This window comes from Lampetra fluviatilis, chromosome 26, assembly GCF_964198595.1.
Source record: "Lampetra fluviatilis chromosome 26, kcLamFluv1.1, whole genome shotgun sequence".
Classification (NCBI taxonomy): domain Eukaryota; kingdom Metazoa; phylum Chordata; class Hyperoartia; order Petromyzontiformes; family Petromyzontidae; genus Lampetra; species Lampetra fluviatilis.
Genome location: NC_136300.1, coordinates 9,875,372 through 9,983,148, shown reverse-complemented (window position 1 = coordinate 9,983,148; position 107,777 = coordinate 9,875,372). Strand labels below are relative to the sequence as shown.

General features: G+C 47.3%; 4 protein-coding genes, 1 long non-coding RNA gene, 2 other non-coding genes and 1 pseudogene across 10 annotated transcripts; 2 read left to right on the top strand and 6 right to left on the bottom strand.

Moving 5' to 3' along the window:
- The first annotated feature begins 7,918 nt into the window (after nucleotides 1-7,918).
- Nucleotides 7,919-43,108, top strand: LOC144942065 (GMP reductase 2-like). The gene is made up of 10 exons (XM_078868724.1): nucleotides 7,919-8,073; nucleotides 11,140-11,259; nucleotides 12,131-12,214; nucleotides 12,706-12,879; nucleotides 13,852-13,933; nucleotides 15,159-15,265; nucleotides 23,349-23,391; nucleotides 27,826-27,914; nucleotides 39,331-39,401; nucleotides 40,960-43,108. The coding sequence occupies exons 1-10, from the start codon at nucleotides 7,987-7,989 to the stop codon at nucleotides 41,144-41,146; spliced, it is 1,044 nt and encodes a 347-aa protein (XP_078724850.1). The 5' UTR covers nucleotides 7,919-7,986; the 3' UTR covers nucleotides 41,147-43,108.
- Nucleotides 43,109-54,775: 11,667 nt separating this feature from the next.
- LOC144942199 (melanocortin receptor 5 pseudogene) lies at nucleotides 54,776-55,866 on the top strand (annotated as a pseudogene).
- A 6,877-nt stretch (nucleotides 55,867-62,743) lies between these two features.
- Nucleotides 62,744-72,072, bottom strand: NUDT21 (nudix hydrolase 21). The gene is made up of 7 exons (XM_078868723.1): nucleotides 71,802-72,072; nucleotides 67,503-67,703; nucleotides 67,032-67,095; nucleotides 65,642-65,731; nucleotides 64,844-64,919; nucleotides 64,601-64,715; nucleotides 62,744-63,643 (listed from the first exon to the last, which is right to left on the bottom strand). Exons 1-7 carry the CDS (start codon nucleotides 71,909-71,911, stop codon nucleotides 63,622-63,624), a joined length of 678 nt encoding a protein of 225 aa, XP_078724849.1. The 5' UTR covers nucleotides 71,912-72,072; the 3' UTR covers nucleotides 62,744-63,621.
- Nucleotides 72,073-77,599: 5,527 nt separating this feature from the next.
- Nucleotides 77,600-83,144, bottom strand: LOC144942063 (uncharacterized). Of its 3 annotated transcripts, XR_013639310.1 has the most exons (11): nucleotides 82,979-83,144; nucleotides 81,558-81,727; nucleotides 80,858-80,913; nucleotides 80,389-80,435; nucleotides 79,881-79,928; nucleotides 79,629-79,689; nucleotides 79,340-79,377; nucleotides 79,090-79,142; nucleotides 78,712-78,752; nucleotides 77,984-78,061; nucleotides 77,600-77,774 (listed from the first exon to the last, which is right to left on the bottom strand). It is a non-coding gene; the product is annotated as an uncharacterized LOC144942063 (long non-coding RNA). The 3 variants fall into 3 exon arrangements; XR_013639311.1 differs by lacking the exon at nucleotides 81,558-81,727 and having other exon boundaries at nucleotides 82,979-83,132; XR_013639309.1 differs by lacking the exon at nucleotides 82,979-83,144 and having other exon boundaries at nucleotides 81,558-82,972.
- LOC144942221 (small nucleolar RNA SNORD31) lies at nucleotides 77,857-77,926 on the bottom strand. Its single transcript, XR_013639338.1, has one exon. It is a non-coding gene; the product is annotated as a small nucleolar RNA SNORD31 (small nucleolar RNA).
- On the bottom strand, nucleotides 78,525-78,643 carry LOC144942222 (small nucleolar RNA SNORD22). Its single transcript, XR_013639339.1, has one exon. It is a non-coding gene; the product is annotated as a small nucleolar RNA SNORD22 (small nucleolar RNA).
- Nucleotides 83,145-84,737: 1,593 nt separating the features above from the next.
- Nucleotides 84,738-90,430, bottom strand: LOC144942198 (cilia- and flagella-associated protein 20). The gene is made up of 6 exons (XM_078868956.1): nucleotides 89,900-90,430; nucleotides 88,486-88,565; nucleotides 87,072-87,183; nucleotides 86,704-86,892; nucleotides 86,028-86,138; nucleotides 84,738-85,345 (listed from the first exon to the last, which is right to left on the bottom strand). The coding sequence occupies exons 1-6, from the start codon at nucleotides 89,981-89,983 to the stop codon at nucleotides 85,340-85,342; spliced, it is 582 nt and encodes a 193-aa protein (XP_078725082.1). The 5' UTR covers nucleotides 89,984-90,430; the 3' UTR covers nucleotides 84,738-85,339.
- Nucleotides 90,431-92,735: 2,305 nt separating this feature from the next.
- On the bottom strand, nucleotides 92,736-104,232 carry LOC144942068 (casein kinase II subunit alpha-like). 2 transcript variants are annotated; one of them, XM_078868727.1, is made up of 13 exons: nucleotides 104,151-104,232; nucleotides 102,581-102,728; nucleotides 101,801-101,912; nucleotides 101,587-101,688; nucleotides 101,030-101,080; nucleotides 100,704-100,763; nucleotides 100,163-100,246; nucleotides 99,768-99,878; nucleotides 99,175-99,276; nucleotides 98,966-99,066; nucleotides 98,292-98,440; nucleotides 97,701-97,781; nucleotides 92,736-96,135 (listed from the first exon to the last, which is right to left on the bottom strand). In XM_078868727.1, exons 2-13 carry the CDS (start codon nucleotides 102,679-102,681, stop codon nucleotides 96,017-96,019), a joined length of 1,173 nt encoding a protein of 390 aa, XP_078724853.1. In that variant the 5' UTR covers nucleotides 102,682-102,728; nucleotides 104,151-104,232; the 3' UTR covers nucleotides 92,736-96,016. The 2 variants fall into 2 exon arrangements, with proteins under 2 accessions (XP_078724853.1, XP_078724855.1); XM_078868729.1 differs by having other exon boundaries at nucleotides 92,736-96,132.
- Between the last annotated feature and the right edge of the window lie 3,545 nt (nucleotides 104,233-107,777).

Genomic DNA, 107,777 nt, shown 5'->3' with positions numbered 1-107,777 from the left:
ATCCCAAGTTATCTCTACAATCCCCGGCAAGTCGCGGCACCTCACACGCTCGGCCTGTTTATTCGGCACACATGGGACGCCGCGTTGCGGCGGAGGAGGGCCGGTTAAGGTTCGGGGATTCGGTTCGGCGAGGGGGGTTCGGCCGGGACCAGGGAGACATCGAATGGGCGGAATTGGGGCATAGAATTGTGGCTGCTTCGGCGGGTTCGTCCGTTGTTACGGGATCTATTGATGGGGTCGAGATTAGGGTGTTAGTGGACACGGGGCATCGGCAACTATTATATCGGACCTCATTTATGATATTCTCCCAGTCCAATGTCGTCCGCTGCTTCCAGTGGATGTGCCATTTTACGCCGCTAATGGGGGATCGTTGGGCATTATCGGTCAGATTAGGGCGTCCATTTGCATTGGAAATATCAAATTGTCGGGACCCGTTTTCGTTTCGTCTTCTTTGGCGGTTCCGTGTCTTTTGGGCACTGATTTTTTGGCTAAAATGCCCATTAAAATTCTTATCGATCAACGATGCATTGAACTGCCATCGGGTCGCCGGATTGCATTTTTGACGAGCCCTACTGACATTCGGACGGCGTGCGCTACGATACAAGCGGTGGCGACACAGACCGTGCATGTGCCCCCGGGTTCACAGATGTTGATTCCCCTCCGGTTGCGGAAACCATGGGTGAGGGAGGCTTCGGAACAAAGTATGCTTTTGGGTCCTTCTAACAAGGCTGTCGGGGGTCTTGATTTATCGGTGGCTCACACTTTGGTGCGGGCTGACAGGGATCCGTTTGTGATGGTTTTGAACGCGGGGTCGCGGCCAGCTGTCATTCCACAGGGCACCGTGCTGGCTCACGCGGCGCGGGTCCCTGTGGATGATGGGTTGGTTGCGCAGCTGGGCTCGAGCCCCGCGCGGAACGTTGAGCCAAGGGAAGACCTTGAGTGGGTCCATTCGCTATGCGCCGCCTCGGACGATTTGTCGGCGGCGCAGTTGGGTGCGCTGCGCGAGTTGCTCATAGAATTCTCTGATGTGTTCAGTAAACATGAGTATGACATTGGGTGCACAGATTTGTTGCACCACCACATTGAAACGGGCGATGCGGCGCCGGTCAAGCTAAATCCCTTCCGACTGAGTCCCGTGGAGAAGGAACATGTTCAGTCGGCTGTTAACGAAATGCTAGAAGCCGATATTATTTCGCCCTCCTCTAGCCCGTGGGGAGCGCCTATTGTGCTGGTTAAGAAGCAGGACGGGTCCCTGCGATTCTGCGTTGATTTCCGTCGCCTGAATAAGATCTCTGTGGCTGACGCGTATCCGCTCCCCAGGATGGATGAGTCCCTCGATGCATTGTCTGGTGCGCGATATTTTTCGACTCTTGATTTGTTATCGGGGTTTTGGCAGTTGCCGCTCGACGAAGAGTCGAAACCTAAGACAGCATTTCGGACTCCAGGGGGGCTGTTCCAGTTTAACCGGTTACCCAGGGGACTTCACTCCTCTCCAGCGACGTTTCAGCGACTTATGGAGTTGGTTTTGTCGGGCTTGCAGTGGGATACATGCTTGATTTATATGGACGATGTCATTGTTTTCAGTAAAACGTTTGAAGAACACCTCCAGCGATTGAGAGGGGTGTTCTTGCGAATGCGATCGGCTAAGCTGAAATTTAAACCGGCCAAATGTCACCTCCTTCGGAAGTCGGTTAGATACTTGGGTCACATTGTCGATTCTTCGGGGATCTCCACCGATCCCGCGAAGACGGATTGTGTCGGTTCGTGGCCGACACCTACGTCCGTTTCCGACGTGCGTAGTTTCATCGGGTTTGCTTCTTATTATCGGCGGTTCGTTGAGCACTTCGCCACTATTGCAAAACCCTTGCACGCTCTAACGGCGAAGGGAGTGAAGTTCAAATGGGGACCGGAGGAGGAGGCCGCGTTTCGCTCCCTCCGGGACGCCTTGGTGGGTGCCCCACCCTTGTGTTATCCCGATTTTGCCAGTCCCTTTTTGCTGGACACGGATGCTAGCAACACGGGCATTGGGGGGGTGCTATCCCAAGTCGTTGGGGGTGTCGAAAGAGTTGTCGCCTACGGTAGTAGGGTGTTGTCTCCGGCGGAGCAGCGCTACTGTGTCACCCGTCGCGAGCTGCTTGCCATTGTTTTTTTTGTGCAGCAGTTTAGGCCATATCTTTATGGTCGTCACTTTACAGTCCGAACGGACCACGCGGCGCTACAGTATTCATTGAGGGTCGCCCAGCCCTCGGGCCAGTTGTCGCGTTGGTTGGAAGTCCTCCAGGACTATCAGTTTACGACTACGTACCGTAAGGGGTTGCGACACACGAATGCCGATTGCTTGTCGCGGTTGTTGCCTTGTGATGAATGCGCGTGTTTGTCGGGATCGGCGCGCTGTAAACCGACGCTTGCGGGGGAGATGGGGGCACTGGCTGCGACAGCGGGCGCACCGATCAGGGATGATTCCACTGCCTCTCAGGGTCGGGACTCGCTGCTCTCGCTGTCGCTCAGCGAATGGGGCCGCCTCCAGATGGCGGACAGCTCGCTGCTAGCATTGCGCCGCAAGGTTGGGGGTCCCGAGGGGGACCAGGAGCGTACCGGCTCCTATGTACTTGAGCAGGGAGTGTTATTGAAATGGGACAGTTTGTCCCGGCGGAACGCACTCGTGGTGCCTTCCGCTGTGAGGGGGAGGGTTGTCTTGGCGGCACACGAACGCCTCTTGCACTTGGGAGTTAACAAGACGCTTGCCCTGCTTCAGCGTGACTATTACTGGCCGGGAATGGGAAGTGATGTGGTGCATATTCTGAAGGGGTGCGTTGAGTGCGCCAGGCGTAAACCACCGGCCGTGGCAGCTAATCCACCGCTGCAATCTATTCAGGTCTCGCGTATTTTGGGGCCCTTCCCAGTCGCGCCGAGAGGGAATAAATATTTGTTAGTGGGGGTCGAATACTTTACCCGATGGCCTATGGCGTGGCCTCTCGCTAACCAGTCGGCAGCGGCTGTGACGGATGCCTTCGTCCAGGGCTATGTCCTGGACAAGGGGGCTCCCGAACGCCTGCTGACCGACCAAGGTAAAAATTTTTCGAGTAAATTGTTGCAAGAGGTGTGCGATCTGTTGGGTACCAAGAAGGTGCGTACCTCCCCGTACCACCCGCAGACTGACGGGATGGTGGAGAGACTCCACAAAACCTTGACTTCCATGCTGTGCCAGCAGGTGTGCGAGGCACATGTAGATTGGGACCTGCAGGTCCCGGGAGTCCTTGCCGCGTATAGAATGGCCCCCCATGCAGCTACGGGGTTTTCCCCATTCTATTTGATGTACGGTCGGGAAGCTGACCCGCCAATAGAAACGCAACTTGGCCTGTCCGCTCCACGAACTAATTCTAATTTGGCAGAACATATTAAGTTTAATATTCATAAGCTGACAGAGGCGAGGGAGGCCGCACGGCTTAATTCGCGGGCTCGCCAAATTGCTAATGAACGGTTGCGGGCACGGAAGGTGTCCATGCACGAATGGAAACCAGGTGACAGGGCCTGGCTGCATTGCCCTCAGGCACCCTTGGCTACGTCGCCTAAATTGTTGAGACCGTGGAGGGGACCCGTGGAGGTCGTGCGCGTTGCACGGCCCCAGTGCGTTCAGATAAAGTGGGGAAAGCGCCGTTGGTACGTTCACCCCTCCCGACTGAAACCGTTCTCGCCTCCATATGGCCTCCCCGTGTGTCGTGATGGCCGGGCGTGTGACGTGACCGGCGACCCAGAGGGGGAAATGTCTCTGCCTGATCCACACGTATTTTCGCCTGATCTGCTCCCAGGTGTCTCGGAACTGACAGCTGCCGATCACCGGCGGCCGGATCTCCGCGGCGGGGCCGGCCCCTTCAGGCCCGTTCCGCGCCGTCTGGAGCAACCGGAACCGCCGGACGGTCGTCAGTGTCCCGCCCCATATGATGGACCAGCCAGACGGACTCGCGCCAGGTCGTGCTACTTTGCATGACCTGCCTCGTGAGGAGTCGGGGCAGTTGGAGCGCCTCGTCACTGCGTGTAGTCGCAGGGACGTGGGGCGCGTTCGTTTCGAATTTGCTCGTATCGTGTTATTGTTGACTTTTCGTGTTCATTGTCAATCTGTACATAGTTATTCTTGTTGTTGTTGTTGTTGTGTTATGTTACGGGGCACACTCGGGGGGTTACGGGGTTTTTTTTTGTTGGTTGTCGTTTTATCATCGCGGTTGGTTGTTGTTAGCAGCCGGGCCGGCTGCGAGCTATGTGGGAGGGGGTGATGTAGTGGTGATACGCGCTGGGTGTATATGTCGTGTGCCAGCGCGTATGTACGGGTGTGTGTGTGGTGACGCGCGCTGACGGGGAGGAGCAGGCGTCAGTGCGCGGGTGGGGGTAGTGCTGCTGATTGGCTGTGTGCCGGTGACGCGCCCAGAGGGAGTGATCGGGTAGCAGCGCGGTGTGATTGGTCGGGGAGTGGAAACACGCGCTGAGCGGAACCGGATCGTAGGGATAGCGCGTGGGGATTGGGTAACTGAGGAGCGGTGCCGACGTTGAGGTCCGCATCCGCTCCGTCTCCCGGGAAGAAGGGGTATATAAGGTGATGCACAGAGGAGCAGGGGGCAGAAGTGGAACCATCTAAGAATGAAGACGAAGGTGCAGAGATAGAGCCAGTAGAGGAGAGTAATGGAGAGTAGAGGAGAGTAATGGAGAGTAGAGGGGAGTAAGGTATAAGTGTGTAGCCAGCGAGAGAGAACGGTCTACACGAGCTGAGTAATGTATAGTGTGTAGCCAGCGAGAGAGAACGGTCTACACGAGCTGAGTAATGTATAGTGTGTAGCCAGCGAGAGAGAACGGTCTACACGAGCTGAGTAATGTATAGTGTGTAGCCAGCGAGAGAGAACGGTCTACACGAGCCGAGTATGCATACGGTGTAGCCAGAGAGAGAGATGCAAAGTCTACACGAGGCGAGTGGAGAGTGTAGCAGAGGCGCAGAGTCTACACGAGGCGAGAGAGGAGTGTAGCCGAGGCGCGGAGTCTACACGAGGCACAGAGAGCCGGCAGCACAGAATCCAGAGTCAAGAGAAGCGCATTGTGAAGAAGAGAGGCCACGCGTTGTATTGTTACAAGTCAAGATTTAATAAAAGAAGTGTGTTCCCGTCAAGGAGTTTCCTGCCGTCATTTTCCAATACTTCATATACACAGATGGCCTGCTACCCCCCCCCAGCCACGATCTCCTCGGCCGCTGTGCAGTAATATCTACGGCCTATAGTATAGTGGTAGCATCTAGCAAATGTATAGTAGTAATCACTGCACGCATCGGGGTGGGGGGACATCACGCAGTGAAGAATTTACCTGAGCGTTTAGTGTATTTTTAAAGCATTTTTAACGCAAAATAAAATGTTCCCCTCACTACCAACTATTAGTCTTTTTTCAACGGGACACTTTTTTACTGATTGGCCGTGTCGGGTGGTGGAGGGTTACAACACATTAATAAATAAGGCGCTCTAAACCCAATAACGTTGTTTATGAATAATGGTCGCGAAAGCCTACGTGTTACAAATTGACTAACTTTACTTAATAACCAGGCTACAGTCTACATTATAGACTGCCAGTACACCCACCCAGCTTAATAACCAGGCTAAAGTCTACATTATAGACTGGCAGTACGCTCACCCAGCTTAATAACCAGGCTACAGTCTACATTATAGACTGGCAGTACACTCACCCAATTTAATAAGCAGGCTACAGTCTACATTATAGACTGGCAGTACGCTCACCCAGCTTAATGACTATTTGTACAGTCAACATTTAAAGAATCGATTCTTGGCGCGTCGGGTTTAAAAGTAATTAGACAGTTGTTTTTTCATTGGTATGTAATGTTTGAAAGTTTTCATAAGATTTTAAATGTATTTTCCCCCCGGGCAACGCTGGGTATATCGAGTTTATACCACAAAGTCGTCGCTTGACATGGGTGGGGTGCCGAGGCCTAGTACCGTGCAGAGCCTCCGGCCTCGCCTAGATTGCCCACCCGGCTGAGGCTGGGTATCGGGGCCGTTACCCCCCCCCCCCCCCGCGCTACAATAATACTGTGTAATCGCTATAATTTTATTATCTACCGATCCTATAATAGTAATTGCACACATTGTGGTGGGAGGGGAGTGAAGAGGACGTGAAACTTTGATGAATTTACCTCAGAGTCGCGTGTTAATGCGTGCGCATATTTTTAACGGGAATTAAAAATGGCGTCCACCCGGCAGCGAATGCGTCGCTACCCGTTGCCAGGGGCAACCGCCGTCCAATGAAACTGCGTATGGTCCGGCGACACACAGACACACACACAGACAGACAGACAGATTTGCGATTTTATAAATATAGATAGCGTTAAACTGCAGGTGTATTTCTCGTAAAAATAGGGTAGACGTCAAGGGATTCGTTCGCAAGAGTAGGCCATTGTATTTACGCTTTGTGGTCCAAATTTGATCAATTATAACCCAACAAAAATTACTCAATTGGAATGATGATACATGGCAATCATCATCGCATCCTACTGAAAACTTGGCAGGAAGCTTCCTTGACAAGTCATGAGACTACAAGAAGGAGACTTTCCTGCGTTGGCAGTGGTGCACACGCACATTTATTATCAACAACAACAACAGCAACATCACTCAAACACATTAGTCAATAATACAGTGGCTGGAAACAAACACATTCCTGCGGAGGGAGCTGGTAGGAACGTTGGGTTGCTCGGTCAATGGCCAGGGTCAACGGCGGCGTGGTGTATTCTGTAAATATGCCCGACTGTGAGGGCGGGCACAAGCCGGCGTGAGTAGGTTAAACGTTGAGTTTTATAAGGGCACTAAGGGGTGACCAGCCCCTCCCCTCCCCACCCTGCCCCACCCCTCCCACCACCCACCCAGCCCCACCCTCCCCACCCAGCCCCTCTCCACCCAGCCCCTCCCTCCCCACCCAGCCCCTCCCTGCACGACGGACAGTCAAATCTTGTAACTCAATTTTTACCCACTTCCCAATGTGGTATCGACTGCAAACTTGGTATATATATGTCATACTGATGACAATACTATATTCTACAATAAAAAATAAAAGAAAAACATTTTAAAACATTCTTTTTTATATGTTATGTTTCGGCTTGGGTCGAATTGTCCATGCTAAACTGACGTTGGCTGTAAATGACCACAATCCTTACGTTATGTCAAGCTCCTGGGCCACTTCCTGAAGTCGTGGAGTTCTTCCATTACCAGTACGGTACATTTCATTTCAGCGTGTTTTTTTTAAGTTTAAAAAATATATATTACTTATTTCTTTTGATTTAAAGCTTTCGTGACTGCAGGGATTCATATTCTTGGTTCTTTCGGTAAAGTCACGTAGGTAAAAATAAATAATAAAAATAATAGAAATAAAATTATAACTATAAAATTTTATTAAAAATAATATAAATAATAATATAAATACAATTATTGTAATTATTATAATTTTATTTCTATGATTATTTATATTAGTTTTATTATTAATTTTTTACCAACGTGACTTTACCGAAAAAAACTAAGAGTATGAATTCTTGCAGTCACGAAAGCTTCAAATCTAGAAGAAATAAGTAATATTTTTTTTACTTTTATTTTAAATAACAGAAATAATAATAGAAATAAAATTATTAAAATTATTATAATTTTATTTTATTATTATTTATAAAATTGTCATAATTATTATAATTTAATTTCTATGATTATTTCTATTATTTTTATTATTTATTTTTACCGACGTGACTTTACCGAAAAAACCTAAGAGCATTACTTATTCCTATTGGCGAAAAGTTTCACCGGCGTGACGTGACCCCTCCCCCCACACCCGATCATGCCAGCTCAGACGTTTTCCCTCGGATATCCCCCCAGCGTCCGCGTTTGCCAGCTTAGAGGTTAGTTTCCCTCTGATTCTCTCTGTCGCTCGCTCGAAGGTTCCTTTTCCGTCGCCTGCACGAAGATGCCGCGAATTGACAACGACGTGAAGCTCGACTTCAAGGATGTCCTCCTGCGGCCCAAGAGAAGCACCCTCAAGAGCAGGAGCGAGGTCAGACCGCGGTGGCGACGATGATGATGGTGGTTGTTGTCTTGGTTGTATGAACTCCCCTTTGCGAATGACCACCACGCACCCGTTCCGGTTATCTCGACCGCTGTGCTAATAACAGCCGGCATTCGCCATGATTTGGTGATCGTGTAACTCTCCCCCGGTCGGCAAACACAAAACGTCGTCCTCTACTTACGATGGAGATGCGTTACGACGACCCCCATCGTAAGTCAAAAATGTCGTAAGTCGAAGATGGCCTATAGTGATAATTTAGCCAAAACAGAGCCATTTACAGTACAATACTGTATAAACTATATACAGCATTAATTAATTAAATACAATACTCTATTGCACGGTGAAATGTAAAGTTTAAAAAAACAAGGTCAATTCTTAGCCCACCTATATGAACTGCAACTTCACGCAAGGCGTGAGATGCATAACATCCCGGCAGCGTCCCAACTTACGGCATCGTGCCTCGCACGCTGCTGCGTTCGCCTACCGCGCGAAATTTTAAATATTTTACAATTTTGTCGTATCGACCATCGTAAGATCGAAATAGCGTAAGTCGGGCCGTCGTAAGTCGGGGACTACCTGCACTGTGGGTTGACAGTCGTACGAACTCGTAGACTACTGGACTATGGGTTCACAGTCGTCGTGACAGATTTTCGCCCATTAGTTAGGAGGGACAATCGGGAGAGACGGTGCCACGTTCTGGCAGCGTGGGCCCACTCCCCGTGTTGAGTATTGCTACCACGGCCGCTGTTGACCCGTAAGGTTCGTTGATGGTCGCGTTCCTAATCTTGGTTATTTCGGTAAAGTCACGTAGAAGGGAAATAATAAAGTAATTAAAAATAAAAACAAAATTCTCACGACGTTTCGATTGCAACACAAGCAATCATCAGGTGTGAAAACCACTTTAGGTGTGAAAGCCGCCACTTTTTTTTCAAACTTTCTTGCTGTGGTTTTCACACCTGATGATGATTGCTTGTGTTGCAATCGAAACGTCGTGAGAATTTTATTGTTTTATTATTTCCCTTTTACGTGACTTTACCAAAAGAACCAAGAACATAAATCCCTGCAGGCACGAAAGCTTTAAATCGGTTGCGTTACTGTTGGGGGATTCACCGGTGCCGTCAGCTGACCACGACATTGGTGAAGTATGGTCAAACGACCCCCATGACCAACGTGGCGTGCTGTGTTATTGGGGCGTTCGGCTGGCAGTGGATGGGGGTGGTGGGAAGGTTTGGTTTGGTGCTCCATGTTTCGGAAGCTAAGTTGGATTTAGCCTCCTGGGCAGTGCTTGTATTGGGCGACCAGCATGCATGGACAAGGCTGTTTTAGGCTGCAGCTAGGCCTCGGCAAGGTAAGGTAAAAGTTAAAAGGTAAAAACAACGAGCCTACCTTTACCCTACGTTTTACCTCACCACAATACAATCACTCTACCCTACCTTTTACCCTTTTGCAGGTAAGGTAAAAGGTCAAATGTAAAAAGCAACGAGCCTACCTTTTTACCCTACCTTTTACCCTTACCCCATACAAATTACCCGATTACAGGGTAATTACTGGGGTACTACTACACATGAACAAGGTTGATACCGGTAAATGGTAGGTAGAGCGCTTTATACATATAGAACACACTGGATTATTCCAATTTTACATGCTTTCTTTTAACTCTGTTGTTGTTGTCGTTGTATCCTCAAATCTTGTAACTCAATTTTAACCCACTTCCCAATGTGGTATGGACTGCAAACTTGGTATACTTATGTCATACTGATGACAATACTATATTCTATCATAAAATAATCTATATATTTTTAAACAATCTTTTTTATATGTTATGTTTCGGCTTGGGTCTAATTGTCCACGCTCAACTGACGTTGGCTGTAAATCACCATGGTCCCTTACGTTGTGGCAAGCTTCGGGGCCACTTCCTGGAGTCGTGGAGTTCTGCCATTACTCATACATTTAATAAAAGCGTGTTTTTAATAAAGTAAAAAAAAAATATTACTTATTAAATGGAGGCCACGGACTGCGCCACGAATCGTTTAGCAGTAAATAAGGTACCGGATTTACCGGGTAATACTTCGCGCTACCTTTACCCTACCGGGTAATTCTTCCGAGCTACCTTTACCCTACCCTTTACCTTACCCCTTGGCATGTCGACACCTTTACCTTTACCCTTTTACCCGGTAAAAAGGGTAAATTACCTTACCTTGCCGAGGCCTAGCTGCAGCGAACATACTTTCTCAGCTGACAACATCCATTGTTGGTTTGGCCATGTTTGTTTGTTGTAGTACGGAGTTAGAATGGTGGCTTTAATCTAAGTTGTCTTGTGGTTGTTTGTTGTTTGACTTGCATTCCACTGGGATTTTTGCACAGAGAGTTGGTGTAAGGGTGCTTTTTTCTGGAAGATTTTTTGCTGTCTTTTCCTGGATTTTTCTGTTTGCGCATAGTCACTTTAAGATGTTTTCTTGCTCATGTTTTTGTTTGTTGCGGTTGCACCCGATTCAAGAGCCGAATGGCTCACAGGGCTATACCAAAAAAATGAAACTGAAAATAAAACTACAATGCTCAATCAAACGGAAGAATTTCATTAACCCAGTAATTTACATCATCGTATCTCATGTCCGGCTTTAATCTTAATACGTGTTTATCCACTATCACTGTGTATGTTTGTTTTAAATTGTATTGGGTTGTAATGAGTTTTGTTTTGGTGGCACGAAGCACCAATAGCAGCGGCAGGCAACGAAGGTGATAGCGAGCTACTCAGTTTCCTGAAGTTATAAAAAACAACTATTCTATAAACTTTGTTTATTTTACCAGGTAAGGCCCACTGAGCTCTACAGCTCTTTTTTTGAAGCAACCTGGACGCAAATGATAGCTCAACGACGTGGCTTATCACGTGGACATTTAGAACAGCCACATTCTCAACACATGCGTTTCTTAAGCTCATAGAGCAAAACGTTGGACATCATTCCGAACAACACTCGGCACAATCCGAACACTCATCGGAGACGTAAACCGACACGGTGCTAATGGAACAACGCGTTACGTTATTCCGCCCTCCAGGTTGATCTGATTCGCACCTTCACCTTCCGCAACTCCAAGGGCACCTACACAGGAATCCCCATCATCGCTGCCAACATGGACACCGTGGGAACCTTCGAGATGGTTAAGGCCTTAAACAAGGTGATGGTCTGAAGCTTTCGTGACTGCAGGAATCCATACTCTTTGGTTTTTTGGGTAAAGTCACGTAGGTATAAAAATAAAATAAAATAAATCACGACGTTTCGGGCACAACACAAGCGTCCGTCATCTGATGACGACCGAAACGTCGTGATTTATTTTATTTCATTTTTATATCGACATGACTTTACCGAAATAACCAAAGAGTAAGGTGATGGTCCCCAATTCGGTGGTGGATGGACATGTTTGGGTGGTCATGTTGTTGCACTGCAGGCTACTGGGTGTCGCTATGACTGCATGATTTTGTAATCTGTGCACTATTCTAAATGCTAGCAAGTACTGTATAACTACAGACTGCATGTCTCCATATTATACACCATTGTCACTGCAGACAGCTGTTTGGTCATTATGAATGCGGTGCACTTTAATTTTCATTGTGTATTTTGAGTTTAGCAGAGGCAGTACATGGCCTACTGTTTTAGGGGAGGCCTAAGTAGATTTTTATTTTTTTTTAACAATGTGAGAACTCAATAAGATAAGAGTCTGATTTGCAAGAGTGACCTTGATCGCCAAAATGACAAAAAGCTAGACAAAAGTTTGTTGCGAGTAGAGTTTCTATGGCTGTATGTACGTGGCTTTCAGCAGTCCGTTTGTAGCTTCAGTCTCAGTTGATAAAGACGAAGCAATCATGAGTCAATAATAAAGCCATCGGCATGGGGATGTCATATGGTTTTAAATGTCAAGTCGTTCGGCTCGCACCACTCGGATCAGTTTTTCTCGTCAAAATCAGCACCGTTGTCAAAATGTGAGCCTTAAAAGCCCTTTATACCAGTGCGGGCATGCTAAAATAATTGTGAATGTACTTTGTCTGCAGCACACCCTCTTCACTGCTGTGCACAAGCACTACTCCTTGGACGACTGGGTGGAATTTGCATCCAAAAACCCCGACTGTTTGGAGGTAACAACAGTTGGAAGATACTCACTGCTGGTTGCACCGGTGTAATGAAAGCACCAATTTACATTGTATGATGCTAAAATATGATCACGTGTACATGTAAAGCCTTTTTGTCAATCCACTGCTGGAGGAGGGCCTCCCCACTTCGTATATGCTATGCGAACCAAATTACTCCAATGGTTGCAATCGCGCTGTCGTGGACCTGCCATCATTGTTGAACCGATGTTGGCAAGTCTTGAGTACGGTCCCATCACAATACTCAGTGCCCGCATTTGTGTGTGCGTGTTTGCCAACGTACAGAGTGATGGCGCAGTGAGTGCACTGCACTATGGACCTAGAAACCTCGGTTCGACATGCTGCCATGCTTAACATTCCTGGAAAGCATGATCAGAATCGGTCCCCGTGCCTCTCCAGACAATGGTGTCCTTGCCTCAACAGTGTGTTTAATGGCTACACAGTAGATGTGTGTGTGTGTGTGTCTGTGTTCTTTCCAGCACGTTGCTGTGAGCGCAGGCAGCGGCACCAAGGACCTGGCTCGTATTTCGGCTGTGCTGCAGGCCGTGCCAGCCGTCCGCTACATCTGCCTGGACGTCGCCAATGGCTATTCGGAGCACTTCGTCGAGTTTGTCAAGAGCGTGCGCGAAAAGTTCCCTGATCACACCATCATGGTAAGATGATGCCCAGAGTAATTTTGCCACGATTTTCGGAGACCCGTTCTAACGCACTGTAACTGTAATCATAGCTTCCAAAGTGAAGTCAGGGGTGGGGGGGGAGATATTGCCACCCCCCACCCAATTTGTCAGAAGAAAATATACTGTAGCTCCTGCCAATAGATAAACCCACACCATATCGGTTATGGAGATTATTTCTCCACAGTTCACACTGGTACTCCAGGATATCCATTTCTTTCCATCGCTAAAATAAACACACAATGTAACTAGTATTGGACAAATGTCCCAATGCTGAACATTATCCGCAAATGGCTCGCTTGCTATTCCACAAAGCGACATCGCCCCATTTTGCTGAAACTTAGGAGGACCCTCTTGAAAACGAGTCATGAGACTCTGTCAGCCTTTCCTGGAAAAACAAGCACATTAATACAATTAATCATGTTAAACTAAGTAACCCTCATGTCCTTTCCCGTCAGCTACAGCACCTCCATACAGTCGACCATATTTTACTACACATCTATAGTATCACCTGAGCACTGTCCGTCCAACCCTCACCGTCCTCTCACCTCACACACCCCTACCCCTTCGTGACGTCATTCAAACACTCTGACCTATAAAATGTCCGCGCCACCTGTGGCGTGTAACCTTCTTATTGCGCTGTGCGTGTATTTTTGCGGCAGGAAAAGCACGATTGTGTGATTGCGTGCAGTGTTTGGTTACATAATGTGAACGGCCTTGTGTGTGCACAGAGCAATCTAAATCCGCTGAAGCCCTTTGAAATTGTCTGTTGATGTTTGTCGTTCACAATGACGAGGTCATTGGTAGCATGCTTGTTAGTGCTTGTCTGACTGCATCCTTTCAACTAGGTCGCAAAGCAAGACAAATTTGTGACTCAATTCAGTCTTTCATCATTTGAGATTTACATCTGCTGTGATGTATTTCATAACCTCCATGTCTTCGTGCATGTAGGCGGGCAACGTGGTGACGGGGGAGATGGTGGAGGAACTACTTTTGGCTGGGGCTGATATCATTAAAGTTGGAATCGGCCCAGGTGGGTATTGATCATCATTTCGCATGTGCGGAGTGGTCAGTCATTTAACCGTATTACGTTAAAAATATAACAGGTAAAGGTGCAGCCCTGCAATTGCTTGCTCATGCCTCTGCTGGTGGAAGAGCCTCCAACGAGAGGGAACACCTCTGGAGGGTATTTGGCCTTCTCTTCCACGCTGGCTGGAAGAGGTATTTATACATTCACGATCCCACCGCACGTGACCTACCCATCAACTGACTGTGGTGTTCCAGTTTATAATGCTGGATAGATGGTGGCAGGGGGAATTGAGGAAACTTTCCCATTCTGTTGTAATAATGTCAATTATTTACCTTGAAGTGGGCTTGGGCAGGACGCATTACTGCCCTCAGCAGCTTCTCACCACATAGCCCCACAAGCTCTTAACATCTATTTTGCATGGTGGTCACCCATCCAAGCACTATATCCAGGCTCCGACTTTCTTAGCTTGCGAGATCTGATGAGGCAGGTGCATTCTGCATGCTATTTTCAGAAGACCTGTGTGCGTATAAATCACGTTCTGTGGCATAGGTGCACACAGCAATGTTGCACCTTACTGAACAGCACAAGCTCCCGTATGTGTGTCTGCATGTCAGTTTGTGTGTGTGTGTTAGTGTGTGTGCGAGTGGGTAGCGGTAGTGTAACGGTTAGCATGCTGCACTATGAACCTGGCGACCCGAGTTCGATTCCCGCTCACGGCCAACACCAGTGACGATTATCTGAACCGGTCCTGGGCCTCCCCTTAGTCGACTCAGCCTCAAATGAGTACCTGGTGCGGTGTGTAAACATCGCCACTGGAGAGACAAAGGCGGCCGGGCATGGTGTTGGTCACCCACCCCCTCATGTGCCGGTCCAGCCTTCATGGGTACTCGCTAACAGCACTTGCCCTAACAGTCTGTTAAAGGCTAAATGGAGAATCTTTCTCTTTGTGTGTCTCTATGTCTCCCTGTCTGTATTTAACTCTCTGTGCATATATGTAAGTATGTCTTTACTCGTCTGGGTTTTGTATCGGTACGTCTGCCTGTTTTATTATGTCTATCTTTGTACTTTTCTGTGCGTCTGCCTGCATGGCATGTCTGTGTGTGTGTTTTTCCATCTGTGTGTCTGTATATATGTCCTTTTGTCTGTCTGCATGTCTGTGTGTGTTAGCCTGTCTGTGCGTGTGTGTCTTACCGCGCTTGTTTGTCTGTGTGTCGACACGTGTGTGTAGGCTCGGTGTGCACGACGCGCACCAAGACCGGCGTGGGATACCCGCAGCTGAGCGCCGTGCTGGAGTGTGGGGACGCTGCACATGGACTCGGCGGGCACATCATCTCGGTGAGGACGCTGCCGGACCAGCCAATATTAGGCTGTCTGTCGGAGCACGTGCTGTTCGCGAGCACCTATTAAGGTCTGCACCAGTGCAAGCGGAGGTGGTATCGCCCAGCTGCCTCTGCCTTCCCAGTGCTGATGTTTACAAATCACCGTGGCTGGTAATGATGGAACGAGACAACACTGTTTTTCAGAGCATGTACAGCAAACCCCTTGCCCCTTACAGCGGTTACATTCTTGAAAATATCCACAATTGCCAATATCCACAATCCGCAAACTCAAATGGAAAAACTAGGGTTTTGTTCACGGTTCGTAATACGACACCCCCTCCTTTTGTTTTATGTTATCCTACATCCAAACATTAAACAGGAGGTATTTTGAATGTAAAATACGATTAATGTTTTCTAGTGTTAGAAATAACTTGTACGGTAAATGTGTAATAAACGACTGGACCACGATGTCTGTCCCAGTGTCCTTTATTATTCGGTTCGTGCTGTACACCCACACGGCTGTCTTTACTCTGTAGCTTCTCCACGGTGCTGACTCCAATGTCAGCCCGATCCACAACAGCAGCTCCGCTGCTGTTTCTCTCACACAGCCCCCCTTGGCTGTACTCTCTGCTGCTCTTCTCCCTCCGCAGCTCTCACAGCTTCTTGCCCTCTCTCTCTCTCTCCGCAGCTCCTCCTGGCAGCCACACCGCTGCCTCTAACAAGCAGCCCCCTCTCTCTCTCTCTCCGCAGCTCCTCCTGGCAGCCACACCGCTGCCTCTAACACGCAGCCCTCCTGGCTGTCTCCTCCCCAGCTGCACACCACTCCGCAGCTTCCTCTTATCTTCGGGGTTGGCTCCCGATCGCCGTCGGCGCCCCCCCTCTCCACACTTGCCCGCGTGGCCTCACTCTTTTCCGCTCGCACCCCGACTCCCTTCCCCTTCCGGTTTACCCGCTTAAAGCCCCGAACCTTACCCCCACGTCACATGACTCCACCCCCCGTGACGTCACCTCCGGAAGGTCGCTTACGCCCGCATTACACCACCCTCCCCCGTAGAAAAATCCCAGCCGACCTCGGCTGACCAATAGCAAATCGTAATGCGGCGAACCGAGCTTCCCCCCCTAAAGGACACTAAGCATATAATGTAACAGCAAGAACAACAACAACGCAATCAACATCAACGATCGTACAAAAGCATGCAATAAATACAACTGTAAGAAAAAAATAACAAGACAGCAACAATCAACGAAACGTAAGCGATTTGGAACGTGTGCGGGTCGCCGGCCCGTCCCGGACGGTCGACGGCCCACTCGCAGAACGGGAACGCGATGAAAGTCGAGGAACGACAGGGGGTAATCCCCCTGTCGCAGCTGGACGTCCACCGCCGTCCCGTGTCTCTAAAGAGTTAGTCTTGGGCTTGTCCTGTGACCGTGCCCGCAGCTGGGTCGGAAGGGCTGCAGGGCTCGAAGGTCCCGCAGACCTGGCAGGCGTCCTCCGAGCAGGGCCCCTCGTCCCCCGCAATGTCACGGCCGGCCTGTCTGGAACAGGTACGACAGGCGCTCTAGCGAGATCAATGGACGCAGGCAGGGGAGAGTCAGCAGCAACAGACCCCGGCAAGGCAATATTGGGGGATGACGCATCATGTAAGGGAGCAACATATGGTTTCAAGCGCGACGTATGCACAACCCAGCGACGAGACCCAATCTGGACGCGTGCTGTCTGTGGGTTGGGAACCGCAATGAGGCGTACGGGACCATGCCAGGGTTTGTGCAATTTCGGCGAGGTCCCCGGACGTACCTGTGGACAATGAAGCCAGGCTAGGTCCCCAACCTTCCAAGGGCACTCCCCCTCAGACCGTCGCGCATATCGCTCGTTCCGGGCCTGGGCTTTGGCCGTAGCCACGCGGGCATTCTCCCGCGCCTCCGTGACTCGGCGAACCGTGTCCTGGATGTATTCAGGAAGTGGTTTCCGAGGTCCCTTCACCCCAGTTCCCAATTGCACATCCACCGGCGGCACGTTTTCCCGACCATACATAAGGTAAAACGGCGAATATCCTGTAGCCGCATGAGGCGTCATCCTGTACGCCGAAAGCACCCCGGGGATGTGCAGATCCCAATCTGATTGTTGTTCACTCACGGTATGGCAAAGCATGGCAGACAATGTCCTGTTCAGCCGTTCAACCATACCATCCGTCTGCGGATGGTATGGGGATGTCCGTACTTTCTTAGTCCCAAGGCCCGCGCACACTTCCGCCAATAATTTAGAAGAGAAATTCCTGCCCTGGTCCGTGAGGAGTCTCTCAGGCGCCCCCTTATCCATAATATACCCAAACAAAAAGGCGTCGGTAATGGCCGCGGCCGACTGATCGGGCAACGGCCAGGCCATCGGCCAACGGGAGAGGTACTCAACCCCTACCAGCAAATATTTATTACCCCTCGCCGATGGTGGAAAAGGTCCCAATATGTCCAGTGCCACCAATTCATTGACTCGAGACACCTGAATCGACTGGAGAGGCGGCACGTAAGGATGTTTCGGCGGCTTACGTTGTGCACACGCAGGGCACGCGCGCACGTGCCCTACGACATCTGTCGCCATGCCGTGCCAAAAATAATGACGTTGCAACGTCAACAAGGTCTTCTGCACCCCTAAATGTAAGAGAGTGTCACAATGGAGGGTTCTAATCAACTCGAACCGCAAGGACGTTGGTACCACCAGGCGCCAACGTTCCTGGAACCCCTCCCGCCACATAAGCAGACCATCTCGGAGAGCGGTTTGCGGCCCCACAGCCGTACTCGGACTCCCATTGTCCTTAGCAGACCGCTTCCGCAAGGACACCAATGACTCATCCATCATCTGTTCCCGGATCCAGACAGACCGCGGCAGATTCAAAACCCCGTCAGCCGGTCCCGGTTCCATCGGAGTGTCCGACTTCTCGACGGCCAGCGTGAGCGGCTGAGGGGGGTTTGGAATCGGCGAACACCTATGCGTCCCCGACTCACATTTACAAGGGCCGCGCCGCGGTAATCTGGAAAGTGCGTCAGCGTTCGCATGGCGCACACCCTTCCGATGTTGAATTTGGAAGGAAAATTCCTGTAGCGTGTCCAACCAACGTGCCAACTGTCCGGATGGCTGGTCAATTTTAAGGGCATATTGCAAGGCCGCATGATCCGTACGCACAATAAAAGAACGACCGTAGAGGTATGGTCGAAATTGCCGTAGGAAAAAAACAACCGCCAATAGTTCTCTGCGAGTGACACAGTAGCGGGTTTCCGCAGGAGACAAGACTCGGCTACCATACGCCACGACACGCTCTACACCCCCTTTAGACTGTGATAACACCGCCCCAATACCTGTGTCACTCGCGTCCGTATCAAGAATGAATGGGTGATCGAAATCGGGATAATCCAATGTTGGGGCCGTGGCCAATAGATCACGCAGACTCCGAAAGGCCGCCTCCTCCGGCTGTCCCCAAACAAACTTCCGTCCTTTACCCGTAAGGAGATGCAAAGGCCTCGCAATCGTCGCAAAACCCGGCACGAATCTTCGGTAATACGAGGCAAATCCCAAAAACCGCCGAACATCCCCCACGGTGGCCGGAGTCGGCCAATCCCGGACGCACGCCGTCTTTTCCGGATCCGTGGACACTCCCTCAGCGCTCACAATGTGCCCCAAATAGCGGACGGACCGTTGCAGTAGGTGACATTTCTTTGGTTTGAATTTCAATTTGGCAGAACGCATCCTCGTAAACACTGTCTCCAGCCGCGTCAAATGTTCATCGAATGTGCGGCTGAAGACAATGATATCGTCCAAATATATAAGACATGTCTCCCACTGCAACCCCGTCAAAACGAGCTCCATCAATCTTTGAAATGTAGCAGGGGCCGCATTCAATCCCATCGGGAGACAGTTGAATTGAAATAACCCCTGAGGCGTACGGAATGCGGTTTTCTCCCGTGAGGACTCGTCAAGGGGAAGCTGCCAAAATCCCGAAGAGAGGTCCAGTGTGGAAAAGAACTTAGCCCCCGACAATGCGTCGAGGGAGTCATCCATACGCGGCAGAGGGTACGCATCTGCCACCGATATCTTATTCAATTTGCGGAAATCAACACAAAATCGCAATTTGCCATCCTTCTTCTTAACCAAGACGACTGGAGCGCCCCATGGGCTGTTAGATGGCGATATAATGTCCGCAGCCAACATGTCTTCCACTGCCCCCCGTACGTGTTCTCGCTCCGCAGGACTCATCCGATGCGAATTTAATCGAATAGGGGCAGCATCGCCCGTCTCAATGTGATGGTAAAGCAAGGAAGTGCGGCCCAAATCCAAATCATCGGAGCTGAACACATCGGAATATGTCAACAACAATTTACGCAGCGCACCACGTTGCTCCATGGACAGGGAAGAATTTTCGTCACATAATTGAGCAACCCAACGATCATCCGAACTCCTTGGCTCGGAAACCCCAGCAACAACTCCCCGGCTATGTGGACAATCATGGGTCGCAAACGCCGTAGTGGCATGTGCCACAACCGTACCGGCCGGGACACGGACGTTTTCTCCCCCCGCATTAAGCACCTGTAAAAACGGTAATTGATCCGGCCGGACGATGGTCTGTGCCCCCACTAACGCCAACCCGGTCGTTATCGTGGCGGACGGTGACAACAAGACCCCTACTGCTCCTAGCCGATCAGGCAGGGGCTTCCGATACCGCAAGGGTATAAGCATCTGTGTACCAGGTGGGATGTCCACAGATGCGACGGACAGCGCCTGCACTTGTACGGCCGAAGCAGGTCGCCCCCAGGGCGACGGCAGAAACGAGATTTGACGGCCCCCCGGCAGTTCAATACAATTCTCATTGATTTTGATCAAAATGGGCATCTTAGCCAAAAAATCGGTGCCTAACAAACAAGGAACCGCCAAAGATCTCGATATCAACACAACACCCGAGGCCGACACATCCCCAATAGATATCTTAGCATCCACCTGACCCACGATGCCCATGCTACCCCCGTTCGCAGCGACGCACGACCCATAAACCGGACGCACAGCCCCCGACGGAATGCCCAACAGATGGAAAATGACATCCGATATAATAGTCGCAGACGCCCCCGAGTCGACCAAAATGCGCACGTCCACACCTTGTATGGACCCCGGTACAGTGGACGAACCCGTAGCGGCCGCGACAACTCTCCGTGCCAATTTGCGCCACTGCGTAACTGAATGACAAGGCCCCGTCGATGGCCTTTCTTTAACAACAACAATAGGATCGCGCAACACAGGTGGTGGGTGAGGTGGAAAGCCTTGCCGAGTGTCTGGTGCGTGCCGACATGCCTGTTTCGGAGGATCTTTAGCCGACTTGACCGGTGCCGAGGCCTCCTGCTGCGGCGGAGCCGGGAAGCGGGCCCAGCAGTCTCTGGCGTAGTGGCCCCTACGCCCGCAGCGGAAACATTCGGCCTCGTTGCGCCGAAGCGCAGGCCTCGCCTCCTGACGGCCCCGTTCTGGTAGCACCGCGCGCGGTCTCGGCCCGCCGCGTCCCGTCCATGGAGCGGAGGCGGCCGTCAGTTGTTGAGGCCCCCGGTCATCCGGAACATAGACGGCCTGCGCAGGGTCCCACCCCAGCGCATCCCCTTCTTTGACGGGCCCCCCCGTCCACGCCGTCACTTGTTTCCAGCGACGGAGGTTGAATTGCGCATCGAGACACTTAGCAGCCATCCGGGAAGTTAGCTTCTCATGCCCACACACAGGCATGGGGATCCCTAGATCCCGAGACAACTCCAACATTTTCCCTAATATGAGAGGCTCGAGCAGGTCCTGTGGCGTCTCAGGATAAGCTGCCATGGCCAGCTCCAGCACCGCACCCCTGAACGCCACGGGCGACTCCTCTGGTGCTCGTTGTCGTTGAGCGAATCGCCGATGCGCATCATCTGGTGGCTCATAAGCATCGGCCATTTCTTGAAAAACACCACATAAAGTTGCCTTCTTATCGGTCGCTATGGAACGGAAGAATCGGACAGATTCGTCGTCCAGAAGAGTCGGCAACACCTCCAAAGCCTCCGCATCGGTCCATCTTGCTGTGCGTACCGCCGCCAAGAAGCGGCAGGCGAACGCGCTCCAGTCCCCACCGACGGAAAATTCTTTAACTGTTGTAAGGTGGCGACTCCGACTCCTCTTCCCGCCGTCTTCCAATGGTGGTGGTTGTGATGGCAAATTCAAAATGGCGTCGGCCCGCGGCGTGGCCAAGATGGCGGTTTGGCGCCACGGAGCGCGCAAAATGGCGGCCTCTTGCCGCGTGGGCAATGGCGGCGGCAGGACAGGCAACGTGGCGGCCCGCGGAGCACCACTTGCATCATCCATCGTCCCTGGCGCGACGAGATGGCATAGATGCGCCAGGACGTCCTGAAGTGCCTCCAGTTGTACCGCCATCGCTTGCCATCGTTGATCCGCGTCTGATGATGTCGACGGACCCGCCACCGCGCCAACATCCTCCACACCCGTTCCCGTGGTCGCCTCAGCCTGGCTCTCCTCCACCACCCCAACAGGATCCGTGGTTGGAGGGAGTTCGTCGTCGTCGGACGAAGAAGCCGATGCAGGCGCCGGATTAACTTTCTTCCTCACTTGTTTCGACATGCCGTTGCACTTCCGACACCAGTGTAATAAACGACTGGACCACGATGTCTGTCCCAGTGTCCTTTATTATTCGGTTCGTGCTGTACACCCACACGGCTGTCTTTACTCTGTAGCTTCTCCACGGTGCTGACTCCAATGTCAGCCCGATCCACAACAGCAGCTCCGCTGCTGTTTCTCTCACACAGCCCCCCTTGGCTGTACTCTCTGCTGCTCTTCTCCCTCCGCAGCTCTCACAGCTTCTTGCCCTCTCTCTCTCTCTCCGCAGCTCCTCCTGGCAGCCACACCGCTGCCTCTAACAAGCAGCCCCCTCTCTCTCTCTCTCCGCAGCTCCTCCTGGCAGCCACACCGCTGCCTCTAACACGCAGCCCTCCTGGCTGTCTCCTCCCCAGCTGCACACCACTCCGCAGCTTCCTCTTATCTTCGGGGTTGGCTCCCGATCGCCGTCGGCGCCCCCCCTCTCCACACTTGCCCGCGTGGCCTCACTCTTTTCCGCTCGCACCCCGACTCCCTTCCCCTTCCGGTTTACCCGCTTAAAGCCCCGAACCTTACCCCCACGTCACATGACTCCACCCCCCGTGACGTCACCTCCGGAAGGTCGCTTACGCCCGCATTACAAATGTATAGAATGAAAAAAAAATGTAGCGTGCAATACTGTACACGTATCCGCGTACAGTACTGCACACTACAGAAAGAAAAATCGTGCGGCTGAACCTGACTACCTCACTGGACGCTGAGAACACATGACCTGGCCCCTGTGATAGGCCGCGAGCAGTACAGTTACGATGCGCACAGGAATTGTGCGGTCATCCCTTAAATGATCGAGCCACAGGCGAATTGTGCCTCAATAAGTTTGGCACGAAACCGCAAATCGCGATAATACCCTGCGAGAGGGAAGGGTTTGCTCTACAATATTTGCTCACAACGTGCATGAAGAAGCCAATTAACAATTTTCATAAGTATTGCTGTACAGAACATTCTCTCACTCGAGGTGAAACACTGCTCATGTTGAGATTCTATCACATAGCACAATTATAATGGAATTGCTGTAGCGTTAACAACAAAAACATTTTTATTGATTTCAAAAACTTGGGGGGTTGGGTCACATGATGTCGCCGAGTTCATGGAGGATGCTCAATTTCCAAACGCTGTTGGATCTCCGCTTCCGAGTTCTGATGAGATTGGGCACATTTCGGGTGGAACCGGCGTCATCTATCACCGTCCTGCGATGTAGCAATCCATCTAGCACCTGCACATTAGCTGATTTCATGGCTCCATCTCTGTAATTTCTGGGCGTGTTCCTCCTCAGGCTACTACTCCGTCGTTCGTATTTACCACCGGCCATTTAGCCCTGCTCGCAATGAGACACGTGCTGTATAACGCTTTGTAAGTCGTTTGTATGTTCTGTCTTCATGTAACAGCTCTCGTACCTACTAGGTGAAACGTGTATTTCTCTATGTGTGTGCATCTCTGGCAGGACGGGGGCTGCACTTGCCCGGGCGACGTAGCTAAGGCATTTGGTAAGGAATCGCAGTTTCTGAATTTCTTTTTTACTAAACTATCAAACATATTTTTTTTATTTTACCAGGTAAGGCCCACTAAGCTATATAGCTCTTTTTTCAGAAGTGACCTGGTCAAAAATGATAGCTCAACGAATTGGCTTATCGTGTGGAAATGTATAGCAACCAAACACTCTAAAACACATGTTTCTAAATGTGATGGGAATATCCGGAAGACCCGGAGAAAATCCTCGCCACTGTAGCGAGATATTTGCGTGAATTAAGCTTCCATGTCACATGCAAGCATGAGCATGCGTTCTTTGCAAAAACGCACGCACTACCACAGGCTTTCGTGTGTTCACACAAGTTATCGGTGACACAGTCACTACATTTACAGCTACACAGATGAGATGTGTGTGCGTGATATGTGTCTGTGTGGCTTTGGCTTCCACTGGGTCAGCTCAACATCAAATGGGTTCCTGCTATGGAGTGGTCAGCCTCCTTGCTGGCTGTGACAAATATAGTAGGAATGTAATATTTGTGGTTTGCAGGGGTGTCCTGGAACAAAGTTGGTAATTCATGTATATACAGGGTGATCCATTTATAGATACCCCTTTGATTTGTAATGACTATACTATCACTACAGTATTCCCTTGGTTAACAGTGACATCGATGAAATGTTTTTTGATGGACGTTTCGCCTCCCATAGGACCCCATGGTTTCGATTAACGTTAAAATGTTGATTAACGGTACGTTCACGTTATGCACGTGGGCGCCAAGGTTGGCCAATCCGAGCACTCATTAAGTAGGCTGAGCCGTGCCCTCAAGTCAATCAGCAACGCCCATTTATGAGCGTTTAGACCTCGACTGGCTTTCTTTACATTCTGTTTTGGCAGTGGAAACAGCTTTCTTGCAAGTTGATTTTGGTTCACAGTAGTTTTCGTGGAATGGATTTTAAACGTTTAACCGAGGGACTCCTGTATCTTTAATACTATATTTTTTCCTATTGTAAGCAAATCAGACCGGCTTTATGAGACAAAGTGCTGGGCAGTGATGGCCCACGCCTGTAATCCAGCTCGCCAGGAGAAGGCAGTGCAGCACGTGGACTAATCCTGTGGAGTTTCTCTGGGTGCTCTGGTTTCCTCCCACACGGATACACACTCAGAAATTGGCTGAAAACATATTAAAATGAAAACAATCCAAGACCCTCCTGAAATAAAGAGTTCTACGACCCAGTGTGGCTCTCCCGGATAAATATGTACTTTTCAAAAGTAAGGAAGGTGTTAAAATGCTTGATGAGTGTATTGAGATTGATGGATGGCATAGAGCAGGGCTCCCCAACCCCCGGGCCGCAGACCGCTACCGGTCCGTGGCCTGTTAGGAACCGGGCCGCACAGCAGGAGGTGAGAGCGGTGAGTCCGCGCGTAGCCCGCCCATGATTTTATTATTTACTACTTCCACCTGCGCCTCTTTCCCGCACTGCGCACTTGTCTCGGTCACAGTTTTGGGAAGCCCACAAGCTGCTAACCCCTAGTAGCCAACATGAGTAAAAAACAAACGTTGCTGGAGAGCTTCTTTGAAAAGGGGGGAAAGACACAATGATGACCCCCCCTCCACCCGGTCCGTGAAAAAATTGTCTTCCACGAAACCGGTCCCTGGTGCCAGAAAGGTTGGGGACAGCTGGCAAAGAGGATTTGAAATAAAAATGTTGTTCTCCATGATGTCCCATTATTTGTTCAGTGCAGTATCTATATTTGGATCACCCTGTATATTTTACCAAAAAATATAGCTTCATGGGAACACTTTCGGTCTACTTTCCTTAGTTTTTGTTTTGTTTTATCAACTGCAGAATTATTTTAATAAAATAACTATTTTATCCACTTAATCCTCCTACTCAACAAAAATCTATCACTTTGTGGAGAATGATATTTTGTGGGCTATTAAGTTTTACAGGAAACTACTCAATAATACATTCGTCAATAAAACTGTCTTCAAAATAAAAAAAACAGGCTCGGTTTTGGACAATGGCCATCCTTCATAGCACATGAAGAGAGAGATCAGAGATACATAGTTAATAAGGATTGGAGACTTCATTTAACACCATAGGGCCTGATGAGAATTAAATTAAAAAAAAAAATCTGATTACAAGTTTATACATTTGCCTAATATTATTGAGTATCAGGCAAACCCTTGTATAAGTGTGCACCCACTGCCAACGCAGCTAATCTTATAATATATTTAACCAATAAATAATTGAACAAATTATAATTATGATAATAGGGTTTTCCCCTTTTTTCTGGCAACAAAACAGGTGTTAAGATGTTAAAACACCAAACAAACCTTTTACAAGGAATCTAATTATCATTATTTTAGGTTTTCAATTAAAATCAAGTGTCTGTTTTTGTTGCTGTTTGCTGCACATAGAATCTAGTGATACAAATCTAGGCCATGCGTATTAAATATATTTTGGAAATATTTCAGGTTTGTGTGCATCGTTCAATGCTCCTATTGTGAGTGAAAACAAAAATATTTTTTCATTAAATCCTCAATGATTGGCCAGTCACTAAAAGCGATATTGAAACATGCGCCAAAGAAGGCACAATCCAAAACGCAAACAGCTCTTGCAGATTCATACCTACGCTGCATAACAAATGTAATTATTTAAAACATTTTGTGTTCATGCCCTGCTTATAGGGCAGGTCTAGCATGAGGGCACTGCGTTTCACAGACGGATATGGTCCGCCAGTCGGGAACGGTGTTATGTGTCGTCCCAATTGAGTAATTTTGCAGGTACATTTTTTAAATTTGACGGAAAAATTGGACCATAATGCCTGCACATAACGGCCGACATGTTTGGAATGACAGTGGGTGGATCGTTCACAGTCTGTTCTCCTATAACGTGAATTGGATATAACGCTATTAATGTATTAGGGAACACATTTTTTATAACGCGGATGCAAATTGGATATAACGCGATTGAGTGAACAGAAATTATGTCGCGCGAGTAGTATTAATTGGTTGTACAGCTGCCTTGGTGTGGCATCACACAAGGCGGCGGGATGCTGCCGGAAGCTTCTAGATGCTACCCACGTTCCTCGGCCTTTGTTCAGCCTGTGTACGCATCTCATGTGTTAGTGCGGACTGCGCTTTACCCTATACTATATATGATTTATTATAACGTGATTCTTTTTCATAGCGTGGTGGTCTTCAGGAACGCAACTACTACAGCGTTATAGGAGAATTGACTGTACTTTTTTTACACGTAGGCTTTCGCGACCAATATTATTCATAATAATCAACGATCTAAACCCAAAAACGTTGATTATGAACTTTTTTTACGGTTAATACACCCGCAGTAAAAAAGTGAGGGTGGCCGATTGATTGGAATTGCGAATCTGTGCAACATGCAGCGAACACCCTGCCGCTGGGCCTCGGCACCGGCTATAATGTTTCAGTTTCGTTAATGAGACACACAAAAAAGACTTGAAAGTTACGGTCACTTATAGCGTGGCAATCTGTCGACAGCATTCTCATTACTACTAAAATAAGCCAAGAATGTGTGTCCCGCACGTGACGTCACTTCACATGAGACCCACCCCCCCTCATTAATATTCATGGGTGGGTGGATTTTTACACCAACGCAGAGGAAGGTCGAGCTGAATGAAATAATTTATTACGCAAAGTCGCTTCAAATATGCCGTTTAAAGAAAGTGACGGTAAAAAATAAATCTACGCAGCACAGTGCAACATCCGTGCGTTATATCACTGCAAAATAGCCCCCCCCTTCATTAATATTCATGCCCGCGTGGAAATTTACACTAACGCACAAGAAGGTCGCGCACTCCACATGCCGCACCCCCCCCCCCTCATTAATAATCATGAGCTGAACAATTTTTCTATTGAATATTTCAGATTTACTGCAATATACACTTGTCCTTGGACGGGCAAAAAATTCGTACTTTTTAAGAGGTCAATGCAGGAATGTCACTGGAACGCTAGGACATCACCTGACTTTCATTTTAAAGTATTTTTTTATTGTTAACAAAGCTTCATGCAATGTCAGCACAGCCCGAGACACAACTCAAGTGTGAATGTATAATCTACGGACACATACAGGATGAGTGCCTCGCCCACATGTGGGTCACGGGGGTTCTTTGAGCATACTTCACACTGGTCAGCGCGGGTTTGGCGAAGGTGGGGAGCTTAGACATGGGAGCATAGTGCAACGATTAATTTTTTTGCATGGCCCTCTGCTGCCCACCACGTAGCCCTGCAGCCTATCGCACCTGCTATGCACATTGGTCGCCCATCCCAGCACCATCCGGTCTCAACCCTGCTTCGCTGCGATCGGGCACATGGGCACGCGTGAGATATAAGCAGTTATATTTTTTTGCATTGCATCTTGCTCCAAAGAGGAGGGGCTCAGCATCACCTTTACGTGTGTGCGTGTGGCAGGAGCCGGGGCCGACTTTGTGATGCTGGGAGGAATGTTGGCTGGCCACACCCAGAGCGGTGGGACCCTGACGGAGCGCGATGGCAAGCAGGTGATGACCACCTCTGTCCTGCACCTAACCACGACCTCTATAGCTACAGCCAGCAGTGGTGGCTGTTTAAATATTTCTGGAGGGCTGGTGTTGTAGCAGGTGTTGTCAGTGCAGCATTGCACGATTTGAGGTTGCCTAGTGGCAGCACAAGACCGGGAAGGGCAGGCGGGTTGGGATAGTATCGTGCCATAGACCACTTTGGCTGCTGATTAGTAATGTATACTCATTTATAGTCCTGTTATTAATTCACAGCTTGATGAAAGCATCATGATGGCCGTTGTGGGACCATACTTAATCTTACTGATCAGTACAGCGTTGTATATATTGTTTAAAATTTGTTATCAGAAATATGGATAAAATACTAAAATAATTAAAAGGTGAAAATGTACGTTAAATATTTAAATGTTAATGTAACTGAGTGTGAGTGTAATTTTAAAAAAATGTGTGTTAAGTGTAATTAGGAATGTGTATTGAATGTATGTGTATGTGATTATGTATGTGCGATTATTAGTTATCTCGTTGCTTAGGGGTATGTATCGCCAGTCGTGATAATATAAATTATTTTAGCTTCATCATTTACTGATTCGCGCTTTAACAATTATGTGTGTAATTATGTCAGGTCTCGGGATTCAGATCTTACCGCAGGATACAGGTCATCATTACGACAATGATGCATGAGTTTAGGAAATAAGCACTCGGAAACCTGTTTTTAATCTAAACTACTTTAATATCAACTTACCCTCACATCTACAAAACTCTTATCATCAGAATACCATCAATAGCGCCCATGCAAATATACATACTCATCAATCCATACTGGATGATCATAAAATCATCAATGGCCAAATCTCACAATCACGTGATTAAACCAAAACAATAGGTAACACCTCAAAATGGAAATATTTGTACAGAACGCGTGGTCATCAAATGCGTATCAAATAGAAAGCATCCATGATCGAATCCATGATCACGTGATTAAAATAAAACAATAGTCTAATATCTCATGGTAACGCGACAATACACAATTCCTTTGTTATGGTGTGTGATGCATGCAAGCTGAGATTCTTCTTGGCCCACAACCTGTACAAGGTAGAGTTAAAAATAGTGAGTGAGTGTAAAGTTAAAGTTCCTTCTATCTTATCTCTTCCCGAACAATACACAGCGATGTGTTGAACGGCGGTTTGGTCCACAGCTGCAGTGCGCTCGTGGCCACGCCGCTCGCTGCTCCTTCCCAGTGTTGTCTGTGCATCATGCTCATTCCACAGCTGGACTCAACACTGGTTGATTACGGGGGCCAGACCCCGGACTTTTACCGTTGTAGGGATTTATTCCCTAAGACACATCAGAGCCTGAAGCTCCTCCCACTATCACGCCCCTCGCATTCATCTGGTCAGGCTTGGTTAACCTTTTGTTCTGGCTCCGGCGGACATCCTGGCGCCGAGGGTTATCAGCTCGGCCGTACTTTCCCCCTTCCTCCGGAGGTCATCCCAAGACTAGTGTGGACACAGCTGTGCTTAATTGCTCCTGGTGTGGCCTTTTTGACTCGTAGAAGCTGACCCCCAGGTGTGGTGTGTGTGTCTGTAGCCATGTGTTTATTGTGAAATGGCCTCCTTTCCTCTCTCTCTCTGTCTTCTCTGTAGAGCCTGATTTACCTCGTTCGATTCTCCCTCCTTCGGCCGCGGTGTGCGATGATAGCCACTGGGAGGACAACGGCAGTCGGGCACGGCTTTGGTTATACCCCTTGCATATGTAGTAACGCTCACGACTCGTTCACACCGGAGTTGGAGGCACACTTGTTTATTTTACACCAACGTTGTGACATACACATTTGAGGGGGTATCGGCCCCCTCACCCGTCTATCTGAGGACACACCTCTCTAGCTAACCCTAGCCTGCCTCTGAGTCCTCCACTAATGGGCTAGGGGAGGCTATCTTGGCCCGACACTGGTCAGTCGGGCCCGGTACCCAGAGTCCAGACCAGCACTGGCTCTGGCTCTGGTACCACGCCACTGGCTCGAGCCTGCGCGGTCCTGATAAGGACGGCGTACCAGGGGGGAGTCCAGGGCTCTATCTCAGACGTCTTCCGCCTCCTCTTCTTTAGCTAAACATCACTCCCGAGCCCTTCGATACAATCCCCTTTTATACCCCACCCCTCCCTGAGGGGTGGGGCCCCGGGGGATCATAACGACCGAATCGACCCCCCAGGGTGTCTGGCGCGGACGTCGCAGAGGGCACCTGCTTGTGCACACATGTAGCCCCGCCTACTGTGTTTGTTTACCATAGGCTGCCATGCATAACGGGCTCTCTCTCTAACACCCCTACATCACTCCCCCCCGCATAGCATGCAGCCGTCCCGGCTGCCAACATACAAAAATTTGACAATAAAGGTGCCTTCACCCCCTGACCGCGCGTGTGCCTCACTATTTTTGAACAATAACAGGAACCAGAACAAGAACGCAACAACAAGATGAGAAACAACCCGACGCACCCCCCCCGAATAAATACGAATTCCGTAAAAAAACAGCTTATATACAACCAGCAGGGAACCCACCCCGCACACACAACAAACGGTGAACCCAGCATATGTACATCCGAGGAGCGGGAACCACACCATCCACACAACACCCAATAAACACAACAGCTATGTACACATTTTCCGGCCTCACAACAGTTTGCGCATTTTAGCGCGCGTCCTTGCAGCGGGCCCCTCACACGGGGTAACCCCGCGTGGCGGACCATCAGGTGGCGACTGTCCGTCTTGAGGTGAGCATTCCTCTGACTCCGCGTGACCCTCGGCATCCGCAGGAGGGGTGATCGGGCGTGAGCCCGTCACTCCTGATGCTCCTGAAGGTGGCACAGCCGGCAAGGCATTAGGTGAGAGCGACGGAGACGGACCCAGCAAGTCGGCCGACCCCCCACATGTTTGGCCACGCGCGTGTGAAGTGGGGTTGTGTACCGCAGCGAAGGGTTTTAATCTGGAGGGGTGCACGAACCATCGCCGCTTCCCCCACTTGATGCGCACGCACTGCGGACGTAACACCTCCACCACTTCCACAGGGCCCCGCCACGGCCGCACAAGTTTAGAGGAGGTTGCCAGTGGCACCTGGGGGCAGTGCAACCATGCCTTGTCCCCCGGCTTCCACTGCAGCATGTGCGCTCGACTCAATCTGAGGCGCTCATTTGCCTTCTGACGGAGGTCAGAGTTTTGCATTGCAGCATCCCGTGCCTCGGTCAATTTGTCCAGATTAAATTTAACGTGGTCAGCCAGATTAGTTATTCCCTGCGGCACGGGGATCCGCAACTGGGCACGAACAGGCGGGTCTGGTTCTCGGCCGTACATGAGGTAAAAGGGAGAAAACCCCGTAGCCGCATGGGGTGCCATCCGGTACGCCGCCAAGACCCCCTGAATTTGTAGGTCCCAATCCGTTTGCGAGTCCGAAACTTGTTGTGATAACATGGACGAGATGGTGCGATGCAAACGTTCGACCATCCCGTCAGTTTGTGGGTGATATGGGGAGGTCCGAATTTTCTTTGTGCCCAGGAGATCGCAGACTTGTCTGAGTAGTTTACCGGAAAAATTTCTGCCCTGGTCGGTCAGCAGCCTCTCCGGAGCACCTTTGTCCAGGACATAACCCTGAACAAAGGCCTCCACGATGGCTGCTGCCGACTGGTTGGCCAAAGGCCAGGCCATAGGCCAGCGTGTAAAATACTCGACACCCGTCAACAAATATCTATTCCCTCTGGGGGTGGCGGGGAATGGTCCCAAAATGTCCAGAGCGACCAGCTCGTTTATCCTGGACACTTTGATCGATTGCAAGGGCGGGTTAGACTCTCGTGCCGGCGGTTTGCGTTGTGCACATTGAGGGCACGATCCCAACAAATCCCCCACATCCCTCGTCATGCCAGGCCAGTAAAAATCAAGTTGCAGCAAGGCGAGAGTCTTTTGGGTCCCCAGGTGTAGGAGGCGCTCATGAGCGGCCCATACCACCCTACCCCGCAACCCAGTAGGGACAACCAGCCGATGTCGACGTGACTTCCCGTCCCAATGCATTAGCAGACCTTGGCACATTTCCCATGCGTCGGAACCACCACTTTTTCCCCCCGCCGCACCGCCAACGCGACGTCGCCACCCGAGGAGGGAGACATCCTCCATCTGGAGGCGCCCCCATTCAATGACGGGCAACCCCAACAGGGAATCTTTGCCCTGCTGTTCGATTGAATTAGGAACCATTGCATCGTCGTCGTTGGCGGCCGCCAAGACAGGTACCGATGTGTCCCCTGGAGGCCTGCAACGTCCAGACCCCAGGAGGCATGCACACTCGGAGGTGGTTGGCAAGCGTGACAGAGCGTCCGCGTTGGTGTGGCGAACGCCCTTACGGTATGTGGTTTGGAAATCGTAATCCTGGAGGACCTCCAACCATCGGGACAATTGTCCCGATGGCTGTTGAACCCTCAGGGCGTACTGCAGTGCCGCATGATCTGTGCGGACGGTGAAATGCCGACCGTACAGATATGGGCGATACTGTTGGACGAAATGGACAATTGCCAACAGTTCCCTACGGGTGACACAATACCGTTGCTCCGCTGGAGACAACACCCGACTGCCGTACGCAACCACATGTTCCACGCCGTCAACCACCTGGGAGAGCACGCCCCCAATACCCGTGTTGCTCGCATCGGTGTCGAGCAAGAACGGTTTTGAAAAATCAGGGTAAATCAGGGGAGGAGCGTTTACCAAAGCATCCCGAAGGGAGCAAAAAGCAGCCTCCTCCTCCTGACCCCAGCAAAACCGAACCCCTTTAGATGTTAAAGCATGTAGGGGTTTGGCGATAGTCGCAAAATTAGCGACGAAGCGTCTATAATACGACGCAAACCCAATAAAACTCCTAACCTCTCCCACTGAGGTGGGAGTCGGCCAGGAGCTTACACACTGCGTTTTGGCGGGATCGGTAGAAATACCTGAGCGCCCCACGATGTGCCCCAAATAACGCACCGACTCGCGTAACAAATGGCATTTTTGGGGCTTAAATTTCAAATTAGCAGCCCGCATCTTTAGGAAAACCGCCCGCAACCTCTGGAGATGTTCCTCAAAAGTTTTGCCAAAGACAATGACGTCATCCAAATAAATCAGGCACGACTCCCATTGCAATCCAGCCAAAACCAATTCCATCAACCGCTGGAAAGTTGCCGGCGCTGAGTGTAAGCCCATCGGCAACCGGTTGAATTGAAACAGGCCGTGCGGAGTACGGAAAGCAGTTTTAGGCTTTGAATCATCGTCCAGAGGAAGCTGCCAGAATCCCGAAAGTAAGTCCAATGTGGAGAAGAATCGCGCTCCCGCCAAGGCGTCAAGCGATTCGTCCATCCGTGGGAGCGGGTATGCGTCGGCAACCGTAATTTTATTAAGGCGCCGAAAGTCAACGCAAAACCGCAACGAACCGTCCTGCTTCTTAACCAGGACGATCGGCGCTCCCCAAGGGCTGTTGGAGGGAGAAATTATGTCGGCGGCTAGCATGTCATCAACAGCCGATTTGACATGGTCCTTTTCGGCGGGACTCAACCGAAAAGGATTTTGGCGTATTGGCGCGCTGTCACCCGTATCAATATGGTGACGCAGCAGATGAGTGCAGCCCAAATCGTATTTATCCCGACTGAAAACGTCGGAAAATTCCCTCAGTAGTGTCTTAAGACGTTGGCGCTCTAAATTTGACAGGTCCGTCGATCCCGCGCAAAGCGCCTCGAGCCACCCTTCATCGCTGTCTGAATGTGGTCGCGGTGCAGGGGCAGCGCCGACATGACTCGCGACGGGTTCCTCACAGGGCACCGGCGTTGCGTGAGCAAGCACGGTCCCCTGTGGGACCACCACCGTCTGCGAGCCCACATTGAGGACCGCGATGAAGGGTTCTCCATCCCCTCTCACTATGGTCTGGGCCGGGAGTAAATTAGGTCCACTGACCCCGGCCCTAGACGGTCCCAGCAAAACCCCTTGAGCCCCAATGCCCTTAGCGAAGGGCCGCCGAAGTCTCAAAGGAATTAACATTTGCGCCCCCGGAGGAACGCGCACCGTTCTATCTACGAACGCCGGCACCGTCGCGAACGCCGTCCGGCTCGTAGCGGGGGATGGCAAAAACGCCATGCGTCGGCCCGATGGGAGCTCAATGCATCCCTGATCGATTAATATCCTAATCGGCATTTTGGCCAGGAAATCCGTCCCCAGCAGGCACGGAACCGCCAGCGAGGAGGAAACAAAAATCGGCCCAGATAATTTAATATCCCCGACACAAATTTGGGCTCGAATTTGTCCGATGATGCCAAGTGAACCCCCGTTAGCAGCAAAGAATGGCACATTAACAGGCATCAAAGGACGGCTCTGGGCAGGGAGAATGTTATAAATCAACTCCGAAATAATGGTCGCCGATGCTCCTGTATCGACCAGGATGCGCACCTCGACCCCATCGATGTGACCCACAACGGCCGACGACCCCGATGACGCGGCTACAACCCGATGGGCCAACACGGACCACTGGCTGGGTTCAATGTGAGTACCCAGAGCGGTGCGTGTTGGTGCCATGGTACGCGATATTTGCCCCCCCTTCGCTGCGGTGTTCGAGTGTGTGACGGGCGTGTGCGTGGGCCAAACATGAGGGGTGCCGCGACTCGCCGGATTATGATGGTGGAGCTTGTGACGAGGGCCGGCGTCCCGTTGAGGTGTCGTTCCGCGCTGCCGAGGAGAGCGGCACCCCGAGGCGACGTGGCCCCGGATGCCGCAGTTATAACAGCGTGGAAGCGCTGGTGGCGACGATGGACGTTGTAGACGGCTTGAATCGGCCCGGTCCTCCCGCGCTCCCGCTCCGTGCTGCCGTCGATGGTTGATGGCGCAAACCTCTTCCGCCGGGAGGGTGGCCGCAGCGACGGCGCGCCCGCTCGCCGCCTTGCTGGCCTTCCGTCGTTGAGAGGACAGGTTTGCGTGGAGGAGACGGGCCGCTTGTAGGGAGCACATTTCTGCATCGTCCTGTGCGACAATGACGATGTCTAAGTCGTCCGCCAGCAAAAGTATCTTTTCTGTCACCATGGCGTCGATCCCCTCGTCGTCCATTCGTGGAAAGGCTTCCTTTGCCAGCGCCAGGAGGCTTGTACGGTACGCCAGGGGCGACTCCTTCGTCCCCCGCTGGCGATCGTAAAAGAGTTGACGACAGTCCGATGGTGGCCCATACACAGCGGACAGCACTTGCATCGCCTTCCGCAGCGTGGAACGCCTCTCCTTCGTTGCCGATGTTAGTGTGGCGAGGGCGTCGCTGTCGAGGAGTGCTGGCAGTGCTCGGAGAGCCTCGGCGTCTGTCCACTGTGCCATCTCCTGGTGAGCGAGGAAGCGCCGCTGGAAGCCGCCCCAGTCGCCCTCCTCGCCCACAAATTCTTTGAGCGGCGGCAGTCGCTGATGTAAGGCAGCGGCTGCAGAGGACGATCGCGCTCCCTCGTCTCCCTCACTCGACTCAGCGTCGGCCCGAAGCAGCGATGGCATCGCCGGTCGCACCCGTGGTGACGCGGCAGGCACTGTACTCCCGCCATTGGACGCGATGCTTAGAGCGGCCACGCCCTCAACAGCAGCTGCGGCGATGGCGGGAGTTTCAAAATGTTGCTCCGTTGAAATGGCGGGAAGGCGCTGTGGTCGTTGGCTGCTGTCGCCTCGTGGCGGTCCCGCAGCCCCCAGCCGCGTGATGTTGTCGAGCATGGCGGCTGCGGCGTACAGCAGCTCGGCCAGCTTCGCGTGCGCCTGCCTCAGCCCCTCCGTCGACGGCTCCCCTTCCTCCAGCTGCTGTGGCGTGGGTGCACCCAGCCCCGGCTGCTCGATGGCATCTTCAGCCATCTCGGGCCCTCCGACTGCAGCGGTGTCCTCCGCCCCTGGTACTCCGACTCGAGTCGTCCGGCGTGTATCCATGTTCGTACTTTGTTTCACTTCTGACGCCAGATGTAGTAACGCTCACGACTCGTTCACACCGGAGTTGGAGGCACACTTGTTTATTTTACACCAACGTTGTGACATACACATTTGAGGGGGTATCGGCCCCCTCACCCGTCTATCTGAGGACACACCTCTCTAGCTAACCCTAGCCTGCCTCTGAGTCCTCCACTAATGGGCTAGGGGAGGCTATCTTGGCCCGACACTGGTCAGTCGGGCCCGGTACCCAGAGTCCAGACCAGCACTGGCTCTGGCTCTGGTACCACGCCACTGGCTCGAGCCTGCGCGGTCCTGATAAGGACGGCGTACCAGGGGGGAGTCCAGGGCTCTATCTCAGACGTCTTCCGCCTCCTCTTCTTTAGCTAAACATCACTCCCGAGCCCTTCGATACAATCCCCTTTTATACCCCACCCCTCCCTGAGGGGTGGGGCCCCGGGGGATCATAACGACCGAATCGACCCCCCAGGGTGTCTGGCGCGGACGTCGCAGAGGGCACCTGCTTGTGCACACATGTAGCCCCGCCTACTGTGTTTGTTTACCATAGGCTGCCATGCATAACGGGCTCTCTCTCTAACACCCCTACACATACATTATGTTGGTCGTGTAGAATTAACAACCATAATATCTAAAAATACCTATTGTTCTGAATGATTCTTAGGTTCAACGCTTAAGTTTTACATGTGTAACCCAGATCGTACGGCGTAACAGTAATTGTTATTAAGATTACGCACAATAGTCATTGAAACCTTTTAACCAACCTTGAGCTGCATGGTTATATAACAGTACGTCATATGAGCAAGTGAATGTTTAATGCCATGATATTTGAAAACATTCCTATGCTGTGGTGGTCAATCCAAACGTCACAACTTTTCAAGCCAAGGCTTGTGGATAATTGATCCTTATGGCAGTACCCACATAATACAAAATGGCCGAGGCAATTAAATATTGTATTTCTGGGATACTATTTTTTCCAGGGGTGTACTTCACTCCGCGACTGGGGTACCAATCAATCCGAAATCAGTGCTGCTCCGTGATGTCGACACGCCAGACATTAGCATAAAAAATCCATTATCAAAAAATGCAACTTTGAATAGTGCTTCGTGTACAGCTCGTCAAGAAGAGTTGATTGCCGCATCGCGACCATCAATAGACTAAAAATTACTGCATCACGGGCATTATGCGAGAGCCGTGGTACTATGGTACCCCGGGGTACCGCCATAAGGTTCAATTAACCGCCCAAATGCTGAGTCTCCTTTGTGTGAGGGACAGCTGAAGAAGCAGGGGTGCCTCCTTTGGCCTTTGTAGTCTTAAGGGAGGAGTTTCACAGGCTTCCGTCAATGCGTAAAGTCACGTAGGTAGAAAATAAAATAAATTACGACGTTTCGGGCGCAACACAAGCGTCCGTCATCAGGTGGGAAAGCATGGTCTGCTGCTGAGGCAGACTGTTTTAAAAGGTTTGAAATGGGTGTCGCTCAAGGGTTATAAAGAAGTGGCCGGGGCTAGTGATGTTAACGTGAGAAATTAGCATGTAACTGTAAGATAGAAGAGCGGCCTCCTAAAACGAGGGCATGGGAGCGGCCTCCTAAAACGAGGGCATGGAAGTGGCTATGTTAATGTGAGGGATTAGCATGGTGTTAAAGTGAGAAATAAGCATGTAACTGTAGAAAAGAAGGACTGAATCCAGATGTACCAACTTTGGTAAGGCACTGTCTTACCAACACATACTTCACCTGGAATGGTACATTCTACAGACAAAATGAGGGCACCCCAATGGGTTCTCCCTTATCGCCAGTGGTAGCGAATGTTTTCATGGAAAAATTTGAGACAGATGCCATCCAAACATCCACCCTACGTCCTTCCTTGTGGAAGAGATACGTAGGTGACACGTTTGTCATCTGGCCACATGGCCTGCCAGCACTGAACCAATTTTTCAACCACATCAATTCCATACACCCATCTGTCAAATTCACCATGAAAGTGGAAAATGATGGCAAGCTTCTATTCCTGGATGTTTTGATCGAGAAGAGGCCTGATGGCTCATTGGGACATTCGGTCTACAGGAAAGCCACCCACACGGATGCCTATCTAAAGCCTGACTCCCACCACCATCCAGCCCAGAAGAATCGGAGGTCATAGCTGGCCTGTTTGTATTCGTCCATGTTCCTGGTCGTCCGACCGTGGTTAAATGCGGTGGTTTGCGCTTTCAGTTTTGCGCGACTACTGTCATCCACGGTTTTTGGTTGAAATATGTACAAATCATCACCATTGTAACAACATCCTCTATGCACTTCTTGAGGAACACGGTGACTGAGTCTGTGTGCTCGTCGATGTTATTCCCGGAGGCGACCCAGAACATTTCCCAGTCCACGGAAGCAAAACAGTCCTGAAGCACAGATTCCAATTGGTTAGACCAGCATTGAACAGTTTTAGTCACAGGCAATTCCTGTTTCAGCTTCTGCCTATAGATGGGTTCCTACCCATCGTTCACGCCTCCAGGATGGAGGCGTGAACGGTGGGCGGGGGAGGGCTTTGTATCCATCCCGGAAGGGAGAATAGCAGTGGTCCATAGCGTCGTCTAAGCGTGTGTGGCATTTGATGTGCTGGTGAAATTTCGTGTTAAAATCCCCAGCCACAACGAACGCGGCTTCTGGGTGTGTAAATACCGTACAAATCCTTGAGAGCTTGAGTGGCGTCGGCCTGTGGGGGGGGGGGGATGTATACATTCGTGAGGATAACAGAAGAAAATGGGGCCGGCATTTTACCGTCAGGTACTCGAGGTCGGGTGAACAGAATGACGAGCGCTTCTTTACATTGCCGTGGTAACAACAAGAGTTGTTACCAATGAAGCATAGCACTCATTTGCTTTTCCCCCGACGCCTTTGTCCTGTCCCCCCCTCCGTGCGATGGAAAATCCACTGGGATTGAATCGCTAGGTCCAGCAGCAGTGGGGGGGAGGGTCGTGTTTCAGTCAAACAACATTGTAGTTTTTCACATCTCGTTGGTAGCAGATTATCGATCGAAGCTCGTCCAGCTTATTGACAATGGGCTGAACATTGGCTAGCAAGGTACTGGGAAGCGAGGGGGCGATTGGCCACCCATATTCTCAGCCTCACCCAGAGCACATCGCCTCTCCTGCACATGAATTATATTTAAAATGTGCCGGCGTCTCCTGGGAAGAACACCGGGTAAGATAAACGGAGCTGCTTCAGGGGGTCCGGACAAAGGCTCCAGGTCAGGAAAGTTGAAATCGAGGTGGGTAACCGATGATGTAATGACCAAAAGTGCTTGGCGGTCATGAGAAATAATAGCAAAGACGTTCTGAGTAAAAAAAGTAACACAACAAACTGCAAGGTTGTGTCAGAGCAAGCAATGAGGCTGCCTTCTCTGTCGTGCTATTTTGAAGCTGTATTCCGCAAATGAGTTTTGATATGTGTGGCTTGCTGTCCATTGTGTTTGGTGCCAGGTGAAAACATTCTATGGCATGAGCTCAGGAACCGCAATGGAGAAGTACGATGGAGGAGTGGCTGATTACAGGTAAGGAGATGCAAATGAAGATGATGCTTGTCTGAAGAATCCTTCGTTTTCACAAAAACAGGTAACCAAACTCTGCCTGTCCAATCTTGATTTGAAACTTTCGTGACTGCAGGAATCCACTCTGGTTCTTTCGGTAAAGTCACGTAGGTAGAAAATAAAATGAATCACGACGTTTCGGGCGCAACACAAGCGTCCGTCATCAGGTGGGAAAGCGCGGTCTGCTGCTGAGGCAGACTGTTTTAAAAGGTTTGAAATGGGTGTAGCCCAAGGGTCATAAAGAAGTGGCTGGGCTAGTGATGATAACGTGAGAAATTAGCAATGTAACTGGGTACGGAAGTGGCTATGATAATGTGAGAGATTAGCATGATAAAGTGAGAAATGATCATGTAACTGGGTACGGAAGTGGCTATGTTAATGTGAGAGATTAGCATGATGTTAAAGTGACAAATTAGCATGTAACTTGGCACGGAAGTGGCTATGATAACGTGAGAGATTAGCATGAAATAACAGCTGACATAGGCAGGTAGGATGAAAACATTACAGTCAGTTAAGACTTTACCTGGTTAATAACGCCTGTCCAGTTCTGTCCCAGAAACTGCACCACGGAACCGGGATCCATGTTCCCAAGTACCACAAGCCTTTTAGGCCTTTTTTATGGGCTGGGCCTTTGACTCACAATATTCAGTGTGATTAGCTCATGGAAACGCTGTAGCCCCTATATATATAAAAAAAAATCTGAAACAAACCGTGATGAATGACTCGTGGCAGGGTTCAATGGAGAGGTGTCTTGGAGAATAAAACATGATAACCTGCAACATCTCAATGTCCACAAAGTTGCCTTTTATTAAGAGTATGTGGATTGAAAAGGCTTTTTGCCTTCTGTGCAGAGATGACACACTAAAAACTACTTTATGTTTAAAAGTGTATTATGGAGTGTTCTGTTAATGTTTACATGGATTATATTTAAAATGTGTATGCGGGTTATCGCTCTTTTAAGCATACACCTAATTTTTTTTACAATACCAATGTTCAAATGCAGTTGAGTTTGTGTTCATGTCTTCATGATTGATATCAAACTTAGGAGGTTTGTGTCTGTGTGCAGGTGAGAGAGTGAAGCCCTTACCACAGGTCGATGAGCCTGTGTGTGTGTATATATTACAGATGCATGGGTTTGCATGTCAATACTGATGTGTGGGCGGCTGAGTGTCCAGTGGAGAGGCACGGCAGGGGTTGGGGCATTTATCTTGCCTGCAAAAATTCACGCCCCAGTTGATGCTTTGCATCTGATGGATTCCAAACCCTGCCTCAGTCAAGACTATGACGTGGTCAACAGCGCAAAAACAATCGCCCCCCCACCTCATCGCATGCTGCCACTCGTTAACTAATCAGACTTGATGCTCAAGTTACACAGAAAGTCTGCACACCGGTCCGTGGTGCTGCACCATTCCCTCATGTGCCATATCGACCTTAATAGGGGCTCGCCGGTAGCAGTGGACCCCATGATTCCATAACGCTACGTATGGGTCGTCGTCGTCTTTGTCCCCGTGTGCGCGGGCAGGGCATCGGAGGGCAAGTCGGTGGAGGTGCCTTACCGCGGCGACGTGTCCGACACGGTGCGCGACATCCTGGGCGGCGTGCGCTCCACGTGCACCTACGTGGGCGCCGCTAAGCTCAAGGAGCTGAGCCGCCGGACCACCTTCATCCGCGTGACGCAGCAGATCAACGCCGTGTTCAGCAACAACTAGCCGGCACGCGCCCGCTGGAGCGTCCGCCGCGCGATGATTTCAACGCGGCACGTCGATGGCCGTGGCCCGCCGATGTCTCTGTACTAGGGGAGGGGAAGACGGCTGCTTTATTTTATAGGGCCTGCAACTTAATTTTATACAGCCCCATATGAGGCCCATCACATTGCATACCTGTCAACGCATACGGTTTAACCGTATTCTTGTACAGCGAAATTGAGTTTTCAGGTCCAACACAGGCAAAAAATACATTTTGTCTATTTGTGTTTCTCCCTTCTGATGGGACTTTTTAGGATGAACTTTAAGATTTATAAGGGTACAGCGTGACCAATAAAGTCGGAGTTGGTTTGTAATAAGGTAGGCACTGATGGGTTGACAGGTATGACATTGAAACGGCCTACTTAAGATATTGTCACGGCAAACATCGTAGCCACACAAGTTCTAGAGTGGTACATTTTCTACCTGGCCTCGCTGTGATTAGAATTTTTCGTGGAGTATGTTGACTTGCGTGGCCTTGCCAAAGGTATTTAAAAGTAACAATTCGGCTCCGTGTAATAACAAGTTCCCCACCCCGACGCGATAATAGTATAGAAACACATTCCAAGCGCTTTAAATGATCGTAGAAACTGAATTATTCCTCGGCATACAACGATTCATTAACTTAGATCGTCATGACCATAACGCATGTACGAATTGATTGTTTTATTTATACTTTTTTTTCTTTAGGCTAAGGATTGGGGCACAAGACGGCTACAAAGATAGAAATTACAATGAGGAATGACGAGATGGAACGGGTAAAGAGGGCAAAAGTAATTGAGTCTCCGGATTCAAATCATGACCCAGTTCCTTCATTCACAGAGGGAGGGGGGAGTGAATCATTACACACAATCATTTCAAATTATTTGTTGATACTGCCTGCGTTATTGATGAACGCATTGAGTCTTTGCTGTTGCAACTATTCCAGTCCGCTTTACACCCGTTTGACCCAACCTCGGCCTCTTGACTCGCTCTCCTTTCCCATCCCAAAACCAAGTGGTCAACCTCGCGAAGTTTCGCCTCGCTGGGCTCCTGGTAAAGGTTTTTGAGCTCTACTCTACGGTGCTGCGTGAGCATTTGAGAATCTCAAGGTTAAATTGGTTGAGTTGGCTTGCGTCGGAGGAACTGGGCAGGAGAATTGCCCCTTTTGCTGCAGGCACAGGTGAATTTAGACCCCAGACAGACACAATGAGGTAATGACCATATTTATGATTAACGAGAAAGTTAATGATTGTATCGCATATAATTTCAACAGTATTATTCCTTCGGCTCTGCCAATTTAGTCTTCACAGTGACTTATTGGTCTAATTTATGTGAACATTTTAGCTTTCCGAGGGATTTAATGTGTCAAACCAGCGGTCCCCAACCTTTCTGGCACCAGGGACCGGTTTCGTGGAAGACAATTTTTTCACGGACCGGGGGAGGGGGGGGTCATCATTGGGTCTTTCCCCCTTTCAAAGAAGCTCTCCAGCGACGTTTGTTTTTTACTCATTTTGGCTACTAGGGGTTTAGCAGCTTGTGGGCTTACCAACACTGTGACTGAGTGCGCGGTGCGGGAAAGAGGCATGAATGGAAGTGGTAAATAATAAAATAATGGGGGCGGGCCACGCGCGGACTCACCGCTCAACCTCCTGCTGCTGTGCGGCCCGGTTCCTAACAGGCCACGGACCGGTACCGGTCCGCGGCCCGGGGGTTGGGAACCCCTGTGTTATACATTCCGGATCTCATCCGAACTACGTGTTAATATTATCAGGCTGGAAAAAAATATTTGGAACGAAAGTTTTGGACATTAGCAAAGGATGATTAATTAACGTAGCCACTTATTTTAATACAACGATGTACTTAATAATAATACGTGGCAGTTGAAATGAGGCATTTAACATAAAAAATTATGGTGACAATGTGCACAATAAACATTCCACATGCCCACTTGTTGTATCGACCTTATGTGAGAATGGGAATAACGCGGTGGGTGTTTATTATGGAACAGCACGGCCCTATGGCCGATTTAAATGATTTTTGTTTGCAGTACCAGTTTTACCATTAAGTTCCCATGAGAACCCACTCGCAAGACTTTCACCAATTCCACGTCCCAGGTCTGGACTGGCCGACCAGATAGCCAGGCATTTTGTCAGTTGAACTAAACCTGGAGTTAACCGCCACCCAGCCGGATGTAAATCACTTGCCGGATGATGGAAGTTGATGTTCAAAAGTTGGACCAAGATTGTTGCTGAATGTTTGTCCCGTTGCTTTACAGTCGAGTTCAACTGCACATGTTACAAAGTTCGCAACCAAACCACGTGGCTCAAGAACAGGCATTTGCATTGCCCTCCCAATCGTCACAGGGCGCAGCATCAGCGAAGGTGGCTTCTGATATGTTGCACGTGATGCCAATGTCGCCCCTTGGGCCATGGCAAAAAAACACACTACCATCTGTAACGTGTGTTATGACAAAACTTTAGGGTATCGATTGATTAAAAAGGTTAGTCTATGTTTACTGGCTCTATAAATACATCTGTACCATTAAAGTTTCGTCACGACAGGTGGTACCAGAAGTAAAATTATCTGGTCTGTGTTCACACAGCTGGATACGGGCATGGGAAGGCGGTGGAGGGATTTGCTGGCTGAACGGACAATGTTTTCGCTGTCACGGAGTAAAAATGTGCTCAAGCGAGAGTTGAGGTAGCACTCATCTCCGCTGGGAGTCCTGCAGCAGAGCCATTGGTGGCAACTCCACTTTCTTCAAGAGGGGGAAAAGTTTTTTTCCACGCGCGCAAAATAAAATCTGCCTCCGTAAATCGAGTTGCCATCAAAGCGCTACTCTTAACCATGAACGGGGCCACTGGGTCTAACCCATATCTTAAAGAGAGAGTCCTTGTCTTTAACATATTGCAGTTAACCAGCATTGACTCGAGCAAGCCTGGCTGAAGGGATACTGTATTTCGAAACCGGTGTAGAGTTTGCTTCTTCTGAATTATGAACTCCCACGAGGACGTTTAGCCGATGCGTTGTCAGAAATACTTTTGTTTTTTTGGAGAGACATTTTAAGGAGGCATCCGCTTGATCAATTGTGTGATATATATAAGTTCCTCGTGCTGCCATGATTCACCCCGGGGTCTCCACGCAGTGAAGAGGTCAAGGTTGCACTCTTGCGTTTTTTGTATTTTCATTCTGTAACCATCATCGCTGCTGACTTGTCCTCTGCTCGATCGCCGGCCGCGATGCGCATCAACACGTGATGGTGGTTCTTCGTTAGCCGTTCCCGACGAGCAACACGCCGCGGCTGAGCGCGAATTTGTTTTCCCATGACGCCGATTAAGTCGCGGACAAAGGAGCCACTTCTTAGGCGCCGATGTCGGCAACGCCGGCGGCCGTCAGCTGATTTCGGCGATGTGAGTGAGATGGCGACGAGAGATGAAAATAGCCGTGTTCTTATGGAGACGCGATGCGGGGGTTGCATTCCAAGTGTTAGCGGCGCTCATTGTTCTTCCATTAACAAGATGCTTTTTATAAAAGCGAGGAATTTGGCCCATTTGGATGTCATGGATCTCGTTTCCACTTTTTAAACATAACACGGCTGTGCGCGCCGTGTTATATGTTGGGGCCGCTGGTCCCCGAAGTCCCTCCCTGCTCCGATCCTATGGCAGGGGCTCCGCCGTGCGCCGACCCCTCGCTGCTCTGCGAGCAGCTGCTGCCGTCGCTGGGCTCATCGCCCGACGGCTCCCCTCCCTGGTCCGTCCCTCCGCGAGCTCGTGTGAGAGGCATAGCTCGCCGCACGCCCTCGTTCACCTGCAGACGCTGCGTTGCCTCTCCACGGATCACGCGCTATTAAACGGGGGTCAGGGGTCGGAGGGCGAACGACGCTGCCCTCACACTGCGCGAGTCCCGGCGGCGACAGACGGAGCGGGGACCTGCGGGCGCACCGACCTCTCCCCCCACACTACGAGCGCACACACCTGCACACACGCGACACCCGCTCTCGCGCCGCTCTGCGCAGCGCTCCCCCGAGGCGAGCCGCAGCACTACACTCACCCCTGACTTCTCGCGTTATGATCGCGCACCTGTATCGCGCACGGGGTGGACGCACGCACACACACGCAGCTCCCCACGCGACACACTGCTCAACAAGATCACGCGAGACCACGCTTCGCTATTAATGATTTATTGTCCGCTACCTGGAACTAGGTGTTAAATCAGTGAGTCGACGAGGCTGGCCTACGCTGATACTTTTATACCTATTCCCGATTTATCTGCTATGATTCTAATTCACCTTCTTACTCACTGTTAAGTGTCCACGGCGGTCCGCTGATCCTTGTGTTAACAGCGTACCTCGGTGCGTCCCACGGACGTCCGGGTCGCTGGCTGGAGCTGCGTCTGGTCGCCTGGCGCTGGAGTAAGAGAGGATTTCCCCTTTGCGCCCCCTATTTATCCTCCCTACCTCAAAGGCTCCGAGCGGGATGGTGGCCCACAGCTTTTCCTTAACAATGGGCTCGCGTCCTCTAGCACGCGCACCGCGGTTCCGGACGCCTGTGATATGCTAATCAATGTGCGGCGTTGCGCGGCGTAAATTCTAATTAATCCCTTTCCCTCCCTAACAATGGTGCCTGCGCGCTCAAGCGTAATTATCCCAACCATCCGTGACTATGCGCAAGAGCCCCTGCGGTCCCGCTACTCATGCTGTCCCGTCCCTCCCCTGCTTGCCCCGTCGACACGTGGGTGGTGTGTGTGGGGGATGCGCTTCAACCGCGGTGGCCGAATGCCCCTCGCCGCGGCCATGCCATCTTAAGGCAGGTCGCAGCGCCGCGGTGCAACGTAGCGTCGGGGGAGGCCGTCCAATTCCCTGATCGCCGGAAACCGTGAGAGTTAATCCCGATATGGGTTTTTCGGATAAAAACTGGTCGATCAGGTGACCTTCCCTTCCAGCTCTATGGGGGGGGGGGTGAATGCGTGCAGGTGTGTTCATGTGAGGTGAGGTGAGGGGGACGAGGGCTCCGTTGCTTGGTGGTGGCGAGGTCGGGGATGGGGCGCCTGCTGAACGGCTTCGTGGTGGCGGCATCACATATACAATGATGCTGCTATTGATGGTGGAGCAGTTGTGGAGTTAGCGCGCTGCGCTACTTACCCGGCGACCCGAATTCGATTCCCGCTCATGGCCAACACCAGTGACGAATATCTGAACCGGTCCTGGGCCTCCCCTAGGTCGACTCGGCCTCAGTTGGGTCCCTGGTGTGGTGTGTCAACATCGACACTGGGGAGACGAGGGCAATCGGTCGTGGTGCTCGCCGTTCACCCGCTCGTGGCGTTCCGGCCTTCAATAGGTGTCCGTTAAAAGCACTTGCCCCGACAGTCTGTTAAGGCTATACAGGGGATCTTTACCTTTTAATATGTGGCATAGTTTCGCGTTCGCTGCGTTCGTGTTTGCCGAGCGCGTGCGGACGGTGTCGAGCGAGAGAAACCAGGTCGGCGCAATCGGTCAGAGACGTGCGGTAATTAAGAGTCGTTAGTCGAATCGATTTCCTATTGTTTTGGGGGGGGGAGTCAGCGGCATTAGGGATGTTAGGATGGGTTGAACTTCGGCTCTGGTGGCACATGCGACGATGATTGTGACTGATTCCGATGATAGTGATATCTGTTGCTAATTATCATGGTTGAGGATGATGAACGAAGGTGAAGTCATTGCTGATACTGCTGATGATGCTACTGTTGCGCTTACCGATGCTACTGCTGATGATGATGCCGCTGCTGATGCTGCAGATGACCTGGTGATGGGTCGAGCTCCAGTTAAAGTACAGAGAAAGATCCAACCCCATTGGACAAATCAACAACTGGCCGTGAGAACGAGGCACATTGGAGGGCTTCATCTGTCTCACCAGCCTCGCCTGGCAGCCAGGAAGAATCGAGCAGTTCGTACATTGTGCTATGAATTGGCAACCTTCGTTCATAATAAACAATGGAAGCATGAAGACGGCAAAAAAAGAAAGTTGATTGGTAAATCGCAAAGCGTAACCAACAGAAAGATGGAACCGCAACACGCGATAATCATAAAACTCAAAACGACGTGCATATATATTCTTGGTTCTTTCGGTAAAGTCACGTAGAAGGGAAAAAATAAAAATATTAAACAATACATTTCTCACGACGTTTCGACTGCAACACAAGCAATCATCAGTCGAAACGTCGTGAGAATTTTTTTTTTCCCTTCTACGTGACTTTATCGAAAGAACCAAGAATATGAATCCCTGCAGTCACGAAAGCTTTAAATCAATACGTGCATATACGTAATTTTTCCACTGGAACACATTCTCGTTTTAAGTCGGCGGGGGGGGGGTTCCATATGCCACACTTGGAGAAATTTCCTCGTCCCTTTGCAGTACGAAAAAGTTAAAGCTCCAGCACCAGACGATCAGGTACATGTGGACCTCATCGCAGAATAAAGATCAACATCAGACGTGCAGTTTATTCGTGTTTATGCAGGATTTAAATACCTCACCTGTGGAACGATGTATGTGTCGATCAGTCTATTAAAAGAGGGGGTGGGGGGGGTATCCCATTGGCCTCCTAATGGGCCGTGGGCGAGAATAAACAATGGATTGGGTGCCAAAGGAGGGAACGCACCTTGAGCAGGGCACGTCAACTGGATGTGGAGCTCGTTACAGGCGCTAAGGGTAGAGGTCGTGAAACCTGCAACTACGGAGCCGCATGCGACTCTTTAATTACTGCCTTGTGACGTTATTCACATCGCATTGAGGCACTTGAAATTTAGCAGTTTTTTAGGAGGGAACGCACCTTGAGCAGGGCACGTCCACTGTGGATGTGGAGCTCGTTACAGGCGCTAAGGGCAGAGGTGAAACCTGCAACTACGGAGCAGCATGTGACTCTTTAATGACTGCCTTGTGATGTTATTCACATCGCATTGAGGCACTTTAAATTTAGCAGTTTTTTTTATAGAATTCGGAAAAAATGCTCATCTTGTTATTTTGGTTGCTGACCCCTTTGCTCGAGGGGGTGTATCACAGGGGAGCGGTAGAGTAACGGTTCGTGCATTGTGCTACGAACCTGGCAACCCGAGTTCGATTCCAGCTCATCACCGACACCAGTGACGATTTTCTGAGCCGGTCCTGGGCCTCCCCTGCGTCGACTCAGCCTCAAATGAGTACCTGGTTGCTGTATGTAAACATCGCCACTGGGGAGACAATACAAACAAGCGCGTGCATAGTCGTATACACACTTCCCAGACGCAGAATACCGTGGATATTTGATCCATAACAGCCTTTTAACAGACTTCTGCGAGCACATTCAGGCTGACAAGGCACACGACAAATACAAACATAAAACGCACTCTTACGCACACATACATTATCACGCTGACCCCGTTGCTGTATGTAAACATCGTAATACAGGTACACTCGGAACAACTACATACATGCACTCTCACGCGCTTGCACAAATAAATGCACGCAAAATCACACTCGATGATGATAACAAAAGCACGGAGTGTTGACGTTACTACGGCCATCTTGCACAGGGAACTGATGCTCAACAACGGCAGCCATGTTGCATTGGGATTATTTTCCTGTCGGCTGATTGGCTGAGAGTGATGACATCATCCCTTGCAACCACTGTACGACTCCGACTTGGATAGATGCTACGGGTTTCGCACTACGCGCCATCGGTGCGTGCTCAGGCCCCTGGTTAAACGAAGAAAAACTTGCGCTTGATGCGTGAGTAATAAAAATACATGCAACAATGTCGCTCGAGGAAAAGTAATTGTTGGTGGGAAAACAACAGAGTGCATTGGGATGAAAATTATGCTAGAGGCGTGCGGGGAAATTATAATTAGAAACAACAGAGTGACAGCTGAATGATATATATGTAGAACTTATTTGGCACCGTACGTAGCCAACCGCGCTAATCGGCGTGCGAGGTGCTAGGGGCATCCACTGCAGAGATAGAGCCGTGAAATCAGCTCATTGTGCAGGAGTGAGATTGTGTAATCCACCCAGCTGGGGATAGAGCATGTCTGTTGATGTTACATTTAATGTATAGGATACTGGAGTTAACACAAATGTACAAACGAGGTAGAAAAAAGGTGATAAATAACACAAGACCATAACGAGATGGAAATAATATTGATTCTTAAATAGCCAGCGACACACGTATACAGACGTATGCACGTAAGTGCTCATTAATATATACAAATTAATACATTTCAACGATCTCTAATGTAGACTTGAACAAACTGTTGGAGAAAGTGCGAAACATTGTAACCGACATGACAGTAAATTTCGATTTAAAGCTTTCGTGACTGCAGGGATTCATCTTCTTGGTTCTTTCGGTAAAGTCACGTAGAAGGGAAATAATAAATTAATAAAAATAAACCAATAAAATAATTCTCACGACGTTTCGGCCACAACGCAAGCAGCCGTCCTCAGGTGGTGAACAGGTCTGTCGAGGAGACAGAGTCTGAATGACAGTAGTTATACACGTGGCCGACATAACCAGGCGATAAACGATTGAGGGAAAAGCGGCCTCATGCAAGGGAGACCCACACAAGATACGCAAGTTCGCTTTCAAGATCTGGTAGGGTGGAGCCGAGCACGTAGTGATTCATCATCATCATACGAGCATAACTATCGTATGCTCATCAACAATCACATACGACGACAGTGTTTATCATTGGAAGTTATTAATTACATACAATCAGGGGCGGTTTCTTCATTAGGGCGATTGGGCGACGCACCACCAATGTCATTCAACCACAGAGTCACGCTAGCCGTCACTGTGCCTCTGGATATAGTCCAATCAGCGTCATGCTACGTTCTGTGGAGTACCGCCTCTTTTTGGGCGATTTCCCTCCGGCTGAGAATCGCCCCGAGTGGTCCCATAGACTTACATTCAAAGATGTTTTTTTTTCGAACGGGGGGCGCTGCAATGCATTCTCTATGGCTTCCGGGAGGGCTCGCACTAACGTGCTTACGTCATCATACGTAAGCACGTTTCGTCCAACAAAATTATTTGTCGCCACCTAGTGAAATCTTTAATAAAAGAAACATGAGTGGATTGTATTAATAGTGAGTATAGAAACAAACAAGATGTATTGTAAGAGTCACTTTATTTTTCATTAATATTAAAGAAGTGAAGTTGCCTTTACATGCTTAAGCTGTTAATTTATCCTTTGCATGGGTGGACCTTATCCTTATCAATCATCCAAACATTTGCCCCCCCTGAGAGATTTTGCAGGAGCCGCCACTGCATACAATTATCCTAATTGGCGCTGGCTACGGAGCCGAGGGCTGGTGGATCGCACAAAGTTTGTGAAACTCCCTTCCCGTGGGCCACGAGGTGTCATACCCTGGCTCGCCAGAAGGAGGCAGATGAAACAGTGGACTAATAGCCATCTCATCTTCTTGGTTCTTTCGGTAAAGTCACGTAGAAGGGAAATAATAAAATAATAAAAATAAACCAATAAAATAATTCTCACGACGTTTCGGCCACAACGCAAGCGTCTTCAGACGCTGTCTTTCCGACAGACCTGGTCTTCACCTGAGGACGGCTGCTTGCGTTGTGGCCGAAACGTCGTGAGAATTATTTTATTGTTTTATTTTTATTATTTTATTATTTCCCTTCTACGTGACTTTACCGAAAGAACCAAGAAGATGAATCCCTGCAGTCACGAAAGCTTTAAATCGAAATTTAATAGCCATCTGTTTCCATCTGCACCGGGATGGAGTGTTGCCTCCTAATGCACGTGAGGTTTTCTCCAGGTATTCCGGTTTCCTTCCACTTGTATAACAAACAACTCATCATTCATTGTCTAAACACAAAACAAAAATTAAACAAACCCAATGCAGGACTGCTCCTGAAAAAGAGTAATATGACCCAGTGTGGCTTTCCTGGATAAATGTTATAAAGAACCATCATGTGATCGTCAAACTCATATGATTATAACCATCATCATATGATCATCAATCATCATTTCATCATTAGACTTTGACTTTACGTTCCAATTATCAATACAATCATGTGCACGTGGCACCAGAAACTGGAAACCCCTAGGTGGAGTTTGTAGCCTCCTCAACCTGGAACCACAAGCTGCCAATTGCAGCACCCACCGAATTTCGCCAGGCTTAGTGGTGAGCGTCTCTGATCCTGTGATTTGGAAGTAAGGGTTGAAGTCATGCAGAGATTGTGGAACTCCCACACCCGCTGGGCAGCGAGGTAGTGGCCCGTAGATTACAGGAACGCAAGTGGGTTTGAGAGATGCCATCCACGAGTATTCACTGTAGGTTTTCTCCAGATTCCTTTCACATTAAAATTGACCAAATATTTAAAAGTAGCATGACCCTCCTGAAAAGTTATTGAGATTCACTGAGGCTTTCTTGGATGAATTTAGAACGAACACGCATTGTCAGCGTATCGATCCTTCCTCCAATTACCCATCACGCACACTTCAAAATTCAGGCAGGCTCAACACTTCCATTACAACCCACAGCACTTCCATTGCGTTTTATTTCCTCCCACATTCCAATTGCGTTGCTAACGACGCCCGGGTCACACGACGAAGAACGTCTCTTCGGAACCAACGCAGTGAGCAATGCACCAAATTGTGCAATCCAATCAGCCAATACCCCCAACAACAACAACCGCCATTCGCCACTAAGTGGCGGTGACGTCACCACGACGCTTGTGCCAGGCCATGTGCACCTTGAGGCCACGTGAAGTGTCGAACGCCCGCTGACAGGAGGTCACGGGGCAGACCCAGGTGCCACGAGTCGACTGACTGAGATGACCGAGATGACTGGCTGATGCACCACCTGTGCCCCCTACTGTGCCGACTTGCTGTGCTTTAGCCACCCCCAAGAACATGACATCACACACACATTACGTCTCAGGTCCCTTCGGCGCAGCCTTCCGTATGCGCCCTGCCAGAGTGTTCGCTCCATGCCGCTCAATCAGAAATGTTCAGTCATCAGAGCCGGAATAAGCCCAGTTGCGTAACAGTTCATGTTGAACGCGACAGGATTCAGTTCAAGAACGACAGTTAATTGAATCGGGAAGGATTAAACCGGCGTTGTAACCCAGTAGCCTGCATTATATCTACGTTAGCGCCACACTCCACAAGAAGCGAATGACTTGGATATTGTGTGTTTCTGTTTCAGCAAGAGGACTGAAATTACTCTTTTCACTCCTGTCCTTGGAGTGAAAAGAAAAACAAGCAACCCGTGGGCCATGATTTTGGGAGCCGAATTCAGACATTTACTTTTCGTATTTTTCAAATAATTTGTACAAAATCGACCACGTATATTCGTGGCACATCTAATGTTTGTAGCCCTTACATAATATCATGATCATTTAAATCACGACAGTCTATATGCAAGACCGGATTAACCCATAGGCCTATAAGGCCCTCATCAATTGCAGGCCCTCCATCAAACATTGAGGTAACAAGCTGAGTGACGCTTATAACGGCCAGCGGAACGCATGCAGCTAAAGCTAGGGCGGGGAAAAAAACATTGAAGAAATTAGTGTAGTAAGCGATTTATGTCTGATTAATGTACATTGAGTCGAATACATGTTAATTTTGCATAAGCAAATATGTAAATGTTAAATGACTTATTTTTTTGCGATATGTAATGCATACTTAAGAGGTCCTTCCATCATTTTAGCCTTAGGCCCCCTCATAGCCTCAACCCGGCCCTGTCTATATGTGTAAGGTACAGACAGTCTTTCAAGAGTACCAGTTTATATTATTCTTTGGGTCTTTCGGTAAAGCCACGTAGATAGAAAATTATTTTATTAAATCGCGACGTTTTGATCGCAACACAAGCAATCGTCATCAGGTGAAAACATAGCGGGAGAGAGCTGCTGAGGCCGGAATAAAAATGAGTTTATACTCTTAGAAACTATTTGAGATGAAGACGTTCCCACCGACACCTCAGTCTATGCTATTCCATGGAGAACAAAAGCGATTTCGCCGGTGACCCAATCCAGACCGTCGACCCGGGGAACCCCTCGAGAAATCCGGGATCAGCCGCGTGCGCGACCCGAGCCCCGGACCCGAACTCTCGCTCACTCACAGCGGCGGGGAGGGCTCTGGACGGAGAGCGGCGTTCTTCATCACAAGGTCCGCGAGCCACCGGTGACCCCTGGGGTGGCCTTGAGTGTGGCGCCTGACGTGCGGCTCCCGACAATAGACAACGCGTGGAAACAACCCCCATCACCCCCATCACATCATTTCAGTTTTTTCAGTTTTGTCAGTTTTCAGTTTCATTTCTTTGGAATAACCCTGTGAGCCATTTGGCTCTTGATTCTGGCGCAACCACAACAAACAATAAAATTACATTTAAAATTTACTGTACGCAAATTGAAACATCCCCTACAAAAACAATAAAATCTTCCAGAAAAAGCACCGTTTGTTTATGCTGCGTACAAAAATGTGCAATTTTTTTCTTCCCATTTTGATGTTAGATCACAATAACAATCATCATACAATATAGATTAAAATTTTAAGTATAACTCTATACTACATCAAAAAAATCGGGCTAAACTAAACCCAACAGTGCTTTTAGAATGTGTGACGGCATCTCACACTGATGCTGTCGTATCGGCGGCAGTGACCCCCCGCCGCTTGTGAAAATGAGTGAAGTAACATTGGAGTTGACAATGATGCATGCAATGCCATGGGAGTCGCCCTCCCCCACGCTGCTATCCAACTTCTCCTCTCTTCGCAGCCTCCGCCTGGACCCCACCAGCACAGCGACACCGCCTCCACACTCGACAGCGACGCCGCGTGTCTCGGACTCTCCCTACTTATTTTACCCCCCCCCCATCCGACGAACTCTCCGCTCTTTGAATCGCCACTCAAATGGATTTTTACTCTTTTGGGATTGGCCTCCCGGATCGAGGGAAAAGGGCGTCTGTAATAGCAATCGACTCGATCGATGTAGCAAGAGCTCCATGCGCCGCCCCCTGCCCCTGCAACGTCAAATAACCCAGCGTGTCACCGGATCCATCCTGGATGCCTCCTCCTGCGGGGTCCCTCCCGGTTCATTTGACGCGTCTGTCTCATTCCGTGAAGGCTATTGGACGCATCTGTGTTATATATAACGGGGCTAATGAGCTGCGAATGCTTTGGGCCGCAGGGAGCGACGTGACACCCGTGTTATGCGGGGTCCCCGTGTGGGCTCTCTATCTTTCTCCAACCCTCCCGCATTCACATCGCCACCTCTGTCCGTCGCTCTCCGAATCCTCGCTCCGTCGCTGGGTGGAGATTCAGGGACGCTAGGGAGAGGCTTCTTCAAGAACTGTGAACTCACCACCAACACCACCAACTAGAACAGCAACCCACACAACAACAATCACCAACAACATTCTCAAGTTCCAGCGTGGAACAAGCCTCCAACCCACCACCCTTATAACCACCACCAGCAACAACCACCACAACACCAACAACCAACGATCATATTCTATTCTTTGGGTCTTTCGGTAAAGCCACGTAGATCATCGTCAACAACAGCATTCTTCATTTCTACCGAACAAGCCTCCATCAAACCACCACCACAACAAATACCTCATTCACACCACCACCAACAATAACCAAACAACGACCACACAATTCTGCAATTCCCAGCGTGGAGAACGCGCGCACCCACCGCGCCACCATGAACCTCTCCGAGGCGCTGTTCCCGAACCCGTTTGTCGGGACCTCGGGTCCAGACGACAACGGGACCGCGTCGGCCTCCGCGAACCGCACCCGCTTCAGCCCGTGCCACAACTTCTCCATCCCCACCGAGGTGTTCCTCGCGCTCGGCATCGTGAGTCTCGTCGAGAACGCGCTCGTCATCGCGGCCATCGCGCGCAACCGCAACATGCACTCGCCCATGTACTGCTTCATCTGCAGCCTGGCCGTGGCCGACCTCCTCGTGTGTCTCTCCAACGCGTGGGAGACAATCGCCATCGCGCTCGTGCACGGCCGCCACGTGCACATCCCCGCGCGCATCCTGCAGCACGTGGACAACGTCTTCGACTCGTTCATCTGCATCTCGGTGGTGGCCTCCATGTGCAACCTGCTCGCCATTGCCGTCGACCGCTACGTGACCATCTTCTACGCGCTGCAGTACCACTCGATCGTGACGATGCGACGCGCCGCCGTGGTCATCGCGTGCGTGTGGGCGGCGTGCGTAGTGAGCGGCACGCTCTTCATCACCTACTGGGACCACCGGACGGTCATCGTGTGTCTCATCGCGCTCTTCGTCACCATGCTCGTGCTCATGGCGTCGCTCTACGCTCACATGTTCGCGCTGGCGCGCTCGCACGCCCAGCGCATCTCCGCCCAGCCGCGCAGCTCCCGGCAAGGACAACAGAACGGCGCCGCCAGCCTCAAAGGCGCCGTGACGCTCAGCATCCTGCTCGGAGTGTTCGTCTTCTGCTGGGCGCCCTTCTTCCTGCACCTCACCTTCATCATCAGCTGTCCCGCCAACCCCTACTGCTGCGCGTACATCGCCTACTTCCCGCTCTACCTGCTGCTCATCATGATCAACTCCGTCATCGACCCGCTCATCTACGCCTTCCGGAGTCCCGAGTTGAGAGTCATCATCCGCGACACGCTGCGTAAATGCGGCCGTGGCCGCGGCCGCGGCGCCAATGGCACCAGGGGCTCCAGCTGCTGCTGCGTCCAAGTCCGCTGATGGCGCGACCCGGGCGCGAACCCCACATTTGGTCCCCCTACGGGATGTGAGCTGAGTGAACTTACCCCGGGCATGGCAGTGGTGTTGGCGGCGGCGGCGCGACCTCCGCGAGCCAGTGCCGTAGAGCCAAGGGGTTGGTGGATCACATGCAGAGATTTGGGCTCCGAGGTGGACGGCAGATGGCAGTACAGCATGTGTGGTTCGTGAACCCGTTTGTGCGGACCTTTGGGTGTTATCCCCTCGCATGCGAGGTGGGTTTTCTTGGGGTACTCCGGTTTATTCCTACGTGAAAAAAACCCACCCTTTATTTACAAAGTGGTCAAAAATCTCATGAAGCAGGGCCCTCTTTAAAGCATACTGAGCCTCGGCCAGGCTTTGTTCGATAAATATCGTAGTTATTGTGTGTGGAACCGGCTCATGCACGTGGAAACAGATCGGGGCTGGGAGGCAATTCCGATCTCTTTCCCTTCAAGTTTGGGACACGAGATAAAAGATCATCATTCCTCAATCATGGGCTTCTATTGCTAATGGCCCCAACCACTTTTGAGTTCCACGCACCTGGTCCAGTCATCGCCATCCTCTTCAACCCCCCATTATACAGGGGATGATCATCATCAATCATTTTTAATTCGGATATATAAATGTATTATAAGGCAAAACGTCCCCAACGCGTTCTAGAACATTGTTAGGCACAGGTGGGGAAATTCCACGGTCTTTTGGCGGGGCCAAGTCTGTCCGTGTTAACGTTACAATGATAATACGTGTTTTGCATCTACACGTGTAAATTATTTCGGTAAAGTCACGTAGGTGAAAATGAAAAAGTAACTAAATTAAATCACGACGTTTCGGAGGCAACACAAGCTTCTGTCATCAGGTGGGACAACCACAGCAAACAAAAAAAACAGAATTACTGTAGTTTGCTGTGGTTGTCCCACCTGATGACGGAAGCTTGTGTTGCCTTCGAAACGTCGTGATTTAATTTAGTTATTTTTTCTTTTCACCTACGTGACTTTACCAAAAGAACCAAAGAGTATGGATCCTTGCAGTCACGAAAACTTCAAATCTAGAACATGTAAATTCGTTCGCGTTTTTGTCACCGGGTGCAGGTGAACAGACCTCGTGTTATGTTGCATGCCGAGTCAAACATTTTTTTTGAAAGGATACTCGTGTTTTGCTGTTTATACAAAATTTGTTTACAAAGCATTGCGCAACTTCACAATTAGAACGATGTCAACCCTTTCGTGAATACATTGCTGGACAAAGGCCTCCCTGTACCGTGTCACTCTTGGGGAGTATTTGACCATACTTCACCAACGCTGGCCAGTGCGGGTAAGCGGTGGCCCAGGAGCGGATCGGAAATCAATCGCCACTGATTTTGGCCCTCGGGAGGAATGGACTTCAAGTGGCAGTTTTCATAAAGCAGTGCGCGGCTGACACAGGACATTATAAAAATTGTATTGAGTCTGAAAATGGTAACGAATATAATTCGCATAAAAAATAAACGAGATACGGATCGAGAAATGTACGTAGGTATATACACACACATATTGCTCAAGGCTTGTTACCATCAAATCGCATCCTAATAGGAATCTGCGTGACCTCTCCACCTCATCCGATCAGCCGGTCTGGGTGGTCAGCTTAATAAAACTACAGCCGGGATTGATCGGAATGAAATTTTGATGGTGTCAAAATCGCTTCAGCTTAAATTTGACCCATGTATTTTTAAATAATTTAGGGTTTTTTTTACTTGCATGAAGTTTCGTCTAATCATTGGATGAAAACTCAAGAGGCCAGGATGAATTTTGATTTAAAGCTTTCGTGACTGCAGGGATTAATATTCTTGGTTCTTTCAGTAAAGTCACGTAGAAGGGAAATAATAAAATAATAAAAATATAAAACAATAAAATTCTCACGTTTCGACTGCAACACAAGCAATCATCATCAGGTGTGAAATCCAATTTTTTTTTTATTTTCTTGCTGTGGATTTCACACCTGCTTGTGTTGCAGTCGAAACGTCGTACGAATTTTATTGTTTTACTAGCATAAGTACCCGGCGTTGCCCGGGTGAAAAATATATTTCTTAATAACCTTGCATATATACACAGATGGGCTGCTACCCCCCCTTCCCCCCAGGCACGATCTCCTCGGCCGCTGTGCAGTAATATGTACGGCCTATAGTGTGGTGGGGTGTCGAGGCCTAGTACCGTGCAGAGCCTCCGGCCTCGCCTAGATTGCCCACCCGGCTGAGGCTGGGTACCGGGGCCGTTACCCCCCCACCCCGCGCTACAATAATACTGTCTAATCGCTATAATTTTATAATCTACCGACCCTATAATAGTAATTGCACACATTGTGGTGGGGGGGGGGAGTGAAGAGGACGTGAAACTTTGATGAATTTACCTCAGAGTCGCGTGTTAATGCGTGCGCATATTTTTAATGGGAATTAAAAATGGCGTCCACCCCGCAGCGAATGCGTCGCTACCCGTTGCCAGGGGCAACCGCCGTCCAATGAAACTGCGTATGGTCCGGCGACACACAGACAGACAGATTTGCGATTATATATATATAGATATTTTTATTATTTTATTATTTCCCTTCTACGTGACTTTACCGAAAGAACCAAGAATATGAAGGCCAGGATGAGTCCCATGTTTACACAAGTCACCTGGGTTCACCAAAGCGACAATAGTTGAAACAAACAAAACCAATACATTAACAATCAAACAAATACAATCGAAGTAAATGGAAATAGCCTTATAAATAAATTCAGCAGCTGTAATAAATACATCTCAATATCTAAATCAGCACAACCTCCCGAAAAATCTCGTGACTTGTGCGACCACCCCCACTCGGAATCCCTTCCCTCTTTCTCCCCGTCCTCATTTCTCCCGACTCATTTGCTCCCGTTTCTCCAATCCTTTCCCACCCGTTGCCCCTTTATTTCTCTTTCTCTTCTCTTCCATTTCCAGCTCCTTTTTTCTTTGACTCTAGTTACCCTTGACCGCGGTGTGTCACGGGAAGAAAAAAAAACGTTGATCGTAAAATCGAATTTGATTGCACTAAATGGATAAAACAAACTTCGAAATATTCAACAACACCTATTGTAAGTGATACACATTGCAATGAGCAGTCGCACCACATGCAGAGGAGCATTGTTCCCTTTTCTAAACGCAGAACAACAAACTCGCACACACGCAGCCTTCCGTGCGTGCGGTCATTCCCAATCCCATAGTGGACGATCGCCTCCCTGTACCATGGGAGTCGATTCTCCAAACTTAGCCACGCTGGCCAGTGCAGGTTGAAGGACCCGCGGACTGGTTCTGGCAGCACTTGCCACTGATGTTAGCCGTGCCGATTAATTGCCAATTGTCACGAGTCAACAATCGGTTATTTACTGTTTCGTTTCCACGGCCTCGTGTATTCTGCCTTGATCTCGTTTGTTCGATTCGCCCACAACTGTAACATCATAACTTAATTTGCATAGTTAATAATCACGATTTGATCCATGCATGCAGGCAAGTCGTTAGCGCATGCAATAATGGAATACAATCAAAGATTAGGGGCGAATATAAAAATGTTGTACATAACACGGTGTGCGAAGGTGGAGGTGGGAGCTCTGGCCCGTATAGCTACCGGCTGCAAGTAATCCGTGACGGTGTGAAACAGTTTAAAATGTTAATCAACGTTCAATGTAGATATTACTATATATGTATAAAGCATGTATTCCGAGGTCGTTAACTTAAATGCCATATTAACGCTGTAAGCCCGTTCGTGTTGATATACGAGACACAGTCCGTTTAAATAACAGCTTCTACACACAACCCTCTCCCCTTACGGGAGATCGCTCTTCCTCCCGTGCCGCATCTTTATCGCCCCCCCCCAGTTGTAGACCTCTGTTGTGCGTGGCTGCTGAAATTGAGGGCAGCAGTACAGGGACTCCTCTTACGAACGAGTTCGGTTCCAGAGGTCTGTTCGTAATTCGATTTGTTCGCAAGTCCAACTTTACGGCATGTGCACTAAACACCGGAAATGGCTTTAAACGTTGTATCTCATGTCGATGTAGATGCCGCTGGTTCTGCATGTTCTGCAGATGTAGATGCCACCACCGCCATCTGTTGCTCGAACTTACGACTCTCGGTCCGAAAAGGCAACTGGACATACGGACATGTTTGTTCGTATCTCTAAAAGTTCCTAAGTAGAATGTTCGTAAGTAGAGGAGCGCCTTGTTTGGTTAAACATATTGCACACAATTTTCTCTGCTAGAATGCAGTACCTGTCGATGTCTGGATATGCTGCATGTAAAACAAAAAGTGTGCATATAGTACACCGTTGTTTATTCTCCTCTGCTGCCGAACTCTCTCTAGACGTCCGTGCTATCTACTCCCTTGAGCAAGTAAATGCGAAAAACCTTCCTGCCATATTCTCCAATAAACACATTCCTGCGGAGGGAGCTGGTAGGAACGTTTGGTTGCTCGGTCAATGGCCAGGGTCAACGGCGGCGTGGTGTATTCCGCAAATATGGCCGATTGTGAGGGCGGGCACAAGCCGGCGTAAGAAGGTTAAACGTTGAGTTTTATAAGGGCACCACGGGGTGACCAGCCCCTCCCCACCCCTCCACCCCCCACCCAGCCCCACCATCCCCACCCAGACCCTCCCTCCCTACCCTCCGCTCTCCACCCAGCCCCACCCCTCCCATTTTTGGATGCACGACGGACGGACACAATAATCCCTTGGGCTGGTGGAACCAGGTGCTTCCTACAAGTATAACTGAGCGTCTCTTCTATAAACACGGCCATCTCTGCGCGACGTCTGTTAAGTGCGGTCGCATCTCCTCGTAATGTTCTTTAAATCCACATTATATCGTATCATGCACAACTGTTTTATCGGCTTACTACTTACCTCAAGCTCACGTGCTTACCGTCCGTATAACACAGCATTTGTATATATGCTGCACAGTATTAAGAAATGTAATGTATAAAATAAAAGCAAGGCATAACATCAACGTGTGGTTATTTATTACGAATCTGCAATGCATGCTCCCCTTCCAAGTCATGCATTTTCATGTTTAAAAAATAACCCGTAAAAAATGTGGTTTCGACTCTGCAAAAAAACGAACGCAGTCAAACTAATAAAAAATGAAAATACACATTTAAAAGTGAATTTTAAATAACCCTGAGATTTTACGAAGCACCAAAATATATCAGGAGTTACTCTCAGCAGTTATGCACTGCGACGTGTTTTCCGAAAACTGGATTGTAGAAGCAAATGCGTCAACATAAATGGAGGAATCCGTCACCATTGTACATTTGCTGATGTGGTCATTGCAGTATAAGACACCGTGGAAACGAATTACACAACAAATGATTAGTTGGGCGACATGGGACTTACGATGTCACGTACAGCAAGTTTACGAAACATTCACATATCTGTTGGAGGTTCTCGTTTAAGATTTCCGTATAATCAGTCTCCCGTTTGGGAATGCGTTATTACAAAAGGGTGGCAACACAAGAGGTCGCGCGACACCACGCACCAACGACCCATCTACGCACTAATGAGCCATCCAAACAAGATTTAAAAGCAGAGCTCCAATGGCTTCCCAATATCAGAAGAGCATACGGCGGCCGTCTGAAACGCTTTTCCGATATTATGAAGCCACTGGAGCGATGTACTTTTAAATCTAGATTGAAAACCAATTTCTTTAGAACTGCTTTTTGCATTTAGTTGTTGTATTTTCCCTGGCACCTCCGATTGGCACGGTTGGCTACGTACTGTAGGAGAAACGTTCAACATACATCCGTACATACATAGAGCCAAGTTATCACAAACTACTCATTGGCAGTCAGGTAAAGCAACAGCCACCACAACCTCCACATCTGTCATGAGCACCCCCCCCACCACGCAACCCAACCTGTCACCCATTATCATATCTGTCGGAGGTTCTTGTATCCCGATCTTTATTGTCGGGTATCGACTTTGGAATCAAGAGGTTATTTTGCCAGCAAGGTAGTTAATGAACGTGACTCATTTCGTCAGTGTTTTAATACAGGTCTGCATTCAAATCGGGACTGATCTGTGAATAAAAGGGTATATACATACATTTTCAAGTGTTGCTTTCAGCTATAAGTTACTGTGTACGTGTATACATCCATGTCAATCCACTGCTGCATCAGGGCATCCCCACAGTGTGTCAATGGGGTCATTTGGCCGAACTTCATACCACACGGCCCCACAGTCCTATGACAACCGGTTTGTGCATGGAGTGTGCACCCATTCAAGCATGATCCAGGCTCAAAACCAGCTGAGCTTCTGAGATCGGACACATTCAAGGGGGATTTGGTCATTCCTATATTTACAAGACCTCTTATGGACAGACTAGTCCCAAACAGTAGTTGTGTGGAATATCCACAAATGGCTTAAGACTGCCAAAAGAGTACTACATCTCCCAAAGCCTAAAAAAGAGTGTGCAATCGAACAATATGGATGGACATACCGTGGCCCACATAACAGGGTGTTTCTGTGGGACCTAAACAGTGAATATTTTACTCCCGAAGGGCGAAAATTTAATGGCGTTGAAAGCAAACTTTATTTCCACGCTTTGCAGAAAAATCAGTCACAGTCTGAACTGCTATGAACTTTTCTGCATTTTTGGATTGTTTCAGAATTGTGCAGCGATGCTGTGGTGCCATTTTCATAAGCTGCATAGGGGAGAAAATAGTAATAATGGGGGCTTTCCAGGAAAATATGGACACCCCACCCGTGAATGAACCCAATATTTCAAGAGCACACTGATAATTAAGCTTCTGTGAAGTCTTCTTAAGAGCAATTCATGACATTTAAAACAAAACAAAATCAAATGCACATTAACGCGTGTACGACAAAGCATCTAGAGTTTATTTACAGCCAGACTGCACTGTTTTCGTGTCCATTACCAGAAACAGTACAAGTGAAGGTTCATGTAAAAAGGTCACAATCTTCTGTAAGAAAAAAAAACGAAAATCGTACATAAACATCACCAGCTCACTTTAAAATACGTATAAAACACGACTGCTGGAGTTGTATAAAACATAAAAACATCGTCCACGCCTCGAAATTAACTGTAATAAAAAGAACAGCCACTGTAAAAATTATAGACGGCTTGGAAAGAAAAAACATCAGAGAACAAACTGCTTGGCTTATGAAAGGGGGTACATTTAAGGGCGAGGTTCACGGAAATGTATGCGGATTGGGCACAGGATCGCAGCGTGTGGACAATGCCACGATACTTGTGTACAAGTGGTGGTGGTGGCGAGTGGCAGCAACACCAAAGCAAAGACGCTTCAGTGACAAAATAAATCCGCACAAGTAGTTTTTTTTTACCGTCGCCAGACCTGGAAATTATTTTAAAGTCAATTATTGGGCAGCAGGGGCTGGGAGGTCATATTTGCAACATTTTATGGACGACTTCAAACACAGAAACCGTAATGAAAGACATGGGGCAGTGCACTCACTTTGTAATTTTAAACCTTTAACAGGTGCAGATGGTTCACAAATCCTATCCCGTGATTAATGTTGCCAATAGATGAAGCTCCGTGGTGTGGATGTGGGCTTTGGAGAGTTTTTACTGCCAAAGCATTTCCACTCCTGAGGTTAGACACCAAAGAAAATTCCAGCACCTGCCATGTATGATTTTCAAAACTAAATGCATCTACGTGGATAATTTACATTTCCTTACCCAATTCATTTTATAGCACAAAAACATTTGCAGGACACAGCACCTCAGTTGTAGATGAAGTTGAACCTGTAAATAAAGATAACACAATCAGTGGATACTTTTTGTTATCCATATGTTACGGATAATTAAAAACTTTGAGTGAAAATAAAGCATTCAATTTTAACAATGGTTATTTTTCATATCCTGTACATGTGTAATGACAATACAGCCTGCATGCAGTGTGAGTGGACTAGTGGCCACGGGAGGTAATGACAGTTGTGAGTGCGAAGGGACTGGTGGCTACGGGAATGATCGAGAAGGGGGGCGTGGCCTCGGTTGGTAAAAATTAACCCGTAAAAACAAAGTTTTTCACTATAAATCCTTTATATGCGTGGCGGCTATAGTCCTCTCGTCCTCTGGCTTGAGATGGCTGCCACCTATGGGTCAGATGATTGCCTGCCACCATTAAGAAATTGGTAATTAAATATAATTAATTTTTTCCTAAAAAGTGTAAAATTTTGGAAAAAAAATTTCACGAAAATAAATTGCCACGCACAATGAGTCTGTGTGCAAAATGTCAGCTCGATTGGATCACGGGAGGTGGGTTAAAAAACGACCGAAAGATTTGCACGGTCGTAAGCACGCAAGCAAGCAAGCAAGTGAACTTAATATAAAGGATTTAATAAAAGGGAGATGCGCGGAAGACTCGGGGCTGTCGCAGTGGGGGGTCTCCGCCTGATGTCAAGTGAACGTGCCTTCAATAAAGTGCCATCTCAAGAGAAGTGTGTCATGTCGTCATTACACCTGTAGAGCCCTTTTGCCAATATACTTTCTAGGCGAGGGCCTCTCCCCACCATGTGGGTTGTGAGGTTTATTCTGAGGATACTTGACCATGTTCTCGTCTGTGTGGGTTGGTGAAGGCAGGTAGCATAGCAGCACAGCACAACAATGGATTTTGCTGTTTTGTACTCTGGTGCTCAGCACATGGCCCAGCCCCATCAAATTCCACCCAATATGAATTCATAACAAATTTATATTTCAAACCTGCTGAGTAGCTGAGGGAGACTTGAGATGATGGGTCCGTAACCGGGCGCATTGTCGTAAAGTTCAAACAGGGGTGCAGCAACCAGCTTGTAGTTCTTGGGGACGGCGAACAGAGCTGCAGAGGTCGAACACAACACACGCAACGTCTGGTCAGCGCTGGAGGGACAACAGACAAGGCCTGGAGCGGTGTCGGCCATGCAACCACACCTCGGTAACAACCGCACCCGAGTACAAACCGCTCACCTTTCTCCGATAACTGTACGAGGAACAGTTTCTTGTGCTCCTTCGGCTTGGTGATGTGCGCAGGTATGTATGGGTACTGCACACAAACGCATGCAGAGAGCAAGAATTTAGCATCGCCTTGATTCTCGATCAAAATCCCAATATACCCCTGCTAGGCTGTTCGATAAAGTGCTTTAAAGCGAGCACCTATGAAGGTTAGGCGCACGAGGGGGTGGGGTTTGACCAGGCACCGTGCCCCGCCACGTTTGTCTCCCCAGTGCTTATATATTTACATTCTGCACCAGGAACCCATGAGGACGAGTCAGCCCAGGGGAGGCCCAGGAATGGTTCAGATATCGCTCACTACTGATAATAGGTGTGACCGGGATTGGAATCCAACAGATTTGAAGTGAAGTGTACTAACCACTATACACCATCGCTCCCCACATGACTGCAATAATTACCACCACCAAATGATAACTGCCCATTAGAGCATGAAAACAACATTGACTTTTGACATTAAAGTAGTGTCATTAATGTGGGTTTTTAAGCATTATAGACCATCGAGTGAAAAAATATGTATTATTCGTGTGCAGCACATACTAAAATCCTTTATAAATGGCTGCCTCTGGGCAATCACATAAGACGCGCCATGCGGTTTGAATATTGAACTGGATTCGACCGACGATTTCATGACTTTTTGAATGGATAACAGACTCTGAAAACAATAATCATCAATCCACTGATAAACGAATTACAACGCTGCTTAGAAGCGGGTGTTGGAACATTTTAACAATTAAATGGGCTGTGCGATCTCACCTGTGCCTGCTCAAAGTTTGGCCTCCACCAGTTGCTGATGCAGTCTTCAATCACCCAGTCCTGCTGCACTCCATCTTGCCGGCCGAGGATCTGTCAAGCGCATGCAGCGGACATTAAGTCATGCTTAACTTTCCTGTAGTAATACCTCGCCGAACGTGGGGGTTGCATTCCTGGAAAATGCAATGTTGGCAAAACTGCGTTCTGAAATAATATACTTTGTCTAGATTTGAAGTTATATACTTTATGGGGAAAAAGGGTGGCATTCCTGGGTCCATAAAAATCACCCTCTACATGATTTATTATTGTACAAAAGGATGCAGTCGCTCTCCATTTCTTGTGTGTATACACACTCTTTATTTTTCAATTTCACCTCAACACAAAACTCCCGTCTACATTACTCTTCGCCCGACTCCGAATTGACAGCCCCGACCCTCGCCCCTAACACTGCATCTCCAAACATCACTCCCCATTCGTCCATATCTTCATGAACCAATAAACGCCCGAGTTTGGCGTAATGGGTGTGTTCGGTCTGTGTACATCACGTTCACTTGAACGTTAATGATATGCCATCTAGGTGTCCGTACGAGTTGATGGCTAGATGCATGTGGTAATTTGTGAACTTTTGCGTTGTGCGTGAGCGTGTTGAGTATGTGCTACATTATCACACGCAAAAAATATATATATACATGGTAAATAAATCGTTCTCAGTGAAATTATTCACACCACCGTACCTTCAAAAAAATGCAGCACTCTCACCTCTTGCAAGCCTATCTAACTGCACTTTTTGCACTAAAGTGATCACCTTCCTCCGCTTTCTCTCACTCGAATCACCACCACTAAACTTACACTTAGGGTCCATCATTAAAAAGGAAGACCACATCAGAGTGTTGAGGAGGGAAAGTAGGGACGAGATATTCATCCGCATCATCAACTGTAAAAGCAGGCCACGCACTACTTGTCAACGTGGACATGATAATCTAAGCAGCGTCAAACCGCGCATAGCTTATGGTACCGACGGTAAACGCGTGATTCAAGGCATTCAATAGATAACAGGAAGTCGGTCAAAGGTAGTGGAGAAGACAATGGCGTTGAGCCTGGAATTGAATATGGGGAGGTAGTTGGCCGTGCAGGCATTGAAATGGCTGCATCCTCTGGTCTTACGTCATGGGTAGGAACTAGAGGTCGCAAACGGGTTTTGATTCCTTACCCGTACCCGGCCGGGTACGGGTACCCGTTCCCTACCCGTACCCGTACCCCTACCCGAAATGAGTGACAAACGGCTACTCACCAGTGACTCACGGCCTACCCTACCGATACCCGTACCCGTACCCGGCCGGGTACGGGTAGCCGAGTATCGGGTACCCGGTTGCGACCTCTGGTAGGAACCCACCTCAGCCAGCAACCGCTTCAGCCCCTCCACTTCGTCCTCCCCTGGGTTCAGCTCACCGCCAGGCCTATGACACACACACACACACAAAACCAGTCCCGTATTGGTCAATTCCTGTCTCACTTCTTCGGGATCATGATACATTATTTTGGGGGGTTTTATCCTCAACGTTTATTCAAATTTTACGGTCTGCATCATATCATGAGATGACATAACCATTCGGAACTCCTGCAGACTAGTCCATCACCCAGAATTACTTTGTTAAAATTACACAAATAAAGTTAATCCCTTTAGTAATTGATAACTAGTCTGATACTATACACTAGCCACATTTGAGAATCCACTTTCATATAAGCTGGCCAATAAAACATTTCGAATCTGAGTGATGTGGTTAGAGGTGGAGACGGAATGGCATCAATATTTTCAACAATCCCTTTGCATGTTCACTAGTTCATGTACGTGCACGACCCTCACAGTTTGAAGAAGGTGGTGCCAAGCTGCAGCAGCAGCACGTGCGGCAGGCGGTGCTCGTGCACGATGAGAACGCCCTCCACCGAGCGCCGCATGCCGATGCGGTCAAACTCTTCACGCATGCGCTGGAAGCGAGCCGCCACAGAGCTGTCCTTCTCGTAGAGCGGCTCCTTGGTGCCGAACGTGTAGTTAGTGAGTGGGTACCTGGGCACGCGCCGCACACAGCCAACGCCAGAGATCAAGACCTGTCTCTGACGTTAGGCACTTGGAAGATTTGGTGCCTGATGTACAGCCTCATTTGCCAATTCACTGCTGGATGATGGGTGTCTCCTTGGCGTGCGGGTCAATGGGGTTATTCGCACACGCATATGTATACTCAGAATTATACACTGGGTTTGTTTTTACATTTTTTTACAAATAAGTTTTATAATTGGTATTATGTTTTGCAGGCGAAACCAATAACGGAGGACCCGGGGGTATAAAACCCACGAATAACCCAGGATAACAGTTGAAGGTCCACTGATGTGGGCTCATCAACCCACTTGCTCCACTAACATCTGCGAGCCGCCTCGCAGCCCAGTGGATTTGGGAGTTTCACAAGATCTGCGTGATCCACATACCCTTGTCTCCAAAGTCTGGGAATACAGTTGGGCACGACCACGGCTATCTCCAAAATCCATTGAGACCAGAAATTTACTTTTCAAGGGAGTCGAAGCATAAAGGAATGTGTACAATACATAACCCCCCAAAAAACTATATTTGAAAAAGTTACGTTTTACAGTTGTTAGGCATTCATAGAGAATTTCCTTACAGAAGGTGATCAGGGAAATTGTACACAAGGGCTGAGAATAGATCCATATATTGTGACAACTTGGATACACATTGTGGCAGCATTGCACTTGTGATATAGACTAACTTTGTTATGATCACTGGAAGCTTACACGTATTCACAAGGTCAATGACACTATAATTGTATGTGTGTAGGGGACTGTACAGAGAATTGATCAAATAAACACGTTGTAAGAACTGGTGGCGGATGAAAAACAACACGTTGAGAACATTAAGGACACGTGACACACGCGGGGCAAGGTTCACTGTCCAATTAAGGGTTGGGCCGAGAAAGTAGAAAAAGGAGGACGAGGCATTTGGTCGAGGCGCTGGCTGTGGACGATGATGACGGTGAAGAAGTGGGGCTGACAACATCTTGGACGAGTTTGACCTTCAACTACGAAAATAAAGATTTACCCTTTTTATAAAATGGACGTCTCCAAAGAGTTTCTTTACACTGGTGGCAGCGGTGGGATGCTGTCTACGGCATCACGAAGGACCCGAAAAGGAGTTCAAATGGAAGAGGAGACACCATCCCTACGCACCCCGGGTCCACGAGACCCGGACACAAGAGCAGAACTCCGCTGGCGACCACGTTCCCCAAAGAGATGGTGAACCTGCTGCGAACCAGGGGGCCCGAGATGCCACAGCTGGAGAGCTTACTGGACAGCTGGAGTCAAATTGATGAAAAGCTGGACCGCCTTACATCGTCAATGAAATGGCTGCTGGCGATGATCATTGAAGATCACAGCGTGGCGAGCCGAGGCCAATCAGCCTGCACGGCCGGAGGTTTCGGCTGCATCACCTGAGCCACTGCCTTCAGGGAAGACACAAGCCATCGCTGCACCGCCCGAGCCACCGCCACAGCTACTCACTACTAAACCAACCTGGGGCCCGACGGAGAGGATACGAAGACTGGGACCCCTTAAGGAATTCCCCGCCAGTGGAGGCGACTGGACAGCCTTCGTGAAATGCTTCGAAGCGGCGGCGAGAGTCATTGGATGGAATGAAGTGGAGGCACTCCGAGCGCTACCCATGGTGCTCAACGACGGAGCGCCGACAGCCTTCTACACCATCCCAGAGACCCAATGCGCAACGCTACAGCACGCATACGAGGAGATGGCAGAGATCTTCGGGCACATGAGGAAGCAGGAGCGCCGACCCAGATGGCGGTGCAGGTGACGGAGACGTCGGAGAGCGGAGGAGCTTGAGAATTAACAGAGCCACTGGGGACAACAACAGCCATCACCAGCCCCAACACAGCCGGCGATCTACAAGCAATCTTGGGAGAAATGGTGGCAGCCATCCGCGAGCTCACCAACCCAAGACGCGATCGACAGCAGCAGTGACCATGGCAGATCAGCGGAAGGACCCGGGAGCGACCGGAGATCAATTGCTATCGTTGCGGGAAACCGGGCTACATCACAAGAAGATGCTCGGTTCAAGTCGACCCGGCACAAGGAAGCCATCTCTGACCACCAATGCGGAACTTCACGAGAAAAAATTAGGGCGAGTTGCGGCACAACGGGCAGCCGGCCAGACCATGCACACACCTCATCGTCAAACCCCCCATCACCATCATCACCTGCATACCACTCCATCCCAGCGACCCGATGCGACAAGGCAGGGCAAAATTGGCCAACAACTAAAAAGTTGTTTTTTCATTTATTTATTTTTTACCTACGTGACTTTACCGAAAAAACCAAAAAGTATGAATCCTTGCAGTCACGAAAACTTCAAATCTAGAACTAAAAATAAGTGGACAAATCTAGCAAGGCGGGTTGTAGCGGCACTCACAGGGCCATCAGTGCGAGCAGGAGCAGTAAGGGGAATGCCCTTAAGGCAGGGGTGGGCAACGTCCGGCCCGCGGGCCGTACAAGGCCCGCAAAATCATTTGGTCTGGCCCTCGAAATTCAATAAATCTAGGAGCAAACCTGGAAAGCAGTTGCGAGTAGCAACATCATCAATACCAGCTGACATCACACGCCTCACCAAAGAGAAGCAGTTCCAGCCATCACATTAGGGGTGAGTTGTTTGACCAAATATAACCGGCTAATTTTTAAGTTGATAATTTTGTATGGCCCGCGAATGATGTTATAAATATCCAAATGGCCCTTGGCAGAAAAAAGGTTCCCCACCCCTGCCTTAAGGTGTTGGTGGACACGGGGGCATCAGTCACCATCATATCCGTGCTCGTGTTTGACATGCCACCTACGAAGAGCCGTCACCGAGAACACAGCAAATTTATCGCGGCAAACGACAGGAGCTTGGGAATATTCGGCAAAGTTGAAATGGAAATCAGATTAAGTGAACTGCATATAGCAGGGCCGTTATTAGTCTCCTCCTCGTTAGCAGTGCCCTGTTTATTGGGAACCGATTATCTAGGTCTGTTACCTATTCAAATCCTAACAGACCAGGGCTGTAGTATCCCAAGGAAGTGGCCTTGGTAAATCAGGGAGACAGCACTTCTCCCTTGTGATATTTCATGATTAAGCGGTGACTGTCCAACACTGTTACAGTTAAACAGGATATAAACGTTGTGAGTCCCCTAGTATCAAAAGAGATTATTATAGCCGGGAAAGCTATTTTTTTCACCGGGGGAAGGGAGGTAGGGGACTGTTCAGGGGAATTTATCATATACAAACACATTGTAAGAACTGGTGGCGGGTCAGAAAAAAAAAACACGTTGAGATAATTCAGGACATGTGACACACGCGGAGCGATATGCACTCTCCAATGACGGATGGGGCCGAGAATCTTTATAAAGGAGGGACGGAGGCATTGGGTCGGGGCACTGGTTGTGGACGAGGACGGTAAAGAAGTGGGGCTGATTACATTCGCGACGAGTTCGACCTTCAACTACGAAAATAAATTACCCACCTTTTTTAAAAATGCACGTCTCCAAGGAGTTTCTCTACATACGTATACTAGTTATAATTGTGTTGTTTTCAACGCAAGAGTCTGCACTCAAAGGCCTCCGCCCTTATGACAGCTAAACAAATCATTTGATGCTGCAGCGTTTGCAGCGGTGCACACACATTTGTCAATACCACTGCCTTAAAGTAACAACATATATAACAAGACAATGGTCATTCATCTTCCTGCGATCACTGGAGACTCGTGAAGTGTGGCCACTGCAGGCGTGCACGCATTCACCGTGTCTCTACACGAGAAAACGTGTTGCAAAAATAAAACTCGCTGCTTGTGGTCCTCGTCATTGCCTCACGGCCACCACCACCACCACTGCTGTATGTGGAGTCGGCCACTTGGCAGGCGAACCCGCCTGAAAGTGCGGCCCGGTTTGCCTTATACTTTGGTGACCACCACCGCAAGGCCCTCTACGCTCGTTCAGCGCGTCCGCTGTGGCACTATTAGCGTGCAGTAGAGGCACAATAGATGGGGGCTGTGTGCCGTGGTGATGTGACGACGACGACGGTGCGTGCGTGTGCGTGGCGGGGTCTCTTCAGCACTCACAGGTTGATGATTCTGTCCAGCGTCACGGAGCGCGAGTCCAAGTACTTCTGACCGTGCTGGCTCGTGGTGCGCGGCCACCCGGCCTGAGAGCGCAGTGGCACGTAGCTCATTGTCGCCGCAAAGGGTCGCCGACGGCTAAAATGTTACAGGCGCGTAAATCGCCACGCAATAGGAGGGAGCGCTGGACAATAGCGGCAAATGCGGGGCCCAGAGAAGCCTTCGCTAGGCCAAGACAAGGAAACTGGCGCGCGGCGCATTGTGGGAACCGTCCCCCTCCAACCCCCACCAACCCCCATTCCCCCCCCTACCCCCCCACCCCAAACCCCCACCACGCCACCCTATCCCCACCCCGCCCCAAACCCCCCTCCCACTCCAACCCCCGCCCCCTACCCCCCATTCCCCCCCCTACCCCCCACCCCAAACCCCCACCACGCCACCCTATCCCCACCCCGCCCCAAACCCCCCTCCCACTCCAACCCCCGCCCCCTACCCCCCGCCCCTCCCCTATGAATACGGAGGCTCGGCTGAGGCGGCCGATTGGGGAAAAACGCGTTTCGTTATTAGGGGAGCCATCGGTACGCTCTGCAAAGCGGTGGTTCGTCACCTTTACTCAATAGAAATAATAAAATAATAAAAATAATCGACAGACCTGTTCTTCACCTGAGGACGGCTGCTTGCGTTGTGGCCGAAACGTCGTGAGAATTATTTTATTGTGTTTTATTTTTATTATTTCCATTCTACGTGACTTTACCGAAAGAACCAAGAAGATGAATCCCTGCAGTCACGAAAGCTTTAAATCGAAACTTTACTCAATAGTTGTATTATTATGTCAAACACACTGGGTTTGGTGAAACTAGGTAGGTGTTACTTAAGTGCCCTTGCTTAATTTGTGTTTCGATTACATATCTCCTAAAACAAACTCCGCCAATGTCTCGCTACCCCCAGGGGTGAAGAAGATCCACTGCTCTCTACAGCACTGCCTGTTGAACTTCTTTCGCACCGTACGTAGCCAACCGCGCTAATCGGAGGTGCGATGGAACTTGATGCGATGTTCAAACTGCATGGGCATGGCGGTCGGCACGGCATGACACTGCACGTCGGCTTTCGCGAACAAATTTATCCAGAATGGAGGCGTTTTAATGTACCTTGATTACCATATGAATAACCCAACGATATCCATTGTAATTTATATGAATTCATTAACCCCTACTCTTAGGTTTTTTTCCGGTAAAGTCACGTAAAAATGAAAAAATATAAGTAAAATAAATAATACAATGATAAAAATGCTTTTCATTTTTATTACTTATTTTTATTTTTACCTACGTGACTTTACTGAAAAAACCTAAGAGTATGAATCCTTGCAGTCACGAAAGCTTCAAATCTAGAATCAAATCTAGAATTCATTAACCCCCCCAACCCGGCCTTCGCATAGGAGGATTTATTCTAGATTTGAAGCTTTGTGACTGCATGTATTCATACTCTTTGATTTTTTTCGGTAAAGTCACTTAGGTAAAAAATAAAATAAATGAAAACAACTAAATTAAATCACAAATTAAATAAATGAAATTAAAAATGAGAACAACTAAATTAAATCACAAATTAAATAAATACAATAAAAAATGAGAACAACTAAATTAAATCACGACGTTTTGGAAGCAACACAAGCCTCCGTCTTCTGGTGGAACCGTTACAGCCAAAATCACTGTAGTAATTTAGTTGTTTTCATTCATTTTATTTTATACCTACGTGACTTTACCAAAAAAAAACAAAGAATAGGAGGATTTATCCCAAGGCCCCCCCCCCCCCCCAATATATATTAAAATTACGGCCTTGATTTATCCACAAATCTGGCTGTCGCCTGATGATGAAAGTTGTAATTCATGGCGAAAAGTCGGACTCGAATTGTAATTGTTGTTGGTTTACTCTTCAACACAGCCATGTGCTATACTAGTGTAGCGTCTAGATTTGAAGCTTTCGTGACTGCAAGGATTCATACTCTTAGGTTTTTTCGGTAAAGTTACGTAGGGGGAAATAAATAAATATATCGCGACGTTTCAGAGGCAACACAAGCTTCCTTCATCAGGTGTAAAAAGGCCTTGATTTATGATTTTATTTCTATTATTTCTATTATTTTTATTTTACCTACGTGACTTTACCGAAAAAACCTAAGAGTAGTGTAGCGTCAATGATTCGGAGACGAGGTTTGTCGGAGGTATCTTCTTTTATTTAGAACATTCACAGTCTCGCCCGCACACTCTGTTTCATTGCTTTTATGGCTTTATTTTGGTGGTTTCGAAAAGTTTTTTGGTTTGGTCATGTTTGTTTGTTGTAGTACGGAGTTAGACTGATGGCCTTAATCTAAGTTGTCTTGTGGTTGTTGTTGTTGTTGTTTGACTTGCATTCCACTGGGATTTTTGCACACAGCGTTGGTGTACGGTGCTTTTTCTGCAATATTTTGCTGTCTTTTCTTGGATTTTCTGTTTGCACTTAGTCACATATTCACTTTAAGATGTTTTCTTGTTCATGTTTTTGTTTATTGCGGTTGTACCCGATTCAAGAGCCGAATGGCTCACAGGGCTACACCAAATAAATGAACTTGAACAATCTCTACAGTCGTTTAGCCTGTACACAACACGGGCCGTCTAACACTGACGGCGCTGACCGAGACAGCCAACAACTATCTGGGCGAAGACGGCGGCGGCGACGAGACGGCAGAGACGACGAGACGATAGAAATGATGAGACGATAGAAACGACGAGACGATAGAAACGACGAGATGATAGAAACGACGAGACGAATCCAATCCCAGAAACCGGCAGCCTCGAGCTCCTGCCCTCCTCTCCTTTTATGCTCCCAGCGCGGCCTGGCCCCGCCCTGACCGCGCCTCCCTTCTCGAACCCACGAGCAGGTTGGTGTACGGTGCTTCTGCAATATTTTGCTGTCTTTACTTGGATTTTCTATTTGCACATAGTCACTTTAAGATGTTTTCTTGTTCATGTTTTTTTGGTTGTTGCGGTTGCACCCGATTCAAGAGCCGAATGACTCACAGGGCTACACCTAATAAATGAAACTTGAGGTTCGGGGGCTTCCAGACGGACTCCTCCGTGACACTTGCCCCAGTTCCTCCGCCCTGCCAACACACACCGTTCTCACACCCCCTCACGGGCGTGTGCGCTGTCTGTCCACCAATTGCCGCTGCTGTCCACCAGCCGGCGCTATTAAACTACACTAGGAACGAATTGGCATGTTCCGTTTACGTGACAAGCCGTACTAATTGGCTGTGTTGGGTGGTGGCGGGTTTTAACGATATATTTATATTTACGCGAACCCAAAAACCTCTTTTATGGATTTTCAAAGCATATATGTATGCATTTTTTTCCACAAGTACGTATACTTAATGCAGATGTCATGCCTTGTAAAAGGTGTCAATTTGGTATTTTTAACATCTTAACACCTTTATTCTTACCCTTTTTTTTCATCTTCAATGAATCTGATTGTTTTATGTGGTCAAGAAGGGTCATTGTCCGACACGTTTCCCGTTACATTTTCATTCTAAAGCCAGTGTTATTCACGAAAGTGCATCATTGACGTGCATCATTGCCAACGCAGGAGCGTCATCAAATCATTTATCAATCTAAGTTGATGAATTTGACTTAAATGATAATCGACTACAGTATAGTCGGGCATAATAACGGAGTGGCAACCCAGGAATCAGATGCATTCGTGAGCACGACCACCAAGGAGATGGAGCGATTAAATGTGTTCGTGTGCAGGTGTTCGATGGATTTTCCTCATCTCAGGATTGAGAAATGGCAATGGCCTGGGGAGGCCTTCATCCAGCAGTGGATTGTTCATGACTGGTGATTATAATGCAATGGATCCCACAGTGGAACATGAATTGCCCAGTTGAATGGCGTAGCGTGGCTCAGAATGGTGATGTTGGCGAAGGAGCAGAGTAAGACAGGAAAGGTTTCACGTTGATTTTGTCTAAGCAGGGGAGATCAAGAGACCAGTTCGAGTCTCATTCACAAGAGTGGTTCGGGTCACCAAAAATACTAAAGTTAAATAAATTAACAGCAATGAAAGCAAATAGAAATCAGAGAAAAGGCAAACATAGATGAAATGTTCAATGCATTCCCTGTAGCATGAATTGGATCGGCCAAATTGTACGATTAAGTTAAGACACGTTGACCAAATATATATGGCGACGATTGTACGATTATGTAAACCGACAAGTATACACGACCCCTTAATACTGGTAGGAACCTCCTGGTTCCACCAGCCCACAGGCGATTATTATGTCCGTCGTGCATCCAAAAATGGGAGGGGTGGGGCTGGGTGGGAGGGATGGGGAAGGGCTGGTCACCCCGTGGTGCCCTTATAAAACTCAACGCTTAACCGACTCACGCCGGCTTCAACCCATTCATCATTTACGGTCATCAAATTCGCTTTTACAGAATTCACGCTTTACAGATGTCCCCCATTGCTTCAACTTCCATTCATCTCCATTACATTAATATGTACCGTTAATTATTTGTAATGTGCCTTGGTTAATGTCCTGTATAAATCCCTTTTCTATAAGATCATAAAGGATCGACAGTTCAGCATCAAATCGTGATTTATATGAATACCCAGACATTTTAGAAACGATGGAATTTAACGTGGTTAAAGCATTAACAAAGGATTTGTAAGATCCACATGGTATTCATTTTAGGTGCAAACGCACTTTAATGTTGAGTTTGGCAAGCTGCTTGCCGATATCAACCTGGCAGTTCACGAGCATCGGCGAGTTAAAGCCAGACGCCACTAACGAGATAATTGATAAAACATCGGTCGTTAGCTTAAATTGTATCGAGCGCAAGGCTGATGGGTTGTGTAAGATCGCATACCATCTCATCTATTTTACCATTGTCAGCTCACTCACGAAAACTACTGTACATCCTTAACGACAATAACATTAATCAGACAATACAATAGATTAAAAGCCATCTTGGGTCAAGTAGTCATTAAAATGAGATCTTGTATCTACATTTCTCTCGTTGCATCAATTGGGTTTTTAGATTGACAAAGCACCGACAGCATCAATAACCGGGAAGTTAAAAACTGCTGCTGGCACAACCCGCTTCCCAAAAGCGGGAAACTCCTACACACCGTGACGCAGCAATGTAACTTTCTAGATTCGTAATCGAAGCGTTATCAATAACTCGCGACGCACCTCAACATTACATCAGCTCGCCAACTCGTCCGAATGACCTCATTTCAACAAGCTTGCCTTGCAGTCGAGTTCCTCCGGTATTGAATGTTGGGCTACGGCAAGACACGTTGTTGATAATGCTCGTGACAAACGGCAGAGATGGTTTGGGGGGGGGGCTGGTAGGAACGTTGGGTTTCTCGGTCAATGACCAGGGTCCAAGGTGGCGTAGTGTATGCCGCAAATATGCCCGACTGAGGGTGGGCACAAGCCGGCATGAGTAGGTTAAACATTGAGTTTTATAAGGGGCACCACGGGGTGACCAGCCCCCCTCCCCTCACATTTTTGGATGCACGACGGACACAATAATCCCGTGGGCTGGTGTAATCACGAGGTTCCAACCAGTATGCCCATCAGATTGAATGCAATAACTTTTAAAGGGCTCTTGATCTGTAATTCGAGCCAGGTTGGCAGGGGGGGGGGGGAATTAATCTCTTGGGGCAGGAGTTCAGTATGTGGCCCATTGTCCAACTTGGCATACATGTAGGTGGGTCCCACTAATGCGTGCAAGTGATATGCAACAATTTGACAGCGACAAGCAAAGAAATAGAATTAAATGTAAAAGTTTTATTGACTTTCAAATGTGAAAAAAAAACGTTTATGCATAATTACCACCGACTGACAATTTAGAAAACCCACCAGGAATTTACAACACACAATGAAACGATGTTAACATCTCGAACATATTTTCTTCCTGGAGCAAACTTGACACCACGTGCTTTCTGCAACAACAAATCACAAGCATTATTACAGCCGCTTCAGCTGTTCGACCCTTTACAATGGTCGGTTATATCATGAATTCGGACTTCGTCAGAAAGTAACCAGTCAGTCATGGTTCATCAGACTGGGGCGGTATATACCTCATCATACAAAGCTCCAAATATCTAAAACGAAACAAAGATTGAGCATCGAGTACAATGAGTTCACTCACTATTGTATAAGAACTCGGGTGTAGGAAGCAAGACTTCAGTTTCAATGCAGTCATGCCTCCTCCTGGACTTGTTGAATCCTGTAGAAAGAAGCCAGTGTTTAAACAAGCATGTTAACGGAAGCCTCAAGCTCATAACAGCAGGGTGCATGTCTGTGCATGCAATGCCAAGGAGGGTATTCAGCCGAGTGACACGGGCATCAGCTGCCCACAAACTTGATTGTCATGCACCATTGATGCACTTATAGAATTTCAACAACTTTGATCTGCACTTCGTGGTCGACTTTTTAACTTGCCCTCAATAGAGAATGTTACACCACATGTATGCCACACTACAAATGCTGAACTGAAAACAGATATTTCGCATGAAATTAAATCACGGGAGGAATTCTTTTGATCCAGATCAAACTTGTACATCACGTAATGCACCATAAGGAGTCCTTAACTCAAAACTAGACAACACTACCGCGTGGAGCAAAGATGTTTTCTAACACAAATCCTATGTTTTGGGCCCTTAAAATCAGTGCAGGAAATAGGATTGACTCCCCCTCAGACTGTTCAAAGAACGAGTGTCCTCTTGTAGGGTTGCCAGCTGCAGTGGGTTCACCTTTTCAGGTTCTGCAGCCAGTGCAACCCCTCCGCTAAGAGAGTTCATCATATGGGGAAGGTCAATCCCGAATGTACCGCACGACAGACTAATAGCATATATGAAGCGTAATACAACTGCTTACCGTGCACGCATCTCCATTGCTTTGCACCTCAAATTAGAAGTCTGAAAAAGATAACATTACAATTATGGAAATGAGCATATTAAATCTCCACTGCCATGCAAGCTGCTGACAGCACATTTTTTCAGAATAGCGACGATTTTATTTTCAGAGTCCATGGGACTCAAAAATGCGTAGATTTTCATCCTCAAAACATGCTGGAGTAGCACGATGCATTACAAGGTTTAATACCCAGTTCGCACCTCCATACAAATCAACATGCAAACATTTGCCCTCCACTAAAGTCCGACAACACCAATGTCAACTTAAAATTTCAGTCTTTGAATGCAAAAATCCATGCCTCTGAATCAGCCGTTGCTGATTATCTGCTATTGTACTCACCCTTTCATTTCAAGTGCTCTGTCCATCTTCAACCGCTTCCAAGCGCATGCATTCTGCAAAATTGCACACTTATTAGCCTATCTGCATTAAAAAGCATAAGCGCAATGGGGACACTTGTGGGCCATGTTTGATCAGTTTTGGTGACTCTGTTAATTTTTTGAAACATCAGAATTCAGAAAAGGAACAATCATCATTTCAAACAAAGCCAGAAATATAACAAATATAATTTGCAGTGTTTAGTGTAATATACCTTCAAGGAACTCCATCCAATTCAGATTTTCTCAACTCCTGAAACGCCACAAGGCAATGTTTGTTAGATTTGCCAGTCGGGGTGCAAATAAGGCGATTCATAGCCACTTTAATCCATGGCATTGTGAATTAGTGTGGAAAAAAATGCTTGTGCATGCGCGTGATTTCTGTGTCAGAACTCCGACATGAACGTCTCATCATATATATTCAGTCGAACGAGACTTCACTTTGGTCATCATCAACAGACGAGTGAGTGAACTTAAACCTCTCCGCATCACACTATGCCTCACCTCCGTTAGGTAGGGGACAGCATGAGCATGGCACCTCATGAAGGGAGGCAAGGGCAGCAACCTGGAATTAATTCAGAAGGAAAAGTCAGTTTAGAGTTGAAATAAACGAACATGTGCAAAGTAATTTAAACTCCACTCAGGCCAATGCGTTGGAACACGGGTGATGTTTGTTTTCATTACTGTCAAAGTGAGCTAGTTTGAGTCATCATTGTGGAGGCAGGACTTCAAGCAGTGGTTCAAATTTTAACTCACCATGGCCATCAGCAGTGGGCCCTCTTCTGTTCGACAAATCCGAAGGCCCTGCAATGGTAGAACATCGTACTTAGATATAGCATAATGCCACAGCAAAATTAAACTTGATACATTGTGCGCATGTATTTTGTAATCTTAGTCTTAAGTGTATTTATCCGACTTAAAATCAGGGCAGTCAAATACTACTCAACGGTGAAGAGGTCAGATAAGTGTGTCATCACTGAGGATCAGGCATATGCTTGTCTATTGTATGAATCATCATTCATCTTCACCACCTCACAATGGATAATTTTAATAGGCACCCAACTTATCGCCCCCTGGTGGCGAAATTATTTGCCACGAGGTAAATAAAAAAAAAATCCCCTGAACGTTAACATAGTGCCTCTAGTGGCAGCAAGGGTCATGCGCAGCAGATGCACACTGCAACAAAGTTAAATGCACGGAGAAAAAGATTAATGTATAATATAATCAGTTTCTACACGATTACAAATTGAAAATAATTACGTACCTTCATTCGCCAGGCGCAACGTGAAGTTCGCGAGGTTGCCGTGCAGCCTGTGTGACAAAGGCACCAAAGGTTAAGAGTGAACAACTCTCCATCATGAACGTGCAAATGGCACATCGAGTGTTGCTCAGCAAAATCCTAGTCGTCTTCATGCGGATCAGGAAGAGAGAGTTCATTTATCTCATCACAGCAACAGTCACCATGCGATCAATATCCAGTTAAAATATTTAGTGAACACTAATTACTCAAAGAACATTCAAGAGGCGACGAGGTGTAGAGGCCTGTGTTTGGAAGACCATTGCCCCGACAGTTGCCTAATATATTAAGGCAGCGTAATACGTTTTTGGTAACCATGCACCACTGCCAATGCAGAAGCACACAAATAAGTTTGAGTGCATTGATCAACACGGTAGCCATACGATGTTTTTAACCGAGGCAAATGAATAAAGCAGGATGAACCCCCATATCTCACCAGGAGCCAAGGAGTCTCTGTTCGTCTCATAGTGGTGTCCATCGCCAGGGTGAGCCCTGCGGAAGAATTCGAAAGAACCTCGTGTTAAACACAGCAAATACTTATAATGGGGTCCCATGTCAATACATGGCGCCTCATCTCCAGATCAAACTTAGATTCCATTGTTACGAAAGTGTTACTATAACTTTCTGAACGCATTTTCCACCGAAATATTGATGTCACCCAGAAATATTCTTGTACATTTTACCGAGGTGCCCAAATAACAGTTACACGTTACATTATTTTAGTAACCTTCAAGGCCACCCTGTATATATATACACACCTCCAAGTGAACGTGGAATGTCAAACACCGACTTATGATCGCCAATGTAGGCAAGCAGCCTCCATTACTAAAGGGACCGTAAAGGTTCCGTGACCGGATTTGCCCTCGTTCTCTCATCAGTCACGTTTCATCCACACAATAGTTCGGAACAGGTCTGTGGATATCATCACGCGAGAGGGGCCCCCAGCGGTCGAGTGTAACATGAATCTTGAGACAAGACATTTTAATTAAGCGTGCGTGCACTACAGGGATGACAAATTGGCCACGTTTTTCCTTCTTTCAATAACAGCGCGCTAATGGCCATAACAACCTATACTCGGAATCATAGGAAGTTACTCAAGGTGGCTACAATGTTCCTTTGCATGAAACAACATGTACCTCTATTTAAACAGCTCCGTGTTGTGCCCTCCATTCTCAGCGCAGTTCTCCACGACAGATTTAACTTTGCCGATCGACACGTTCGGGCTTAAAATGGTCTCCAACCTCAAGTCCCTCTTTGTAATTTTTCTGCAGCACCGAACGTGCAACGTCCAATTCTGGGATGAAGTCTGCGGCGAACATGGAAAGGGGTATGCATGACGCAAGGCTTTGCATAGAGCACATTTCCTGTCCCGAATGCATTCTACCACGCCCGTAACGTTCGACTCGCTACTAGCCTCATCCCCTCAATAGTAAACTCGCCGTGTTACATGTTGAACCACTACCTGGAAACAGTAGGAGCTAACAGTAATATTTCATGCAAAGGGACCGTGGCTACCCTGTAGTCTAGGCTCATCGGCAAATAAAGCGACACGAACTCCAAGCGAGCAGCCTTCAAAGATTGGCATTTGGCTACTTGGCACAGAGCCATAATCTAATTGACATTGGATAACGCAATGAAGTGTGCAGTGTTAAGGCTACTTCAAAGGTCTAGTTGGATTATGTAATCGAGGTTGCAAGAAGCTTAAAGGATTGAAAATACTCCGAATTTATCGGGATATATTTAATGATCTCAAAACATGCAATTCACGGCCGCAATGATGCGCTCCTTGTTAATTATTTAACAAGTTAAAATGTTTTTCGCAAAATTATCACGAGATTAAAAATGCATGCGTGGGGGGTTGCCCCCCCCCCCCATCCGAGATTGGACTTTATTCCACGGGCACTTATATAATTACATATTCTATTGCCAAATTAACATATTTGGAAAACAGCGCGTAATGGCGATCGCAGCGAGGACTTCACCATAAACCGAAACCCTCCCCCACCCTACCACCGAGGTATTATTTCACAAGCCACGTGGCCACCACATGCCATCTCGGCAAAGTGGCCCATCATTTGGGTGCTTATAGCACCAACAAACTCAATGCACGTTCCTAAACGTGGCGAGAAAAAAAAACACACCCAAAAAATCCACGCGACCATGGGAACAAAGGAGATGTAAACTCCAAATATACAAGTCAGGGGTCAGGATAAAACTACCGACCTGTCTACCAGGAGAGGAATATAACAGCTCTTTAATAAATTGCCATGGGAATTGCCAACCTTACGTATAGAAACGTCATGTTATAAACAAGTCTACAGTAATCGGAGCAACAAACTGGAAGCCGAATGAGACCTGGCGCCATTAGGCCGCGGCGGCCCACAGCGTGGCCGGTTGCGAACGGCCTTTTAATTCAAAGGCGGCTTCTTAACACGGTCAACGCAATCGGTACGCAACGGTAGCAACCAATTGCTACTTAAACCAGTGGCAATTAAAACAGTTCTGTTCTAAACGTAATTCTAAAATGACTGAAGCGGAGAAAAAACCCCACACAAACCTCTCAAGGTGAGACGCAGCAGGCAAGAGAGAGAGCGGTGGCTCCGCGCACGGTATTTATAGGCAGGGTGAGTGGTGTCGTCATCAAAACCGCGGCATCTGATTGGACGGCGCCTGTGGCTCGCGGCCGATTCGAATCCGTGGGTCGGAATCGAGTCACAATATAAGTCGCCGATTCCATCTGTCGGAATCGATAATTGTATCAAATCGTAGGGGTCATGTTATGATTATAGGTTCATATGTACGCGTGGTGTGTTATGTGAGCGGTCTGGAGAAACGGTAAAACCGCGATAGATGCTATACGCACCGGTGTGGCAAAAATAATCGATTTAGGAATCGACTAGGGTTGAAGTCTCTGCGGTTGAATCGTCGAGTTCGGTTAATAGTTTTTTTTATGTTGTTTCTGCATTGGCAGTGATGCACAAACACAACGACAAACTCAACGCATTCGCCAATATCAAAGTGGCCTGAATGGGAACACATACTATATATAACAGGCGACGTTTCGGGCAAGGGCCCTTTTCATCGTACACGTGGTCCATTTTTTTGGGTAATGGCCTTGTCACAGCGCACGTGCTATGAAGAAGTGTTATTGCCCGAAACGTCGTCAATTTGTTCCTCTTTTAACGCAGCGTTATTGACGATTTATGTGAGTTATGTTACAATATAGGCGATAGAGCAGCAGGTGACCATCTGCCACCTGGTGGCGTGGATAGTAATTACAGATATCTCAAACTCATAATTAAAGGGCAAGTATTTGTGCACAAATTATGTAACCAGCCCTGTTGTTAATCCATCACGAGATGCCCCCACACGCGGTGTGGGTCGTGAGTTATTTGACCATACTTCATCACACTGACCAGTGCACTGCCGTAGAATTCCCACAACGGAGCCATGTTTGCTCATGGTACATAGGAATGCTTATCTTGAGATCCAACGAAGTGGATATCATTTGGTCAGTCATATTAAAACATTGCTTAAAATCAGAATGCTCTGTATACTTTATAACGACAAGCCAAAAATGCCAAGCAGATAGCAACACAGCACTATCAAAGTTGTGATAAGAATTACCATATTTCTTCATTTGAGTAATACTCTGGTTTTTTCGGTCGTCACGTACGTAAAAAATAATAGAAATGTAAACTTAACTAAATCACAAATTAAATAAATAAAAATAACCGCCACAGCAAAATTACGTCTTCAGGTTCAACCTGAAGATGAAGGCTTGTGTTGCTTCCAAAACGTCGTGATTAAACTTTTTTCTCATTTTTTACTTTATTTATTTAATTTAGTTGTTTTCATTTCTATTATTTTTTTACCTACGTGACTTTACCGAAAAAACCAAAGAGTATGGATCCTTGCAGTCACGAAAACTTCAAAGCTAGAATGAGTTATTAATATGCAACACGTTTAAGGAATACTCTATTCGAAAGCATGATACTTGCTAAACACTGTTTAGCTGCTGTGCCTCTTGCAAACCACTAGGTAATTTCACAATGCTGTTTAGTTTTCAAAATACTGACATCACGAATATGTATAATCTAAATCTCATAACATATGGCTGCTGATGTATTTGTATACATTTACAATATTGTTCGAGACTAAATTTGGAATTTGTATAATCACCAAACATTAGCTACCCATAGTACTCTACTTAATTACATCACTCGGTTAAAATAGCTTAAAGGGTTAAAAGTTACCCCTTTTTAAATAGTTTTTATAGTAGAAAAAACTGTGCATGTGTTCATTAAACCAAAAAAGTGTAGAGTTAAATCGACAATAGTGTTTATTTCTGTAGACAAAAACGGCTAGTCAGCCATTTTTGTCGATCGGTGGAGTAACACATAAATCAGAGCACTTGTCACATTAAGCTTACAAAATACTGTGAAGTTACCATTTGATGTGTATGACAGCAGCATTCAATGTACACTAAATCAAATTGTGTGAAAATCGTCACTTTCTTAAACAGAGCTAATAAATACATTTTACTTCAGCTAAGAAAAGGAATTACTGTATTCAAGTATAAAATTCTTTATTTAATTTACGAGTGTACCATACAAATGCAAGGGATGAACACTGCCTGGTTACGTTAGTAATGAATAATTAGTAGTGATAAGGTGAAGACTGAGTGGCCGTAAGGGTGACGTGGTAACCGATGTGTGTGATGGGGTGGCAACACCGATGGGAATGATCGCAGATTCACATGTAAACAAGGTAGCGTTAGCTATGCTATTTCACATTCCATTTCAAACACTGCCATCGTTAATGTATATTGCCAGCCAAGCAGTTGTGTGTGGGTTCGGAGTTGTCTTATTCTGTCTGCTTCTTTAAGAGTTGTCCTGCTTGGGGAAGAGGGGACCTGTTAAACCTGGAAGAAGAAAAATACCTGTTAAACCGAGCTTTATAAATGGTGATATTCTATAAACAAGCACATTTTTTCACATGTTTTTTGTAAATGAACAATGGTTTGGAGTGGCAATGTACACGCATTTGCAGGACACTTTGATATTATAAATGCCCCATATATTTTTTTGAAACAAATATAAACTCACAAAAATTTTTTTTTCTTTTTAATGTTCATAATAATGATGTCCCTTATGTCTCCAGACCGCTTTTTAGGATCTTGCAAAGGATACAAAATATATATATTTGAATGTAATGTAGCATTCTATGTAGGGTATAACATAACCAGATGTCTAAGCAGATGCAGCATCAGCTTAAAGGGTGGCCATCAGGTAAGTTGATGTTCGTCAATTTTCATGGGACTTATGGACTCTTGCGATTATATATTTATTTAACTGACTCATCATCACACGTTGTATGACATCGCTTGAAAGGATTGCTGCTGACGCAAAACTACATTTACTTGTGAACCTGTCTGAGTGGACATTTATATGTTATGGGTTGGGCGGGAACAACACAGCATACGGTGTCCACCGATAATGAAAACAGTAATTGTGTGTAATTACCAGTTTGCATAACAATTGTGTTGTGGGTGTGTCTGCATAACGGTCCTGTGTAAAAGGGCACATGGGTAACCGCAGAAGCACCTTTGTTTTATTCTGCACGGGCAAGTAGAGTTTGAACTCTGCCGGGAGCTCGTCTTCTGAGTAGAGGCGGTCCGAGAAGTAGACTCTCCGAACGCGGCAGTTGGCGTGAATCTTCCCAGACACAAAAACAACCGCAAACTTAGTACAATGATAGGACAAACTCACGTGATATTTGCTGTACAAAGGCGACTGAAATAAATGTATGTATTTTTTGTTGTTTATAAAAATTGTTATTACTGGACACTGTGGAATCAACAATGGTAACAATGCACCCCTATACACCCATCCACCCTTCCTTAGCCTCCCTACCTAGCAATTTGATTAATTTCATGGTCATAATTCGACTGAAGAATTGATTGTTTTTTAAATCACATTTTTCTTGTATAAGTTATATTTTCTGTCTTCACATTTTGTCTTATATTTTGTATTTGTTACATTATACTAAGAATAGAATTTGTATTCATTTTAATAGATTCTTCCATGCATAATTTGACACGAGTGTAAGAATTGGTTTTAATCGTTGAATCAATTAACCATTACACACCCTCTCAGCTGCTACACACCTATGAGCGGTAATATTCACAATGAAAGGCATGATTCTCAGGGCTGATTTTCCCATGCAGTGCAGCTTTCCACTGTGAACGTGGTGGAGGGGGTTGTCGGGGGGAAGGGGTACCTGCACGCGCAGTGTCTCGATGTAGTTGGTCCCGTATGCTCGGCGTGTGAAGTCCGAGAGGTTGAACTGAATCTGGTTCCAGCCATCGTCGAGGCGCATGGGCATGGTGCAGATGAAGGGCTTCACGCGCGTTGTGCTCTGGTAGTTGCTTGCTCGGAATCGCCGGCGCACGTTTTTGTCGTCCAGAACCTGTCCCATGTGAGAGGTCAATTGCGACGGTTAGAGGGGATTTACTGCTTTGTGATGATAAACATTTAATAAATTACATTTTAGAAAAATACAATTTGTTAATGTATGAACACTTGAATATAAATTTTCAACATAACAGCAAAAAAAAATTATTTTGTAATTGAGTGTTTTTAAATTACCTGCACTTCGAAGGTGAAATACTTCTTTAGATTCTTGATGATCATAACTAGAAAGGGAAGCTTAATGCCCAGGGTTTTCTTCGGATCAGCAGGGCATGTGATGTACGTGGTACTGCAGTCAGACAAAGGCATGCCATGTATATCACTACATAAAGAAAGCCACACACACCTCCGATTATCACAGTTGGCTACGTATGGTGCGAAAGAAGTTCAACATACTGTACTTAAAATTAAAACAGAACACACTTCACCTTAATAGTAGGCACTATATCAAAAATAATGCCTTTTTGGTCAGGGAGGGTTTACTGAGTACATTTTTCAGGAGGAGTCTATATTGAGATGCTGGTCAATTTCAGAAACGAATGTTTAGCTTTGTGGGGGAGGAAACTGAAGCGCCCCAAAAAAAGACTCTCTCGCATACGAGGGTGATAACATGAGGGAAATAACACAAAAATCCACACAGTATAACTTGAGTGTTATACTGTACAACATCCTGCCCACCTCATGTGTGTGGTCCTTATCAATCATGTGCCTGTACAACGGTCCCGAGACTATTCACTAAACGTTTTATGAAGATAAATTCAGCTCAATTTTCCTTGACATCTTTTTTTCTTTCTTGGTTCTTTCGGTAAAGTCACGTAGAAGGGAAATAATAAAATATTGTTTTATTTTTATTACCAAGAAGATGAATCCCTGCAGTCACGAAAGCTTTAAATCGAAATCTTTTTTGCCATTTATGTACAACCAAATCAGCTATCAACCAGTGTCCCCAGAAAAACCTATATTATGGACAACCAATGTACACAAGTGTGTAATATTTCATTTCTCAGTTCTTGTAAAATGCATTGCAGCCCTTTGTTTTTAGTAAAGTGAAATCCAGCAGTTATTTCGTTTAAAATGTAAATATGATGAGGTAGTCAGGTGACTCAGAGGTCAGAGTATTCAGCTGAAATTGCTGTGATCCTGGGTTCAAATCCAGGCAACCGCCTGTAATTAAACTCCGTTTTGAAGTGCAGTGAGTTTATGGTCGTAGCCAGGCAACCAACAACACAAAAAATGACAAAAAAAACATTTCATTAAATGTGTTTCTTTACATTTGGCTAATAATAATCTCTTGAGAATTTAAAATATATATTTTGACTTGTCATTTGAAAAACATTGCTTTCTATGTCAGGGTGGGTAGGATAGTGCCGCCCTCTACTGTGTACACCAGAAGTTACTTGCAAGGATCCTTTGCCGTAGTTTTATGACATCTGACTGTGGCCCATTCTCTAAGACAGAGGATGTTAATGCTCTGCGAAGCATCCAAATGGAATCTTCATTTCATGAGAGGGTGCTGATAGCAGTCGAAATAAAATTGGGGGGAAAAAACGAATTATTGGTATTTTTCTTTATCTGCACTGGTGATGGTTACCTGACGTTGGTTCCCTCCACCTCCAGCACCAAGGACTGGATGTCGTTGTCTGTGATTCGCTTGATGTGCCCGTTCCGCACCTGCCCGTACGTACACACCAATCACCATCACAGCCAACACCGTCATTAATTGCATCGTGCTTTTCTTTCACAATGGGCCTGAGAACCCAGCTGACCTGCCAGAATTGAGCTGCACAGCGCATTTTTTTTTTATCTACAGCAAAAGACGAAAACTGAAGTTACGTCTTCTGCTATAAAAAAAAAGTTTGTAATTAGCTTTTTAAAATAATAGTTGTTTATTAAAGTAACGATTGTAAAACTGATTGCACAGCAAAAAATGTCACACCTTCATGAGAAAAACTTATCCAGCTTAAGGTCAGTAGCTGGTGGCATTAAATCCCTGAAAGGCAATTTTCCATGAGTGTAGGTGCAATTATTAAAAAGGAAAACCACTTTAAGGTGCTTTATGCAATCAGCAACGACGTGTATTTACTAATCCTTATTTTGAGGCAATTTAGGAGGCATGCCGATTGCATAATCCCACTTATATGGTCTCCAGCTTCACAAACTTGCGCTGACCAAAGTGGTGAAGTATGGTCAAATAACCCCCCAGGAAGCAGACAGCATGGGAGACAGCATCATCCAGCAATGGACTGACAAAATATCTGTATATGAATAGGCAACATACATAATGTGTATTTGTGCAAAAGGAGTAATTTCTACAGTACAGGACTCCTAATTACAAATCAGTAATTATTATAAACCTCACAGATACAGTGATTATGAGGCCTTATGGAAAACCAAGGACCACTGCCATAATCATGATTTGGGAAACAACAATTCAACGTATACAGGGGCAGTGCTGGAAATTAAAGCCACATAACATTTCACGTCCCCCCTTGTCTGTGTATTCTCCTCGCACCTGCAACGTAAATTGTTCTTACACTGCAGTAGTGCCACAATCTAATCACGTTACAATCTCAACACGCACAGAATCCCAAGCATGGCACTTTTTATACGTTACATCCCCTAGCAACGACAGCTGCTGCTATTGAGATTGCCATTATTAAGAGCAACAAACGTGGAAGGCAGCAGAGGCAACGGGACGACATTGGAAAGAAGAAGGGATTGATGGAGGAGGCATTAGCACGGGGGGAGGAATGACAAACAAAACGACGCCGCATATCCGATGATCGCATATCCGATGATCGCATATCCGATGATCGCATATCCGATGATCGCATATCCGATGATCGCATATCCGATAATCGCATATCCGACTCGCATGGTGCGGTGCAGTTTAGGCGAGCATGTGTAGGTTTGATGATAAGTTGTCCTTTATATGATCGCCAACAGTGTATGACTAAGTAATCGTGTAGAGAAGAATTAATAATTGTTATGACGCTGTTTCTCACCTTCTTGTCCCATATCTGAAGGGGCTTGCTGCCGATGCTGTACAGGATGGACAGGAATCCGCTCTGGAAGGTGTTTTTAAACATCGTCGCTCGAATGCTGTAACTGCAAGCTGCTTATTCGCGATAGTTATAATTTAACAACGTTTTGTTTTAAACAAAATATGAATTCAAGTGACTTGGAAGACGCCGCTCGATGTCTCCCCGCTGCCACTGCCGCGGGCCGCGTTCGGCCTCCTCTGCGTGGAGCCCCGAGGTCCCCGTCACCCCTAGCAACCAAGATCCCTCCGCGCGGCTTCCGCAACGGACAACCCCCAAAGCCGCACGGATTATTTTAATCGCCCGCTCGCCTTTTGCCAAACGAAGCTTGCCCCGGATGTCTCGCCCCACCGCACGCGATGCAACGGTAGCGTTAAATCCGCCCGTCGGATGAAACAGTCGTGAGCCTGGGAACTTGGGCGCGCTCGCTCGCGTCTTGCTGCTGCTACTACTGCTGCTACTGCTGCCGCTGCGGAGGTTTCTGCACGCGGAGAGGCCGAGCGGTGGTGAAGCGGCCGCCCCCGCGTGTGTTTACCCCCTCGGGCTCGCGCGCGTTGCCATGGCGAGGGCTGGACGGCGCGATCTCATTGGTCGAAGACTCGCCCCTCCCACCCACTGCCGTTGCCCTAATAAGGCGAGGAGGTGGGAGGAGCCGTCGGATTTGGCGCCAAAAGAGGGCAGGAGGGCGACCCGCACGTGTTGTGGAAACGCGGGAAAGCGGCGTGGTCGCCAGGCGCAGTGCAACACGTGGATACCTGGCAGAGTGGGGAGGAGGAGGCACTTGAGATTGTGTTTATGAGCACTGTGGTAACAGCCCCCCCCACCACCCACCCCCTCTGGACAAAGACACGAAGCTTGTATTCAGGTTTCCATTGGGACTGTCTGAATTGAAATAATGGGGCCGTTACACACAATATTGCTGATACGTAACTGGCTGGGTTTGTGATAAATAATTTATGGGTTGAGTAGATTGTTGCCTTCCATGTGTACTTGTAATAAAAACAATAATTGATTTAGTCGTGAAAATCTGATTTAGATATTTCAAAGTAATTATAAATGACACTTCTGATTTATTGAAATACGAGTCATAGAGTACTCTAGCAAATTATAAATAGAGCTTTGCATTGTATTTTGAACTTCTTTTGCACCCTACTTAACCAACCGTGATAATCGGAGGTGCACAACTTATATCTCGGTTGCATTGTCCGGTTTGTTGGCCTATTTGTGGGCCTATTATCACTTCTCTGTAAAGTCATCTGTATCATCTCGTTTGTACCAATTTGTTCTGTATTGCTATGACCATTCGTCTAAATCAAGTATGTTTTACCTTCTTGATTTAAAGCTTTCGTGACTGCAGGAATCCATACTCTTTGGTTCTTTCGGTAAAGTCACGTAGGTAGAAAAATTAATGAAATAAAACCAAAAATAATATATCACGACGTTTCGATCGCAACACAAGCGGATAAAATAATCAATCGAAACGTCGCGATAGATTATTTTTCTACCTACGTGACTTTACCGAAAGAACCAAAGAGTACGTTTACGTTTTCAAGCATTTAATATCGACTCCTACACCCAGTATTCGATATCTCATATAAGCATAAAGGCATAATTTAATTTTTTTGCACGTTACTGTTGAATCATCCGTATATTGCGCAACATCCCGTGTTAAACACTGCGGCTTCGTCGACCTTGTTTTGCAACACAGTTAACACGCAAACCATCATTCTACTCGAGGCACAATTTCCTCCCCATCTCGCCCCCTTTGTCGAGAAAATACACTTTTGCAGACCATTTCCAGAACTAGGGCGATATAGACGGATAACACGGGAGTGTCATTTACCATGATAAAGGCAGATTAATCACGGGTTCTCTTATCGATACAGCCCGTCTCAGGCAACACACACACACAAAAGACAGCCCGTATTGAACAAGTCCTTTGCGTTACCATGACCCCCGTCCACCCAATCAAAGCACACCGCAGCCGATGCAACAGCAACACATTTCAAAATCGGGTTCGAACATTTTGTCACAAGTCGCAGACCCGAACACATTATACTCTTTAACTTCCACTTCGGCTTAAACGACGACGTATTCGTTTTACACGCAGAGCATTATCACACGCAACATTTGCGGTCAATTGTCGGCAGCACGCATAAAGCCAGTGCCATACTCCGTTATCGCCGTTCCAGTGAACTTTTCAAAATGTATACATTGTACTTCTTGTTCTAAGTGTACAGTATTCGTATCGCAGGGGTGTTCCTTGCAATAAACGTAGACAAATGGCGATCTTAAATAAAACTGAAATGAAGGCTCACTGTGACTGGTAAGGGATAACTGGTCAACCGTAGGTACGCAGAAACATGTTTTATTGTGAAATGTGGGTTTCAAACATTGGACAAAAATGTTATCCGGGTAAAATGGCCTAAAAAAATCAACTACGCGTGAAAGAAAACCCACCATGCTCGAAATTAGACAAAAAATATAAGGAATTGCGTTGGCAGTGATGTGCAGGCACCACACAAAACGTACCACATCCGTCATTAACACTGCCCTATAACAGGCTAACGTGTCGGGCAACAGCCCTTCTTCAGAGAAGAGGGCAAAGCGAATGACTTAGTTAATTTCCTACCCACTCGCTGATTACCCAGCACAGGAAAACACAAAACATCTCTTTAGAAATTTCAATCCTTTGATCAGTGCAACACCGCAAGTTGCCAGGACGCACGGTGGCCGCGCATTTGAAATGCAGCAACGGCTATGGCAACGCGACACCCAACGAGCGCACAATGGGGGGGGCAAAGCTTTATCACGTTTATTAAAGAACAGCGTTTACACCCCTGACCGTCTCCTCTCGTCAAACATCCACGCACACACACGCACACAGTCGCTGTTAAGGCGCATCCTGCACGGGGGGAGGAGGGGAGGGGGACACAGACAGCACCAGTGGGCACATTGCAGGGCGGCGTCAACATTCAAATCAAGTCAGACCATCGCAACAGTTGTTATTACTACTGAAACTAAGAATTTCTTCTCTTCTTTTTTCAGTATTACAAAATGTGTGTACTGTATTGTAAGCAGCCACTGCGACGAACGTGGGCGCACCGCCGGCCATTCTCTGCGGCCGTGCGGCTATCGACTTCCCATTTCAAAAAAAAATACTGAATTAACAGGATTCGAGTGGAGGCCCCATTTCGATGTCTTCAAGGTCCTGGTTATTTATCAAGATATCAGGAGCCGCCCCCCTCTTCCCACCCCCCCCTAAACAAAAAACACTAAAACGCGTGCATGTTCAACGACAAAACTTATCATGAGGACTCGTGGCCAGACGTTTTGCGGTGGTCAGCACTGGGTAAGAGACGTTTGGCAATTCTCGTGACCCAAGCACCTTGTGTTCGTCAATAAATGTCATCCATTGTACCGTTTGGGTGCCTCTGTCCTGAAAATGTTCGGTGTCAACTGGTGGCGAACTTTGGGGGCAACTTAACTATCGGTTTATGCCTGCATGGGCCGTTCTTTGGGAGCAACACATAAGCAAGCCGAACTGAACAGACATGTCTGAGCACCAGGTTGGCCGAAGGCTGCCTCTGCACTCCGCCACTGTCACCCACAGTTTGACCATCAAAATGGCAGACGCTTCACGCATAGCAGGGCCCAAGGTGGAGTTGGTGGCAAGAAAAGCTCCCATCAACTAAACGCTGCAAACACCGCTGCCTTGCACGCTGCAACGCATTAGTATTGGGGGGGGGGGGGGGGGTGTTTAATAGCGCGGTCACGCACAGACCACTCACGGACGTGTCGTTATGTTGGTGCCACTGGCCGCTAAACATGAGCGCTGACCACTAACCTGGTGGGCAGCGACGCCACGCACCCACACCCAACAGAAAATAGTAAATGGTACAAGGACTGTTGCATTTTCGGTACGGAACTCGAGATACAATACGCACCGTGTACTTTTACACTATTTGGTCAGAATTGCTTAGTCGCGGTCACATGTGCAAATCACACAAGCGCTGTTTTTACCAGTGTTCTCTCTTTTTAATGTGGTTCTTAAACATTTGGCGATCCCCTCCGGTCAATGCACGGGTGACAGGGAAATTCGAGGCGATGTTTGCAGCAGCAGCAGAACGTGAACGGCACAGATTCAAAAATAACAGTACTGTAATTTATATAAAAAAGATAATCGAAATGTGACCGCTGGCCACTCCGATATTCCACACCCTGCCAGCCAGTGGAAGCAAACGGTGTACGCGACCACTACTCAACAGCACAAACGCATTTTCAGCCAAAGACCGGCAAGGTAACACACACACAGCAGAGGGCCAGGCCTATTTTCAGCAGATGCTTCCATAAACAGTTTGACAAGTTGATTGATCCCCGTTTCTTTACATTTCATTCTCGTTATTTAGTTTTCACCAAGTAGGCTGTTGTTGCAATAACCCATCCACAAAACTATGTGAACAGGTCATACTATGGCTATGGCGGTCTGCCCAAAGGTAGACCTTGATGCGTTTTAAGTTATTTTTTTACTGGCATTAAACCTTTCCAATACATAAACAGCACAGCACAGATCACAACGGGGGGGCCTTTTCTTCCCACGACAATCTAATTTCCACATTGATCAAGGTCCATTTCAGCCTGCTGCACATCGAGTAAAAGCGAATGAAGGCGTCTTTCAAATGGACATTGGCTTGCATGTCCGCTTGTACAATTGTCCATGTAACAAAATAAAAATAATCCAAAACAATAAATAAACATCAGCGTTCGCAGGTTTCCAGCAGTTGGGAGGATATTCCATTCCATATGGAATTATTCATGTACACAACATAATTAGAAAAAATGATTTCCTTTAATGTAAATATTAGGTTTCACCCTTTTTAAACGTAAGCAATGTTCTCAATGCATTATTTCCACAAGTTGGACGAATTGATATTTCACATTTTTCAAGTGCTCTTTCTGAGTATGATATTTATTAAATTCTGGAGTAAGGCTATTGCTAAGCACAATTAACTGTAAAATTAGTACATAAGCATTTAAAAACTGGTTTAAGTTGACATCATAATAGCCCAAAGGCCAATATCAAAATAAATTATCACCTCAGCACTTGCACAGCCTAGCATGTTCTTTGCTTTTGCGAAATCAATCGCCATTAATTTCTCATGATGCCTTTTGCACAGGAATGCAAACCTTCCTTTCCGTACCCTATGTCATTACCATACACATCCTGTGGACTGCAGTACTGCTATTTTTACAAAGCCATGAAAAACGGAAATGTTAAGCACCAAAATGCAGAAAACTTTTTTCGTATTGTAGTCACAAAAGATGCTACATGAATGCATACTTTTTCCTTGAAAACATGGGATAAAATAAATTTGGGGGAAAGAAAAAGGCCCCTAAATAAGGGATTTCAAACACTGGAAAAAAACAACCTCACTGCCTTTAAACACGTGCTTTAGTAAAGGAACTCCTTCCCGCCTTATGCATGTCTGAATAACCTTGGGCTCCTCTCAAAGAACAGTCAGGAATCATTTGGTGAACATGGAAAGGGTACAAAATTGTACGGCTCCACCTTTATGTCCAAATGGCAACGCTGGATGCAGGTCAAATCTACAGAAAACTGCCCAACCTTGATTAGATGCCTTTTCAGCCGATACTGAACATGTGAACATCAGCAGTCCCTCCACAAAAGTCCGTCTGCAATAACATATTTGTGTTGTACCCGTGAGGTCTTGTACGAATGTTTAGTATATATTGCAGTATATTAATAAAAAAAATAACAAAAAAAATTAACAATAATAATTAAACAAGACCCTTAGAAAATTCTAAACCTTTGTACGGCCTGTGCATCACGACAAACTGTAAATCGGATTTCCAACCAAACCTGAGGAAGCCAGCTCACCCGTTCCGGACAACGCCAAAACCTGACCCATCCCCCGCTTGCTTAATGACATTAGTGGCAGGTTGGGAGATTTCTGTTTTACAGTGGCTGCCCCAACCGATTGCTCGGTCTCGGCCGCACACACGTGTGGCCACAGCGGCCCATCGCGACATCCACGGGGCCACACGGCACCCCCTCAGGAGCTACTGCTGTGACCCGCCGACCGCTGCTGCCGTTTGCAGGGGAGGGGTGGCGGGAGCCCCGGCGGGGGACAGCATGGCCCCCCCTGACGTCAGGCTCCCACGTGGTGAGCTCAGGCCTGCTGGAGAAAGAGATGTATGAGGGGGGAGGAAGTGACTAAAGGGCATGGCAGAGACACGGCATTACAAACCCCCCAAAATATGCCTGATCTCACAGTATAAGTTGAGTCTGGACAGTGCTTGGATGGAGGGCCATGCTCACCAGTTGTCATAGGCAGCTGTGAGGCTACAGGTGGGACAGTAGAGGGGAGTGATTCAAAATCCATTGCTATCTTGTATTTCTTTGCTCCACACCTTCACCAACCCACACTGACCAGAGAAATTTGGACAAATAACCCCCACGACCTGCACAATATGGGAAGGCCATTGCAGTCAGTGGACAAAGGGCTGTGAATGTCTATGTTAACAGTGCTGATTTAGAGGCCCTCTGATGACTCAAATTCAGCACTCTTCCGCTGTGTTTTTTTCTGTGTCCTTCCCCCCAATATTATCCCGATTGTATTATTGGTGTTATTTTATTCAGAATGGCCCGAGGAAGTCGATATCACGTAACTATTTCCGAGATGCCTCTAAGTGACCTCTGATCAACACACTTGGGGGGCAGAACTTTCCCACCCACCCTGCTTCAAGGTAATGCTGTCCAGTGACAGTCCTGATGCTATTACAAATATTGTAGCTGGAATTAATCCAAATTAAGTGATTAATTTGTTGTTGTTGAGTTCATCACACTAAACTTAACCTGGTACAATAACAGCGACTGCCTGGATTCGAATACAGGACCTCAGCAAGTGCAAGCTCAGCGCTCTGACTTCTGACCCACACGGCCACCTCCATTTACACTGTTTCTATAAAACTATCAATTCAACTATACGTGATGTGCACCAGTGGGCCATCACATGCTTTATACACATTCTGCCACAAGTATTGCATAAACAATTACTAATGCAACACTTATTTGCTTGGCCAAAATTTATTGAAAACACTCGCCATTTGAACCTTATGGGCAGGTCCCCGGGGGCTCCATAAGCCCCCGGCTCTCGCGTAAACTGTGTTGCGACGTCATTGTAAATCTGTTGAAGGCGAACGATACGGCAATCTATTCCTCTCGACGAGCTCTACACGATGCGCTAATAAAAGTTGTTTCTTCTGCACATTCGTCCTCGCTGCGCTTGGACATGACAACAGAATGATCCACGCCAGGTGGGTCACGGCATTTATGTGCGCGGTGGGACGGAGTCGCTAAAAATAAATTACGATTTTGACTTGTTTATTTGGGACCCCGGGGTCCCGCCATAAGGTGAATTTATCGCAACACTGCACTGCTGTGTATAAATGCGATACATTGAGAATGATGTTACACTACGGGTTACAAAACAAGCAACAGTCTGCAAATATCATTCAGTATCTATCCTGTGTACACTGTGGTAGCCAACAATGAACTGCATATTCAATATCTTTATACCGTATTAAACAGATACAAATCATTTACCACTAAGTTATTGACCAAAATAGGCATTTCAAATCATGCTGTCACTCTCTCGTACATTTTTCTGGCTAAAATATGAAAATGTCACCCACGACTTGACAACAATGGCAATGATTTGCCAAGTCATGGAGCGATACAGACCTGGGGTGGAGCTTGGGGTCGTGGAGTTGCCAAACAAACCACTCATCGAGCCCTTCCTGCCGTGCTCCTTCACCACGGGGTCTGCCAAACACAACACAAACCATTCAAACGACCGCAACTTCACCTTCAAATACATATCAATGATTTGTTTATGCATTATGCTGAATCATTAAAATATGATAAACATCTAATATTTTTTTAGGCAAAATTATGAGGGTCAGACTGAAAATGTCCATGATGTTTAACATGCTCTCAGTGTGAAAATAGTGTTAAATGGTAAAAAAAAAATCGGTAACCGTGGAAGGAAATTTATTTCACGTGGAACATGGTTAATATTTTATTATTCCAAGTATGCCTGTGTATGGTCACATCACTTTATTTTCAACACACTTTACAAGCTCTGAATGCCAAGGTCCCAAAGACTAATGAGTAAGTATTATTTGCCACATTGGTGTAATAATATAACAGGCATGCATCATATCAGAGGGACATTAGAGAAGCAGCAAGATGCATCACACCGTGTGTGTGTGTATATATAAACAACTTGGCAAGGGCAATGTGCACGCTGCGCTGGCACCGTGTCAGACGTACAGAAGTATGGATGCTCCATGGCCTCGCGTGGCGTGAGCCGGGTCTGATGGTCGTATCGCAGCAGCTTGTCCAGAAAGTCGAGCGCCTCGGGGCTCACTAGGTGCTGGTTCTCGCTGTGCACAAATCTCTCCCAGCGTTTACGCGAATGCCTGTGGGCAACATTGCAACACAAATCAGTTGGCTCGCGTTTGTGTGGTTTACAAGCTGCAAGTGAATATTTCAGCATCAGTGGTGGGGAATATTTTCTTGATGACCATAAATTACTTTCAAATACCTTTTGTAGGCCAAACATTACATACGTAGCATTATCCAATAAGAGTTCACCTTTACAGGGTGATTGATGTACTAAAATTACAAATGATTTTGCCTGGTCTAGCCAATTAATGTGGCCAAGATTCTTGCGGTGCTGCAAAACTATCGTTTGCAAGCTATTACGAAGTGGTAGGCCTCGTGTGGAAAATGGTGGCATGAAATAAAGTAACGGGCTGATTGCAGTTTGTGGGCCATAGATTCCTCACTCCCTTTAGTTGTGAACACACCATAAAATTCCCATAAGAAATGCAGCACAAACCATGCAATGACTATTGTTTCACAAGCCTAGTTACTAATGAAGGTTTGGTTGATACAGAAACCGTAACTTAACTACAGCTGAAATGAAGACCTGTGGAACCCACCTGCCCAGTATGTCATTGAAGCGTGGATCAAGATCGATATTGTACTTGTCGATGTATGTGTAGAGCTCTTCTGTGCCCAGCACGCGTGCGATACGCACGAGCTGTAGACATAAACATACATTCACAAAGAGTTGCACTGATGTTTTCAACACACACTTGAGCTGTATAAAACACGTGCAGTGAGGAAGTGTCCAATTTAAAGCTCTTACCTGGTCATAGTTGTCGTGCCCATGAAAGAATGGCTCCTTGCGGAAGATCATGCTTGCCAGCATGCATCCAAGACTCCACATGTCAAGGCTGTAGTCGTACATCTGACATCACAAAATCAACATCTTAATATCATGGCCTCGCCAATAGCCCTTCTGGGTAAAAAGTTTGACTACGAATGGTGCAAAAGAAGTTCACCATACATACAAAGGCCAAACTGGTAAGTAGCAACATAATTTGCTCATGGCAAAATTACACAGAATGCACCTGATCTCATTACAATATCATAATCTAAGTGGTGTGGAGCCAGGACAGTGGTTGGATCGGCAATCAGCATGCACAAACAGGTTATTATAGGCTGCGGAGCTGCATGATGAACATCAGAGGGCAGTGCCGCACAACAATCCATTGTTGCACTCTACTTTGATGCTCCTCACCAATACCAACCAGCACTGATCATCTTTAAGTATGGTCAAATAACCCACACACAACCCGCACAGCGTGGATTGACATAAGTGCTGTATGTGTACAATGTTATTTGCAGGAAAGTAGATTGTCTATAATAACTTATCCCACTTGCCCAGTATCCACCAACCTGATAGTCAACCAGCAGCTCGGGGCCTTTGAAGTATCGGGATGCCACTCTTACATTGTACTCTTGCCCAGGGTGGTAAAACTCAGCCAGGCCCCAGTCTATTAGCCGAAGCTGTAGAAAGACATCGGACGTACAACACATCAGCATGGCTCAGCTGCATTTGCACAAGGCTGTAATAAAAGCTGTAGTGTAAAAACCCACAAATAATTGAGTTGACAGATGTCTATGAAACATAAGAATAAAGACAACTCTCATTAGGGGTCTTATTACCAGGAGCTGAGAACCCAAGCCTTGTAGCAGGAGTGAAAATAGCACATGCATGTTAGCTGTGAGCAGTACATCAATAAGTACTTGATCAGCATCTCTAACCATCTGCAAAACTAATGCGTTGTTACCTTCCGGTTCTCGTGATCAATCATGACGTTGTGCGGTTTTACATCCCGGTGCATTATGCCCATGCTGTGACAGAAGTCGAGGGCCTTCGGAAAAATGGCAGCAGCAGAATACACATCAGACTTTCTCAAGCACAAAATAATTTTATCACAAAACTATAGGTCAAGTGAGACGTTTCAACACTGCAAATTGCATCATAAAAGAACCTGCACTTTGGAAACTGAACTATGGTCTTTCCCCCTGACATCATATCCAAAGGTACACAGCTTTTTAAACTGTAAAAATCTACTGTCTCTTCCATAACTGTATGACATCATGCAGAACATTGTGGATGGGAGATGTTGACAGTTGCACCTCAAGTATTCTTGCCAAGTTCTGTCAGCTCATGAAATACGAATGAAAGTACAACTGGACTACAAACATTACAAGTATAAGTCGAAGAGAATGTATTCATATTCAGATGCAGGCATTTGTATGCCTTCAGTCTAGTGCTAAGCAACACAAGATAAGGTGTGGGATAGATGGATGGCATTAGTGCCTCACCTTCAGGATTTCATACATGTAGAAGCGAATGTCCTGATCTGTTAGCGTCTGGTAGAGTTGCTGTAACAAAAGAAAAATGTGGCCATGGAGGAGGAAAAACCTTTCAACAGTTTTCTGGACATTTTGTACAATGAAATACTTAATATGCAAGCCAGGCTTTTTAAGCCTAAAAAATTACCAAGTTGAACAGTGTACAGAAATTAATAGCTTACATAATTGTGTATATAGTGAGAACATGCAAAAGCAACAACTGTACACTACACAAAAAAGCTACAAAAAACAGGTTGCCAAGCTAAATGAGCATGTGGGAGGTAAAAATGCATTACCTTGTAGTCTGTGTTGTTAACGTATTCAAATACCAGGGCCGGTGTCCGGGACTACAGAACAACACACCACATGCCCATCAGACCATGGCAGCAGGGTAAACAAAGCAATGCAAACTTTCCATGCCATACCACTTCAACTACACAACAAAAAAAATGTTAGCTTAATTATTAGCCAAAGCATGATTACATTATTTGTTTCACTTGTGTCCTTTTAAATGTTGAAAGGTTCTCGTAACTGAACAAAAATGTATTGATTTACAAGGTTTCCTGAAGGTCCTTTCTGAGTGATGGGGAAAAAAATAGCCTCACAGGAAAGACCCACAGACATCACCTCTGCTAAATAGCAGGGTGGATATTCAAATAATTGTATTGCTTAAATTGACGACCATCCTTCTCCTTGCAGTACCATTTGAAGCAAACGATTGGGTTTTCGCCCTCAAGGACTTTAAGGACACCCTGCAGGCGCTTCTATGCATATTGCTCAGTGTGCCCTGCATCATTGAGTGAAGGCAGCAGTCCTGCTCTGTGCAACAGCGGTCGTACGATTTAACACACACCACGGGGTCCTTGACGATGTCCAGTAGAGTAATTATGTTGGGACCTCCGCGCAAGTTCTGCAAGATCTTGATTTCTCGCTTTATCTTCTTCTTTTTGACTGGCTGCGCGCACAAGGGGATTTGCATCAGCCACTGCCAACACTAAAATAGCACGAACATCCAACACCGAAGCTTCAACGAGCAAGTGTGGCTGCAAGCAGTAATGCTTACCCACCTTGAGAATTTTTACCACGACCTTCTCGTTGTTGGTGATGTTTATGGCCTCGAACACCTCACTGTACTTGCCCCGACCCAGCTTCCTCACCAGCTGATAGTCGTCCTGGTTCCTGGAAAGTGTGAACAAAGCTATATTCACAATTCAAGCATGCACCAACACATGGTTCCAACCGCACCACCACACTGAGAAGCACAATGCACTGCACCGTCGTCTCCCAATCGAGCCCTCCCACACTACATGAACCAGGGCATTGTTTATTTATGCCGTACTCCCATACTCAAGGACAGTGGTTCACAGTGTGTCACATGCTCCTGGGATTTTGGACCAATGGTAATTTGACTATAAACCAAGGAGCCATAAAACAAGGAAATGCTTGACTGTGTGACAGCTATTTGCTTTTAAGCAATAAGGAACTATGGAGCAAAAAAACTCAACACCCGCCTACTGGACTAATGGAGCTACAACAGCCTGGTTTCAAAACAAGTTACAAACGATCTGCATGGTTCTAACCAACGTCTAGCCTGAGACACAAGCCTAAAATCTAGACAAAAGACAAGCAGCCATAAGGCACGCCACAAAAGGCCGGTCAAGCAGAGTGGGTGGGTCGAGATAGGGGGATTGTTCTGTTATATGGTAATTTGCTAGTAACAAAAGCAACATGTCAATGTGCCTGAACAAGAAAGTTTACATTATCATCAATTACACACACATATACATCAGAAATGTGAACAATGACGAACAAGATTAGACGCGGATGATTGTGCGCGCGCTTCTTACCCCCACTCCACGACGTGCGCCTCATAGTCCCAGTAGTCTCTCGCTCGGTGCGAGTTTGCCTCCGCGTACAACTTGGGTCGGCTAGCCACGGGGCCCGACATGGCGACCACAAGCGGCGGCACCCTGTCCGTGCCTCAGGGGAACGTGGCTGAGGGACGAGAGAGAGACGGGGGCCCGTGAGCGAGAGTGACGGTGGAATGAGGAAGAGCTGACAGAGTGTGCTTTGCGCGACGAAGTAGCCCGTGGTTGGGGTGGGGATATTAATGCCGATTGTATGGGGCTCCTTTCATCCTGGAGGGTTGTACTTAAAAGAAGCTTGCCTCACACGTTCCCGGGATCTGATTACGGGGAGCGATGGGATGCCCGCGTGATCTGGGTCTGACCAGGTATTGGTGATATGTTAAATTGGGGACTGGCCAGGTAGCTGCGTGGGGTAATATTACCTGATGCAAGGTTCACGTTGGGTTTTATAATCAGGACGGGTGTAAGGGTCGGGTCAGATATAGGACATAGGTCGAGTATAGACGGACACAAAGCTTAATTACAATCGCCAGGCTGGTTACGTGGAACTTACTTATGCAAGGACTGCTTGTATAATAAAAGACAAGCCCAGTACAAAGGCCAGTCCGGGAGTAGGGGCCCACGACAAGGTACGGTTGGATACAGGGATACGGATATTCGAACTCTTTAGAGGATGCGGTGAACAATTATGCCCTGCGATTGGATTCAACCACGGATAAAAAGAGACGTGGCACAGGATAGACGGCCCTGCTACTGGGTATAGCGACCAGGCTTAGAGTATAGCGATTTGGTAAAATAATCTGTTGTAGAGTACAACAGGCCGTACCCACAGAATCCAGATACGAGATAGAATGTGCTATAAGAACCGGCTGTAAGATATACAGCCCTGCTATGGGAAACAGGACCACGCTAGCGCTATTGTGGTACATAGTCCTACTAAGACTTTACTTTCAGGGGGGGGTCCATGCTGATAATGGATCATTTGGAGGTTCAAGCCAAACAGGGCCCTGCCGTCAGGATGTACCGGGCCCTGCTAGGGGGCTTAAGGCCCCCCCAAAACACACAACGCCATTAGGGGGTAGAAGGCCCTACTAGGCGGTATAGGACCCGGTCAGGGTTATGGGACCTCGCTATTTAATACAGGATTCTTCCAGGGGATATAGAAACATGCTGGGGGGTATAGGGCACATTTAGGAGGCAGAGCCCCCTCCGCTAGGGGGTACGGCACCCCTAGAGGACCCAGATAGAGGGGTATAGACCCCGATTAGGGGGCACAGGACCCTCGAGAGGACGCGGCTCTCAGGGCCCGGCTCGGGCCGGCACACGTGACCGCTAGGCCGAGGCCTCGTGCTCGCCTGACGGGGAGGTCTCAAACCTCGCCGCGCCCGCGTTTCACGGAGGGCGCCTCGAACCGCGGCGAATTCGCGACACACGACAGCAACAAAAAACCGAGCGGAGGCGAAACCGTCGTGATTCTTTTCTCCATCGAGTATTATTTCATTCGTTTAAAAAAAAAAGTGGAATGGGGGTTAAAGAAGCAGCCGCTTACGTCGCGACGCGCGGCCTCGCTTGCGCTGCCCGGGCCGCCGTGGAGCCGCAATATGGCGGCCGCTCCCTCCCCGAACCCCTCCCCTCCACTCCCCCCACAGCCCCTCCCCTTCCCCGTTAGCCCCTCCCCCTTTCCCACTAGCCCCTCCCCCGTTCCCACGGCACCTCCCCCTTTCCCACGGCCCCTCCCCTCCAACTACTCTCCCTTTCCCTTAACCACCCCCCCCTCCTCCCCTCTTCCTCAACTCACGGCCCCTCCCCCTTTCCCCCCCCGTCGACCCCTCCCCTCAGCTCCAGCCCGGTCACGTGACCGCGCGCGCCGATCGCCGGAAAGCGCGCGCGTGCGCGTCAGTGGGGGAGGGGAGGGGGCAGTGGGGGCGGGAGAATCGATGTGTTCATAGATTACAAGCGACTAAATAATCGATTAAATGTATTACAATCGATATTTCATCGATCAATTTAATCGCGAGGAAATTATTAAATACAGGTTCATCTGAATCGATTCATACACGTTGCTCGCATGGTGCGCTCAACAATCGATATTTCATCGATTATTGCTCGCATGGTGCGCTCAACAATCGATATTTAATCGATTATTGAGCGCACCATGGCGAGCAACGTGTATGAATCGATCAGATTAATCTATTTAATTATTTCCTCGCGATGTAATTGATTGTGGCGTTCGACTCGCGAGATTCTCGACAATTGATTTTGTCTCGATTTGAAGCTTTCGTGACTGCAGGAATCCATAACTCTTTGGTTCTTTCGGTAAATTCTAGATTTGAAGCTTTCGTGACTGCAAGGATTCATATTCTTAGGTTTTTTCGGTAAAGTCACGTAGGTAAAAAATTAAAATTAATAAAAGTAAAATAAAACAAAATAAAAAATCACGACGTTTCGGAGGCTTGTGTTGCTTCCGAAACGTCGTGATTTTTTATTTTGTTTTATTTTACTTTTATTAATTACATTTTTTTACCTACGTGACTTTACCGAAAAAAACCTAAGAATATCTTTCGGTAAAGTCACGTCGGTAGAAATGATTTTGTTTTTACACAGTGCTGAGTGTAGCGGCCTCTAGTGGCTGTAGGGAGTCACGCGAACGCATTTTACAAAAAGCATACGTTTTGAAAATTCTAGATTTGAAGCTTTCGTGACTGCAAGTATTTATACTCTTAGGTTTTTTCGGTAAAGTCACGTAGGTAAAACATAAAAAATAATACAAAATAATAACAAATAATAGAAATAATAATAGAAATCAAATAATAAATGGTGATTTATTATTTAATTTCAATTATTACAAATGGTGATTTATTATTTTATTTCTATTATTTCTATTATTTTTATTATTTATTTTTATGATTTATTTTTCCCTACGTGACTTTACCGAAAAAACCTAAGAGTACGTTTTGAAAATAAGTAATATTTTAAATAAATTCAAAGCACGCTTTCATGAAATGTACCGTACTAATAATGGCAGAACTCCACGATTCCAGGAAGTGGCCCCGAAGCTTGCCATAACGTAAGGAACCGTGGCCAATTACAGCCAACGTCAGTTTATCGTGGACAATTAGACCCAAGCCGAAACCAAATATAAAAAAGATTGTTTAAAAATATATATTTAAATTTTTAATGATAAAATGTAGTATTGTCATCAGTATGACATAAGTATACCAAGTTTGCAGTCGATACCACATTGGGAAGTTGGTTAAAAATGAGTTACAAATTTTGAGGACACAACAACAGTGAGTTAAATGAAAGCGTGTAAAAAAATAGATGTTTACACGCTTGATATAATCGACATTAATCGATAATTGTATGAATCAGTACACCCGGACTGAGCAATATGCGAATTCTTTAACCAGACCTATTTGTCCAGCCTAAGCAGGAGTTGAGCACGGATAGTGCTTAAATCGCCAAAAAGGACGCATATAATCATGCGTTCTAAGGCTGCTGAGGAGCTGTATTGTAATAATAATCATTTACAATTGTTAGTCGTATTTCATCCGTAGATCCCAATCAGTTGTACTGTAGTATGTTACCATGCCCCCCCTCACCCAGCAGTGCTATTGGCATAGGGCTGCCTTATTAGCACCGAAACATAGATTATATTTTTGGATTTAAAGCTTTCGTGACTGCAGGGATTCATATCTTGGTTCTTTCGGTAAATTCTAGATTTGAAGCTTTCGTGACTGCAAGGATTCATATTCTTAGGTTTTTTCGGTAAAGTCACGTAGGTAAAAATTTTAAATTAATAAAAGTAAAATAAAATAAAAAATAAAAATCACGACGTTTCGGAGGCAACACAAGCTTCCGTCTTCACCTGAATTTTAATTCTTTCGGTAAAGGCACGTAGAAGGGAAATAATAAAATAATAAAAATATAAAACAATACAAATTCTCAATCATCAGGTGTGATGATGATTGCTTGTGTTGCAGTCGAAACGTCGTGATAATTTTATTGTTTTAAATATTTTATTATTATTTTATTATTTCCCTTCTACATGACTTTACCGAAAGAACCAAGAATATAGAGTATATTGTTTCAGGCAACGGTCCTTCTGCAGAGCACAGAGGGGTTCAGTTTGACGAATTATAGTTGGAAATCGGCCGGGCAGTGGCAATTTTCCACGGAGTCTTTAACCCGACCCTGTGGATGCAGCGATGGTTGGTGTATCACACATAGATGTTGTGAAACTCCCTTCCCGTAAGGCATAAGAGAAGGAGCTATATCCTGGCTCACCAGCAGAAGGCGGTAGAGCAAATTGACTAATCTGTTTACATCTGTACGGGGATAGAGTGTTGCCCCCACGCGCAAATGGGTTTTCTCAAGCTCCTCCGGTTTCCTCCCGCTTGTATAAATACTGATCATTAATTGGCTGGAAAACATCTTTAACAAAATAACCCAATGTCGCATGACTCTCATGATAAAGGGTCATACAACTCAATGTACTATGAATTAATACGTAAAGAAAGCAAAGCTATTGTGTGTATGCAGTATGTGTTATACAGTGGAAGACTGTTAAAATTGCGAATCTAGAAACACTGATTCCTTCGGGGGACTTAGTTGCACGTATATGGAGTATAAGAATCGACTTTTAATTGAAACATTGTTGCATAGGTACACCCCAACTTAATAATAACGACGCCAGTGATGACAGTATTTCCATTTTTTAACCAGGGGGGTGCTCGTTGGGAAAAGCTGAGCTCTTTTGCAATAGAAGTCAAAGTCTCCCTAATCTCATTTCTGTTGGCAGCCCTGAGAAATCTGTACATTTCACATTTCCATGGCTGGTAACAGTCTATCCATAGGACCACCTCTGTTGACTTCCCACAATGTGGACATTAGAGTATGTACTCTGTAAACATGCAACGTTGGGGAAAGGTTGGTATTGTGGTTGGAACCGTTGGACTAATGTTGGCCCAACGTTCCATGTTTACTGGAAAGTAACTACTGTATTAGGCATGAGACGGTTCACCAACAATTCGATGATTAGGGGTAGTGATTTTCTGTGAGTCGATTATCCTTTTTCATGTCTACCGTCTTGTTAGTATGTTTTTAGATTATTGTTTTTTTCTGCTTAATTTGGACAATTTTCTTCATGTCGCTAGCCTACGTAACAAATAACTCG

What these genes read in the sequence shown, in the direction of transcription:
- LOC144942065 (XM_078868724.1), top strand. Translation starts at nt 7,987, where the DNA reads ATGCCGCGAATTGACAACGACGTGAAGCTCGACTTCAAGGATGTCCTC. An exon ending in CCCTCAAGAGCAGGAGCGAG is followed by an intron (nt 8,074 to 11,139) that starts GTCAGACCGCGG and finishes TCCGCCCTCCAG; the next exon opens with GTTGATCTGATTCGCACCTT. An exon ending in CGACGTAGCTAAGGCATTTG is followed by an intron (nt 23,392 to 27,825) that starts GTAAGGAATCGC and finishes TGCGTGTGGCAG; the next exon opens with GAGCCGGGGCCGACTTTGTG.
- NUDT21 (XM_078868723.1), bottom strand. Translation starts at nt 71,911, where the DNA reads ATGAGCTACGTGCCACTGCGCTCTCAGGCCGGGTGGCCGCGCACCACG. An exon ending in TGAAGCGGTTGCTGGCTGAG is followed by an intron (nt 65,732 to 67,031) that starts GTGGGTTCCTAC and finishes TGCGCTTGACAG; the next exon opens with ATCCTCGGCCGGCAAGATGG. An exon ending in CTCCCTCAGCTACTCAGCAG is followed by an intron (nt 63,644 to 64,600) that starts GTTTGAAATATA and finishes CTTTATTTACAG; the next exon opens with GTTCAACTTCATCTACAACT.
- LOC144942198 (XM_078868956.1), bottom strand. Translation starts at nt 89,983, where the DNA reads ATGTTTAAAAACACCTTCCAGAGCGGATTCCTGTCCATCCTGTACAGC. An exon ending in TTCAGATATGGGACAAGAAG is followed by an intron (nt 88,566 to 89,899) that starts GTGAGAAACAGC and finishes ACGTACGGGCAG; the next exon opens with GTGCGGAACGGGCACATCAA. An exon ending in ATTTCACCTTCGAAGTGCAG is followed by an intron (nt 86,893 to 87,071) that starts GTAATTTAAAAA and finishes CACATGGGACAG; the next exon opens with GTTCTGGACGACAAAAACGT.
- LOC144942068 (XM_078868727.1), bottom strand. Translation starts at nt 102,681, where the DNA reads ATGTCGGGCCCCGTGGCTAGCCGACCCAAGTTGTACGCGGAGGCAAAC. An exon ending in AGCTGCTGGTTGACTATCAG is followed by an intron (nt 99,277 to 99,767) that starts GTTGGTGGATAC and finishes TTGTGATGTCAG; the next exon opens with ATGTACGACTACAGCCTTGA. An exon ending in CATGGAGCATCCATACTTCT is followed by an intron (nt 97,782 to 98,291) that starts GTACGTCTGACA and finishes TGTGTTTGGCAG; the next exon opens with ACCCCGTGGTGAAGGAGCAC.